Source organism: Neomonachus schauinslandi, chromosome 11, assembly GCF_002201575.2.
Source record: "Neomonachus schauinslandi chromosome 11, ASM220157v2, whole genome shotgun sequence".
Taxonomy (NCBI): Eukaryota; Metazoa; Chordata; class Mammalia; order Carnivora; family Phocidae; genus Neomonachus; species Neomonachus schauinslandi.
The window spans coordinates 73067876-73212054 of NC_058413.1; the positions used below are offsets into that span (position 1 = coordinate 73067876).

Sequence of the window (144179 nt, forward strand, 5' to 3'; positions counted from 1 at the left end):
GCTCCATATCCATGTTTGCTTTCAAGATCTATCTGGTGCTAGAAAGAAACCCAAAACCAGTGTGAGATTGGCAATTGTTTAGGGTGGGTGAATTAAGTTCTATTCTGCCTATGTCTCCTGGGTGACACAGTGAGTCACCCAGGACCAGACGGAAGGTGACGAAAACACTCAGTCTCTGGTATGAGATTTCTCTGGCATGTTGAGTCCTTAAGGACTATGATGATGTCATAGGTTTCTGAAGGTGACATGTGAGCTGGGTGATGTTGACAAGTAAGTCGTCTTTGGGGAACTGGCATGAAGAAGCCTTATTATTCAGACAATACAGAGAAGTGGCCTGTCTAGACAGCTTGGGAGGATTTGAAGTGTCTAAGTGCAATTATTTCCGGCATGTTGGAGAGCCTGCTCCATCATCTCCTGTAAAGGCAAGGCAACGTTTTACCAGCACTTGTTCCATGTGAGTGCAGGAGAGAAGGAATTATGCCTCCTGGATGAGTTTTGTTCCCTGGCTCATCACGATGGCTGCCATCGGAGAAAAGGTACTTCATCCAGACCTTTCCTACCACTGGTTATGAGATGAGGGCAGTCTGTTGGCTCCATGACAGCCTTCTCCTTGGGTTCCTCTCCCACCTCTTCTTTCAACTCTTCGGTGTACACTACTCCTGGGAGAAGTGCTCAGAAGTTCTCTGTTATGCCCTGTTTCTTGCTTATCTCTACGTGGAAAAGTGTAATTCAGAATGGAAGGAAGAGTGTGCACACACACGCACGCAAAGGAAAAAGCTGCAAATAAATCCACAGCGTATTAACAAAACTCATCACCATTGGTGACAGAAGGGGGTGATTTTTGTTTTCTTCTTTGTGCTTTTCTAAATTTTCCCAAGTTTTAATAATAATTCTTCTTTAGGAGAACTCAATAATTCCTCTTTGTTTTAAGGGAATTGAATTGGTCCTTTCTTGTCATCTATCCTGCCAGCCGCCACACTGTTGTGATTCATCCTGGCCCAGGACATCAGAAAGTGAGGCCAAAAAAACCCCTCCATGTCAGCTGTGGCTCACTCACCTTTCACTGGCCAATGAATCTTGTTCAAGTGGAGTTTGGCGCATCTGGGTCAGCCACATCCCCAGGATGACTCAGGTGTCCTTTATGAATGTTTGGTGGCAGAGAGGGTTGTTAGGCAGAGGGCTGACTCAGCCCTCATGTGGGCTGAAGCTGTCCTGGTTTCTCTGGCTCAGGGAACCAGGGTGATATGCCTTGCAGCATTTCTTAGACAGGAATTCATAAACATGTGTCTAATTGGTAGTTGTCTTTTAGTTTTCACATCAAATGGGGTAGGAGGCTAGACAGCATTTCCTAGAAAATCACGGGTCCCATGGCTTCTGTAGGACCTTGTTTCAAGCACTGTGAAGGTCATGTGTGAGAGGACAGGCTTTTTTCCAGGTTCTGTCCTCAGGCCCTTTCCCAACCTCGGCTGGAGACAGCCCCCCCCCGCCTCTCACCGCCCAACCCCAGACCCCCGTCTAACTCACTGCCACAATGGGCTCCACAGAAGACAGGTCTGTCTTCCCAGACTGGAGTTGGGAGGAGGGCAGGAGGTTGTTGGCTAGTGGAGCCCTCCGGCCATTGCTCTTCTCTGTCCAGGCCACCCTGAAGGAAGGAACTGGGGAGGGTGGCCTTTCCTCCTGGGGCTTGGGCAGCCTTTGGCACATGCTCAGTAATGCCTTCAGCTCAACCCTGAAGTTCTCGTTGAGCCAGCAGTAGATGAAGGGGTTGTAGCAAGTGCTGCTCATGGCAAACCAGTGGAAAGCGAAGTAGAGGGCATTGTTGGTGTGGATGACCTTGCTGGACAGGAGGAGGACATAGCAGTTGAGGGGGAACCAGCAGAGGGCAAAGAGGACCACCACCAGCATCAGCATCTTGATGGTCTTCTTCTTCTTACGCCGTAGGGCCAGGTACTGTTCTGTGGTCACATCCCCGATTGTGTTGCACAACCATAGCTTCTTGGCCACTCGGGTGTAGGCCACGGAGATGATGAGGAGGGGGAGGATGTAAAGCAGGATGAAGGTGGCCAAGTCCAGGTACTTCCAGAAGAGGTCAGCTGGCTCAGGGAAGTCTGGCAGGCACAGGGAGCGGACAATGTCCTCACTGGTGGCAGGGGAGAGAGGGAGAGAGAGAGCGAGAAACAGAGAGAGGCAGAGAGAGAGAAAGAAAGAGGAGGGTGTGCCATTAGTGTGGAAAGGCCTCATCCCAAGAAGCACTGGCCTTTCTCCCCATTGGGCACATCCCTTAGAGTGCTTTTGCTATAGAGTAATTATTTGATATATTTCTGGCTCTCCACTAGGTTGGGAGTTCTATAAAGATAAGGAAAACACCTGTTCTCTCTGTGTCCTCTTAACCTTACATTATTCTTGGCCTATAACAGAGACCCGGTAAATATTTGTTCAGTGAATGAATGCCAACACTGGTATTCCTAGCCTTAGAACTAACTCAACCTGAGAGCACAATGTGCTCAGGAAATCTTGGAATTCCTCATGTTACTACCTACTCCCATTCCAGAGGGGAATTAAGGAGTGGGCCAAAGAAATGGTGGGTCTTAAGAATGTGAGTGGGGGGCACCTGGGTGGCTCAGTTGGTTAACCATCTGCCTTCAGCTCAGGTCATGATCCTGGGGTCGTAGGATCAAGGCCCGCATCGGGCTCCCTGCTCCTTGGGGAGCCTGCTTCTCCCTCTGCCTCTGCCTCTCTGTGTCTCTCATGAATAAATAAATAAAATCTTAAAAAAAAAAAAAAAGAATGTGAATGGGAAAGCCTAAACTAACATACCTTCAGCCATTCATATAACAAGTATTTATTTTCTATGGAATGCACCTGGTTCCTCTTTGAGGAACCCCCAGAGCTGGTGTGTTAAGACTGCAGATTATGACCTGCTGAATGAGGAGGGCTGAGTCCCCAGGCAGGGTTGGCAAGTACCTCCCTTGGCATCCAAGCTCCCACTTTGGGGAAGTGAAAACCCTAGGGTCATTTTGATGGAAGGCACAGTTTCAATACACTCACACAAAGGAAACAAAGTCCCAAGATTTATTACTTACAAATCCCAGAATGGAGGCACAAGATGCTGGGGGAAGGACAGTCCTCTGTCCCAGGTCATGAGCAAGCAGGAGACAGAGAGCAGGGTTGCAAGCACCTCTTGCGTGGAAGGTGGTTGGGGCGGGTCACTAATTTTTCACAGCCTCAACTCTGAGTGGTCCTTTTAAAAGGTGACCCGGGAAAAACAAGGCAGGAACTTGTGGTGGGAATCCTAACCCTGTGTCCTAATCTAAATGTCCAGACTGTGGGTGTGAATGGGGTTGTCATATTATAAAACGTCTGAGCAGCAACTCAAAATGGCTGTTTTCTCCTCACACCATGTGGCTTGTTGCTCTTGTCATATGTGCTGGTGGCCATCACTACTGAAAGAGAGAGAATTCTCTTTGCTTTTGTTAGCAGGAGAAAAAAACCCCAGCTCCCCACGTGTGAAGGCAGATGGGAGTCTGAGTGCTAGGGGAATTAGATATGTGATTCATTTCAATATTGTAGAATTTGGGGAGAGAGCCCTTATAAATTACAGTTGACCCTTGAGCAACATCGAGGTTAGGGGTACTGACCCCTGCACAGCTGAAAACCCATGGATGACTTTTGACTCCCCCCAAATTTAACTACCAATCACCTACTAGTCACCGAAAGCCATACTGAAAACCTGAATGGTTGATTAACACATATTTTGTACATGTATTATATATTTGTATTCTTCCAATAAAGTAAGGAAAAAAGAATGTTATTAAAATCAGAAGGAAGAGAAAATACATTTACAGTGCGGGGCTGTATTAACTGCAAAAATCCACATAGAAGTCGACCCACACCATTCAAATGAGTGTTGTTCAAGGGTCAACTGTAGCTGTAACCGGCCTTTAGAGCTTAGTCTCCTGACCCTGCCTGTGTCACAGAAATGTGTGTTTTTAAGTGCACGGTTCAGGACGAGCAGTACACGGCTACTGTGGGACACCAACACTGCAACCCCCTCGATCCCCTCATATCCCCTTCACTGATCTGGAGTGCCAGGCCACTAGCCCCCCGGCCAACCCTGCGATCTTGTAGGTGCCTAGCTTCAGGGGTCACTGGAATCATTTCCTACAGATCCCCTAAGAGCCAAAAGGGGCTGGGAGTTTCCATTTTCCCCAGGGAAGCCTGGAATATGAAAGCCCAGCTCCCTTGCCTCAAGGCTGCACAAACTCTATGTTATCTTTGCTCTAGAGCCCCCCTGCAACTGGCTGTAGCTACCCCTGACATCCCTCCAACCCCTAAACTGCACCTTCCCTTGGACTCCCTTCCCCTTGCTATCCTGCGTCCCCGCTCCCTCAGCCATGACCCGGAGGAGCACTTCCTTAAAATCACAAAGCACGATATGTATCCCAGGGTCTGTTTCTAAGGAACCTCATCGAAAACAACTGTGAACTGATGAAAATCACTCGAAGCTCATTCATTCATCCATTCATTTATTCAGTAAGTAAGTAATTATGTATTGAGGGCTTGTTATGTGGAGACAGTAAGTTAGGTGCTCGGGGACACCAAGGTAGCAGAATCAGAAATGGCGCCAACTCTCCCCAGCCTCATAGTCTAGCTGGGGAGAGCACCTTCGATGAACTAGTAGTACACACAAGTGTTTAAATTAAAAAAAACATGAAGTGCTTTGAAAGACATTCTCGTTCTGTGAGAGCATATGACAAAGAAGCCTGAAAGGGAGGTAGGGGAAGTGGAGCTTCGTGCCTCGGACACACAGACACGGGCATGTTCCGTTTGCAGGCTGGGTGATGGAATTTGAACATCGCCACTTTAGACAAGGCCTGCGCGATTTTGAATCTCGGTCTGGGTGGCCGTCCGTGTAAGTACATGTTCCCGGTGAAAGCTGCTGCTCGCTCCTGCCTTGACCTTGCAGACAAACTGGGTGGAGGACAAGCAGGGAGCTAAAGTGGTTGAGAGGAAAAGCGGAGAAAGAGCGGAAGGAATGTGGCAGATAAGCCTCGGGGCTCAGGGGCAAGAGGACGGGAGACAGACAGAGGGAACAGGCAGGTGCAGCGGGCACTGGGTAACTCAGAGGCAGAGAGGGCTCCGACTTCCCTCCGTCAAGGGCCTGGGAGGCCCCAGGCTACTCCTTACTAGTCAACTCACCTGTACTTGAAGGTAAATAATTTCTGGCAGATGGCGTGTGGGAGCGAAAAGAACGTGGCCATGGTCCAGATAACTGTGATGTAGATGACGCCTTTCGTGATGGAGATCCGGGGTTTTAACGGATGCATGATGACCTGGAAAACAAGCAAGGTGTGCATCACTGGCTGAAGCAGTTCAGAAGCAGATGGAATCCCGACAGAAGCCGCTCCTGTGTGGCAGTAAGCAGGCGGGTCCTATTTATAAAGAGGCACCCTTCATTCAGGATGAAGCCCCTGGGCTGCCCCACCCCCACAGCCCCCCTCCAGGGTGTCGTCTGGACTCAGAGGCCTCTTGCAGCTCATATGTGGCAGAACCAGGGGCCAGTGAGGGGACGGGGCAGGGGTGGAGTAGGAGGTCTGCCTGCGTGACACCCACAAGGCCAGCAGAGGGACAAACCATGGTTGGCCTCCATCTTGGGATCTGATCGGGCCCTGCCCCCCATGATTCTGGACCCCTTAGGTTATGGAGAGCTCTGAGAGGGTCTGAGGTGACAAACATGGAGAGGAGACTCTCCCCACCTGTCATGGGAAGTTAAACTGACATTTATCTGGGGAGTCACAACACTGGTGATACAATTCTTTATTCGTTTATTTAAATTATTGCATTTATTGCTAAAATTGCAGTGGGGTCCGGTTTTCCCATGCCCCTAGTAAAGCCCGTGTTGCAGGCTTTGGGCTGAAAAGCATCCTGGAATTGCTACAGTATGACAATCCATTCTCCTAAAAGGTTTAAATCAAGACTTGGGAATTTCATGGCATCCTCATTTTAAGACTAGGGGCATTATTTCTTGATGAAGGCATCCTGAGACAGGTGAATCCAAGGTCAGGGGGAGAGGTCATAAAGAGCTGCCACCACTTGAGGATGTCATCCCAGGACACAGTGGACATTCTGGCTGTGTCCCCCCAAATTTTTCTCCAGTTTTTTTCTAGGTTTAACGGGAGGAAGTGACTAGGCTTTAGAAGCTGCTTAGCACATACCCCTTCTGGATTTTGTCATCTTTGCCCCTCACGCTCTCTCGTTATTCAGGTTGCTGAAGGAAGTGAGAGCCTGGATCAGAGGTCCGGACATCACTCAAAGATTTCACTGGCTTTGGGACAAGGCCCCATTTTTGGGGTTTATGTCACAGCAACGGGGTCAATGTGGGCAAGACTTATCCCCTTGTTCCTCAGACCAACCCACCTTTGGCCCAAGGGTCAACTGTCACTTAGCTATGTTAAATGGGGGTAAGCATGGGCCAGGTAAAGGCAATTCAGAGTCCCTCTTGTTGAATTAGGGAAGAAGGTTAAGAAAAGGCAGAAAAATATTTGTATGCCGCCTTTTCAGACTTTGCCCAAAGCATCTGCAATATAAATGCCAAAATGATGGCATTTCAGAGCTAAAGAAATCTCATAGTTTGCCAAGCCCAATTCCCTACCAGATGATGAATGTCCTCTAAAACATCCTTATCAAGTGTCATACAGCCTTGCTTAAAAATGGCCAGTGAAATGAAACTCCTTACCTCCCCAGGCAGCTTTGATCTGTTAGAAAATTCTCTCATATGAGTTGCATCTTTGAATCTACATCTTTGAAGCCTCCTCTCCCTTGGTCTTTGTTCGCACCTCTTGGAGCTACTCAGAATAAATCCTACCCTCTCTTTGTCCTGGTGGTCCTTATGATATTGGCCTTGTAGATGCCTCTGAGCCTTCTCAGAATAGGGGGGTCTAGTGATCAGAGCAGAGGCTTGAAGCCAGACAGACCTCAGTGCTAATCCTAGCTTCATCATTCACCAGGCAGGTGATCTTGGGAAAGCTACTCATGCACTTTCCTTAGCTTCCACTCCTTGATTCAGCACGGACTTAAGGATGCAACATGGATTTACTGGGTTAGCATGTGCAAGGTACTTGCCATGGAGCCACCCTCCTCCAGGATAGGCACCCCTAGGCCCTTTTGGTTTTGTTTACCATATCCACCCATGTGCGTCTGATGGGGCAGGACAGTGAGAGGGCCTTCCTGCCCTACCCTGAGGCCTACTCCTGCCACCTGGACACCCTAGCTTGTCTTCCTCCTCAACAACTGGGACCAGGGAATATCCATCTCCCTTGTCTCTGCCCTGCAATGATTTGCCAATCTCTTTTCATGTGTGACTTTCAGGTTTGCTTTTCAACCCCCAAAACAAGCTCATTAATTTCTGAGGCACAAAATGGAAGCAATGAGCCTTTGTTGGCAGGAGAGAATTCTACCACTGAACCACCAATGCAACGAGCTTTTGTTGGAACAACAAACTGGGAATAATGGTTTTTTTGTAGCACTTAGCACACATGTTTTAAAATGCCTAGTCTAAGTGCTCATACTGGTCAATAAGAAGACAAATACACTTATTGAAAAATGTGCTAAAACACTGTCGTGAGGGGCCCTGCAGTTCCCTGAGAAGCAAAGCCAGAGGGGGAAGGACAGGGTGTTGGGGGTAAGTGCCCTCACCTGGTGGCGGTCAACAGCAATGGCTGTCAGCGTCAGTGCTGAGACGTGCAGCGAGCAGTACTGGGCAAAGCGGCTGACATGGCACATGCCCTTCCCGAACACCCATGTGCTGTTCACAAAGCGGACCTGGAAACCAGCCCACAGAGGTCAGAAGACAAACAGGCCTTGACTCTGACACCCACCCCTTGTGGCCTCTGAGGAGCAACCCTCAGGAGGCTTCTTCCAGCCCCTCCCTTCTTCCATTCTATACTACTCAACTGTGGGTCACACATGATTTTCTCTGGCATGACTGATTTTCAATCACTCGATTCAACAAAACCTGATCATATTGCTGGGGCTAAGCCCTCTTAGGTGCCAGGAGAGTGTGGGAATCCATGGGCTTTGGACTTGGACTTGCAGCCTCTACTAGTTTCTAGCTGTGTGACCTGGGGTGAGGTATAAAATCTCTCTGAACCTCAGTTTCCTTATTTGCAAAACGAGGCTTAAAAATCTCTACCTTGTAGGCTTATTGTAAGGATTAGGTTTTAAAAAGTCTATAAAGGGTAGAATTCCATGTCTGGCAGACTGGTAGAAAGGTATTATCAGAAATAAATAGTAGCTATTTTTCTGGTAACAATAAAACCCATTCTTAGCCCACATGAGTTCAGACTTAATGGGAGACACACATCTGAAAAATCACAACACAGCGTGGGGGCTGGGTTCTCTAATGTTGACTAAGCAAACCTTGCAATTTCATCTGGGAAGGGGACTGAGGAGCCTGGAGAGGGGTGGGCAGGGCAAGGAGAAGACAAGCTCCAGGACTGCGTGGGGCCCTAGGAGCAGGCCTAGGCCTCATCCCACATCACCCATGGCTGCCTGCTCACTCCCTCAGCGCTCGAGCCGCTCCTGAGTGATGCCCCATGCCCAAGAAAGATCAAGCGCTGATTCCGAAGGAGTCTGGGACGTGGACTCAGGTATCTCAGGATGCAAGAAGGGAAGTATTCAGTGCCCCGCAGAAGGCCGGAACAGAGGCATCAGGGCCACAAGGCAGGGTGGGAGGGGGCTGAGATAGAGAGGAAAAATGATACAGAAAGAAACCAAGCAAGTCAGTTGGACAGAAAGAGTATCATGTAGTGATTTATAGCAGAGTATTTGCCTCTTACGACTGTCACCTCGGGCAAGGCTCTTAGGCTTAACGAGAGTCACTGTCCTTGTGGGTAAAATGGGCTAACCGTTGTTAGGAAAATCAAACAAGAGATAACACGTGAAAAGAAGGTAGAGCAGTGCTTTGTACAGAGGAAGCACTTAACTCGATTAACTACCCTCGTTATGACATAAGAGACACCTGAGATGAGCTTTACGAGTCCGTAGCCTTTGTACCTGTGGTAGTACGAAGTCAGAAATCCCAGGCCCTGTTTGAGGAATAAGCAGTGGGACGGTTTAGCGGGAGTATGTGGAAGAGAGTCATGAGGGACGACGAGAGTGGCCGGATTATGACACTCGGACAGTAGACTGTAGCTTTACTCTGTGGGGTTGGCAGGTAGCAGCCCTATGAGGCTTCTGAGCAGTCCATTAACATTATGGAGCTAGACATCTTTAGCAACTCCTACTTCTCACCTCCCACATTCAGTACGGTACAGAGCCAACCAGGGCTGCCTCTCAATGGCTTTCAGATCCATTTCCTCTTCTCCAGTCCCAAAGCCATGGCCCTCATGGAGTGCCCCATCATTTCTCGCCTGGACCGTTTACAGCCTCCTAGCAGCTTCCCCTGTCCTCCAGTCTTGTCCCACTTGCAATTCAGCCTTCACACTGCTGATGGTATTTTCTTAACTAAAAATCAGATTATTGTCACCTTCCTGCTTCACATCATCCTGGCCCTGGGGACAGAGCCAGATGCCTCCAGAGTATCCAGGCCCATTCTCAAGCTGGCCCCAGTCTTCCTTTCTGGCCCACTCTGCTTGTCTCCAGCTACCCACCCCCCCACCACAGCACACCCCCCACTGTGCTTTCTACCTCACTGTTCCAGCTCCACTGAGCCATTCAACATCCCCCCAGACACACCATGAGCCTTGATGCCCTTTGCCTTTGATCTCCCCTTTCCTCTATCTGCATGGAACCTTCACCTCAACCTGGGAAACTCCTGCCCTTCCAGGCCCCTTTGAAATGTCTTGTTCTTTGTACAGTCTCCTTTGACCCTCTCCTGGGACTCTGGCAGGACAGAATAAATGATTCTCTCCTCCAGGCTCCATCACACTCTGTGTATGCCTCTGCCATGGGAATTCCAAGTACTGTTTGCATTTCTCTCCACAACTAGAGCTGTCATGTGTAAAGTGGACAGGAAAGGAAACCAGGGAGGAAAAACATTGTCACCAACTAGCTGGAAGACAGGATGCCTTACCTTAGAAGACCCTCCCCCCAACCCTTTCATCCTCCCTGCTTGCCAGGACCTTGTAAGCTCTGGCAAGAGTTTAGATTGGGGCAGTTACACTGGTCAGGTTCAAGGCCAAGCTGCGCTGGATTATCTCAAAGGCATTCTGGGTTCTCAGGACCCTGCCACTTTTCTCTCTTGCAAGAGATCATCCAAGGCAGGACATGTCAGGTCTCAGTTAGTCTAGTCTGGGGTCCATGGCTTCTCTCCTCCACCCCCTTGTGTCTGCTGAAGATTTAATTTTGCATCCTGCTCTGGGCAGAGCAGCCCAGGGGCCATGCCCTGGGGCCAGTTCTCATCCTGGATGGCCCAGCCCAACAACCCTCTCCTCCACCCACATTGCAGACTATCAGGATAGAAGCCAAGGGGGTGGGGGTGGGGGGGAGCCAAGGGGAACCAGAGATACTCTCTCTTGTGCTTCAAGGTAACAGGGGGTAGGGGATGGGGATGTCCTTGGCTAGTAACGAGAGGATTCTGAGTAGCCAGGACTGGGTTAGATATAAGTGGGCCGGCGAGCAGGAAAAGTCCATGGTTTGGAGTAGTGGAAGCTTAACATGGCCCAAGAAGCCCTTCTCACCTGCCACCCCCAGGTTCGGTGGCTTAGTGGACAGACCTCTGGACTTGAGTCAGAAAAGTAATTCTTACCCTGTCTCTGCCAATTACTAGCTAAATGACCTTGGACAAGGGATTGAACCTCTGTGCCTTAGTTTCCTCATCTGCAAAATGCAATGTTCTCATAAACGAGGACAAAAGAGAGAATGTAGTTTTAAAATGTGAGGTTTGGAAGGATGTTCACACAAGTGGATGGACTTGTGGGAGTTCACCTTCTTCTTTTGGCTTCTCTATTATTTCTGGTTGAGTGTGTGTGTGTGTGAGAGAGAGAGAGAGAGACAGAGAAGTACGAACAGATACTGCTTTGGTAATAACTCAAATGACAATAAGGTTATTCCATAAAGTGAAAAAAACGTTAACTCATGCTTCAGAAACCTCAGTCCTAGCCCTCACAGTCCCAAACCACTGAGGAGCACCGCACTCCCAAGTCACGGAGGGACAGAAATGACACCACTGATGCTAAGCAGCCAGGGCTTGTTGGGGGGAGGGGGGGCACATCTGCCACCCATGTGCAAATGCCCCTAGCCTGGTCCTGGGACCAAAGCCCACCTCTTCATCTTTTCCCCAACACTTCTTACCACAGCCTCATTGTCAAACCACAGAAGAGAGACACAATTTAAATAAGTGGTCTAGGAAAATGCACTTAAGTTTCTGTTAACAATTAGCAGTTGTTTGATGTTGCAGCCGCAGCACAAAGCAGCATCCTAGGGTGGTGGTGGAGGCGGGGGGCACGGAATGCGCTGGAACTTCGGGGATGGGGGTGACTTAGCAATCTCTGCCAACATTTCCAGGAGCTTCGATTTATTGCTTGATATCAAATAGGCCCAGTGCCCAGTGATATTAAATAGGAAATGGTCATTCGTTCCGGGATGACTGCAGACACTCCAGTCATTGACCCCAGTGCCCCCAGCTGCAGAAGCTTGGGCTCAGAAGGTGATGAGACAGAAGAGAAAGAGACAGAGAGAGGACAGAAAAACAAAACCACAGAGAAGGACAGGAGGAGAGGGAAAGGGGGTGATAGAGACGGGGCGGAGGAAGAGAGAGACAGAAGGACAGTCACAGGGAGGGAAAAAGATGAAGACACAAAGAGAGAGCGAGACAGAGCAGAGGGACAGAAAGTCTGCGAGACAGAACAGAGAGAGTTGAGACTTGAGCGAGGAGGGCAGAGGGGAAGGAGCTGGGGAGGCGAGGCCAGCCAGCCGGATCCGGGAAAACCGGAGGAGAACTCCGCGGACGGAGGAGAGGGGCCCCGGGGAGCGGGACGGGCGGGGGCGTGGAGGGCCGAGGGACGCAGAGCCGCGCCCGCTGAGGCAGGCGGGGGGCCGGGGCCTCACCAAGGTGAAGGGCGTGTTGAGCAGTGTGATCATGATGTCGGCGACCGCCAGGTTGACGATGAAGAGGCTGGTGGCCGAGTGCATTCGCTGGTTCTTGAAGATGACATGACAGACCAGGACGTTGCCGAAGAGCGAGAAGACGATGATGAAGGAGTAAGCCACGATGAGCAGGGCTTTCACCGTGGGGTTCTGGGACTCGGCCCCGTAGCGCCTCCGGCCCACAAAGTTCTGCCAGTCGGAGAAGGTGTAGTTGCTCCAGAAAAAGTGCGAGGCGTTAGACACGGCCAGGGCCGCCTCCAGGCCCGGCTCGTCGGCCCGGCCCTCGGGGCGCCCGGCAGCCCGCACCAAGGGGAGCAGGCAGAGCAGCACCCCGCGCGTGCCCATCCTGCACGAGCGCCGGCGCCCCAGCCCGCGCCGCGCCGACGTCCGCCGGGAGGGGAGGGCGCGCGGCTGCGCTCGGGGCTGCTGGCCGCACTTGCCGGGCTCTGCGCAGCACTGCGGCTCGCCCCGGCTCCCGCTCCTGCCCCGGCTCCGGCTTCGGCGGTGACGCGCGCCCGCTCCGCCAGCTCGGCGGTCGCTCCCGCCCGGCCGGCTGCCCCTGAGGGAACGCAACTCCGCGGGGCTTGCGAGGCTCTGTCCCCGCGCGCGCTCGCCCGCTCGCCCGCGGGCTTTCTGGCGCTCGGCACCCGCCCGCTCCCACGCCGGGAGTAAAACTCCGCCCGGCTTCCAGGGCTCTTTCCCGAAGTCACACTCGCCCCTCCATCCCGCCTCAGCCTCGTTACTGTCTAGGGAGCAGGCAGGCGGGTGGGAGCCGCCCACGCGGGGGCCTCGCGGTTGTGGCGGGCGTGCTGTCAAGCGGGGTGTGCCGGCTCCAGGCGGCTCCCTGCGCGGAGACCGGGATGCACTCCACCTGTTTCGGTCTGAGTGCCAGCCCCGGCGCGGTTTCGATACTGCGGTGGATCCCCAGTCCGTTAGGAACAAGGCGAGCAATGCAATAGATGTCAGGGCTTTTCCAAGCCCCTTCACGGACCAGACTTCAGATTTGCTGGGGGGCTTCCTAGGTTTTGTTTCCTCACATGTATTAAGACAATGGCGGGGGCGGGGGCGGTTTCCAAGGAAACTTCAAAGCGGGACAATCTGCTGACAGGATCCAAGAATCAAAGGAGATAAATAGCTATGTGCCATTTCTTGCCATAGAAGCTTTTGAAGCTGTAGTTAAGGGGTATATTACGCACGTTTTTGTTCTCTGCCTACTTTACAGGAAATCTTGATATCTTGCTCACCTGTTTTCATTCCCAGAGAGACTGAGTCTCTCCAGTCACCCCAGCCCGGCCACCCACGGATCCCATCCTGTGGAGTCAGAATCAAATCACAGCTTTGTCACTTCCTAGCTGTGAAATCCTGGGCAAGTTATTTAACTTGTCTGCCCGTGGTGAAAACCTTTCCTGGGCACCTGGGTGGCTCAGTCCATTAAGTGTCTGCCTTCAGCTCAGGTCATGATCCCAGGGTCCTGGGATCAAGCCAGGAGTCATCTGCTTCTCCCTCTGCCCACCCCACCCCACTTGTGCGTGCTCTCTCTCTCTCAAAAATAGTAAATAAATAAATAAATAAATAAATAAATAAATAAATATCTTAAAAGGAAAAAAAAGCTTTCATTTTCCTGCATGTGGGGTTTTCAGAGACACCTGTATAGATGTGCCCACCACCTTGCTCTCTGGTGCTAGATATGCGGCATCTAGTACACAAGTTGACTACTTTTAACTGTGGGCCTCACCCCCATTCAAATGGTAAAGGTCAGGTAGACTGTCTATTGTCATCTCACCATGCTGGGACTCCAGCCCAGGGTCCTTCTGAGACTTCCACTTGGCCCAGAGGAAAGCCTGCTCCTTTGTCCCATGGGAACCCTGGAGAATGGGCCCCTCCCACCAAAGTCTTTTCTTTACAAGGGCATGAGGAGAGGCCCCAGCCATCTCTCACTTTGGAACTTTTCTGGGAAAGTTAGATGTCAGTTTCTGTACCTCTTCAGACTTCAGATATACAGTTCGAGCTCTCCTACCAACAAGCAGCTAGGAAATGGTTTAAGTGTCATCATAATAAAATAACAGGTGCACTTATCCAGGTGGGAAGGAGTCTGGGAAGTCGTCCCAGAAAAGTGATACTTTGGCTCAGTCCTAACGGACCAGCAAGAGACAGGTCACAGAGGAGGAGGCAGAGGGAAGAAGATGGAGTATTCCATAATGAAGGAACCATGATACATGCAAAGACGTGGAGGTGAGTACGCTTGTGGCACATTCAGCAATGGCAGGAGGGATTTGAACGCTTTCCTGAGGGCACTGGGAATTCATAGAAGGGCTGAAGTACAAAACTGACAAGATCAGGCCTGCATTTTAGAAAAAACACTCTAGTGACTTCCTGGGAAATAGAGGGGCTGCAGCCAGAAGCGGGAGGTTTGGAGGCTGTTCAAGTGATCCAGGAGCAGAGGTGGGACCTGAATCAAGGTGCTGGCAAGGAGGGAGGTGCAAGGGTGACAGAGACAGAAGGGAGGGAGCATGGCTGACTGCCAAGTTTTCAGCTTGAAGTCAAACACAAAACATACCCAAGATCTTCCTCTGACCTCACCCCCTCCCGGAGCTTTGAGCCTACCTTTCTCCATTATTTTATCAGCAAGTTCAAAGGAGTCCACTCTTGTCTCCAGTTTTCACTTCACATTCACTCTTTCAGCAACTCTGTGTAGGGGAGAAGGTGGCGAGCAGCTGTCCTTAGATTCTGCTGATGGACCTGGCAGTGTGTGACTGGTATGTGACTGGTCCTCCGAGAAGGGACAGGAGTGCCAGGCAGATGAAGTAGTAAGTATTTAGCTCTAGAAAAGAAACCAAGGGACTGCCTGTAAGCAGGTAATTCAAGAGCTTGAGTAGACTTGATGTTCTACTAAGATGACTTGGCACCATTTCAGGGAGGCAAGGCTGGAGTGTGCTGGTAATTCAGAGAATAGAATCCTACTTAGTCAAATTGTGTCCACTGTTGAGAAAGAATGAATGGGCAGGCTAAGGCTGGTCAGCACTGAGCACAGAGAAAAGAATTAAAGGTAGGCAGTGGCCTTCCAGGCACTGTCTTCCAAGTATCCTGCTTGGTGCTCTGTGACAGGTGCACTAATCTGGAGAACCTACTAATGCCTTCACTTTGATTCCTTGCTCCCCATGCCCACCTTGTAGATGTGAGGGCATTTATGCCAGGTGCCTGAAACCTTCTCCCCGAAAGACAAGGTGACGTATTTTAGCTCTTAGCTTTCCACAGAAGCAAATCCTGAGACAAAGATTCTAGAGCAAGGGTTTATATTTGGGAAGTGAAGGCAAAAACCAGTAAGGGAGTGGAAAATCGAGACAAGGATGGGAAGCTGGCCAATGGTCTATTGTCAGGCCAGCTATTGCTGTGTGACTGCATCTTCATCCTGTTGGGAAAGCCGTTGTAAAGCAGACATGTCGGCTATCCAAACCAGTGGGCAGGAGCTGGGTATCTACCCACTAACTCCTGTCAGTCACTGGTTGAAGGCTTCTCCCTGGGGTGTGAGAATTCTCTTGCACTTCCAGCCGTCAGGTAGGCAAGTACTTCTGGTTGGAAGTTGGACTGATGTGCTCCGAAGGGGTGGAGGGTGCTCACAATATCCAAGGTTAGGCACAAAGTCTAGAATCACTTCTTCTTCCTCTTCCCCGGGCATTCGGCTTTCCGCTCAGCCTCCCAAGTTCCCAGTGCCCAGCTCTCCTGGCTCCAGTTTGCCCTCAACTATAGCAACAGCCCAGTGCTTAATGAGAGAAGAACATCCCCCACCCACCCCACATCAAGACTAAGGTTTAAAAAGAAGTTCCTTCCTCAGAGACTTTAATGATTCTGTATCATTACATTTGCTATTATGAAGATGATTTGGGAAGACACAGAGCTGCTCTTACAGAATGAGACAGTTCCTTCCTTTGTGCATTCTGAATAAAACTGAGGACACTGTGTATAGTCAGGAGGGGCCAAATAGTAATTATATTTCTGTCTCTAATAATAGTCACACGTATTAAACATACCAAAGAGCAGAGAGTTTAACTCTTTCAAATGGACTTGAAACAGAAGAAAAATAGTAAATCACCTCACCAGCATTCACAAGACAAAGAATAATAATAATATCACACGGAGGCCTCAGAAAGAAGTGTTTGAGAGCCTCACTACCTCGACAGTCCCAGTACTGTGAGCAATTTCTCCCCTAAAGCCAATGGTATTTCCTGAAAAGGTCCTAGTTGAGTTAAAAACTCACCACACCCACAATTCTTCTCTGGTGCCACTCATAGTGGCAGAAGGGAAAAAACAACAATTAGCATCATGTCAGGCATATGACAGTCCCTCAAGTTGATCTGTTTTAATGGCAAAGGTGGGATGTCATCATACTTTAGTTACAAATGAATCACGTAGACCTGAAATATAAAGTATGGCTTAAGATATATTCCCAATGTAATAAAAACACAGTGTGTGGGCATGTTACCCTTGGAATTGGTTTCCAAGTACACTGGAAATATTCCAGTACACTGGAGCCATAGGCTAAAATGATATATTTAGGGGACGCCTGGGTGGCTCAGTCGGTTAAATGTCTGCCTTCAGCTCAGGTCATGATCCCAGGGGCCCGGGATCAAGTCCAGCATTGGGCTCCTTGCTCAGGAGGGAGCCTGCTTCTTCTCCCTCTCCCTCTGCCTGCCACTCCCCATGCTTGTGCTCTCTCTGACAAATAAATAAAATCTTTAAAAAAATGATATATTTAGGATAAGTAAAAGGAAGTACACCCAAATTCCAACATACAGTTTGTGGCTCCAAATACTTCTATAAGTGGTTTGAACTTACTCTGCACTTTGACATAGAAAGTTTTATAAATGGTGGAGTGGGTATTGGGCCAACTCATAATAGCCCGTTTAATCCATACAGTCAACAAATGGTAGCATTAGCTGTGCCACCACAGACCTCCCAGCTACTGTTGGTGCTCCAGAGTGCCATCCTCCATTATCTGGTCCTCTTGAATTAAATGTCCCCCTGGGTGATCTCAACCATCTCCATTGGTTGAACCATCACTCACAAGTGGCTCCAAGATCTGTATCTCTACTTACCAACCTCTTGAAAGCTCCAGGTTGGTATTACACATTCGACTGTTGCCTGGACATTCCCACTTGGAATACCCCCCCACACTTAAAATTCAACATGCTCTAAACTAAACTCATTATATCCTCTTCTTCCCTCACTTTCTTACAATTGCTCCTTTTCTTGTTGATTTGTTCACCCATGGTTAGACTCTTGGGGTCATTTCACAGCCCACCCCCAGTTCATGATGCTATTGCATTCGAAGATGCTATTTGTCTAGAATTACCCTCTCTCTGATCCCAGGGCCAGAAAAACTCCTCTTCACTGAAGACCTAGCTGAAGTGTTCTCTCTCCTGTGAAGACTCACTGACCCCCTTGATTTCCACAACCCAAGAACAAGCTGTGTTGCCATATCTACTCAGTGCTCCTGTAACATGAGATCCATTCTCTGATGTGCACTTCCCTTGTGATACTCTATTTGTGACTAATCTGTCAGCTCTTCCAGGTCAGGATGATGTTATTCCTAATGTCATGTCTTAGAGCCTCACACAGTGCCCAGACAGGGGAAATGGTCGTATATATTGTGGTAGACACTGGACCTGGAGTCAGATAACCCAGGAAGCAAGTCTTAATTTTTCTGGGTACTCCTTTTGCTATCTAGTAGGATCCTGGGGCATATCTAAGTTTTCATCATAGAAAATTATATAAACCTTCATCTTCTAAACTCAATGTAAAACCTACCTTCTGTGAAAATATCTGATTTTGTTGCTAGTTAACAACTTAAAATGAGGATTTCTTCATTAGATCTCTGAGGGGGCAAAGAGAAGATAGGATTCCTCTACCAGGTGGAACCATGGAGTTCATGTTTCAAGGAGATTCTCTGTAATCCTACAGGTTGAGTCATATTTCCTAGCACAAGCTCTAATTCTATGTTGTTAATTGCTATTGAGCTATTTTTTCTTTTTTTTTTTTTAAATTTATTTGAGAGAGACAGAAATAGTGAGAGAGAGCTCGAGCAGGAAGGAGGGGGAGAAGCAGACATCCCGCGGAGCAGGGAGCCCGATGCGGGGCTCAATCCCAGGACCCGGGATCATGACCTGAGCCGAAGGCAGAGGCTTAACCATCTGAGCCACCCAGGCGCCCCTCTACTTCTCTTTTATTTCTGCTGTGTGCTTTGTTTCAAATCAGATCCTTAGAAAATGAAAGAAAAGTAAGCATGGTATCTAAACCATTTGATTAATACTGCATCTTATAGAGGGAGGACAGATGTTTCCTGGGTTTTGTTTTTTTTTTAATAATACCAAGTAAAAATTATATTTCTGGAAGGCATCACTGGATCTGCAACTCATTTTCACAGGATGTAAGCAACAGCTATTGTTGATCCTACACTCCTGAAAAGTGCTTTAAGAAGTTTTTTTTTTTTTTGTCACTTGAGGTCATTAGTTTTGAGCTCCAGAAAAAAAGTTGTATTTTCTCATATTAATTTTGTGCTGATTTCTATTTTAGTTAGTATAACAATAAAGATAAATTCTAGCAATTACAGTTGAAAATTCAGCTTGCAGGCAGTGGAATCAAGGAAGTCTGTGGTGTTTGAAATATGGTGATCATATTTCTCTGAGGAAGAGTTATACACAGTCAAGTAAACAAGTCAGATCTAAATGTAAAAGTCAGATCCCTACCAACCTGGAATTAAGGGCTTACCAGTAATAAAATCTACTTTAAATTGTGTGGGGAAGATGACCACACTACTCATACTACACCTAGAAATTTAACTGCTAAATAAAGGATCTTAGCAGCAAGTGACTTCAAACTATAAGCATACAAAAAAAGAGTAGGAGTAAACTCCTCTATAACTTGGGTATAGAGGCAGACTTTCTAACTATTTAAGTCCAGATGGCAAAAGAAAAAAAAAAAGTAGGACTAATTAAAAATAAACTAGTGCATTGCAAAAAATACTGTAAGTAAAATCAAAATACAAGTAACAAATTGGAAAAAAATGGCATTATTAGACAAAGAGCTAATATCCTTAATATAAAATTTGTTTAATTCAAAGAGAAAAAGGAACTAAAAACGTTAGAAAAATGGACAAAACACATGAATTTGGTGGCAATTCACCAAAAATGGATACAAAAATGACCCTTAAACATGTTTTTACAAGTTTTTCATTCTTAATAACAAAAATGCAAACTAAAACTACAGTGAGAATGGTACCACCTCTATGGTAGAGAATTTGGCAATGTTTAATAGAACTACATATACATTTACTCTTTGACCCAGTAACTCCAACTTCTAGGAATTTACTCTTTGAGATATACTTCCAAAAATGTCAAAATACTAACATGTGAGGTGAGTATTACTGCATAGGCAGAACTACTTAAATACCCAAATATGAGAGAATGATAGTGTAAACTATGGTATTTAAACTCAATGGAATACTATGTAGCTATGAAAAAGAGGATCTTTGTAAAATAACAGAGTGATTTCCAGCATAGATTATTGGGGGTGGGGGGGAAGAGCACACAAACAGACACTTTTTGGGTAAGAAGGGAAAAGTAAAAAATACACAAAACTGCTTATTATAGCAAAAAGAAATGCAGAAAGGGTAAAGAATGGAATTATTTACCTACAGTTGGTAGAGCAGAAAGGAGTGAAAGGGATAGGGAAGGGAGAAAGATTTGAGTGCACATTTTGAATGGTTAGACTTCTGAAGTATGTAAATGTTCTACATATTAAAAAAATAAAATTAAATCCTGGACTAGAGGGAAAATCATGCTATGTAAGGAAATTATTGGGACAACTGACAAAATTGGAATATGGACTATAAAGTATTAAAAAATAAAAATTTTAAAAATTAAAAAAATAAAGTATTAAATCATTGTTAAATTTTCTGAAAGTCTAGCTGTACTGATGTCATGTAAGACAATATCCTTATTCCTAGGGAATATACATTAAGTATTAGGGGTAAAGGAGCATTACTCCTTGAAACCTACTCTCAAAAGACTGAAAAAAAATTTTATATGTGTGTGCATATTCACGTCTGAATATGAATATGTATGTATGTAATATACACACATATATGATTTTTTAAATGCCAAATGTTAAAAATTAGTAAACTGAGTAAAAGGTAAAAAAGTTTTCTATTATTCTTGCAAATCTTCCACAAAATTCAGTATTATTTCAAAATAAAAATTAAAAAAAAACATTATCTGGGGGTGCCTGGGTGGCTGAGTCAGTTAAGTATCTGCCTTCAGCTGAGGTCATGATCAAGCCCCAAACAGGCTCCCTGCTCAGTGGGGAATCTGCTTCTCCCTCCCCCTCTCCCACTCGTGCTCTCTCTTTCAAATAAATACGTAAAATTTTTTTAAAAATTAAAAAAAAACAAAAACAACATGATCTAGCTTTAAACCATTACTAAAACTCTCTATATCGAGATTGGGATGACAAACCATTGGGAGCTTTTGTCTATGATGGATGGATAGATGGATTGATTGATTTCAGTATTTATAGTAAGACATTTTAATAAATGTAAACGGATACCTTCATTTTATGCATCCTATTTCCAGACTGTCACAGGACCAACAGAAATGTAGTTGTGCCTCTCACCCTATTAAGCAATGGCTTTTTGCCTTTGGCAATTTGCTCCACGTCCAGATACACCCTGTAATCAATTCAAATGCACTAATAGGTAGACTGGATTTACATTTATATGCTTACAGTTGAGCAAATACTGATTTTAAATACAATAAACATGAAACCTTTGAAACTAAATAGGAGATGTGATCAAGGGTACTTAATAGTACAGTAGTGTTGGTATCTCCATGTAAACCGTCGGGACCGTAGAGTGGCTCTAAGAAGCATTAGAGTGTGGCCTCGGTCACACACAACCATCATGTGCCATCACTGGCCAACAGCCCTTTGAAAATCACTTTACTACTTCTGATGGCAAGACACACAGATTGAACATTCTTCCATTTGACCCAAATGCAGTGGTAACATTTCAATTATGCATTGAAAAGCAGTACAGTTATCCTTCAAAACAGACAATGGTGGTTTAACTAAAAGAGGTTGACAAATCGGATGTGGAAACATCAGGATGTCAAGTACCAAGCTGAAAATACACCTTGATATAAGGACTAAAATATTTGACTACATAATTGGGGGTTCTAATTCAACAATTTTTATCAGTAATCATGCTAAAGCAATTGCAGAAATATGCAGCTAATTGTTCGGAGTTAAGTCTGGGGAGAGGATTACAGGGAAATATACACATTTTTAATACATATTCCAACGTTTGAATTTTAAAGAATAAATATACATTGCCTTTATAATTTAAAAACTGTATTTAAACTATAATTTAAATCTAGTGAAGTGTCACGGTCAAGATATACAAATGTGCTGCCAATAGCAAGCTGTGTGAACTGGCTTTACAGAGACCAAACTAAAATTCTAGTATCTTCAGACTTAGCTAATAAACAATGACTTAAAAAGTATTAAAAGGGATAAGCAAATGACAAAACACAGACATTTTTCATTCAAGAATATGGAAACTCTTTGGACTTAAAACACAAACCTTTATTCTATAAAATCTTTACAATAATCTTAATGGTAATTAGCTTTAAAAAGCTACAGAACACCATGAATTAAATGCATGATAGATTAAAAAAATCAGATTACACTGGGGGAAAGTTATTTTTAAATATAGCACATTTCAAAAGACAAATTTCACAATGGGAAACTTTTTAATTTAATTTTTCTAATAAAGGGTTTTTCTCTTTGAAACAGTTTCTTCTTGAACCATTATTTGTAAAATTTATCAAACTGGCAATTTCCTTAGTAACAGGCAGAGCCAGGTGAAATATGTAAAGCAATTTACATCTAAGATTAGAAGGCTAATCTGGTATTACTGCATAGGCTTAGTATTATTGCATAGGTTCCAAATTTACTGCAAAACTCTACTAACTTCCTCCTTTCAGATTTGCTGTTGTATCATCCTATTTGCCATCTAACAGTGGAAGCGCCACCTTGTGGCAAAAATAAGAGCTTCTCAAAGACAGAAGTCAAGACTGGTTAGCCAGAGGAGAGGGGAGAACACTCAGCAGGCTTCCAGGGCGCTAGAGATAGTCTAGTTCTTGAGCTGCATAGAGGTGCCATGAGTACTCACTTTATAATTCTTTATTAAACCACATGACTTTTGTTTTTGTACTCTGTAAATTTTAAAAGTTTAGGGGAAACAAAAATGGTTTCTATGGACCTGATTTATGTCATATGCCTAAATGCTTGAACTTTCTAAGCACCAGTCATACTTCCTAGAATTTCCTAGAATTACAATGCATTCTTAACCTTGTAAATGCATTGCTATATTTTTATGATAGGAACAGAACACCAGAAAGGGGTACATTCTTTGGTAAATAATGGAAGGATTTTTTCCCTCAGAATGTTTTCATCACTGCTCTCTCGGCCTCCAAGAGCAACTGCAGGTGTTCTGCGATCATCTGGAATCACCCATACACACCTGTACTAACATGTCTGAAAACCCAAAAAACCCTAGATTTTATGGCATCGATACAGAACAGCAAGGCTATATGGCATATTTAACTACATTAACAATATTCCATCAGAAAGGATTTTCTTTCACGTTTTATTTACCATATTGAAGCGACACAAACTTAACAAAATGACTTGCATTCGCTGAGAATTTCACTTCTCTAATTGCCATGGAATCATCTTTCCTAGGAGCCATCGGCATGACATTTAGTACCTTTGTCATACCATGGAGCCATTTTTAGAGAGAAAGTCCTTTTTTCGCAAGAACTTTGTCAGCATGCTTTCGTGACTGTCTCCTACATTTCCCAGACGCTGCCACCCAAGCCAGCTTCCATTGTACATGGAAAGCAACTCTCACTCCTGGCTTCACTGCTGCTGGGGACAGTAAAGATGTCGGGACAGGTACCTGAGATATTTCACAGGCCAATGCCTTTGCTGAGTTAATGCTGTCTGCTCACCTAATCTCTTTGCTCAAGTTGGGTACAGAAATATTTTTTTAAAAAAATATTTAAAACACATGTTTCATCCCAATTTATCCCACAGAATGTTATATCCCAGTTCTTGACCGAGGCCATTTCCAAGGGCTATAATATGGAGAGAGCCACTATGCAAATGTTCTGTCTTTTACAATTTGACATAGTCCAGGTGTGACCATGCCAGTAATCATGAATATTGCTCAGTCAAGTGTTTAATTCTGCAAGTGAAGAAATGTCAGGCTGTTGTACCACCAAGACCTGTGGCTTCCCTAAGGAGTCTTTCAATATAACTACCTCAGAGATGAAAAGAAGAAATACTCAGGGGGTGTTCTAACAGTCTTAAGATGGAGATGGAATTATTGAACTTAGATTTGAAGAGGTCAAATTATGTCCCCTGCCCCCCGAACACAAGGAAAGAAATACAAGCTTGCCCACGGCCGTACCCCCTGAACGTGCCTGATCGCAGAAGCTAAGCAAGGTCAGGCCTGGCCAGTACTTGGATGGGAGAAAATATGGACTTGACAAAGCTGCTTCACTAAGATTTCTGGAACTGGGCATGTCCGATGTTAAGATAAAACATTATTAATATGAAATTTTGGCATTGAGAGTCCACAGAAATTATATTTCAGTATCTTAATCTAATATAATGCTCAACTGATCACTCTATCTAAAAAAGTTCTTCAATATTTTCTAAGAAAAATACAGTTAGGAATAGGTTTTTGTTTTTTTTTTTTAACACTTTTCCTTGTAGAAATAAATGAGAGAGCTCTAGAGTAAGAGAAGAGAGAACCATAAAGAATGAAGAAAATGACTAATGGGAACCCAGTGGGAACACAATCTTTTAAAAATCTGCTACAACTAAAATCAAAAGCTTAATAATTCCGAGATTTTTCTATTTTTTAATACAAATATGTCTAATTATTCAAAGCATAAGGTACTTCTAACATTCAAAGTCTCAGTGGCTGAACTACCACAAGCTTTAGAAAAAGAACAATACAGAGTAATGAACAGCAAGCGAGCTTAGGCACAGTTTCACAAAGATTATTTTACCTTCAGGAAATCCAGAATCTCTAGGAATTAGTAAAATTATAAAGGGGTCAAATTTTATAAGCTCTTTTCCTCAACTTCGGCTAAACGTAACTACATTAAAATAGTCATAGTCTTTGATCATGAAGCAGAAACATATAGTGATAGATTTCTTTTAATCCTTACTCTCAAGAATGGTATTTAAGCAAAGCCCTCATTCAGTACGACATACACTAATGTATGTGAAGAAAATAACATTCTGATTTTATAGAGCAGCCCCAGGTAATGTTAACAACTAGATTAAAAAAATAAGGAGAGCCAATGTTATTCTGTATGTTCTTGAGCTGGGAAGCTGCTCAAAGGAGTCATGTTCAGGAAATGATACTCAAAAACATAAATTCTTATACATTAAATTTCCCTGTTAAGTCTCTTTCAAATTCTTTAGTTAACAGCAATACTTTAAAAAACTGTAAACTCTTAGCTTGCAATGTTTTGATTTTTCCTGAATCTTGAAAACTTCAAAGTTATATTAAATATATTATCTTCTGTTTCTTCTTAAAGAACTCATGTTCATAAAAGGATCGTCATCGTCATCCTGAAATGACATACAAATGTTACGTGAGTGACCGTTCCATGCTTCACTCAGACAAGATAGACATGCTCATGGGTAAACAACAATACCAGTAAAAGCCATTTCCTCCTTTCACAAGACGTAGACTTTCATTTTTCTATTTCCTTTATGAATATGAATAGTCCGTTCATTTATCTTTTCCTCCCTTCCCTAGTAGCTATTTCACCGTGGAAGTAAGTCAATTAAATTCTTAGGAAGCACTGAAAATAATTGATCCTGATATATATATATGTGTGTGTATGTATCCCTACAATATATACCATATACACTTCTCTCAATTATTGACCTTAATAAAGGCAAATAAGGTATGGGTAAGCCAGGAAAATTAATACTCTTCAAGTCATATCTGTTTGCTTTTTGAATAGGTTTTTTTCCAATTACATTTTATTACTCGTGTTACCTAATGTTCTGGAAACTCATCCCCCAAAATAATGAAGGCACATGACCTAACTCAGAAATAGCTATAATTCTTATTTCCTGGTACCCATTTCATGCCAGCAGCAGACAGCTACTCTCAGACTGCTGCAAAAAGCACCAAGCAAATCAAAATCTTTCAAATCTCTTTCTGGAAAAAGAAGCCGTATGAAAGAGTTCTCATGCTGGAATGAGGCTGAAGATTATATGCATATAAGAGCAGACAAGACTATCAGATATTAGAATTAGCAGTTTGCTTAAAGAGTAGGAAAATTAACAAATCTCAGATAAGCCCAAATTATAAAATTTAGATGAGGATAACTTAAAATTGATTCTTACGTATTCTCTAGTTATATATTCAGGGAAAGCAAATTTGCCTGTAAATTTTTTCTTTTTCTTTTTTAATTTATTTGAGAGGGAGAGAGAGCAAGAGAGCATAAGTAGGGGGAATGGCAGAGGGAGAAGCAGGCTCCCCACTGAGCAGGAAGCCCGATGCAGAACCCTGGGATCATGACCTGAGCAGACACTTAACCGACTGAGCCACTCAGGCACCCGTGATTTATGTTTAAGACATTGATAAATAGGGATAATTATTTGGTGTTAAGCTTTGTTGGTGATATCACCATCAACACATTCAAATGTTAGCTAAATTAACTATCTCTAGTGAGAAATGAATGCCTTGAAAAATACAAACTCACATTTATTGATTCATTTTCTGCTATTAACAAAGGCAGAACTTATTAAAAACCAGAGATAAATCCAACTTGAGGCATAATAATTTGCTCATTGTTTTCCTTTGCAGTTAACATGAACTATATACAAATCTTTAACTGTAACATTTAACATGTCTATCTAGATGTTTGGAATGAACAAATGAGTCCACAACTGCTTGCTTCCCTCCTGCAGGCAACACTTGAGTATTTCACAGGGAGACTGAGCTCATGCTGCCATTCTTCTCTGCAGCCTGAACTGCTGGTGAGTCCTCTCCTCAAGCTGGTTCAAAACCACAGCTGGGATACAGGAACATGACAGCAACAGCTGAAGCTCAAAAATGAAAGGTGTGAGTCACATGCTATAGCAGGGATGAACCTGCAGGACATTATACTGAGTGACATAAGACAGTCACTAAAAAGATAAATACTGTGATTCCACTCACAGCACTGTATCTAAAGCAGTCCGATTCAGAAAGACAAAAATTAGAATGGTGGTTACCAGGGGCTGGGAGGAAAGGGAAATGAGGAGTTAGTTGTTCAATGTGTGGATATTTTTAATTCTGGAAGATGAAAAAATTCTGGAGATCTACTGCACAACGAAGTGAATATACTTCACACTAGAGCACTGCACACTGAAAAATGTTTAGGATGGCAAGTTTTTTTTTTTTTTTTAAGGATTTTACTTATTTATCTGAGAGAGACTAGGAGAGTGAGAGAGAGAACACGAGCAGGGGCAGAGGGAGAGGGAGAAGGGAGAAGCAGATTCCTTGCTGAGCAGGGAGTCCAATGTGGGGCTTGATTCCAAGACCCTGGGATCATGACCTGAGCCAAAGGCAGACGCTTCATGGACTGAGCCACCCAGATGCCCCTAAGATGGCAAATTTTACACCGTATGTTTGTATCACAATTAAAAAACTTTTTAAATAAAAATAAAGAAATGGGGCACCTGGGTGGCTCAAGTCGGTTAAGCATTTGCCTTTGGCTTAGGTCATGATCTCAGGGTCCTGGGTACAGCTCCCTGCTCAGCAGGGAGCCTGTTTCTTCCTCTCCCTGTGCCCCTCCCCCCTGCTTGTGCTCGCTCGCTCCCTCAAATAAATAAAATCTTTTAAAAAGTTAAAAAAAGGGGCGCCTGAGTGGCTTAGTCATTAAGCGTCTGCCTTCGGCTCAGGTCATGGTCCCAGGATCCTGGGATCGAGCCTCGCATCGGGCTCCCTGCTCTGCGGGGAGTCTGCTTCTCCCTCTCCCACTCCCTCTGCTTGTGTTCCCTCTTTCGCTGTGTCTCTCTCTGTCAAATAAATAAATAAAATCTTTAAAAAAATAAATAAAAATAAAAATTAAAAATTAAAAAACAAAATAAATAAAAATAAAGAAATGAAAGGGGTTATAGAGCTAAGAAAAACATGTTAAAGCAATTCAACAAAAACTAGAAAAGGCCCTTCAACTGGCTGCCGTGGAGGAACAGGAAAGGCCAGGCTTTAACGCAGCTGAACCAAAGGATGAGTAAAGCCAAGAGGCTAGTCTTGAGTCTGCCTCTTCCTATTCCTTCTCATTCAGGTTAGAAGAGATTTGATAGTTTTCTGGTCCAGACAGAAACTGGAGTTTCTTTCACACGTCCTGCCATGTGTCACCTTCAGTCAATATCTGAACCCCTCTGTAACTGAAAATCACCACCATGTACCCTTTTGTATATGAAATGTGTAAAGCATATAGTAAGTACTTAATAAATATTTTATTAAAGTAACATTAAAAACTTCTAGAATATCATCACCACTTCTTCAAATACAAATGACAGAAGCTGAGAAAAACTATTCTGATCCACGATTAACAGGGCAAATTAAGTTAAGAATTGAGTGAATATCATATTTTAAAAATTGGCAGGCCTTTTATATCTGAGTATTTACATTTACTCAACAAATGCTACTTGTTGACTCTTTTTTTTTTTTTAAACCTTTTTTTTTTTTTTTTTAATTTTTTTTTTATTTTTTTGAGAGAAAGAATGAGATAGAGAGGGAGCATGAGAGGGGGGAGGGTCAGGGGGAGAAGCAGACTCTCTGCTGAGCAGGGAGCCCGATGTGGGACTCGATCCCGGGACTCCAGGATCATGACCTGAGCCGAAGGCAGTCGCTCAACCAACTGAGCCACCCAGGTGCCCGCTACTTGTTGACTCTTAACATTAAGTACAGTTCAAAGGAAGGTTATCAATGTAAGTATTTAAAAAAAATAATTTCCAGCAACTAGCTTAGCAGTCCTTATTTAAATTTTATAAACAGCTAAAAATTGATGAAGATTTAACAATATTACTTTATTACCTCATCTGATTCAAAATCGACCCCTTTAGCTATTTGGCTCTGGGACATGCGCTTGCTTGATGATGATGTGCTTGACCACCTGAGGCAGAAACATGGAAAAAACAAAGAAAGCGAACCAGAGAATTCATAAGCCGTTTTAAGCTCAATTTTTCATTCTAGTAGCAGCCATGAATAAAAATAGCTAATACATTCCCTTCAACCTACGTTAGAGACAGTAAAAACTTAATGGTGAGGAAAAGGACTCTAGGGCCAGGGTCTGAATTCCAGTTTTGTCTTTGCTAGCTATGTGGCTTCAGGCAAGTTACTTAGCCTCTCTGCCTCAATTTCCTCATCCATAAAATGAGGATAATAATAATGTTTTAGAGATCTACTATGTTAATATACTAGATCAGTGCCTGACATATATTCAATACTACACTGATCCTTGCTTATTATTATAGTGCTTAGCATATATTAACATGCATCTACTATCATCCCCCACTCCTGAAAACTGTAACACTGAAATATTTGTATTTAAATACCAGTTATGTTTCCGTAACAAGATAAAGAGATTTCAGGGGAGGCTCACTGCTTTCTAGGGTTACCTCACTGTTCGTATTATTCACGTTCAATCCAAATCAAATAGCAAATATATACTGAGTGCTTGCTCTTTTCCAGGTACTCTGATAGGCCCTGGGAAATATCAGCGAACAAGATCATGATTCCCATCCTTACGAAGCTTAACTTGTGGTAATGGAACTCGTATTTGTATGTCTTTTTATCAGCAGGAATTCTAAATCCTCTTAGATCAGGCCACTGCAGCCTATCCAGCCTGCCTGATTTTTTACTGCCACTAAGAATGGTTTTCCCACTTTGAAATGGGGTACATTTAAATGGTTATACAAATACCTACATGATACCCTCAATTTTGCCTCTTGGTCTGCAAAGCCTAAAATATTTATTATCTGGCCCTTTCAGAAAGTTTGCTGACTCCTGTCTTAAATGAAAGCAGCATTTGTAAATTCTTAGCTAATAATTTATTACCATGCTTTGGGATGTTACAGCAAGAGAAGTATGTCTGAAGGTCTTGTCTGGACAAGTAGGTTGAGAATCAAGAGGTCATGTGTCAGAAGGAAAGAAAAAAACCACAGGTTCATCTACATAAAAGTAAAGGACAGGAGGATCTATCAAGCAAACTTGATGGGCAACAAGGCTTTAAAAGTAGAGATCAAGGAAATTTATCAAGTAATCCATCTGGGGCGTGCCCATCTCTCTATACTTGACCTAAGCAGGAACTGGTCAGTTGTTGACTTGTTTCTATCTGTGACAGGAAGAAGCAGATCATTAAGAGCATAAAGCCACAGTGCCAAGGTGGCAAAGTTAAGTGAATGTGTTCTTCTTGGGGGTTGGGCAAAGGGGGTGGTTTACGGAAGGAAACACCCACTGAGACCTGACTCTGCTTCTGATGACTCCCCAAATAACCAAAAGGACCCAGAAACAAGCCAGTCATCTCTGAGGGACAGTGGCTCATCTGATCATAGCAAGAGTCCTAAGTTCTGCATCGGGAAACCCCACAGACCTACAGATCTCATCTGCAAAGGATCCCTTATCCTTAGAAATCAACAGTGGGGAGGGAAAGAAATGGTTTTATCGTTTTGATTGCTGGGTCGAATAAATGGGCCTTGTCCTGGATATGAGAAAGGGTTTAATTTGATTAGCTTCATGTGGATGGCTAAAATAAACACGGTGTGTCAAACTGAGCGCCAAGGGCTGTAAATTTTCTACCTTTTTGTTCAGATATCATTTGGGGTCATAAATCAGAGGTCCCGTCTAGAGATGTTCAGCCAAGAAGTCCATTGTAGCAGTGTTCTAAGCACAAGGTAACATGTTAAATTGGCTTTATATTGTATATGGCACGTAACAGGTGCCGCAAAAATGTGAGTTCCCCACCACTCCAAGGTGCAAGGACAAAGTTTGGACAACTTTTCCAGGGAAAAGTAGGCTTTCTGTTACCTGTCTGGCAGAAGGGAGTTTTACAACTGGAAGTTACTTCCTTTTTCACGTTAACTGCCGGGCATATTAATGCTTTTATTGCTTACCATTCCTCCTATTATTCTTGCTCTATTTTCCCTAGCCTGTTATTTAATTTATTTAATAAACACAGAGCTGTTACTGTGTGTCATGCACTGTACTTAGCACTTTATAAATATTAACCCACTTAAATCTCATAACCCTATGGGGTAAATATTATTATATTCCTTTTACAAAATGAGGATACTGAGGCAGAGAGAAGTAAAAAAACTTGTACAAGGACCATACCTAGCAAGCTGCAGAGCTTAAGTACCGTAAATAATCAAAATAACCATACAAACCATGCCATTAGTAAATAATTCTTCAAAACCCGCCTAAATTGTGTCATTCAGTTGCTGTCATCAGAAACTACAAATCTATGGTGGCTGATTTCAGATCTGCTGCTAAAATGTTAATTTCTAAATTGCCTTTCATCATTTAAATGGTTTTTATTGCCTGCACAATGGTTTGAGAGGTGAATCTATTATGCTACGAAGCAACAGCAGAGACAGGTCTGGAGCAGAATGCCTGGATGTGTGACTAGGAGTCACCGTAGGTAAGTCACTTCACCTACTTTCTTCCAAGTGCCTCACTTTCTTCCAAGGGAAAAATGAGGATAACGTAGTTATAGTTTCATCCCCCTCCTGGGGTGCATGTGAGCATGTAAAGGCTCAGAAGAATAAACAACTCAGTTATTCTTATTACCTCACGAGTAAATAAGAAAGCAACAGACATTTATTCTACTGAAAAGTAGACAACCCCAAATGGTAACAAAATCAAGGTATTTTTCTTTAATACCCTTAAAATATATGTCAAACATACTAAAATAGTATTTTCATTAGTTCCAATAATGAAAAATAAGGACCTCATGCAAGCTAAAGTTCTACATTCCTCTCAACTACTGATGCACAACTGGGGGAAAAAACCTCAGAAAGCTACACCTGTTCTTGTTTGTGTGTGTTTTCACTCACAAAGACAAAAATGACCCAACAAGTACGAAAGGGACTCTCTCTTCCTTCAATGGACATATTCTGATATTCTTTCAATAAAACTCCTTTTCCCTAAGCAAATGTGAGTTAGGTTTCTACTGGACCAAAGAACCAAAGGAGGCCTGATTAATATAGGACTCAAGTTTAAGACAGTAACTCAAGACTGAGAAATTCTATCCCAATTATCCTCAACTATGGACCACAAAAACACAATCTGACTCGCATCTGAGCCTGTCTTGGTATTCTGCGCTCCTAGTTTTACCAAGGCTGGCACTGGCTTTGGTAACTCTATACTCTTCTGGGTCTTTCTCACTGCTTCTACTTCTCCTAAATTCTAAAGGTTAAAACCCAAGTACTGGAACACAAGCCCTCTTTTCTCTCTACCTTCTCTTTTAAGGTGATCAGTCCATTCCAATGGCTTCAAGTTAAGTATCTGTGTATCAGTTATATGCTGTTGAGAAGTAAATTTAGGTATCATTCAAACCTCTTATCTGAACTCTGGACTCATATATCCAATTGCCTACAACCACCCCCCCTTCATATAAATTTCACAGGCAACTCAAACTTCCCACGTCTAAAGCAGAACTTCTGATTATCTGCCTATCATCCTTTATAAAAATCTGTTTCTCTTCTTTTATGTCTTTCTCAGTGTATGGCACCAAGTGTTCAAGTAGGAAACCTGGAAATCAACCATGATACCTCATCCTCCCTCACTCCAAACATTCAATACATCCCCGACTTCTGTCATGTCTACCTCCCAATATATCCCGAAACCGTCTATTCTCTCCCTTTCCCCTGCTACTGCTCTGGTGCAAGCCTCTGTCCTCTTTTGGGGACTACCCACAGCACACTCCTTTCAGGTTAGCCTGCTTCTACCCTGCCTCCTGTACCACAGGGATCCTTTATAAACGTAATCAGATGGTGCCACTACTCTCTCAAAATCCTTCCATGATGTCCCTGCATTTATAACGAAGTCCAAATACCTTACCCTGCTCAACTCTTCCTGCTTCATGAGGTACTCCTGCCTTTCCTATTCGTATCTCAAATCCCTTCTTTTCCATGTTTTAGTCACTGGCTCCTAAACTACAGTAAACTTGTTTCTTTTTCAAGAGGCAAAGGATCTGTACTCAGAAAACTACAGAACACTCATGAAAGAAACTGAGGAAGACCCAAAGAAATGAAAAAACATCCCATGCTCATGGATTGGAAGAACAAATATTGTTAAAATACCTATGCGACCCAGAGCAATCTATACATTTAATACAATCCCTACCAAAATACCATCAATTTTTTTCACAGAACTGGAAACAAATAATCCTAAAATTTGTATGGAACCAGAAAAGACCCCAAATAGCCAGGGGGATGTTGAAAAAGAAAACCCAAACTGGTGGTATCATAATTCTGGGCTTCAAGCTCTACTACAAAGCTGTAATCATCAAGACAGTATGGTGCTGGCACAAAAACAGACACATAGTTCAATGGAACAGAATAGAGAGCCCAGAAATGGACCCTCAGCTCTATGGTCAAGTAATCTTCGATAAAGCAGGAAAGAATATCCAATGGAAAAAAGACAAATGGTGTTGGGAAAATTGGACAGTCACATGCAGAATGAAACTGGACCACTTTCTTACACCATACAGAAAAATAAACTCAAAATGGATGAAAGACCTAAATGTGAGGCAGGAATCCATCAAAATACTAGAGGAGAACACAGGCAGCAACCTCTGTGACCTCGGCCGCAGCAACTTCTTGCTAGACTTCTTGTCTCCAGAGGCAAGGGAAACCAAAGCAAAAATGAACTATTGGGACTTCATCAGGATAAAAAGCTTTTGCACAGCAAAGGAAATAGTCAACAAAACCAAAAGACAACCTACAGAATGGGAGAAGATATTTGTAAATGACTTATCAGATAAAGGGCTAGTATCCAAAACCTATAAAGAACTTATCACTCAACACCCAAAAAACAAAAAATCCAGTCAAGAAATGGGCAGAAGATGTGAAAAGACATTTCTCCAAAGAAGACATACAAATGACCAACAGACACATGAAAAAATGCTCAACATCACTCAGCATCAGGGAAATACAAGTCAAAACCACAATGAGATACCACCTCACACGGGTCAGAATGGCTAAAATTAACACGTCAGGAAATGACATATGTTGGCAAGGATGTGGAGAAAGGGGAACCCTCCTACACTGTTGGGAATGCAAACTGGTGTGCAGCCACTCTGGAAAACAGTATGGAGTTTCCTCAAGAAATTAAAAACAGAGCTACCTTATAACCCAGCAATTGCACTACTAGGTATTTACAAATATATATATATTTACAAAGATACAAATACAGTGATCTGAAGGGGCACCGTGATCTGAAGGGACACCTGCACCCCAATGTTTATGGCAGCAATGTTCACAATAGCCAAACTATGGAAAGAGCCCAGATGTCCATCGACAGATGAGTGGATAAAGAAGAGGTGGTATATATGTATACCACCTATATATAGAGTAGTATATGGAATACTATCGGCCATCAAAAAAAAAAAAAAATGAAATCTTGCCATTTGCAACGACGTGGATGGAAGTAGAGGATATTATGCTAAGTGAAATAAGTCAATCAGAGAAAGACTATTATCATATGATCTCACCCATGTGGAATTTAAGAAACAAAACAAAGGATCAGAGGGGAAGAGAGGAAAAAATAAAACAAGATGACATCAGAGACGGAGACAAACCATAAGAGACTCTTAATCATAGGAAACAAACTGAGGGTTGCTGGAGGGGAGGGAGGTGGGGGAATGGGGTAACTGGGAACGGACACTGGGGAAGGCATGTGATGTCATGAACACTGGGTGTTATATTAAGACTGATGAATCACAGACCTGTACCTCTGAAATCAATAATACATTATATGTTAATTAACGGAATTTAAATTAAAAAGAAAAAATAAACTAAAAAAAAAAAAGAGAGACTCCATATGTGCTTTTCCCTCTGCTTTTTGCAAGGTCAAGTCTCTCAGTAAGATTTCAGCTTAAACGTGACCTCCGCAGACGCCTTCCCTGATCTCCCTTTCAAAGCAGATGTCTGTGGCCTGTGACATTACTCTTTATTGCTGCACCCTGATAATTTTGTAGTGGCCAATGGCAGGCCACCCCAACATGGGTTACTTTGGCATGAAGATTATTTTGAGTTAAAAAGCAATCAGGTGAAAAATCTGTTAAAACAAGCTCTCGATTATCTTCTTAAGTAGAAATTTTCATTAACTGAGCTTCAGTTAAGCAGTGTCCATCTAAAATACTAACACAGAAATACTAATAGTGCGTCAAGCCAGCTTTACAGTAATAGCAAAAATGGCAAAAACCAAAAGGGACAAGAAAAAGCATACACGTGCTCCAAAGGCAAGAAGAGCCAATGTGATCCTCTCTTTAGTGTTCATTCAGCACAGCACCCTGTGTAACTCAGTATGTAAAAATGTGATAATGAAGAAGAGAAGCTGAAATCAAATATTAAAAAAAATACAAAACTATTTTCTGTTAATTAGAGAGAACACAGAACTCCATCAGGAAAATTCTTGAGTAATAAAGGCAAAAGGAAATAAATTACAGGTTAAGTTTCATTGAAAAACACCTGCAATAATGCTGCATCACCTCTATGAACTAGCCTTTGCTCTGTTTTTCACTTCTCTATTTACTTGACCAGTTGAAAATAAATCTATTAAACTTCTATGGCACAGAAAAACATATAGGTAGAATTCTGGATAATTTTAAATTTTTTCAGATGTTTCTTCTTGCAGAAAATCACTGCACCTACCTCTGTTCTGTTTTTGAAGTGGTAGGAAAAATGTCTTCTTCCAAATCTGACTCATCCACCTCAATCACCTAAGGGAAAAACAAAACAGGGAATAGTTTTTATGGGAATGGAATTTATCTGAATAAAAATAAATAGCTGAATCTCAAAAAAAATTTTCAAATATACAAAAAAAAAAAAAAGTCAGAAAAACGGGGGCAGAAACCAATTGTTAAAACTGAAGCTTTGGGGGCGCCTGGGTGGCTCAGTTGGTTAAGCGACTGCCTTCGGCTCAGGTCATGATCCTGGAGTCCCGGGATCGAGTCCCGCATCGGGCTCCCTACTCAGCAGGGAGTCTGCTTCTCCCTCTCCTGCTCCCCCCTATTGTGCTCTTTCTCTCTCTCAAATAAATAAATAAATAAAATCTTTAAAAACAAAACAAAACAAAAAAAAAAAACAAAAAAAAACTGAAGCTTTGGGCCCCTGGGTGGTTCAGTGGGTTAAGCGTCTGCCTTTGGCTCAGGTCATGATCTCAGTATCTCAGGATCCTGGGATCGAGTCCCACCTCATTAGACTCCCTGCTCAGCAGGGAGTCTGCTTCTCCTTCTCCCTCTGCCCCTCCCTCCCTCCCTTCTGCTCATGCACACTCTCTGTCTCAAATAAATATGTATAATCTTAAAAAACAAACAAACAAAAAACAAAACCTGAAGCTTAGCCTGACTTCCCTCCAATGTCACTCTTCAATTCTATACATGTCTGAGCTCACTTTTCTCCTGAACACCATGGCAGCCGGTGTACCTAGAGGAACATGCAGTTAGACTGGTGAATGACTCACACAACGTCATGTGCAGACAGTGCCTGTGGACTTCTTGGGTTCTAGTGAGGAGTCAGACCATTAGTGTTCCATTTCCAGTTTAAAATTAGGTATAAAACCATGTGGGAAGTACTGGATATCTATCTTTCTATTACATTTATCCCTGTTAAACATCATTTGTTAGTTTTAGGTCCCAGTAGAGATATTTGTGATTCCTTTTTTTTTTAAAGATTTTATTTATTTATTTGCCAGAGAGAGAGCACAAGCAGGGGGAGTAGCAGGCAGAGGGAGAAGCACGCTCCCGTTGAGCAGAGAGTCTGGGATCATGATCTGAGCCAAAGGCAGATGCTTAACCAAATGAACCACCCAGGAGCCCTGAGATATTTGTTATTCTTGGTTCTATCATCCAAAATACTACTTATCTCTCTATGTTTTGTGTTATCTTGACACTTAATACACACATTTGCTATGTCTTCAACTAGCGAATGAAGCCAAGGGCAAAACAGGGAAAAAACAGCACCTGAGATCTCCCTTTCCAGGCTGACATTGAACTACTAATAAAAAATTGTTAAATGTAGTTGTCCAAGAAGCTATGAATCCGGCCAATATTTCTGCATTTTGTCATAAAACTATCAGAAGATTGTCTTATGTACCTTGAAAGAATCAAATGTATTCAACACTCCTCCAATCTACCACTGTGTAACCACAATCAAAGAATGAAAAACAAAAAAAAAGCTAGTTTAGCACAACTTGTTCCTTTTGAACTCATGTTCCTGCCTTACAAGAGAAAAATCTAGAAAAGACACTACCTTGTGGATGTGCTAATTTTGCTTTTAGATGATCTGCAAGTGACAGCAGGCAATAGTTGAATGCAAATAATAAAATGGAGCTCAGGATAAAAGTTATTAGCACTGGCACCCAAATATCAGCAACAACAGGTACGGGGGGAGATGAAGTTTAGGGAGATAAAAGGACAAAATGAGAATCAGAGCAGAGAAGTTTCCTGGAAAAGGGTCAATTGTGTCACATATTCAAGAGACAAAGTATGAAATTTGAAAAAACACTACTGGGGCAGGTCTGATATAGAGCATGGATTCTCAACTGTAAGTGATAGTAACTATTATTCTGGAAACTTATGGACATGTCTGGAGACATTTTTGATTGTCATAATTAGGGGGGTTGCTACTGGCATTTAGAGGGTAGAGGATAAGATGTTGCTAAAAACCCTACAATGCAGACAACAGTCCCTCCCAGTAAGACTTACCTGGTCCAAGACTTACCTGGTCAACAGTGCTGCTACTGAGAACCAAGACTTACCTAGTCAACAGTGCTGCTACTGAGAAATCCTGACACAGAATCAAGAGCACTGCCTTAGGCGTAAAGACATGTGGGTCTTGAAAGTAAGGTAATAGGAGCATCAAGCCCATATAAAATCTTGGAATCCAAAGGAAGTGCAGAGGGCCTATGTTAAATCTAGAGCTTAAGACAGAGGTCCTTACATTCTGGCTGCTTAGTTTGTCTTGAGTCTAGCTCCAGCCATCAGCGAACAAGCCACAGTATTATGAGAGGATAAATAACAAAAGGAAACCAGATTTAAGTAAGACTTCTATACGCACTGAACTCCAATCTTCAATATTAATATTCCATGCATGGACCTTTTTGGCTCAACACTGTTATCCTTGAAAATATTACTGTAAACATACATTTATGGATTTCTAATCATGAGATACAGTATTTAAAGAAAACAAAAATCCTAAAAGCCCTCAGTCTCGATAATCCATAAAATTCTCTCCAGCTTTAATGCTTCCCACTTTTTCCTTCTTTTATTTACTTTGTAGATTAAAGAACTGACAATTCATAATGCAGGGAGTATAAATTATTAACACACAACTATAAAACTTTTTATCTTACCTCTGAATAATTCTTAGCAGCAACATTTCGGGACGGCTGCTGTCTTGCAGATTTAAAGGCTATAACGTGAAAGAATAAACATCTGTTATGTTATTCTTAAAATAACTGAAAAAAATTTGTACATATTGTTAGCTAAAGATCTTGTAAGCTCTATCTGCAAAAATCATGATGGCCAATTATAAAACATTTATATTTTTTAAAATCTAAAGGGAGGTGGAAATATATGTTCAAATAAATCAATGCCTAGCTGCCAGTCTCCTGATTTCCTGGCTTATTCAAGTATAATAACAGATAACACTCATAAATATACCTACACTAAAAATATTTTATAGAAACTATATGAAGGATAAAAATCTGACCATCTAATGGATTAAACCCCAAATATATTCTTCTTTCTCTTACAGTTGGAAGTACCATTCCCTGTGGCTGTATTACGAACCCTATGGTTCCAGGAAGAGCTTTCTTATTCTCCTCTACTTTGTTAGCCATATCAAAGGAAGAGTCCAGAGGAAATCCTAGAAAACAGTGTATCTTTTATGCTATGATAACACTTCCTTTAAATCCTTACATTTTAGCTTTAAAAACTTAGAAACATGAAGTTTAGCTAACCCTTTATTTTCCCCCAAGTCAAAATAATGACACTATGATCTTATAATAAGAAATATGTGTTTGGTCTTGGTCCCCATTTCTGGCAGAGCTCCTAAAACCCTAGGAAATTCCTAAGTACTAAGAGCCAGGAAAGTGACTTTTGTTATGTTAATGAAGTGACTTTTGGACCAAACCTAAAACTGGGGCTGGTTGCCAGGGGAGCCAACCAGGAAATCGGAAATGAAGGTTGGAACTCAGTCCCACCCCATGATTTCCACAGAGACAGGAGGTTGAATCAATCGCTAATAGCCAATGATTTCATCAATTAATGGTAATGAAACTGCCACAGAAACCCAAAGGAAGGGTTCAGCAAGCTTAGAGGTGGTGAACCAGAATGCTTCCATATGCCAGGGTGCTGGCCCCCAAACTCTCTGAAGATACAATTTCTTTGTTTGCGACCTTAGCTTTTGTATCTCTTTACCTGGCTGCTGATTTGTATCCTTTGTAATAAACCAATAAATTTAGTGAATAAACTAGTTTCCTGAGTTCTGTGAGCCGCCCCAGGAAATTAATTAAATCCAAAGAGGGAATTAGGGGAAACTGATTGATAGCCAGTCAGTCAGAAGCACAGCTAGTTTGTGATTAGCCTCTGAAGCGGAAGGAGGCAATCTTGTGGAACTCAGCCCTTAACCCTGTGGAATCTAATGCTACCTCTGGATAGACAGTGTCAGAATTGAGTTGAATTGTAGGAAACCCAGCTGATGTCCAAGAATTGCTTAGTGGGGTGAGGTAACCCCCCCACTCCCCCCCATACTGAATTGGGTGTAGAATATTTAAAATCTAGAATAAATTTCAAACTGCCAATTAGAGTTTTATTTTCTCTTAAGCCTTACCAATTTCTTAATATAAAACAATGTTTTCCCCCAAGACAACCCCCAAACTGAACAGGGCAAGAGGAGAAAAAAAAGACAGAGGCCTTGAAAAAGTCAAAGCTCAAAGAAATCCACAAAGTCCAAAATTCTCATAGTCTGGAAACTAAGGAATTGTTCTATCTAGCCTAAATTTATGATTTATTCATTTTTCCTATTCAAGGTCTATCCCCAGTCTTGTGATGTCTATCTGAGAGGAGAGATTAAGGGCAGAAGCAAAGTTCTTATCCACTCTACTCAATTACTAGGGCCTCACATCCTAACTCTACGCAAAAGGCTAAACAGGGCAACTGAATAAAAAAATCAGCCATCATGACTCTTAAAGAATATTTCTGCTCAATAATTATTCACTAATTGACTCCTCAAACTCTCAGATCCTGACGAGCCCTCCTAAAACAAACAAAAACAAACCAAACCTTCCTTTCTTTTTATCCCCAACAAATGTCAGTGAGAGAAATTAACTTTATCAGAAAAATAAGCACTGAGGTCTGTTAGGAAGGCAATACAGTATGGTGGTTGTAGAGTTAAACTCATTTTGACTGACTAGCTGGGTGACCAGAGCCAAGCTCCTTGGCTTTGTTCAGTCTCAATTTCCCCACCTATAAAATGATGTGGGAAACAAAAGCAAAAGAAAAATTACTAAGTTTCCTTACTACCTACAGCCCATTGACAAGTCCTTGAAACAGGCAGAGTGACATTCCTCTAGGGACTCAACTGCCTTGAAGTTGATACTTTGCTAAGGGCAAAGGGCAATCTTAGCTCAACCCCAGGATCCTGTAAGTCCACTTTAACATATAAAAAAAATTCCTCTGAAAACTTCCTTTAGGGGCGCCTGGGTGGCTCAACCGTTAAGCGTCTGCCTTCAGCTCAGGTCATGATCCCAGGGTCCTGGGATCGAGCCCCACATTGGGCTCCCTGCTCCGCAGGAAGCCTGCTTCTCCCTCTCCCACTCCCCTTGCTTGTGTTCCCTCTCTCACTGTGTCTCTCTCTGTCAAATAAATAAAATCTTTAAAAAAAAAAAAAGAAAACTTCCTTTATCTCTAACCCCCAAAATACATGTTGACAATCATCCCCTAAGTATATGACCCACCGATATACATCTGAAGGGTCTCATGACGGACTTTTTACTAAACAGTAATAAATGACCTTTCCTAACAATAGCTAGCCCCCTCAGGATCCTGGAAACCTTGTTTCCAAAATACCTGGGAGGCTTACACTATCCTCAACCCCCTCCCAACTTGGAAGTATATAATGGGCCGCTCCTCATGACCTCCGTGCAGCTCTTTCTGCCCACGGGTCCTGTCCCTGTGCTTTAATAAAACCATCTTTTTGCATCAAAGACGTCTCAAGAATTCTTTCTTGGCCGTCGGCTTCAAACCCTAATGTCTTTCCTACATCATAGTGTTAATAATTCATGCAGAAAATTGCTGAAAAGATAAAAAGAGGTGGTTAATGGAAATAATTCTGCCACGTGCCTAGAAGTAGCAGGTATTCAAATAATGTAGCTAGCAGCAGTAGCTGTAGATGCGGCAGTGGCCGCCATGACAGTAAACCACGCGCAATCACAGAGCCTTCAGAGGGACTATTCACTTACTCACCACCCTCTGCAGACAAACTTCAAGGGAAAAATTTGGGCTGTCAACTATTATTTACAATTGCTGCTGGCTGGAAGTGTAATATCTATTGTTTCCAATAAAATTCCAGTACAATAATAAATCTCTACACTCCACAGGGCTTGATAATGGTAGAATTGTACCGTTATAGCTTTCTTCATACTTCCATTTACAATAGGGGTTTGGAAGTTTCAATTTTAAAGGTGCTTTTGTCCCAACATTACAGTAGCTATAGTTAGTACCCCATGGTTATTTTGTCAAGAGACTTAACACCAAATCCAACCTAATAAAAATGTTTTACATGTATGTGTTAAAAAGTCTATTTCACTTTTCAAAAAAGTCCCAATGTTAGAGATAGTTCAACTGTAAACCAAATGAATTTAGATAAAAGATAAATTTAGACAAATATTTATAAAACATCCATTTTCATAAGTTTATCTTAAACACTGCCACTAGTACTAATAGCAGCAATCATTTTTTGGATTCTTACTAAGTCTTGTGCTAAGTAATGTATACCCATAAGTTCAACTGATACTTGTAACTACTCTGTGGAGTCAGTACTACACTGCCAATTTTATAGCTAAGGAACTGAAGCTTATAGAATAGAAAGAAACAGTTTACACTTACTGGCGGTTTAATATGTGTATATACTATGCCAAATAGTCCACATGTATCTTCTCATCAATCCTCAAAATAACCCAATGAGATAAATGCAATTGTCAGCCCACTTACAGATGAGGACACTGAAGATGGAAAGCCCAAAAGGACACAGAACTAGTAAATCAAGGAGTCAGAATTCAAACCAATGGCTGACTTTAGAACCATGCTTATAACCTTTATGCTATCCAACCTCTAAGTAACTTTTATTCAGCCATTCTCAAGTATTTAATAAGCATCTACTATAGCCAGGCACTACGGACACCATGATGAAATGATGAAAAAGAATGACTCCACCCCTGTTCTGCTGGTGCTTGTGGTGTAAGGGCGTGGAACCAGTCAGTGAAGAGCTAGCCGACCATACCAGGTCTGACTCCACAAAGCCCAGGTTCTTAACCACACCATCTGCTGCAAAGGCACCACAATTAGATTTTTTTCCTACACATAATTCAGGAAATCCTAAGTTTCATATTAATTTGGCTTACTTTTTACAAATGAGTATTATTACTTGTAAAAAAAGGGTTATTTGTGAACATTTTAAAGTGCTGAACTGGTCTGTCTTCTCTATACAAACAGCTTTATTGCACATTATCAATGGGTAACAGAAGAGGACTCATGAAAGAATGTCTGTGAAAGGTCTCACAGGCATAGCAGTTCTGAAAGGAGCTGAGGGCAGAAAGTGGAAAAAAAATGCTCACAAAAAACCCTATGAGATATAAAGTTCTAGATGTAAAGGAGGCAGCCACATGTGAGTTTTAAAGAAAGAAAATAAAGATAAAAAGCTCTGTATTTGTTTACTGTGGTCTAGGTTTTCAGGTAAACACTGCTGCTCAAAGCTACCCAAATTGCTTCATCAAACATATAAAAAAAATTCTAGTGGCACTGAGTTGATCACATAAAGAATTAACAGGCCAAAACAGAAGAAAAGCTCAAACTTAGAGAGGCAAGCAGAATCCTTTTCCCTGGGGACCTGCTGATCTGGACAAATGTTCATACTGTTTTGACAGTTCTGTAGAGAGAGGGAAAGAGCTAACACAGGTCAAGGCCTGCTCAAAGTAAGGGACCTGATGCATTTCCTCCCTACCTTAAGCTGGGACCCCAGTGGTTAAGGAGAGAAGCAGATGTAAACAGGATTTTGCAAGTACATTATCAGCTGGTCAAACCTCAAGTCACAAGTTTAAATGTAGTTTTATGTGGCCTAAGACGTGTGGTGACCCTAGAAGCCTGGAGAAACAAATATGAATCAACTCTGGGGCAACTTAACTTCATCCCTAATCTCAAATTATTCCTGCTGATCATTTCTTACGGACAACAGATAATGAAACATGCAAGGAAACAAGTCACCGTAAATGAGAACCAACAGAAACAGAAATCAGAAATGGACAATAAAAAGAGGCCAAAGACATTTAGACACTGGGTTATTAGACAAAGACTAACAGAACAAATATCCTTACTAGGCACACACAAAATTACAGAGAGGCTTAAAAACATCTGCAGGGAATTTTTAAAATCACACAGTGTATTTCAAAAGAACTAAGTGGAATTTCTACCCCCACCAAAAACAATGAAAATAAAAAATTCAAAGGACAGTTTTAAGAACAGATGGGCATGGGGGCCTGCTTGGCTCAGTCCGTAGAAAAAGTGACATCTGATCTTGGGGTCATGGGTTTGAACCCCATGTTGGGGTTAGAGTTTACTTAAAAAAAAAAAACAACAGATGGGTGAATTAGAAGATCAATATAACACAGGAAGATAAAACAAGGGAAAATACAAGAGATTAATAGTCCCAGGAAGACAGAGTGAATCTTACATTTATTTAACTGAAGACTCTGAAGGGAGGAGAAAAAGAGCACAGTGGTATTATCTAAAGGGAAAGGATTTTCTAGGAGTGATGAAAGACACCAATTCACAGTTTCATGAAGCCCAATAAATCCTAAGCAGGATAAAAAAAGAATCTCATATCTAGATTCATCAGTGAAACTGCAGAACACCAAAGACAGCCAGCTGGAGGAAAAATAGACTACTTCAAAAAAAAAAAAAGCAAGCTTAACTAATAGCTCATTTCTCAACAATAAAATGGAAGCCCAAAGACTCACTTTAAGTGATTAATTCTGCCCATTTGTGGCAAGAAAGCTTCACATAAAATAGTTAAGCCAGGACGAAAAAAGGCAGTTTGGGTTAAGGTAAAGGTGGGTATGCCTTTGTGTCAATGCTAACCAACTTCTGGTGACTTAACCTGGAAGTGTACATATTTTTTTTCACTTTGCTTTTCTATCTCCCTCTGTTTTTTCTTTTCTTTTTTTTTTTATAACAAACATTTTGTAAAGGCCTACTATGTGCCAGACTCTCTGCCTCTCATCTTCAGAACAACCCACTATGTACAGTCTATTATGGAAACAAACTTAGGAGTCTGAGTGACTTGTTAAAACTCACAAGGCTTTTTTTCCATGTTGAACTCTGCCTAGATCCTTTCTATGGTGCCTATTTTTCCCCTTCTCTGCTTTTATCTTACTCCTGCCAAGAATGGAAGAGCACCTTTTTGGACGTCATTTCCTAAAAGACAACATGCTTTTTTTTTTATTATTATTATTTTTTAAAGATTTTATTTATTTATTTGAGAGAGAGAATGAGATAGAGAGAGAGCATGAGAGGGGGGAGGGTCAGAGGGAGAAGCAGACTCCCTGCTGAGCAAGGAGCCCGATGCGGGACTCGATCTTGGGACTCCAGGATCATGACCTGAGCCGAAGGCAGTCGCTTAACCAACTGAGCCACCCAGGCGCCCGACAACATGCTTTTGAAGTCAAGATAAGAATCTTAGGTGGCTCTCCTCAAGTACTAAATAACCATAGTAAAAATACAACAACAGAACTTTTCAAAAATTATTATTATTTTTTCAAGTAGGCTCCATGCCCAACATGGGGCTTGAACTCACAACCCCGAGATCAAGACTTGAGCTGAGATCAAGAGCCGGACACTTAACCGGCTAAACCACTCAGGTGCCCCCAGAACTCTTGATAAGAAGTTTCTTTAAGGGGCGCCTGGGTGGCTCAGTCGTTAAGCGTCTGCCTTCAGCTCGGGTCATGATCCCAGGGTCCTGGGATCGAGCCTTGCATAGGGCTCCCTGCTCAGCAGGAAGCCTGCTTCTCCCTCTGCCACTCCGCCTGCTTGTGATCCCTCTCTCGCTGTCTCTATCAAATAAATAAAATATTTTTTAAAAATTAAAAATTTTTTTTTAAAAAGTTTCTTTAAGAGTCATTTATTGGATTTACGCAACTGATAAATTGTTGAACACTAAAACAACAACAAATAAGAGTCATTTATTGGATTTGATGTTTGTATCCTTCCTCCAATGTCAGTTGCCATCCAATAAATGTCCAAGACTTCCTCTGATGGTGTCACAATTCACTTCCTTCCGGGCGGTTTACTCTATCTTCACATTAATTCGATAGGTTATTCTGTACAATGCAAAGACCTCTCTACTGAGAACCAGTAGCTAGGTCTCTAACCTTATCTTGCTCTGGAAACTAGCAGTACAGTTGACCCTTGAATTCAGGGGTTAGGGGCACTGACCCCTGCAAAGTCCAAAAATCCCCATGTAACTTCTTCTAACTCCCCCAAAACTTAACTACTAATAGCCTATTATTTATTGGAAGCCTTACTGACAACATAAACAGGTGATTAACACTTATTTTGTATGTTGTTTATATACTGTGTTCTTACAACAAAGTAAGCTCAAGAAAAGAAAATGTTAAGAAAATCATATTTTTCATATGGAAGGGAAAATACATTTACAGTACTGTAATTTATTGGAAAAAAACCCACTTATAAGTGGACCTGCACAGTTCAAACCCACTCTGTTCAAGGATCAACTATATAGTGGTTAACCACTGGTTCTGGAGTCTAGGGAATGTGGGATTAACCCAAGTTCTAAAATTTACTAGCTGTGAGACCATGGGTAAACTGCCTATCTTTTCAAAGCCTCAGATCCCTTTTCTGTAAAACAGGGATAACATAAGTATCTAACTACAGAGCTTTGGGAAGCATGCAGTTAACTCTTTCATAGACATTACCTATTATGAGTATTATCTTAAATACAGATCACAGACTTTCTTGTGCTAACCATAGAGCCGGAGAAAAGAAGCTTAAGAAAGTAAACACTATATTAAGAAGTGGTTCTTTCTTGATCATTGTTGACATATTGACCAACTGACTCATTTTTCTGCCTTCACGGTCTCTCTATAAACAGGAAATAATCAAATCTGTCTAAAAGTAAGGGATTATAAAAAATACTTTTTAAGATTCACCCTTTTCAGTAACTCTGATGAATGGCAAAGACCTTTTAAAGAAGAATTTATCTTGTAATGCTAATAACCCTTTTGACCCCCCAACAATGGCAACACAAACCAATGAGGTTTCCTAATGAGGATTTCCTAGGTCTTCCTATGTTGGGATTTATAAATAACTGCTAGAAAATCATTTGCAACCCATACTCACCATCTATAATAGACATGTTTCTAGGTGTTGACATAGTGGCCTTTGAACTTCTGCTTCGGGTAGAAGTCTCTAGACCAGTGCCTATTGTTAGAATAATGAGCAGTCACTATACAATTGTATCAGTAGCCAAGGTTTTTTTTTAAGACAATGCCAAAATGAAATGTAAAAAAAGTTACATCAAAACATAGTTTATGTATAAAAAGTCAAAGACATATATAACAAGAAACAACACAGTCTAATCACTTTTCAAAAACTATACTTATACCACATTTGGTTCATACTCTTCCAATCAAAATTTAAGGAAACATTTTGTAAACGTAAGGATAATGAAAATAAATTATCACTAGAGGATGAGGATCTCTTTCCCTGGAAATTTTTAACTTTTAAGTACTATTTTACCAGCTTAAAATTCCAATGGATAAATATTTAATAAAAACAATTTAAAAATATTCCTAGAAACGAAGTCATACAATGCATCAGGAAGTCACTGGATGGCCAATTTTCTATTATTTGGATTATTCAATGACAATAGTCCCACGTTAAATACAATGATGGCAATTAATGTTTATGACTGCTTTAAGAAATCAAATTGTTTTAGGGTAGTATTCTTTTTGAACAAATTTTATGAAGCCACTTTATAAAAATAAGGGCATTTGTATCTTATGACAGTAACAAAAATAATGTTTATGACCTGGAGTTTCTTCCTGCTGCCAATGGTCATTAGATAGCCATTTTCCTTAGCAGCTCATATCTGCCCATTATTTTATAGGTGTGAGAGTAAATATGACATTAAATGTACCCAAAAGGTACTGTGTGAGGAGCGTAGTGAAGTTCTTAAAAAAATATGTTAAGAGTCATTAAAACAGGGGCGCCTGGGTGGCTCAGTTGTTAAGCGTCTGCCTTCAGCTCAGGTCATGATTGGGATCGAGCCCTGCGTCAGGTTCCCTGCTCCACGGGAAGCCTGCTTCTTCCTCTCCCACTCCCCCTGCTTGTGTTCCCTTTCTCACTGTCTCTCTCTCTCCCCCTGTCAAATAATAAATAAAAAAAAAATCTTAAAAAAAAAAAGTCATTAAAACATTATGTGCACATGGCCATTAAAATCTATTTAAGTAAACATACATGTCAGAACTATATTAAAGACTGGCTTTATGCATTATAAACACAAAATTTTAGAAGATAGCAACACTTAATTCTGACGATAGGAATACGATCCTGTGTGTCCCGTTCAGCTGCCAAGTCTGAATGTGTGTGCAAGCTGGTACCGAGTGCTAACCTCTTCCTCTCTGAGACCCCCCTCTCCAGGCTGAGTTCTGTCCTCTTCCTCCTCGGCGGCCTCTTCCTCGGCCTCCTCCCCTCCTGGCTGCTGCTGTGATGTCCTCATCAGAGTCCTCAGCCATCTGTTCTGCCAAATCTATACTCATAAGGTCCTCAGCACTAAAGGCAGAAGCAGAGTCCTCAGACTGAGATCTGAGGGCTCTGGCCCTTGTCATAGCCTGAGAGGGAAAGAGGAGAAAATACACACTAGTAGGTAATGCAGCATCCTAAGTCATTGATCTGGTCATTCAGATAACATGCACTATTGCCAAACTGTCTACACTATTATTTTTCACTAATCATGCTATAAAAATGCCAAGCAGGACAACTCCCCTCCCCTGTCTGTCAAATTCAATTCCTACAATTTGTCAGATCAATCTGCCATACTATCTGGAAAATGAGACCTTTTGAAAAGCTGTGCTGAGAACGATAAAATTCCACAGAATCAAAACTTTTAGAACTGGTAAGAATATTAGCAATCGCCCCTAATTCAACATCACCATTTGTAAGAGACTGTCATCATTTGAGCTACTCTGTACAATGGGCTCTTAATAAGTGGCAAGAAAAATGCTTACAAAAAATGTCTGTTATCTCTGGGTGATGGAATTTTAGGGTGCTCTTGTTTTCTTCTTTATTCACAAATAGGATAAATTTTCTACTATATAGTTTTTCTAAAATATTACTCTGTAATCAGAAAATATGAGCGATCATCTCTTAAAAAAATTAAGTAGAGGGCGCCTGGGTGGCTCAGATGGTTGAGCGTCTGCCTTCGGCTCAGGTCATGATCCCAGGGTCCTGGGATCGAGTCCCGCATCGGGCTCCCTGCTCCTTGGGAGCCTGCTTCTCTCTCTCTCTCTCTCTCTGTCTCTCATGAATAAATAAATAAAATCTTTAAAAAAAAAAAAAAAATTAAGTAGAATTAAGAATAAAAAGATAAAAAGAGGGGCGCCTGGATGGTTCAGCTGGTTAAGGGTCCGACTCTTGATTTTGGCTCAGGTTGAGATCTCAGGGTTGTGAGATCAAGCCCTGCATCAGGCTCTGCACTTAGTCTGGAGTCTGCTTGTCCCTGCCCTTCTGCTCCTCCCCCCACCTTGTGCTCTCAAATAAATAACCATACAAAAGCTGAAAAAAAAAAAAGATTAAAAGAAGTAAGTAGAATATAACAATTGAAGGCCTGGGAAAGAATAAAAAGCTTAGGACCAAGAATATGCCACAAACTTTAATTTGATAAGAAACTGCCGAGAAAAGACAAGTTTGAGACTTAATGAAATATTTTAACTCTGAAATGAATACAGATTTTTTGATTAAAAATAAAATAAAAGCAATGTTGCTCTGAGCTCTTCCCTTAAACTAATCAAACTGTAGTAAGGAGAACAGAAATGAACATGATGAGAAAATAGCTCCAACTTCTAAACACAAAAGTTCTGAAGAGTTAATGGATATAATGAAGATCTGACCTAAGGAACAAGGTAGAAAAGAGTCTTAGGCAGTACAGAGCTCTCTAAAATTGATCTATATATCCAAAGGGACCATGACTATAGTCTCTCTTGCTTGGAATAAAAAATTCCAGGACTAAGAATAGGTGGGTAGAGCATTTCTGAGCTCTCTTGATACCATGAAGTAAAGAGAGGCAGGACTAAATGAGGAGATGAGAAGAAAGCACGTAGGGTAGAAGTAGGAGTGAAGTGGGAGGTGGGAGATAATCCAGCTGTATGATGATGATTTCAGCTTAAAGGAAGTAACAGCAAAATCCCAGCATGAAGGGCTCAGCACGGCATTACCATGTAAAAAGAAAAAAACTTCAGGGAACATAACAAAAAAGAAAAAGAAAAAAGGATGCCTGGGTGGTTCAGTCGGTTAAGCATCTGCCTTCAGCTCAGGTCATGATCCCAGGGTCCTGGGATGGAGTCCCGCAACGGGCTCCTTGCCCAGCAGGGAGCCTGCTTCTCCCTCTTCCTGCCGCTCCCCCTGCACGCGAGCGTGCTCTCTCTCTCTCTGACAATAAAATCTTAAAAAAAAAAAAAATACAAAGAAAAAATCGCAGAAAGATTTCAACTCATTTTTCTTATCCCAGATGAAGTATGGTCAATCCTCATTATTCCCAGATTCTGTATCTGCAAATCACCTACTTGCCAAAATTTATCTGTAAACCCCAGAACAATATTCCTGATACTTTTGCAGTCATCTGTGGACCAGTGCAGTGGTAAAAATTCCGAGTCTCTTTTTTTTTTTTTCTTAGATTTTACTTATTTATTTATTTGACACAGAGAGAGAGAGAGAGAGAGCACAAGCAGGGGAGTGGCAGAGGGAGAAGCAGGCTCCCCGCTAAGCAGGGAGCCTGATGCAGGACTTGATCCCAGGACCCTGGGATCATGACCTGAGCCGAAGGCAGATGCTTACCCATCTGAGCCACCCAGGCACCCAAAAATTCCGAGTCTCTTGACACACACATTCCCAGATGAAGAATGGAACACTCAGCCTTTCTGTTTCCGCTCTCACACTTTAAAAAAGTGTCCTTTCTGTGGCATATTTAGTGCCATGTTTTTCACATTTTTGTGTGTTTAGTCAGTGATTCAGTGTAGCTGAAGTGCTGTCCAGTACTCCCAAGTGCAAGAAGGCTGTGATAGGCCTTACAGATGAGATAGGTGTGTGAGATAAGCTTCATTTAGGCAAGATTATAGGGTTGCTGGCTCTAAGTTCAATGTTAATGACTCAACTATATATTAAAACAGAAATACACATGAAAAAGGTTATGTACTACTCAGGGGATAAAAATGCTGTAACCAGTAGTTGGCAGGAACCCAATCCTGTTATTTCCCCTAGGAACAATACGGTTCAGTATTCACTAGGTTAGTGTTTGCAGTGACATAGAACATAAAGAAATAACAAGAACCAGCTGTACTTTTTAAAAAGTACACTTAAAGGGAAAAAGGAAACTTAAATTACATAATTAATAAAACAGATCTAATTGATGTATGTTGAACTCTATACTCTGAAAATAAATATAGACTTTTCAAGACCTCATGAAATGTTTAACTAATACATCATGGGGTGCTAAGAAAAGTATCAATTAAGTTCTAAATAGTAAAGGGTATTATACAGTCTAATTGCCATGAATAAAATTAGTAATTAATGATAATTAAAAAAAAACCTGCCTCCAACCCACAAAATTAAAACTGCAGAAATCTAGAAAATAATAAAAATACTGTATACGGGAATATACAAAACAAAGCAGTGTTTATAAAGAAAGCCTACAGCCTGTTAAAAAAGAATGAATGAAAATAAGTAGATTTAATATTCCATAACATAGGACAAGTAAAGTCCATCCAAAAGGAATTGTGAGAAATCAATAAAGATACAATCATAAACAAATTTTAAGCAAAAATCCATTCAAATTAGTAAATTTAAGAACTGATCCTCTGGGACGAAGTCACATTGAGAAAAATCACTAACTTAATAAAAAGGAAGAAAAAACAAGTATACATCATTAAAAATCAGAATGGAGGGGAAAAAAGATTGAGGGGAAATTAAAAGAATCCTGACAAAATACTCTTCAATTCTAAGTAATTTGGAAAATAAATGACCTAAACGGATCCAACAAGAGACACATAGTCTCAACAGACTAATAATAATATCAAAGAATAATGGGAGAAATTTGTTAAAGGAACAACACCCCCGGAAAAGGAACCACAACCACAAAGTTTCACAGGTATTCTATCAAATCTTCAAAGAACAGATAATTCCACTGCTCTTTCCATAGTCCCAGAGCATAAAGAAAGCAAGCTTCCAACTTCTTTGTACAAAGCCAGCATAACATGGTACTGAAAAACTGACAAAGGACTGCATGCACAAAAAGATTACAGGATCTCACTTATGAATATTCAAGCAGACAAAGAGAATCCAGGAACATATGGAAAAACCAGGATACCCATTACCAGAAGGTTCACAAAGTAGTAACAAGGATGGGGCAATAATAGAATATGTTTTAATATAATTCAATTTATTGCCGAATTAATAGAACGGAGGAAAAATCCCACACGTTTATCTCCACAGATGTCAAAAAGGCACTTAGTTCATCACCCATTCTGGATTTGAAGAAACTCCAAAACCCTTCTTTTACACGACAAATACCCTAAAATATGCTACCCCCCCACACACACATAGAGTGTGTGCACATTCTCCTGTGAGTGCTCTTACAGAGAGACCAATGTCCTCGGCACAAAATCCAAATCGAACAAAAATTTCTGGGCGAAGAACATGACCAGGTGTTTCACGTAAATACAAATGGTTTATAAACATAAAAATCGCTGTGTCACTAGCAACAAAAGTACGAGTTAAAAACAATAGTAAGAAACAATTTCCTCAGCCCTCGGATTTGTAAAGATCAAAAGATGTCATAATACATCAGAATGACAAGGATGTGGAGAAATAAGCAACCCCCAATACTGGTTAGAATGCAAACTGGTGTCACATCTCTGGAATGATATGGCAGTTATCTAGCAAAAATTTAAGATGCATGTGCCCTTTTATGATTCTTTCTTGGAATGAATTACCCACCATCATTTCCAAATTTTATACCTTCCCTTTGTCTAAATACCATACCTTCATTTTATCATTTAACATGACACTCAAATATTTTAACTCCACTTTTCTGTGCAACAGGCTCTGGAGTGTACAGATATATAGGAAGTATGTTACTTCTAAGAATTAGCAGTGGGATGCTAATTGGCCTCAGGAGTGTAGGTACACAGCCATCCTAAGTGCAGGGTCAGGGCCACTGGTAGGACAATGTTTCCATATGCTTTTTTGTGAGATTCGAAAACCTATCCTGGTAGTACACCTGTTTTTTTTAAATTGTGACAAAATATATATACCATTAAATAGAGCATCTTACAATTGTGTACAATTCAGTGGCATTAAAAACACATTCACACTGTTGTACAACATCACCATCATCCACCTCCAGACCTTTCTCGTCATTTCAAACTGACACTCCATACCTGTTAAAAAACAACTCTCCATTCCCTAGCCACCCCCTTCCCCTCATTACCACTATTCTACTTTCTGTCCCTATGAATTTGACTACTCTAGGGATCTCATTTAAGTGGAATCATGTAATACTCATCCTTTCACCTGTCTTACTTCGCTTAGCATAATGTTTTCAAGGTTCATCCATATTATAGCATTACTGGAACTTCATTCCTTTTAAGGCTAAGCAGAAGTCCACCATCACACATACACACCACATTTTGTTTATCTGTACATCTTCTGATGGCCATTTGAATTGCTACCACCTTTTGGCTACTGGGAATGCTATAAGCTTGGGTGTACAAATATCTGAGTCCTTGCTCTCAATTCCTTGGGGTAAATACCTAGAAGTGCAGTTGCTAGGTCACATAATTCTATTTTTAATTTTTTGAGAAATCATACTATTTTCCACAGAAGCTTTTATATTCCCACCAGCAATGCATGAGGCTTGCAATTTCTCCTTATTCGTGGCAACACTATTTTCTTTTTTGTAATATTCATCTTAATAAATGTGAAGTGGCTTTGTGGTTTAGATTTGCATTTCACTAGTGATGTTGAGCATCTTCTCATGTGCTTATTGGTCACCTGTTTATCTTCTTTGTAGAAATGTCTATTCAAGTCCTTCATCCACTTTTTGCTGTGACTGAGTTTTACGAATTCTTTGTACGTTCTGAATATTAATCACTTACCAAATACATGATTTGCAAATATCTTCTCCCATCCTACGGGATGCCTTTTCGCTTTGTTGATAGTGCTTGGTATTACAGTTTGAAAGAGGGTATCAATGCTGCCTCAAATCCAGGCAGAACACAGGAAACCAGAGGCTGGGTAAACTACAGACTATGGGTCAGACCAAGAATAGATTTTACATTTTTAAAGGATTTAAAAAAAAAAAAACAAAAACCCAACCACATACACAGAGAAGAAAATGTGACAAAGACCACATATGGCCTGCAAAGCCCAAAACATTTACTGTTTGGCCTTTTACTTAAATGTGAACTTATAGTTAAAGAAAATACTTAGAGCTTTTCAATGTGAACAAGAAGTTTTAAAGCCTCTTGGAATGACTAATGCTTTTGTCTTTTTAAATAATTTAAACATGGTACTAGGATTCATGTTCTGAGCTAAATGATTCTACACGGTTGGGAGTTATAGCTCGGGAAAGTCTCAAATTCCACTCCAAGTCCTAAATAGTATGCTAAGACCATTTATAACATCCTATGGCAAGCTGACAAATTACCTAGGAAACCCCAATTACCTGCTAAAGTCTTAAAATATAGCTGAAAAATCTAAACCCAAAAGTGCTTTCTTCTGTAAAACTCCCAAATGCAATTTGTCAGGTCCTCTACTACCTTCCTTTTATAAAATATTCACTCTAATTCTTTAAAAGACTAATGAAAAACAGTTTAGGGGCTCCAAACACAAAGAGCATGCAAAGAAATGTTTCTGTAATCTGTTAAATTGAAATGGTTAGTTAAGTTTAAATGATCCAAGAACCAGGAGTCATTTCTTTCTTCTAGTATTCATTCTTGCTATTTGGCAAACTCTTTTGTACTTTAAGGGTGCTCTGTAAAATGAATACAAATATAAATGTGGTAAGGGATCCCTAATCTCTAGCTTCTTCCTCTTAGCTCCCCAAAACCATCTTGTAAGTAGTACAGCAGAGCTCCATCTATGCTTCTGAGGGGCAGTGATTTTTGATGTTCTGCACATCAAAAACTTTCAGAAATTTCGCATTTTTAGCCATTCATTGGCCATGCATTATGTTAATGTTGTTATAATACAAAGTTCTGGACATAGTACGGTAGAAAAGTCTAGACTTGAAGGTAGAAATAGGTTCAAATTCCACCCCACCGTGTAATCTTTACTATGCTCAGTGTCATTTGTAAAATGGAAACTGAAATTGTGTACATGACACATTTAGAAAAAAAATCAGTAAATGAAAATTTAATGAATACCATTTGCCCTTTCCCCTTTAAAACAGTAATGAATAAAACCAAGTAGGTAACGCGTTCTGCTTTTTCCACTACACTGATGTAGGGGAATGGCTCTGACATCGGGAATGCTGACTGTGAAATTCAGTGGATGGTGAGAGCTTTTAGTTCTATGATCAAGTACTGAAGGCTATTCACGAAAGGGAGGAAGGAGGTAGGGAAAAAACTGTAGCCGGTACTGGCACTACCGCTGGTAATGTTAGTTAATGTTGCAAAGTTCCCCATATTACATGATGGAGACAGTGTAAGTTGTACAAAGGGAAGAAACCTGACACAAAACTAGACACTGAGAAGATTATCCTCACATATCCTCTCTAAAGAAATATTATTAACTGAGTTACTATACTGCTATTCCTACATATTCTAATGAACTGGGACATAATTTGGGGGGGGGTGACTCCCCCACATTAAGCACAGGGCATCAAACTTTTGTAACAAGACAGAGAAAAGAAAAAAATAACACCCAAAATGCTACGTTCCTATTCCTTAACATTCCAGGTAAGGCGCATTATTGGATCAGCCTAAAATCCTAAGTAGCCTGTACGGTTTGACAGACGATGAAGTAAATCAGATATAGACTTGGAATTTTATTTAAAAAAGAGAAAAAAAGTCTATCTCATGGCCTTTAGAGATGGTACCAAACAATTTTATTTTTATTTTTTAAAGACTTTATTATTTGACAGAGAGAGTGAGCACAAGCAGGGCAAGCAGCAGGCAGAGGGAGAGGGAAAAGCAGACTCCCCGCTGAGCAGGGAGCCGGACATGGGACTTGATCCCAGGACACTGAGATCATGACCTGAGCTGGAGGCAGACGCTTAACCATCGGAGCCACCCAGGTGTCCCAATACCGAAGAATTATTTGATAACTGACTTTTCCTCTGTCAGGATCTAAAACTGCTTCACAGTAAAGGCTGTGGTAGTACCTAGTAGTCATCAGTAGATCAACCACTAAACAGGGATTCCTTTGGAAGAGAGTTCAGAGGAAAAAGGAGTAAACTGAGTGTCCCAGGTATTGACTTTTACCTAAGGAGTGTGCTTAAAACAAGGCAAAAAATATTTAAAGGGGGGGGGGGGGAGAAGGGTGTCTTATTCTTTTTTGCTTGCAGCAGAGAAAATAGTAGAAGATATAAAAGTTAATTTAAGGGATGTGTCGAGTGCTCCAGCTCTTTCCCATTCACCGCCTATCAGGAGCAGTTCTGAAATACTTAGGAAAATGACAATGGATTAGCAGGACTGTTTATTAATTCAGCGAAGGTGACCCTTTAGGTCATGCTAAGGTTTAACATTTTCTTTCTACATATATCTGCCTCACCTACTAAACCAAGAGTCTCTGCTGGACACGAACCACACATTTTCCATATCTGTATTGCTAATGCAAAGTAGAATGGCTAGGTTGTAACAGATACGAATGAAAGTAATCAAGATAATCTCAACAATAAATTAGTTATCAGATAACCTTTACATACTAGATAGCAATAATGAAACACCAAGGACAATCAGAAAATAGAAAAATCTATCTTCAACCGTGAATTCACCAAGTACCAGATAGAGGCCCGAAGTTTCAGTAAATGGTCGCTAACCAGAAGTTCCTAAACTGCGAAGAGACTGAGAAAGACAGCATTGATGGTGATCAAGCCCATTTCAACATTTTAGAAAGCTCAGTGGACTCTGTATATTTATCTATGGTAATACTGCTAGCAAAACACAAGTTTCTTCCTTTTTGCCCAAAATAGTATCAGCTCAGTAGGGTAAGATTTCATCTTATGCTAATAAGATGCTCTGATAGCAATTATGTATTATTTTGATTACTAAGGGCTCTTGTTGTATATGCTCCTCCCCAGCCCCCCCCCCACACAATTAAATAAGTTTCCAACAAGAGCAAAAGGATAAAAAAGGAATACTGGCAAGCCGAATATTGGCAGGCTGCACTGGTATAAATCTCCTCAGCCAATCCCTGCTCAGTCCTATCTGCCAAAGTAAGGTCCACTATTCTAAACAAACCTACTAGTCATTCTAGCTTAACAAACTGACACAGAAGCATAGTAATTTACACGAGAAATTACCTCTCGAACTTCATCATCTTCTTCATTAGTGTTTTTTTGTCTGCTTTCTCTGAAACGGCGTACCTGTGTTAAAACAGTAAATCAAAAATGTTGCTTAGTCCTATCACGGAAATATAAAACAATGGGCTACAACTGATTAAGAAATGCTTTCCATTACAACATAAAACTTGGGAATTTTTTGTTTCAAATTTTTATTTAAATTCTAGTTAGTTACATCAAAAACTAATGATGTAATGTATGGTGATTAACATAACAATAAAAAATTTTTAAAAATAATAAAAAAATTCTAGTTAGTTAACATATAATGTAATATTGGTTTCAGGAGTAGAATTTAGTGATTCATCACTTACATATAATACCTAGTGCTCATCGTAACAAGTGCCCTCCTTAATACCCATCACCATCTAGCCCATCCCCCACCCACCTCCCCCATCAACCCTCAGTTTATTCTCTATCGTTAAGAGTCTCTTACAGTTTCTCTCTCTCTCTGCCTCCCATATGTTCATGTGTTTTGTTTCTTAAATTCCACATGAGTGAAATCCTATAGTATTTGTCTTTCTCTGACTTATTTCACTTAGTATAATACACTCTGGCTCTATCCATGTTGCTGCAAATGGCAAGATTTCACTCTTTTTGATGGCTGAGTAATATTCCATCACATATATATATATGTATATGTGTGTGTGTGTGTGTGTGTGTACACCATATCATATCTTCTTTATCCATTCATCAGTCGATGGACATCTGGGCTCTTTCCATAGTCTGGCTATTGTTAATAATGCTGCCATAAACATCAGGGTGCATGTGCCCCTTCAAATCCATATTTTTGTATCCTTCGGGTAAATACCTAGTGGTGCAAAACTGCTGGGTAGTAGGGTAGTTCTATTTTTAACTTTTTGAGGAACCTTCATACTGTTTTCAAGAGTACACCAAAAACTTGGAAATTTAAGTACAGTTTTGTTGATTGATTAAAGAAATCATACTTCCCTAGTGACTTACATTAAAATGTCAGAACTGTACTCTAAAAATATATATATATTGGCCCTAAGCAAAACTGTATTACCAGTTGCCAAAATGTTCCATGTCACTGAAAAATGGGTCTATTAGACTGCAAAAGAAAAAACTCTGATACCTATGAGTGTCATACTTTAGTAAAATAGTTAAAAACAAAAATCTCTTCTTTCAGAGGCTTGAAATATTTATTACATGGCTCATATCATTCTTAGATGTTAGGCTTGTAAGACATCCAGGAGGCTCTCTAAAAATAGTATCTGGGGACACCTGGGTGGCTCTGTAGGTTAAGCGCCAACTCTTAATTTTAGCTCAAGTCATGATCTCAGGGTCCTGAGATGGAGCCCACATAGGGCTCTGCACTCAGTGGGGAGTCTGCTGGAGATTCTCCCTGCCCCTCCCCCTGCTCACGTGTGCACTCTCTTTAAAATAAATAAATAAATCTTTAAAAAAATAGTATCTGAAGTGGGTGGGACTCTGAAAATCATTTTATCAAGTCAACTACTAAATGTTTACTGTTTGCTGATAATGGATGGTCCTGGAACCAAAAGGGAAACTAGAGATTCTTTTTTTTTTAAATTCTTGCCCAACAGGCTCTTATAGTGTAGTTATGTAATTAGGGAAAACCTCTATTTGTTTAGTAATTTACTTAGCACCTCTTGTAGGAACTGAGAATCCAACAATGAACAAAATAGTTACAAATTCTGCCCCCATGGAGTTTAGGATTGTGTGCCTGTGTATGTAGCCAATAAACAAAAACAAAATAAGAAGTTATATTGTGTTTTAGAAGTTGGGTCAGACTGAGTTAATTTACAGCTAGACTAAGAACGCTCTGTCATCTCTGGGGAGCCATTTATTTACTGATGTTTGTTTACTGATGGTTTTCAACCTGCATAACCAGTTGGAAGCATGGCTTGATTATGAGACCAGAGGGGCATAAAAGATTCCCTGGGAACTTCTGCACAAATCTTGGTGTGTTCAATCCAGGGACCACTCTGTGCAAATGAGGACATGAGATCTTATGTCTGGCTTCTCACAGGTCTCTAATGCCTGCCCATACTCTTTTCCTTGATGCACCATATCTTTTGCCTTTAAATAAAAACCTTAAATGAGTATGCTCAGTGGAGTCTTGAGTTGTTCAGTGTTCAAATATCTGAACCCGTGAACACTTCGCAAAAGACAGTAAGTATACAGAGAGAAATAAAGCAGGAAGAGGGTGAGGAATACTGACGAGAGGTCACATCTGAATGGAATGATCATGCAAGGCCGCAATGAGAAGGTAATTTATGAGCAAAGGGAATGAGTCTTGGATAACAAGGAGAAAACATTCTAATCAAAGGAAAAAGTGTACATAAAGGCACTGGGAGAGGTGTGCCTGAGTGGCTGAGCTGGTTAAGTGTCTGACTCTTGGTTTCAGCTCAGGTCATGATCTCAGGGTGGTGAGATCAAGCCCCACGTTGGGCTCCATGCTCGGCTTGGAGTCTGCTTGAGATTCTTTTTCCTTCTCCTTTTCTCCTTTTGGCCCTCCCTTGCTATATATATATATAAATAAATAAAATCTTCTTAAAAAAAATCTTTTAAAAAAATCTTTTTAACATACTAGAATGCATGGTATGTTTAAGAAATAGCAAGGAGGTTGCTGTGGCTCAAGATGATATGAGGGTAAGAAAGTAACAAAAAGCTAGACTGAATAGGGCCTTGTAAAAAAAACTGTAAGGACTTTTTTTTTTAAGGCAGGAGTGACTTGATCTGAAATATGTTAGTATCACTGACAGCTGAACTGAGGACAGAATGGGGGGGTGGAGGAAGGGTACAGGCAGAAAAAGAGAGACGCGTTTGGAGGCTATTAGAATACTCTAAGTGAGAAATGGCAATGCGATGGACCTCTAGTAGTGACGAAGACTAGAGAAGCAGTCAGATTCTATATATATTCTGAGTAATGCCAAGGACTTCTAGACAGTTAGGATCCAGGTGACATAAAGAGAACCACCACATAGAGCAAAGGCTGAAAATCAGCAATTCAGACTGGGAATGTTAATAGTTTGAGGTGTCCATTAAACATCCAAGTAGAAATGTCTAGCAGGCCGCTGACTGCAGAAATCTTGAGCTGAGAGAGCTCTGGGCTAGACTTTTGAAAATCACCACAAAACAGATAGAATTTAAATCCAGGCAGCTGGATGAGATTACAAAGGGAATATGTAGCTGAAGAAGAGCTCCAAGGAGTGAGTTCTGGGGACTCCCAATTTAAGAGACAGGAGAGATGCAATAAACAAGAGAAACTGAGAATATGCACCATGAGGCAGGAAGAAAAGCAGAAGAGGGTGGGGTCCTAAAGCCAAAGAGAAAAAGATTTCAAGAAGAGTTCAAGGAAGATTTAAGATGAACTGACAGTGGATTTAGCAATGGCGGTCACTGGTGACTTCAATGTGAGCACCTTCACTGGAATGATGGATCAAAACCCCCAGATGATGGGTGTAAGGGAAAAGTGAGGGAGAAAAATCAGGGCAGCAAATATAGAAAACCCTGAAGCAATTCTGCTATAAAAGAGAAACAAAGAAGATGAGTAGTAGCTAAAGGGAAATGGAAGTGAAGAGGGCTTTTTTGTTGTTGTTTAAGCTAAAAGAAATGACAGTATATTTGTTATGATTTGGTAGAAGGGATAAAAATTATTTTTTAAAATGGCATAGTATGTAATAGTGCTCTAGATGGTATATACCATTCCAAAAGTGCTAACTCATTTGCAGAAATGAGTCAGAGTAAAAATACTGACTAGGTACCATGTGCTGCCAGTGTTCTGGGACTTCACATGTATTCTTTGAATCCTCACAACAATCTTGAAGGAGTTTCTATTATTATCCCCCATTTTACAGATGAGGAAACAGAGGTGGAGAGAGATTAAGAAACTCACTGGTAGTTATACAGGTAGTAAGGGTTTTGATTTTGAACACAGGTGGTTTGGTCCAGAGTCCATGCTCTTAGCTACATCCCCCCATCCCTTATGCACCCTCTCAGGAGTCCCGACAACTCTCCAGGTGGGGATGCTTAAGTTATTTGCTTTTGTGTTTATCTGTTTTTTTTTTTTTTTTAATTTAAGAGTAGTTTTAGGTTCACAAAAAAACTGAGGAGGTGGTACTGAGATTTCATATGCCCCTCAGCCCCACACATACATAGACTCCCCTATTATCAACCTCCCTCCAGCAGAATCGGTACATTTGTTATAAATGATGAACCTACATTGCCACATCATAATCACCCAAATTCCAAGTCTATTGCTGTTGTTGTTTTTAAGATTTTATTTTTAAGTAATCTCTACACCTAGCATGGGGTTCAAACTTCAACCCCGAGATCAAGAGTTGCATGTTCCAATGATGGGGCCAGCCAGGTGCCCCCAAAGTCCAGTTTATATTTTGTTCACTCTTGGTGAGCTAGGAGTCTGGAAAAAGGTATAATGACATGTATCCACCTAAATTATAGTATCATACAGAGCAGTTTCACTGCCCTAAAAATCCTCTGTGCACCTATTCATCCCTTTCCTTGCTCCTCACTAAACCCCTGCAACCTCTGATCTTATTGTCTCTATAGTTTTGCTTTTTTTCAGAATGTTGTATAGTTGAAATCATACAATCTTTTTCAGATTGTTTTTTTTCACTTAGTAATATGCATTTAAGTTTCCTCCATGACTCTTCACGGACTGACAGTTCCTTTCTTCTTGGCCTAAATAATATTCCCTTGTCTGGATGTTTCACAATTTACTTACCCATTCACCTACCGAAGGACATCTTGGTTGCTTTCAAGTTTTGGCAATTATGAATAAACCTGCTATATAAACCTGTGTGCAGGTTTTTATGTGAACATAAGCTTTTCAACATCTTTAGGTAGACAACCAAGGAGCACGACTGCTGGATCATATGGTAAGAGTATATTAAGTTGTTTGGGAAACTGCCAAACTGCCTTCCAAAGTGACTGTACCATTTTGCATTTCCACCAGCAATGCATGAGCTTTCCTGTTGTCCACATCCTCACCAGCATTTGGTGTTGTGTCAGTATTCCAGATTTTGGCCGTTCTGATAGGTTCATAGTGGCATATTTCATTGTTAATCTGGATTCCCTGATGACATGATATAGAGCATGTTTTCATATGCTTACCTGCCATTTGTAAATCTTTGGTGAAGTATCTATTAAGGTCTTTGGTCTGTTTTTACATCAGGTTGCCTGTTTTTTATTGCTGAATCTTGTTTTGTTTTGTTTTTTAAAGATTTTATTTATTTGAGAGAGAGAGAGAGAGGAAGGAGGAGCAGAGGGAGAGGGACAAGCAGACTCTGTGCTGAGCATGGAGAGTGACGCAGGGCTCGAGCAGAAACCAAGAACCGGACGCTTAACCAAAGAAGCCACCCAGGCGCCGCTTACTGCTGAGTTTTAAGAGTTCTTTGTTTTTTTGGATAACATTTCTTTACTAGATGTGTCTTTTACAAATACTTTCTCCTCCAAGTCTGTTGCTTGTATTCTCAGTCTTTTGACATTGTCTTTTACTGAGCAGTTTCTCATTTTGATGAAGTCCAGCTTATCAATTCCTTCTTTCACAGATCATACCTTTGGTGTCGTATCTAAAAAGTCATTGCCACACCCAAGGTCATCTAGATTTTCTCCTATGTTATCTCCTAGGAGTTTCATAGTTTTATATTTACATTTGAGTGGGATGATCACGTTTTATTTCTGGTACTTAATGGAGAAATGCATCCCTGCCAAAAATTTATGAACCCCATATACCCAGTGTACTTGGCATGGAATATTACTAGTTGCATACTGACATCATAAGGTTTAAGAGAACCATGTTGACTAATTAGAGGCACTAACATCAAAATCAAAGGGATTGAGTTTTAAAAATAATGTTTTGTTCTGCTCAGAGGGAATCTAGAAGATACAGAAAATGATCCCCTATAATCCCATTACCTGAATATAACCAATGATAATGTTTGTAATATTTTTTTTCATTCTTTGCACGTACACACACACTCACATATAAAATAAAAATCACTGGAATCATAGTGTATACAGTTTTAAATCTATGGCGTTCTTTCCCCACGTAACATTGAAAATATTTCTCCACGTTCTTCAAAAGTGTTATTTTTAATAGCTGCACAATATCTAGTGTGTATGTGTCAACATTTACTTCATCAAAACATTTTCCAAATTTTCCCACTGCAGACAACACTTAGATAAATTACTCCATACACAAATTTCCACCTCACTGTTGTCTTGGGAAAGGGCTGAGTTAAAGGAGAAATCTTAAGCCTCTTGATAAACACTGACAATCTGCCTTTCAATGCAGCAGCTCAAACTTGATACTCCCAATAGCAGCATACTAAATCCTTTTCTCAAATTGCTGTCACTCTGACAAAAAATACATTTGAGTTCCTTTGAACACCATTTTCATATGCTTATTACCATTTGTTTTTCTTTTGTGAACCATTGATTCATGTCTTTGTTCATTATTTCTACTGAAATGTTTACTACTTTTCTTAACATTTACTAAGGTACTTTAATATTATGAGTATCAACCTTTCTTCTGCCCACATACAAGTATGTTCTCCATGTCAATACATTTTGGTTTTTGATAATCTGACATGCAAACATTTACAATTTCTACGCAGTCAAACCTAAAGAGCTTCTCTGATCCTTCCACTGCTTTTATGCTTAGAGGTGAATTTGAATTTCTAGATGAAATTCAAAATCTCAAACAAAACTAACTAAAAAATTGAAAAGAACAGAAGTTTTCATCCTGTAAGGTTCATCTTAAAGCATTTTCAAGAGAAGATCCTATCTATGGAGAACAAAGCTAACATTTAATGGATTTCAATCATGTTTAAGATTCTGTTCCAGACCTTTTCTACTTCCATCCTCATTTTACGAACTCAATTTTATAGATGAGGAAACTAAAAAAATCAAAGAAGTTAAACAGTGGTTTAATAGAAAGAAAAGTCAAAGCTACTCTTAAGGAGAGAGTGTCTAACTAGCTTCTCCACCCCAAACTGGTTACCTCTTCATCGATTTTATCTTCTAGGCCATCAATATGACGCTCTTTAAGAAATCGCTGTGTTTTTTCCAACTGGTATTTCACTAATTCCTCTATGGCGTCTTTTTCTTCCTTGTCCACGAATTCTTGTACTGCTTCACCCATTCCCCTTTCTGTTAGAAGTGAGAGCTGCACATTCTGTAAAAGAGGTACAAAATCACTGGATGCAGAAATCAGTATCTATTCCTTACCAGATAATTCTATATGAGCAAGGAAAATTAGAGTATAATGTTACCAGGGGGAAAAGACAAAAAAGTTATCTAGTTGCTGAAGGGAAAACAAAACAAAACAAAACAATGGACAGTAAGTAAGCCTACTAATAAATTTTATGAGCCAGAAAAAGTCAAATAAAAATAAGAAATGGGAGTAGTGTTTAAGACAGGTGGGAATGCAGAGGACTGAGTGGTTGTGATGTAGAGTCCCGAAATGGTAGCTGATGATTAAGAGATTAGGTTAACCAGTGTAGTGGGCAGAGTAACAGCCCCCTAAAGATGTCCACTTCCTAATCTCTGGGCTGTGAACATGTTACATGACAAAGGAAAACTACGGTTGGCTAGAGATGGAATTAAGGTTGCTAATCAGCTGGCTGTGCAATCAGGAGATTACCAGGGACTGTGCAGGTGGGCCCAGTGTAATCATGAGCATCCTTAAAAGTGGAAGAGGGAGGCCAAAGGAGGGAGCTGGAGGGAGATCAGACGGGGTGAAAATGGCCAGAGAAATGTAATACTGCTGGCTTTGGAGGTGGAAGGAGGAGGCTATCAGCCAAGAAATGTGGACACCTCTAGAAACTGGAAAAGATAAGGAAATGGATTTTCCCCTAGAGTCTCCAGAAAGGAACACAACCCTGCTAACACCTCAATTTTAGGCCAGTGAGACTGGTGTCAGATTTCTGACCTACAGAACTGTAAGATAACAAATGTGCGTTATTTTCAATTATTAAGTTTTATGTGGAAATTTGTTTCAGCAGTAACAGGCAATTAATAGAACCAGATCTTAAAGTGGCACAAACTCATGACAATGAAAGTAGCCTCACCATCCTGTGTCTGTCTTAATAAAGTAGTTCTGAAATTACATCTAAATGCAAGAGAGGTAAATCCTGGATTCAGAAACATGCAGTAGAGGGCGTCTTGGTGGCTCAGTTGGTTAAGCGACTGCCTTCAGCTCAGGTCATGATCCTGGAGTCCTGGGATCGAGTCCCACATCGGGCTTCCTGCTCAGCGGGGAGTCTGCTTCTCCCTCTGACCCTCCCCCCTCACATGTTCTCTCTCTCTCTCTCATTCTCTCTCTCTCAAATAAATAAAATCTTTAAAAAAAAAAACATGCAGTAGAGATAAAAAGGAAGAGCAAAACAACAGTAACAATAATAGCCACAATAATAACACCATTAATTAAACACTGATTTTTCTTGATGAAGAGTAATCAGAAGTGAATATAATTAACTGCTGTCCCACTTAGTTCATGGGAACATTGTGAGGATCCCTTTTGTTTGAAATATCAATTGTACATATCCCAAATTAAAGTCGGTTATCCTCAGAGAGCCATTCTTCAACATGTAGGCTGTAACTAAGAAATTACCTTCTCTGCAGTCTGAAAATACTGTTTTACAAGGTCTTCTACTCTTAGGGTTGTTCCTTCTGAAGGTTTTGTGATGAGCTTCCCAAAGTTGATCTCTTCTCCTAGAAAAAAGAAGTCCGTGGAAAAACAGTAGCTTCTGTGACAGTGTAAAAGTGCCCCAACTCATGGCAGGTTTGGCTCAGTACAGGAGGTATGGCCAAACTGGATTAATGATCAGCTTGCTCAACGTGGCAAATTTTGAGGCAAAAACATGGCATTATTGCTAACAGCCGCAGTCTTTTCCTCAAAATGTGTATTTCTTTTCCTATCTCCAAGTCTTGGCTCCTATAGCTACTCTCAAAGGGTGATCTTCAGACCTCTGTTCTCCAAGACCATTTCAGGGAATGCTCAGGGCCCAAACTTTCGTAACGACACCAAGATGCTATTTACCTGTTCCGCTACATTGCCACTTGCCCTGATGATACAAAAGCAATTGTGGGTACAATCGCTGGTTCCTTATTATAAGTCAAGGCAATGGCTTGGAACTGTACAACACTCACCACCACATCCGCACAGCTCAAAGCAAAACAAAGAAAGCCAGTTTCACTTAAGAATGTCCTTGATGAAACTGTAGAAATTATTCATTTAATTAAATCTCAGCCCTTTTTAATATTCTGTGAGAGACAAATGGGATGTATGCTTACAGCACTTTTGCTGCTTTCCTAAGCAGGAGAACTGTCTCACACATAGCAGGTAAAGAATACAATGAGTACAGAGTGGGAAGCCAAGAAGCTGAGGGTCCAGGACCTACTTTGCTGATAATCTTTGTCAGGAAAACAAATATTAACTGTCTAGCGGATGTTGGACCTGGCCATGAAAACACAATGGTGAAAAGACAGGATCCCTGCCCGTAAGAGCAAATGATTACAATAAAGGTGGGAAATGCTACGAGAGGTAAAAACAGAGAGTATGACACACATAGAAGAAATAACCTAACTCTTCTCAGGGAAGGCTGAAAATAATGTGCAGGTATCAAATGCACCTATCATTTGAATCAAGACTTGCCAAATGAATAAGATTCACTAAGCAAAACAGGAAAAAGAAAAAACTACTTGAAGCAGAGGGAAAACTATGTGCCATGGCCTGGAGGGTTAGGAAGCACAACGTTCAGTGTGTTTCTTGCAAAGTGTTGAAGACAAGTGAATGGAAATCTTTTTCAAATCTCAAGACAGTAGAATTAATACAACTTCCTAAGTACGATCACCACATTTTACGATGCCGGATACTATGTTTAGACTATTTACACACATTATATCATCTAATCCTCACCACGACTCTATGACGCAGGCTCAGTCATTATCCTGATTTCACAGGCAAGAAGATCAAACAGAGGGCTTATGTAAATTGTACAATGTCACACAGGTACTTGAGAAGTAGAGCTGACCAAAATAACAAAAAATGCTTTCAATAAAACACACAAAAGGGTTATTGTTTCCACTTAGCAATTTATGTTTAAACCAAAAAGGAATCATTAGAACAAAACTGACTATGTATGAAACTCAAGTAACAATGTACCAGTTCTATATTCTGTATTATTATGAACACTACACCCATAAAATCTCAAGGGATTGATAAGGATGGACAATTAAAGTAAACCACTATCAATGAGTAATTAGTTAAAATTCATAGCATAAGAAAATAATTATCTGATAAGGATTTTTTCCTAAAAGAGTATTTTATGAGTTTCATTTAAATATCTGAACGAATGTTTCAGGTTGAGTTAACAGCACACAGAATTTGGTCACAATTTGACACTGAAAATCGAAGCTTATTAATAAAAAAAACCTAAGTAGCTTTACCTATAAAACAAGGGCCATATTTTTCTATAAAAGTTCTCTGACTTAATAGCTTTAAGAAAAGGCTCTATATTTAACATGATCAACATTTCTTATAAAAAGCATTATTTCAGCTGGATGGCCTATTTTTATAAACGCACTTAAAATAAGGGCAATTAGTCTTTATGAAATTTAATTAGGAATTAATTATCTGATCATGAGAAACATCAAACTATGAGATACTTCTTATTCCAAAAGACTGCAGTCTTCCTAAACCATATATACTCAAAAGTTGAAGTATTTGATGCAAAATTTGAGTATATTCTCTGAACACTAATAATGTATAGTCAATAATATATATTTTGAGCAATAAATCTTTAAAGTCTGTGTGCACTGTTACTCAGCAGCACTGTTCTTAAAAATTACATCTCCAGAGAAAGCCTTCCCTTTCTTTACTGTTATCCACAGGTTTAAAATGATTGCTAATTTTTAGAAGACATGCGATTTAATTATTCCAACTGCCAGCTTAAGATACTAGAAATCATCATATAAAAATATTTTCATCATTTTCTATTTCTTTTACTAAAGACTGATTTTTGTAAACCCTATAAAAAGCATTTTTTAATTTGTGAAAATAACTAGCTTACCCGTGTTTTTCTTTTGTTCTTTATGTCTGAAAAAATGGATAACATCTTTTGGATTAGCTACCCGATCCACAAATTTCTGGCTAAAGCGAAGAACACTGAAAGGCTCAAAACCTCCACTATAGTCCACCTGGAAATACAAAATAAGCTATTAAGGCCTAGAACAGTTTACCAATTTCATTATTTATGTTTATGCTCAATACTTGAAAGCTAATATATGTTCTACAATTCATGTTAAAGATCATGATGGTATTATACCTTTTATTCTGTTGAGAAAACAAAGCTTCAAAGGTTTATGAGTTTACACGAGACATTTTGCACGATGGACCCAAGATACATCAAGAATTCCTACAAGGTCTGAATGTTTACATCCCCCTATGATAACATTAAGATAAAAGCCTAGGCACTGGGAGTACCACCAGGAAAGGAAGTGAGATTTCTAAACATAAATACTTAAACTTTCAAAACAGAAAGAAAATTCTCTCCTAAAATAAAATGCCAGCCCTAGATGCTTAGTTAATTGGTCTATTATCTTAGGGGTATACTTTCATACTAAAAAAGAAATGCTGGAAAAGCCATGCAGGAAAAGAAACCAATGTGTTAGCTTTGAGAAATGATTACCTTCAAAGCACAGTATCTATTTAGAAGTCACAGTCCCTCTCAAGGCAGGCTCTTTCTAAGTTAAGAAATTGATAGTCATACAGAGACCTTTCCAAAGAGAAATGCATACTACATTTTTTTTTTTCCCAAGAGATAATAATCATTTCCCTAAACTAGCTGTTCTAAAAACAGACTCTGGGAACCAGCATCGTACCGCACCACTGGCCTATCCAAATTCCCCTAACCTCCACCCAGTTTACACTATTCATCACACTTAGCACTGGCTGGCATTTTGCCGCTACCTATTTTTTATGTCTCTCCTCACACCTCCACCTCCCATAAGCCCCATAAATTCAAAACCTCCTCTGTTTTATCATCACTGTGTCCCCCAGCATGCAGAACAAAATGTACTCAAAAAGTATTTGTTTAGGGGCGCCTGAGTGGCTCAGTTGGTTAAGCGACTGCTTTCGGCTCAGGTCATGATCCTGGAGTCCCTGGATCGAGTCCCGCATCGGGCTCCCTGCTCAGCAGGGAGCCTGCTTCTCCCTCTGACCCTCTCCCCTCTCATGTGCTCTCTCTCTCATTCTCTCTGTCTCAAATAAATAAATAAAAAAAAAAAAAAAATTTTTAAAAAAAAAAAAAAAAAAAAAAGTATTTGTTTATTGAATCATAAAATTAGTGAGAGCCCCCTAGTTGATACAATGTACTTTTGGACTATTACTAATGAAAACACCTACTCTTTTGTTTCATGAATGATTTAATAATTCACTGTGTTTAGCAAAAGGAATGTCAATTTTCTATTTAACTGTACTTGGTTCTAATGGTATTAGGCGGACCTGGGATCTTTTGCCCAGATAAAGAGAACTATGTGATTCTCCCAAAGCAACTATGTATTGCATCTCTACAGCAACCATGTTATAAAACAGAAAATGCTAAATGCTCAGGTTATTGGGTCTCCCCAAAACTCTTCTACACATTTATCAATGATACTCCAGCTTAGGTTGATTTGTAAAATTTTCTGCTCCCAAGAGTCACAAAACTCGTTCACTAAGCAAACTTTACTGAGGAGTCCACAACGTGCTAGGCATTCTGCTAAGGGCCAGGGATACAGCCATAAAGAAGTATAATCTTGGTTGTCAAGAAATTCACAAGCTGACTGGGAGGACAAACATGTAAATAAATAAGTACAAGCAGAATGGTAATGGTACTTAAGAAGTACATACAAAGCAGACCGAGGGCACAAAGGTAGAAGCACTGATTCTGAAGGGAGGTCAAGACAGGCTCTTGGAAAAGGGGAAAGCTTTAAGTGGATGTTGAAGAACATGCTATGGAAGGAGAGAAGCACATTCCACACAGCAGGATCAGCATGGGCAAAGGTACAAAAGAGTGAAATAAACTCCACTGGACCCAGGGAACAGTAAGTTTTAGTCTAATATAGCTGGAACTTAGTAGGTTCTCGCAGAAAAAGGAGGTAGAAGCCAAAGAGGTCAGTTTTGACCAGGTCACGTAAACCCTTGAATGCCATGCAAGACTTGTTCCTATTAGCACTAGGGGATCATTAAGTCATTTTCAGCAGGAAAGACATGCAAGACTGTGTTTTACAAAGTCTTTTTACAAAGATGACTTTGGCATTAGTGTGAAGAGGCTAGAGGTGGGGGGGGAGGGAGAAACTGAAGGCAGAGTCAGGAAGGAAGCTGCATTTATAGGCCAGATAAGAGAAAATCAGGGTTCAACTTCAGCAATGACAATGGGATAGACAGAAAGGACCAGATTACTTACTGTGCAACAGGTAATATTTAATTCATTTTGATCTTGTAAATCTACGAGGTACAAACCAAGGGACAAAAGATCCAACTGTTCAAGGTCATACAGTAACCCAGGCATTCTGGCTCTCAACTATACCCTTTATCTTCACACTATATATCCTAGAGTTTCTCAAATTTTAATGTGCATACAAATCTCTTAGGGATCTTGTTAAAATGCAATTCAGTGGGTCTGATATAGGGCCTGAGATTCTGCATTTTAAAAAATTTCCCACATGAGGGGCGCCTGGGTGGCTCAGTCAGTTAAGCTTCTGACTTGTGATTCTGGCTCCAGTCACAATCTCAGGGTTGTGAGATCGAGTCCCTCATTGGGCTGACCGCTAGGCATGGAGTCTGCTTGGGATTCTCCCTTGCCCTCTGCTTCTCCCTCTCGCTCTCTCTCCTCCTCCCTCTCTATAAGTAAATAAATAAATACATAAAAGCAGTAATTGTTTCCCAGGTGATGTCAGTGCTGTTTTGATTATTCCTTGAGTACCAGGCTTTGGGGCGTGGGGGTGGGGGTGGCTCTTGGACCTCAACAAGGAGGTCTAAGCTGGAGGTAAAGATGTGGGCATCATCACTCTATAGGTGGTCCTTAAAGCCATATGCCTAGGCTGAAAAGAGGGCTAAGAGAGAGGACAGGTCAAACATAACTCAAAGATAAGAAAGCCAAAGAGTGATTCAGCCAGATGAAAACAAGCTACTCACTTTGACAACTGAACATCTTTTCTACTTGAGCCTTGTTTATAGTGGACTGAGGAACAGAATGTTAAATGAGTAGGAAGGGCTATGTATTTCGAGGGGGTTGGAAGAAAATAAAAGACAGGTGCAGAACTAATTGAAGGAAAAGGCAGAGGGACAAAAAAAAAAAAAAAAAGACCTGTTACTTTTTTTATACGATGATGGAAACAAATAAGTAGGTTTCCAGGCATAGGAAGCGCTTCAATTTCTTTAAATTTTGTTAATACTCTAAAATACTTAATTCTTTCCACATATTTCTCAAGCACTTGTTATTTGCCAGAACTGTTCTGAGATCTCTGGATACATTAGTTAACAAAATTCACAAAGTTCCATGCTCTCATGGAGCTTACAGTTTTGTAGTTGAGGACACACAATAACCAAAATAAATACATTGCATATAGTAGGTTAAGAGGATGTGTTGTGGAGAACAAAGAAAAGAACAAGCAGAAGAGGGTAAGTGAAATCAGGAGTGCTGGTGAGCAGATATGGGGGGTGCCATCTCATTGGGGGGCCTCACTGAACACATGAGGGGAGAGTGTGAGAGTGGAGAGCTGCAGGAGGTCACAGGGAGTGAGGGGAGAGAGAGAGTAAAACATGGAGTCAGACTTGGCCAACCTATTAAATAGAACAACAGACTATTCAGAAAATGAAAAAAAATAAGAAAAAAAAATCAAATTCATCAGAATCAAACTATGATTAAATCAAATCCTGACAGCTTTATTATTTCTGGTGCCAGATGGTGATTGCTTTTATTACTGTATATACGCTTCTTACTAATTTTTTAAAAAAAATTATGTAAACTGTGTAGTATTATCCTCTGAAAATCAATAAAGTTTAATTTATCTACATAGGACTTACTCGCAGTCGTATAAGAGGCTTCTCTGGCTGTCGAGAATTTCCCAGACGTTCTCGTTCAGCATTTTCAAGCATTTCTTTAATCTCAAAATAAAAATATTGTCATGACTTGGGGGAAGGACACTACTCTAGCGGGTAGAGGTCAGAGAGGACATTGTTGAACTCCTACAATGCAACCTCCCACAACAAAGGATTACCCAGTCTAAAATGTCAGTTGTGTTAAGGCTGAAAGACCTGACATAGGCCTGACCAATCAATCCATTTTCCACCTCCCAGGGACACACACATGACCTCAGTCTAACAGAAAGCAGTGCTAGGAGTTGATCTGGAATGACTGGGAAAACAGGTTCTTTCTGTTCTAAGGACTTTGTGAGTCTGGGGGCCACCCGGTGGACATACTGTCCTCAGGGTGAAGCTTCAGACAACTACCTACAGAGCGGGTGTCATGGGGGCTAAACACAGAAACTACAGTCTTAATATGAGTTTTTGGGTCTAGTCCTCTTGAAACCAGCATACTCTTCAACTTTTCAGCTATGTGAGTTACACGTTGCCGGGAAGGCCGTGACACTGGGTGAGTGATTTCATCTAAGGTTCGGTTATTCTTTCCATAAAATGCAGATGACAGGCTCTACCTACCTACAGCACTGTTGAGTGGATTAAATGCAAAATCCTATCAACAGTGCCCAGAATATATGAGCGATCGATGAATATCAGTGATAACTATAAGAATTACAAGCAATTAATGGTATTAAGCTGTCAATTTACATATTATCAAGTGCATTTGCGCAACTTCAGCAGCAGCTCTAGAATTTCTCAGAAGTTCAGGGTGGCAAATCTGCATGGAAGGTGAGGTATGGTACTTATGCGGAAGCTACAAGGCGCATAGCAGACACATTTAAAGATTTCATGTGGGGTACTTTTCAGGGTGAAAGGGATGCTTAACAGAGATTATTAGAGATGCTAAGGCTTTCCTCATCCTCCACAGTATCCTCCCATTCCCAGTCAAAGCCACCGCCTGCTTTCATAAATAAAATGAACAAATTATCAAATCAGAATAAAAACAAAGAAAAGATTATGTGTAGGTTTTTGAGGAAGAGGAATGGAACCGGGAGGGGGCTTAATTAAACAAAGTTTCTTCTACCTTTAACATTCTTCCATCTCCAAGACTAAAAAAAATGTCTGATACAATTAAACTCATTTATGGAACAGCAGTGCTTCCTTATGGGCTTCATGAGACTGTAACAAGTACAAAGACTTCTTCACTCTACGGAAGTATTTAATTCAATGTAAATCAACTCTCAGCTAAAGCAGATCTCATTGACCTTTATCTAGAGGAATTACCTTCTCCAAACAGAAGCTCTGTATGGCCTGGGTTACTTTAGGATTATCTGGGTTAAAAATGTCTGGATGATCAGCCAGAACAATATCCTCCATGAAAAACTGTCGCACTGTGTGAAGAGGAATTTTCTGCATATTCATCTTCCTTCCTTTTATACGCAGCAAACCGACATGTCTGAAATGAGGCGGGAAATGAAAGCCTAGTCACTCTGTAAATTTTCTTGGGAAAATGTGCACACCAAAACTATCGTATCTCTAAGTTCCTACAAAATATTTCTCTATAAAATCATACTCTTAAAAAAATTTTTTTAACAACTTAATGTTTTATCACCAGAAAAAAAATGTTAACATTCTTCCCCAGAATAAAATCCACTTATCCCTCCCTGCCTAAACAAATAAACACTTTAGTGAGGGAAGACAGACAGACAGTAGGCAGGACATAATGTTACCAGGACTATGACAGTAGTATCGATGGTACAGACTATCACACATACATAGATTATGCGTGAGTATATACGTACACACACATGCATAAAATGAATTAGCAGAACTCTGAAGAAAAAAAGCCAAACTTATATCCTACCATATTCTTTAAACCTATTATTATCATAACGATCAAAATCTGAGTGGATTCAAAAGATAAAATCCATTATAAAAACTGGGCTTAATCACTGTTAACTACTTTATCATATAATTCCCCTAAAGAATTAAAAGAAATGAGATATGCTATAATGTTGCATTTATAACCAGAAAAATCTCAATTAAATGGCTTTAGGTGAATTTGTTTATAAATGGACTTTGTGAAATTAGTAATCATCATCCATAGCACTCTAACTTGAAATTTAATTGGTAAAAGTGTTAGCCCTGAATATGTCTAATGAGCAGCAAAATCATTAACACTACTGGGACGCTATCCTGTTGAAAATGGCTTTAAGATCTGGGAAAATAGTAAGACTACATCAAATAACTAATCTTCATAAAGAAATCTATCATATAAAAAACCATCAGTACTTTGAACCTGTAGGATGATTATAGCAAGAATTTCATTTTAATTGATTTGCAAAACAAAACAATTACTTACTTCTTTACAGCTTCTCCTGGGGAAAGAGAAGTAACCACTGAACTTCCAGGTTGTGATACATAAAAGAGCTGTTGTTCATTTTTGGTTGGAGCTATTTTACACTCATGTTCATGGCCCCAGATAACAAGATCAATGAAGTCATCCAAAAATTGTTCTGGAATGAAGTTAGTACTTCCGTGTTTACTCCTATACCAAAATTTTAAAAAATAAATATAAATGTCCAGAGATATAGAAACACTTCATAGTAAGTAAAGCTGTACAGATCTTTCTTTCTCCATTCATTAAAGCCTTATTACATTTCTTATTTGTGCCAGAAACTATTCAAGGGATTAGGGGTGCAAAGATAACACCTAATTCCTCCCCTCAAAAGATTTACAAACTTGCAGGACACAGACAAGTAGGAGCCGCAAGAGAGAAACTGGTCAATTCTACACTGAGAGGCAGATTGCAAAAGGCTTTACAGAGGGAAAGTCAGAAAAGCATGCACTCCATCAACAGTGTGGCTGAGCAGAATGAATGCAGGGAAGAGCTGGGAGTGAAATCAGAAAAGCAGCAGCACGAGCTCTATCAATAGTGAAAATGTATAAATCGCTTTGACTATATGTAAGGTGGGGGGGCAGCCAGAAAATGAAAGTGAGTTAAGTCTAAACTTTGTAGAATAAAAACAAATTTCTAAAGATGTCCAGCCATTTTTTAACATGTTTGTTTACTGATAAGAATGGGAGTTAAGAATTTCAGTCTTACATAAGAGATGAGTTTTCAATATTAAATTTCAAGATGAAGATTTGCAAACTCTGGTTTTATACCTAGATTAGTTGTCATTATTAAAAGATACGTGAAAACCCAAAGTGAGGAAAGACAAGAAGGAAGTTTTCCCTAACACTGACTTTTATCACTGGGAATTTAAGTAAAAGTGATCAAATACTTCAACCTAACATTCACTTAACGCAAATCAATATTCATTCATTCAAGAATATTTCCTGCAGGTCTACTCTGTGCCAGGTGTCCCAGGCCTCTTCTAGATACTGGAGACACAGCAGGGAACAAAGTCCTTGCTAGTGGGGGAGTACGTACATGTGTGTGCATGTGTACTCATACATAATCTGTCAGGTGGTGGTAAGTGCTATAAAGAGAAATAAAGGGAGAAGTGACACAGAACGGGAATGTTACTATGCAGAGGGTGGTCAGGATAGGCTGCTCTGCCAGGCGACACATGAGGAGAGAACCACAACGAGGGATCAAGCATGCAAGGGAAGAAAGGATCAGTCCTCGGCAGAGGGCTCAGTCCTGGACAGAGTCCTGCAGCAGATCGATGGCAGAGGTGTTGAAGTGATAATGTATTCAGTGAGTTCAAGGACAGCAAGGAGAGGAGAATGGCAGAGCAGAAGGAATGCAAGGAAGAGCTGAAAGTGAAATCAGAGAAGCTGCAGGCTCGTGTATCTAGGGATATTTTTATGTAAAAAACATCTATCTAGGATATGACATAATCACAGTTGCTGAAGAAACACAGAATAACCTGAATACTATATGACGCAACTGTGCCTTCATAGAGCACCGACTCTTCATGGAAGAGGGAAGATTATGCTGGTGGGCTGACTCTGATTTGTGACTTAAAAGTTGACCAAAACATCCCTATGGAAATATTTTGTATGATAAGGTGCTCTTCCACTTCAGAGTCTACTTTCTTTTTCAGCCAGAGAAAGAAACCGGCCCATGTATAGACACAAATTGGAAATAAAGTAAAATATAAAAGGCTCCTGAAAAGTCACTCACTAGGACAAACCCTGTTTTTTAAAAGTCCATGAAAGCAATAAAAAAGTACGTAGGAATGGAGAAGGTGACAAATGAGCCTAACGGTATTACAAAAGAACTGCATAATCATGTTGAAGGGGCTGGGGGAAAAGGAGATGGCCTAAGTAAGTCCAGAAGTGGTGTTTTAACTAGATACAGTAAGGCTAAAGACTAAAATAGCTTATGTAAACACTAGTTGGCAAATTTGTTTCTCATGGGTACCGGTCAGCAATTTTGAAATTACCTTATATGTCAACCAATAAGTAAATATATTATAGATAATATGATCCAGGTTTCTGTTAGAGAAAGAACTCCCACATAAAAAAAGGGAGAAGAAAAAAAAATGAACCCTGTCGGGCTGGGTTAGAATAACTACAAACTCATGCTTGCCTGTGTGTTTTTAACAAACACAGATGTGTATTCACAGGTTAGGATATATACACATATTTCCTTAACTCTGATCACTGAGGGCTGAGAGAGTCCCAGCTGCAACAAGCACATCTATCGGCCATATCTGGGTTTCTAAATACTGTTCTCCAAAAAAGGCAATCAGGGCTCCACGGAAAAGTGGTTGATTCCAGGGCTAGGGTACAAAATACAAGATGAGCCTGGAGCATCTCGTGGTACCAGAAAGTGAAGGACATGATCAAAAATAAATAAATAAAAAGGAAGAGGGCATGATGAAAGGACAAAGAGGCTAAAATACAAGAACTCTCAATGGTCAAAACTGGAACAATTAGAGCAACAACAACAACAAAAAACCTGACAGTACTGGATTATAACTCAAAGGGTAATAAATATCCTTCAAGTCCGTAACAACATAAATAAATGAACAAATAAACGAGAGAGAAGGGACAAATCTTCCTTATAGAAGAATTTCAATTAATAAATGCAAAAAGAATGAGGGAAAATAAAAAACAACAATTGCAACACCACAGTATTCATTGCTGGAAATGAGATCCACCAAAGGATGCTAAAATTAGCGGGCAAAATTTTAAGGACAAACAGGATATTCATATACCCTCCAAGTATTTTTCCCAAAGTATTAATTACAAAATGGAAAATGGGACCTTGACCCTGGAGCAACCTAGCATACACCACCTTCATCAAATGATCAATGTTATCATCACCAGCAACTAACCATTATCAACATCATACTACCCATTCCCATTCCTGATGCTGCCATTCCACCTCTCATTCTGGTTGAAGTTCTTGGAGTCACTTATGACTTTTCCTTCTGACTTTCCCCTACTTTGGGATAGTAGAAAGGGTAGCAGAACTGGGAAGCCCTAAGCGAGTCGAAGAACAAACTCCCAGTGGTGCCAACTTATAGGGAGACCGCACTTACTAAAACTCTGGCCTGCTCCTCCTCCTTTGAAACCCACTGTTTGAGAGCCCACATAAGGCTGCCTTGTAAAGCCTTCTCTTTCACGGGGCACTTAGTGGGCTTTAGTACCAGAGTATTCTGCACTGAATAAATATCTGTTCAGTAATAAATTATACAATCAGGCCCAAACCCCTCTGGAGTCTTCCTTGTAACTTCTCAGGTTTGTCCCTTCCACATCAGTTTCACCGCCATCACTACCGTCATTCCACACTTTAACTGGAGTCACCACACAATACATCCTGCATCGAGTCTTCCGTCCTTTCAATCAGTCCTGCACCCTACCAATAGATCAAACTTCTTCAAAATGCTAACAAAAGGCAGCTGATCTAGCTACATTTGATATATTCTAGAAAAACACCTGATATATGCATCAGGAGATGCATGTAAGAGTATTCACAACAAAAAGGTTTAAAAAAGCAAGACTCTGGAAATAACACAAAACATTCACCAACACAAGAAAAACTGTAACTGTACAGATCAGTGAAAATTAATTATGCTTTTAAGCATCAAAATGGATGAATCTTAGTAATATAATGTGGAAAATAATAAGCCAGCTACAAAATACACAGCAGGGTTCCAGTTTAACCAAAACTAAATACTCGTGAAAGATAGAGATGTGATTAAATGATAAAGCAAAGCAACAGACTGATTAAATACAATTAAAAACAGTGTTTCCCTCTGGGTATGTAGAAAGAGATGGGGTCAAGGAAGTGCATGGGATAATGTACTGGTAATGCTCTACTTCTCTGCTGAATTTAAGAGTATTCAATTTTATGGTTATTCTTGTGCCTTATCCATATGTCATAAATATTCTTTACAGATACGATTTATTGGAAACAATTTCAAAATGCAGTCACACAAAGCTCATGTAAGTTTTGCATGATCCTGCACTGACAACTTTCAAAGAATAAGGAACATTTTATGGAAATATGGAAGCCTGGAAACAGAGATTTGAGGAACCTCAATACTTGACTCAAAAATTTAGAAGGGCGCCTGGGTGGCTCAGTTGGTTGGGCGACTGCCTTCGGCTCAGGTCATGATCCTGGAGTCCCGGGATCGAGTCCCACGTTGGGCTCCCTGATCAGCAGGGAGTCTGCCTCTCTCTCTGACCCTCCCCCCTCTCATGCTCTCTATCTCATTCTCTCTCTCAAATAAATGAATAAAATCTTTAAAAAAAAAAAAAAAATTTAGAAAAAAAAATTTTTTTCCCGAAGAATACTTTTACCTGTTCTGATGAATCACAAATAAGTTAAACCAAGAGTTCTCATCTTCTTTTGGTCTCAACATTGTTACTTTTTTATTGACGAACATTCGATAGAGCCTTTCATCTGGAATGGAACCTGAAACAGACATTATTTTAAAACTGGTTTCTTTTAAAAATCAATGTTTTCTTTCTAAATTATGTGTTTCTTCAAATATTTCATTTTCTTATTAGAGATATATTTGAAATCTGGAATCATTATTTACAAATGATTGTGTTCCAGGTTCTTGCATGACAGCTGCTGAGAAGACACTTGTAATTTAAAAAATGTTTCCCATGCCAGGCATACATACCTTCAAAATCTGGAAAACATGGCATGAAAATTTGAAGTTTTCTATGCTTAAATTCTTATTAAAATTTCCAGTAGTACTGTTTTTCACTATCCCTTTATTTATTATACATACTTTTGATCTAATATACACATTATAAACTAGAAATGTTAAAAAGGATGAGAATACTTAAATACATTTATTTTTTATCTCATTCTTTTTAACATCTTTATTTTATAATGTGTGTATCAGATCACTATTCTTATATATATATTTTTAAATAAGGATATTATGCTTTTTATTAATATAATGACTTTTAAATAATTCTTCCTGTACCCCAAAGGATCACCTTAGTCTAGTGGAGAAGGCCAAAAAAACAACTAAATACATAAATTCCACTTTTAAATATCATAAAAGGGAAAAAGGATGCTAAGATGGCAAATATCAGTGGGGGGACAAGTTGCTACTTTATGCAGTCATTAGGGAAGGCCCTGGAAGAAAAGCCAATAATGCAGAAGCCAAGAACTGGAAAAAGTCTAGCTTCTTAAAGAGAATTTCTAGAGTGTGACCAATGGAACAGATGGTGGAATGCAGAACATATAAACTGGAAACAAAAAAGTCAAGACATACAAAGTCCAGGGCATTAGAAGGTTGATCTACTTAGGTGTTGAAGCCTTGAGAACGCTGACAAAATCTGAAAGTAGGTAGGTGAAAAATTTGAGGGGAAAGGGCAGGGCAGTTTAGCCAATTAGCCTCAAGGGAGGCAGGGTGTTTATAGACAGGAAAGGAAGTGGCAAGCAGGGAGAAGGGGGATAAGTGATTCTTTCCCCCCACCCCCCTACCCCCGCTTCTGCCTTAAAGTCTGTAAGAAGCCAGAGAGAAGTGTGTGGGACACAGAACCTTAGGGATCAGTCAGTTTCCCTGTAGGTCGGGAGTAGAGAAGAAACGTGAAATGTGGGAATCTGTTAACTGTAGAGAGAGGGCTGGGGTGAGAATGTGGGGTGGGGGGTGGAATCCAGTTAAGGAGAAAAGAACAGGATGAAATGAGAGTTTGGGAGAAAATGGATGACCTGAGCAATGCTCCAGGCAGTGCCTGAGACATATTGGGATCTGGCTTAGTCTGAAAGTAGGAGATCACCCATTTTCTGCAGATATGATCCCTAGCACTGCAGTGATTAAAATACCTGTTAGCATCTTTTGAAAAAGTATTATTTCACTTCTTGCTCTACCACTTGTGAAATCAGACATAACACTCTGATCTCATTTTCCCTCTCTCTAAAATATAGATAACCATGATGCTTTTCTACTTTTTAGAAATCATGAGGGTGCCTGGGTGGCTCAGTCATTAAGCGTCTGCCTTTGGCTCAGGTCATGATCCCGGAATCCTGGGGTCAAGTCCCACATCGGGCTCCCTACACAGCGGAGAGTCTGCTTCTCTCTCTGACCCTCACCCCACTTGTGCTCTCTCTCTCGCTCGCTCTCAAATAAATAATCTTAAAAAAAAAAGAAAGAAAGAAATCATGAAAACTGGACAAAGACTGTAAAAGTTCCCTAGGGTAAGTATTTACATAAACCACCCATCATAATTATTCTTTTAAAAAACATATACAAAGAGGGGCTCCTGGGTGGCTCAGTCAGTTAAGTGTCTGCCTTTGGCTCAGGTCATGACCTCAGGGTCCTGGGATGGAGTGCCCAATCAGGTTCCCTGCTCAGCTGGGAGTCTGCTTCTCCCTCTCCTGCTCCCCCTGCTTGTGCTCTCTCTCAGTTGGGCAAATAAATAAATAAAATCTTAAAAATAAAATATACACACACATACACACAGAGACTTGAATGAAGTAAATAAAGTCTCCTAAGCTTCTATTATATTAAAATCACTCAAAAATATAAAAACTATGTTAAGGTTACAGTGTGAAATTTTTCCTAATTTCTCTCAGGGCCCATGATTTAACATGGAATATAATTTTTAAAATTATACACAATAAAAACAGCAAAGCTATAGCATTCATAAAACAAAGTATCAAGCTGAACTTAATCCAAGGAAGACTCAACAAACAGACTTTGAATGCACTCTAAATTAAATATTCTTTGATTTTTTGTTCATATGGAATCAAGCCTAGCAAATAGGTTTTTACCTACTGGACACTAAATAAATTGAAGATAGCCATGTTGATAAAGCAAATATTCTGAGCATTACAGATGACAGCTCTGAGCTAGCAACGTCTAACAAAAATACAATGAGAGCCTCTAACGCAGGCCAAATATGTAATTTTAAATTTTCTAATAACCATATTAAAACAAGTAAAAAGAAACAGGTGAAATTAATTTATTTAAGCTAATATATTAATAAGGTATTTTACATTTTTTTTCTAAGTCTTGGAAATCTCCTGTGATTTTATATTTACAGCGTATCTCAATTCAGACCAGCCGCATTTCAAGTGCTCAGTAGCTACATGAAGCTGGTAGTTATTGTACTGGACAGTGAAGCTTCAGACATTTCAAAGACTTCCAAGATACCAAAATGCAGCTTTTCAAATTACTCTATAATTCTAACATTCAGGATTCTATATCTGAGTCTAAAAGAAAGAAAGAAATCAACAACAGAAACTAAAGGAATTTTTTTTTTAACCAAAACTGCTATTAAAAGAAGTATCAAGGGGTAGTGGTCTTTATTAAACACAAAAAATTTCAACCAAAACCTTCTATCATTTTTTATAGTCACTTATCAGGAATAATTAGAATGGCCTCACTTTTTTCCATACATCAACAAAGTTAATTCCAGAATTTGATTTCAGTTGTTGTTTAAGCAACTATTTATTGACATAAACAGTAAAATAAAATCATCTTACCTAAGCCATATAGAGCAATTTTTGTGCTTCCTTTTTGGAGCAAAACTGGACTAATGTCTATCTTCTCCACAGACATTGAACGTCCAAAATGATTTACAAATCCAGCACAACTTAAAATATCTAGGGCGCAGAGTGCGTCTGCCTATGCAAAATATTTTCAAAGAATATTAATGTATATCTAAAAAGAAGTAATCTACATATAACATTATTACCTATTAAAGTATATTCCATATACTAAAACAGATTAAGATAGTGCCTTCTCAAAACAAAACAGATTAAGATAGTGCCTTCTCAAAACAAAATTACAATAGCAAAAGTATTTGCTACCTTTCTTCAATTACAAATGACCTACTGCAACTGGAACCACGTGCTAAATACACAGTTAACATTTCATCAAAACTTATGATGTGGGGCGCCTAGGTGGCTCAGTCGGTTAAGCATCTGCCTTTGGCTCAGGTCATGATCCTGGGGTCCTGGGATCGAGCCCCGCATCAGGCTCCCTGCTCAGTGGGGAGTCTGCTTCTCCCTCTGCCCCTCCTCCTGCTCATACTCAACTCGTGCTCTCTCTACCCCAAATAAATAAATGAAATCTTGAGGGAAAAAAAAAACTTATGATGTCTTGGCCACCAAAAATAAAAACCAGGGGCACCTGGGTGCCTCAGTTGTTTAAATGTCCCACTCTTGATCTCAGCTCAGGTCTTGATCTCAGAGGCATGAGTTCAAGACCAGCATTAAAAAATAAATTAATTAATAAAAACCAGCCCTGAATTAAGTGCTTTGTAATATTAAGCAGACCTCTTAAGCCATGGGGAAAAAAAAAAAAAACTAGGCAACTAATGATTTATGATATTAATGATCAGATAAAACAAAAAGATATTTTAAGTGCAGGACCTCTATTATTGCTTCCCCATCAAACAGGCAATAAGATGATCTAATTTAGATTTAAAACTTTTGATGAGAAATCATTTCCTACAGGTAAGATTTTGAGATAAGAGACACAAACACCAGGTAAACTATAAAGTTTTATACAAATGTTAGGTATTCATTCCTACTCCTGGTTATTTATTGTTAACTTCAGCACTAATGAAATAAAAGCATACCTCACACACCAATTATAATCCAGATTTTAGAAAATTATCTAAAAAGCAGTATAAAAGCTTATATATATAAATGATACAAAGTCAACTTGACTTTCTGACTCAATTTGACTAAAAATTTCTGGGAAGGACAAGAATGCTTTCCACAAACTAAAGTGACAACAAACTGTAAGAACCCAATAATTACCCCTGTGGGATCATCATGATTGCCATGAATACTAAACACTGGAATCGAAATGTTGAGATTGTCATCTTGGTAGTTCACCCACGGAAACCTTAAAAAAAAAGAAATTAATGCTTCTATAAAAGACAAAAGCTGTTTTCCCCAATATCCTCCTCTAAAAAAATTAATGCAATTATGGGCAAACTGGACGATATAAGTTGGCAGAAAACCACTAGTTTGGAGCTTTAAAGAAATAAAATGACAGGCAACAATTCATTTCAATTCAAGTTTGAAGTATCTCAAAGTACTACACTTTAAAGAAAACACTGCAATATACGGTATTTGTGAACTGTATGATTATACCTGACTAATGGAAAGTAAAGAGGTCTTAAGAATTTTGAAAGCCTTTGTATATAGTTATTTGTAGGAGGAGGAGGGATGGAAACACACCCTCTTTGGAATCCAAGATTCAAAATTCCAGCTCTATCACTTACTACTTGTGCAATTTACAAGTCTCCCACCCACTTCTGCCCCTAGTCATCCAGCTCTTCTTCTCAGAGGCAAATGCAATTAGCAACTTCTAGTGTATCTCTGCAATAATGTCCTATACCTTCATTAGCAAATAAATGCACCTCCTTCCTTCTTACACAAATGGTAGCACAATATGGATTTCTGTACCCTGCTTTTTCATTTCATGTTTTAGAAACCATTCGATATTAGTACATAAAGAGCTTCCTTGTTCTTTCTTTGGCAGGACGGTACTTCAATTGAATGGGCTATCACAATGTGTTTAAGTAGTTACCTAACCCATGGACATTTAGAATATTTCTAGTTTTTTTGCTTTACAAATAATGCTACAGTGGGTAATCTTGTACAAAGTTGCCCTTGTGCAAGTGTAAGAAAATATTTAGAAGGAAATGAGGTCAAAGGATAAGCATGCATTTGTAAATTTGAAAATACTGCCAACTTCCCTCCATAGAAGTTGGACAGATTTACACATAATATAACAGCAATGCATGAGAGACAACTTTTTCCCTTTATTCTATCAACATAGTAAGCCACCAAGCTTTTAAATTTATGCCCGTGGTTCTAAACCCTAGCGGCATGTTAGAATCATCTAGGAATCTTTTAAGATGTAACAATGCCGGGCGCCTGGGTGGCTCAGTTGGTTAAGCGACAACCTTCGGCTCAGGTCATGATCCTGGAGTCCCAGGATCGAGTCCCGCATCAGGCTCCTTGCTCAGCGAGGAGTCTGCTTCTCCCTCTGACCCTCCCCCCCACATGCTCTCTCTCTCTCAAATAAATTTAAAAAAATTAAAAAAAAAAAAAAAAGATGTAACAATGCCGATGACACACTCAGAGAGTATTTGACCTGGAGACTGTTTATTAGTATCTTTTTTAATACTTCTAGGTAACTACAATGTGCACCCAGAATGGAAAATCACGGATTTATGCCAATCTGACAGGAGAAAAATATCTCAGTAGAGCTTAAGTTTGTATCTTTCTTATGAATGAATTCTATTTTGTATTTTTCATATTCTTATAATATATTTAAATGCCACTTTTTCTGCGAACTATATCCATATTCTTTTACCTACGTTTTTATTCACTCTTGGATTTTTAAAATTGATTTGAAACAGCTATTTATCTATTGGGGAAATGAGACTTTAATTTGCAATGAGTTGCAAATATTCTTCCTAGTTGAACTCTTGACTTTTCATTTTGTTTCAGGCAGTTTTTGCCATGTACAAATTTACTTTTATAAAGACAAACATCAATATTACTTTTATGGCTTCTCAGTTTGTATCATACATAAAAAAGCCTTTCCCACATCTAAATTTTTAAGAAATGTCTAATAGTTTTTTCTAATACATTTATTGAGGGCTCACTTCGGCAGCACATATACTAATACATTTATTGAATAATCCATGTTTCTCCTGGAGATATGAAACACCACCTTCTCCAAACACTAAATTCCTACATGTGTTGAGGCTATTTCTGGAAGCTCTATACTCTTTCACTTATCTGCCTATCAAGTCATGAGTCATATCACATTTTTAATTACTGTAGCATTGCATTTTTTCCAGCTTTATCAGGAAATAATTGACATATGACAATGTGTAACTTTAAGGTGTACAATGTTATTTAAAACACATATATTGCAAAATCACCACTACAGCTAACACTTGAATCATGTCACATAATTACCGTTTCTTTTTTGTGACAAGAATATTTGAAATCTACTCTTAACAACTTTCAAGTATAAAATAAAATATTATCAACTACAATCACTATGTTGTACATTAGATCCTCGGGACTTACTCATCCTGTAACTGAAAGTTTATACTCTTTGATCAACATCTCCCCTCTTCCCTCAAGTCCTGGCCCTGTTAACCACCATTCTAGTCTGTTTCTGAGTTGACTTGTTAGATTCCATACGTTAAGTGATGCTACATGGTACTTTTCTTTGTCTGACTTATTTCACAGCGTAATGCCCTCAAGGTCCATCCATGTTACAAATGGCAAGATGTCCATCTTTCTCATACATGAATAGTATTTCATGTTCATATACACATGCCACATCATCTTAATCCATCTTTATCCCTTCATCCATTGACAGGCCCTTAGGCTGTTTCCATATCTTGGCTACTGTGAATTAATGCCACAATGAACACAGAAATGCAGATTATCTCTTCAAGATCCTGTCTGCATTTCTTTTGGATACATATCCAGAAGAGTACTGTTTGATCATATAGTAGTTCTATTTTTAATTTTTTGAGCATCCACTATACTGCTTTCCATTGTGGCTTAGTCAATTTACATTCCCACCAACAGTGCACAAGGGTTCCCTTTTGCCCACGTTCTCCTAAACATTGGTTCTCTCTTATCTTTTTGATTTTAGCCATTCTAACAGGTGTGAGGTGATATCTCATTGTGGTTTTGATTTGCATTTCCCAGACGACTAGTGATTTTGAATAACTTTTCATATACCTGTTGGTCATTTGTAGATCTTTAGAAAAATGTCTATTCGGTTTCTTTGCTCATTTTTAATTAATTGGATTTTGCTTTTTTTTTTTTCCTATTGAGTTATATAACTTCTTTACATATTTTGGATGTTAACCCCTTATCAGATATATGACTTTATTATTTTCTTCCATTCCATAGGTTGCATTTTCATTCTGTTGATGGTTTCCTTTACTGTGCAGAAGCTTTTTAATTTGATATAGTCCCACTTGTTTTTCCTTTTGCTGTCAAATCCAAAAAATCACTGCCAAGAGTGATGTCAAGGAGCTTACTCCCCATGCTTTCTCCTAGGAGTTTTATGGTTTCAGGTCTCACATTCAAGTCTTTAATCCATTTTGAGTTGATTTCTGTGTACGGTATAAGAGAGGGGGCAGCCTCATTCTTTTGTATGTGGCTGTCCAGTTTTCCCAATACCATTTATTGAGAGACTGTTCTTTCCTCATTGTAGTCTTGGCTCCTTTGTCATAAGTTAATTGACCAAATATGCATGGGTTCTGTGCTCTTTAATCTGTTGTAATGACCTATATGTCTGTTTTTATGCCAACACCACACTGTTTTGATTACTACAGCTTTGTAATACAGTTTGAAATCAGCAAGGGTGATGGCTCCCCACCTTTATCTTTCTTAAGACTGTTTTGGATATTTGGGGCCTTTTGTGGTTCCCCACAAATTTTAGGATTGTTTGTTCTATTTCTATGAAAAATACCATTAGAATTTTGATAGAGATTGCACTGTATCTGTAGATCACTTTGGGTAATAAGGACAGGTTAACAATATTAATTCTTCCAATCTACAAGCACAGAATATCTTTCCATTTTTTGTCTTTACTTTATTTCACCAATGTCATACCTTTCAGCATACAGACCTTTCACCTCCTTGATTAAATGTATTCCTAAATATTTTACTCTTTTTTTTCTTTTCTTTTATTTTTTTCTTAATTTCTCTTTCTGCTAATTCATTGTTAGTATATAGAAATGCAATTGGTTTTTGTATACTGATTTTGTACCCTGTAGCTTTACTGAATTCATTTATTAGTTCTAACAGTTTTCTGATGAAGTCTTCCAGGTTTTCTATATATAATATTGTCATCTGCAAATAGAGATGATTTTACTTCTTCCTTTCCGATTTGGATGCCTTTTATTTCTTTTTCTTGCCTAACCACTCAGGCTACGACTTCTAATATGATGTTGAATAGGAGGGGTGAGAGTGGGAATCTTGTCTTGCTCCCCTTCTTAGAAGAAAAGCTTTTAGCTTTTCACCACTGGGTATAATGTTAGTTGTGGGCTTGTCATATGTGGCTTTTGTATGCTTCCTCTATGCCCACTTTGTTGGGGGAGTTTTTATCATAAAAGGATGTTGAATTTTGTCAAATGCCTTTTCTGCATCTACTGAGATGACTGTATAATTTTTATCCTTCCTTTTCTCAATGTGGTATAATACACTTTCATATCTAATGGGGCTAGTCATTACTTATCAGTCTTTTCTTTCAGTTTCTCTACCTTTTCTTTTGTCTTTTTTTTCCTATATGAACTAGTAAACTAGAAGGGGGAATTATTCAGAATACAGCACAAAGAGATAAAGTAATAGACAATATAACAAAAAGATTAAGACATATAAATAATATTCAAAAAGAGAAAGAATAGGAAACAATGTTTGAAAATGTAATGGATAACAATTTCCTAAAATTGCTGGGAAAAAAAAAATCCTCAGATGAAATGCATGATAGCCAAGCAGAACAATTAGAGCTAAATCCACAGCTAAATATGTCATAGTAAGACTGCTAAATGCTAAGGACAATGAGAAAACTTAATAGTTACACCTGAGTGTTCTCTTTTTGCCACTTACTATTCTAAGCAATTTTCTTATTTCAACTGCTTCTCCCAACAATTCTGTAAGATCACCACTATTGTTTTCCCATTTTATAATTATAAAAGTAAGGTAGAGCAAAGCCAGGACTCGAAATCAGATGGTCTTGTACCAGAATCCATGCTTTTAATCACTATGTTATACTGCTCTTCCAGCAACTAAAGTAATAGACTTCCCAACAGCAACAAAAAATGAGAATTTGCTACTCACTGACATTCAATGAAAAAACTACTGAAAACTATACTTCAGAAAGAAGGAAACGGAATCCAGAGGAAAAAATGAAATACAAGCAACAACAGTGAGCAAAGAAATAGGTAAACAGGTTTGCAAAGGCAGATGGAGCAGTTTAAAAATAGCATGCAGTTTAAAAATAAGATGAAAGAGGGGCGCCTGGGTGGCTCAGCCGTTAAGCGTCTGCCTTCGGCTCAGGTCAGGATCCCAGGGTCCTGGGATTGAGCCCCGCATTGGGCTCTCTGCTCTGCAAAGAGCCTGCTTCTCCCTCTCCCACTCCCCCTGCTTGTGTTCCCTCTCTCACTGTGTCTCTCTCTGTCAAATAAATAAATAAAATCTTAAAAAATAAATAAATAAAAATAAGATGAAAGAAGAAAACTAAAGTTCTAGATCTGAATAGAAGACAGGTAAAGATACTGATCAGAATTCCTAAAAACAAGGCTATATGTTAAAAATTATAGGAATCTTTAAAAATCCAATTCTATACTCAGCCAAACTATCAATCCAGAGTAAAGGTAATATAGCCATTTTCTTACAAACAAAAATCCCTTAAAACTTTACCTCCCAACATGAACTTATTTTAAAAATACAGATAGATAAATAAATAAGAAATAAATAGATAGGTCTGTTTTCATGGGTTAGTACATATACATGTATTTCTTAGCTCTGGGCACTGAGAGAGCCTAGAAGCAGTGACAAGATAATAGCAATGTGCAAGCCCAGCATCTAGATTTGGGCTTTCAAATACCATTCTCCAAAGGAACCAGGGCTCCTTGAAGAAATGGATGGGTCTAAAGCTACAAAAGGGAAAATATAAAGTTAGCCTGGAGCATCTTCTAGTGCCAAAAAGTAAGGGGCGGGGGGAAAGATGAGGGTATGTCAAAAGCAGATAGGACTCAATCTGAAAAAGCACCCAACGGCTAAACCTAGAACAAATCATTTGAGCAACAAAATAGATTACAATAGTATTAAATTATAATCAAAGGAAAAAAATGGGTTCATACTGATGTAAACAACTAAATAAGTTCCTACTGATAGACAACTGAGTAAATAAATTAACAAATGCAGGACAAGGGACAAATCTTCCTTACAGAAGAATTCTAATTAATAAATGCAGAAAAAATGTGGGAAATAGAAAATCACCATTAAAACACCACAGTTAATAACTGCTATAGGCAAGAACCACTGATGAATGTTAAAATTAGTGGACAAACTTTAAGGAAATACAGAATAGATGCACAGCCTCAAAACAGCTCCCTCAAAATACTTACTAGTGACTATGGTAGTTTCAATACACCCATATCCTGTGACACTCCTTCCTCTCTCTAGGAAGTGGAACTTAAATCCCTCTCTTTGAGTGTGGGCTGCACTCAGCAACTCACTTCTAATGAACAGCGTATGAAAAGGGAAAAATCCTAACTTGACAGCAGAGAACCCTGGCAGACACCACCTTAATCAAGAGATCAAGGTTATCCTCACCAGTAATAAGCCACGTTGACAGCATGTACTCCGGATATGCAATGAGAAGGGCACTTTACCTCTGTGGAATACTCTTTCCTGAAAACCCACAATCCTGGTCTAATCATGAGAAAAACCCAAATTGAGGGACAGTCTATAAAATAGCTGACCAGTATACTTCAAAATTATCACGAAAATGAAAGGTAAGAAAAGACAGAAAAACTGGCATAGTCTAAGGAGACTGAGAGAACACTTCAACTACATGCAGTGTGGTAGCCTGTACAATGTTTAAGAAAAAATATGGGACTATCTTTACGACATGGGGTTCTAGGTGGATGTCGTCAGTCCATTCCCAAAGTACAAATCTTAAGGAGAAAAAAATGACGTATCTGACAAAATTAAGTATTTGTCAAGAAAAGTCTCCATAAAAAAGTCAAAAGACAATCCACTGACTGGAAAAAAAAAAATAATGCTTAACAGACGTTTAGTCTCCGACACCTGGGTGGCTTAGTCGTTAAACATCTGCCTTCGGCTCAGGTCATGATCCCAGGGTCCTGGGATCGAGCCCCACATCGGGCTCCCTGCTCTGCGGAAAGCCTGCCTCTCCCTCTCCCACTCCCCATGCTCGTGTTCCTGCTCTCTCTGTGTCTCTCTCTGTGAAATAAATAAATAAAATCTTAAAAAAAAAAAATTTAGTCTCTAGAACATATAAACAACCTCTGCAAATTCAAAGAAAAAGAAAAAAATACCAATTTTTAAAATGGGCAAAGGATATGAACAGGAGAAGATACCAAAATGTACAATAAAAATTTGGGAAGATACTCAGTCCCACAATTAGGAAAATATAAACTAATACAATCAGTACAGAAAATTCAAAGAATTATGCTTACTATGAAAATAGCTTTTAGTGAAGGTGAAATGGCTGTTAAAAGGTGTTTGTCTTTTACAGAAAATATTATACACAAGGAAACATTCACTTAAGCATTTAAATATACTTACTTACTAAAACCAAAGTTGATTGACTGATCGCTGAGAATTTCAAACTGTACAGGACGATCGCCCATGCAGTATTTTCTTAATAACTCAAGGCAGGTATGTAATGTTTTTCTTGAGGGCTTATTTTCATGAAAAAGATCACCACCTAACAAAATAAAATCCACCTAATCAACAGAAAATAGTGTGAAAATTAGTATGTTTTATGGGTAAGAACGTTAAAACTATAGATTAAAGGGGTAGGGAAAAAAACTCATAAGAGATACTATTGTGTATGAAGATTTAAAGTTTTATATTTTATTTATTCAAGGGGCTTGCCAGTCTGTTGATTAATCTGACTCCAACTCAGGTTCTTAGGCCACCTTTCAAAAAAGCCACCTTCAAATTATTATACCAAACCTCTGACTCATGCTACTGGAAGTGACCATTATTTCTTTTTTTGTTGTTGTTATCTAAATCAAACACAAATTTAGCACTTTAACAGCACCTATGGACGAGAGAGCCAATTCAATTCAGATTACTCAGTCAATTCATTCAATAATTACTTAGGGCTCCTATAGGCACTGGCACCTAAGGAAATAGCAATCTACAAAACAGATGATGTCCATGCCCTCATTAAACACTGACAGAGTGCAATTCCCTATACTGGGCCCTGAGGATACAAATGATGGATAAAATACAACCTCTTTCCTAAATATGTTCAGAGTCTAAAGAAGAGACAAAGTGTTACACATCTGAACAGAACTCAAATTCAGACATGCACTAGACTGGGTATGTAAACAAACCAGGAGCAGCAATGACATCACAATCAATTCTAACTGAAGGGAAAAAACTCATTGAGGACAGGGAGTCCAGAAGGGATATGCCAACACGGTGGCATTTGAGTTGCACTATGAAGAATAAATGAGACTTTAAGGAAGAGCATTCTAGAAACAAGAGAAAAAAAATTATACAGAAAAAGAGTTCAACACTCACACTTTCAGGAAGTGTATAATCTACCTAAAGAAACTTGATTAAATTCTTAATTATACAAAAGAACCCAGCAGTACAGATCACTTGGGCTATAGCAGTGAGGGGGAGCGGAATACAGCACCCCCCAAAAGTGTCACTTTGGCACGTGGACTGTTTTGAGCTAAAGGCAGTTAAGACTGGGCAGACTCAGGAAAAGCTTTTTTTTGTTTGTTTTATCCCCCTTAACTGCCTGAAAGAATTTAGACAGGGGGCCTATACTAGGAAGAGAGCTAGTACCAGAGAACTTTTTATCTCTGCATGGCATGGCAAACATTTGCTCTTCCCATCTTCCTATGAATTATCTTCCTCCCCTTTGAAGTCCCAGACCTCTACCCACTCTCTCCTTAGCTCAGGATGGCAATATAAGCCTCAATTATCTGACTGTCAGGGAGTCTAATATTTTTATGAGGCTCCTATACATACAAAATTTGTTTTGCTCCTGTTCATGTGTCTTATGTCAATTTAATTATTAGACCAGCCCAAGAACCTAAAAGAAAGGAAGGGAAAAGTTTTCCATCTTACAGTAGTCAGAGAAGCTTCAATAACAGTGTGGGACTAAAGCTAGCTCTTCAAAAATGAACAAGAGTTAAGGAAGAAAATGATCACAACAGCATAGGAAAAAAACAACAACAAAGAAAACAAAACAAAAAACATTTTGAGGGGGAGTAGTGATCTAAATGATATAGTTTCACTTTTGCAAGATGAAGAGTTCTGGAGGTTGGTTACACAGCAATGTGAATGTGCTTAATGCTGATAAAGTGTACACTTAAAAATGGTTAAGATGGTAAATTTTGTTACGTGTATATTTTACCACAAATTAAAAAAAAAATTTTTTTTTTCATTTTTAAAAGCTGGTTTGTGACTCCAGGGAACACTGAAAAGGGCACAACCTGCTTCTATGGTATTCCTGCCGAAAGTGAATCTAATCATGAGGAAATATCAGACAAATCCAACAGAAGATTCTCTAGCAGGAAACAGACCTCCTTTGGCTCCAAGTTTCTCTGCCCTCAGGGATACGAGGAAGCCATCTTAAAAGGAGATAGTGCTAGATATTCCCTTATTCATTAACAAAATTTTAAGAGTTACCTACTGCTTGCTAGATCCTTCCTAGATTTTAAGATACAGCATGAACAAGCAGAAAAGATTTTTCACTCTCATGGGAGTTGACCTTCTAGTGGAGAAGATCGATAGTAAACAAGTAGCCAATTCAATATATTATTTCAGATGGTGTTATGAAAAAAATAAACAGAGTAACTGAAGTGTTTGGAGATATCCAGGAAGACCTCTCCAAAAAGGTAAAACGTGCTCCCCAGATGTGCAGAGGTCCCAGAGGAGAACATGCTAGGGTGGATGGAGCACACTGAACGATGCAGAGAGTTGTAAAAGTCTCCTGGCAGGGGCCAGATCAAGTTGAGCCTTGTAGTTTGAATTTTATTTTAGTCAATGGAAGGCCACTTGAAGATTTTAAGCAGCAGAGTGATATGATCTGTTTTATGTTCACTTGGCTGCTATGCTGAATAGATGCAGGGAAAAAGAATGCAAATAGAAAGACCAATGGGGAGTACTGCAGTCCAGCAAAATAGGATAAATGTTTTAGGCTAAACACATAGGCACAAAAACACTTTCCATATATATTCAGGAGGAAGAACCAAAGGACCTGCAGAAAAACTGAACAAGACTCTGAGGAAAAGTCAAGGTTAAAGATACTAATTTGTAAGTCACAAGCATTTATGTTTACTCCCCAGCTCTCTCCTAAAATGTCCAGGACATTTCAAGGACTTGCTGGAATGTTGACCTGAATGCCCTATTGGAATCTCCAACTCAAATGGTCTAAATCAGAATTCATCACCTTCCGACATAAAGAAGTACCTCTTCCTTATTTAGAAGGAATTTCTATTATTGGTACCACCATTCACCCAAACTTAACATACTCTAGACTTTGTCCTCTCCCTTTCCCTCCCAAACTTAACACACTCTAGACTTTGTCCTCTCCGTTTCCCTCAACTTCACCCCTGAAGTATGCAAATCTAATCTTTGAAATACCTCTTGCATTCACTTCCTCTTTTCCATCCCACGCCACGGTGTCCAATTCACCCTATACCCTGTTGCCAAATGATTTTCCATTGAATTGGGTACAAACTCCTCAATCTGGCATTTGAAGCCCTCCTAATGCAGCTCAAACAGCGTTTCTGGTCTTTCAGCATGCTTTCTAACATATGGCCTACTAATGAGCCAAACTGACCTGTTGTACCCCTAACATACCTCATACTGTCTCACCTCTGTGCCCTTCCTCCTGTTTCCTGTGAAATGTACATTCTCTATGCTCTTCACCCATCAAAAGCCTACTCATTCTTCAAAGCCCAAGTTAAATGCCACCTCGTTCATTAAACTGATCTTGCCTTCCTCTATATGTGATCTCTTCTACTTCTAAACTCCCAGAAAGACTGATTGTAATTTTCTTATGGTTCTTACCACATAAGACCTTGCATCTGAGCATTATGGACATCTGTCTTATCTCACATACCAGTATCCTGTATGTTCTTGGCACACAGAAACGATGAGTCATCTTTCCATTTCAAACAGAAACTGCCACAGGATCCTGCACTCAGTAAACACCCCATAAATATGTGTAAACTTTCATAAACTTCTAACAAAACCAACTCCTACTTTAATTAAGGTCACAAAGCACTTAAAATCTGCTTTGGGTTTGTAGTACATTGATATTTAAGCAGGCAATGTGAGCATATGAGCCTATAAAACAAACCTCCAACTTTAAGAAAGGAAGAGAGTCTACCGACTAAGGGAGCATAGTAGAAACTGAAAAAATGTAAACCAAACTCACTTCCTTTTCCTGGGCAAGTCTTAAAATTTCATCCAGTGTTACAAATGTATCATTTCCTCTGACTGCATCTTTCTCCATAAATCCCAGATGAATATCTGTTGCAACTAAGATTTTAAATGTATTTTCATCATCACTATATAAAAAAAGAAGAAACATTTCAATATAATTCATTAAAAGATGCTCAAGAAGATTAAAGCCTAAATTTAGAAGATATATAATAGTTATACAGTAAAATCACTTTTCTAGCTTTTAAAATAGGTCTGAAAATTTGAAGCATTCAACAGATCTTCAATGTTACATAGTTTGCCTACACCTAATTCAAAATAGAACAAACACTCGTGAACTTTAAAAAGATTCTGTGACTCCTTTCAAAAAAGTATAACCTTATTACAACTCCAGTGTTACACACTCCTTTGGACCCTGGACCTAAAAGCTTCGTTGTTTTCCAATTCTGTTCCGTCCCGAAATCCCAAAAGGATTTGACCCTGTATCTAAACTTGCTATTTATCTATTTTGCACTCTTCAAGGAAAATCAGAGTTGACTGTTAATTTAAAAAGCCTTCTTACTTTATAAGTAGATTTTGTCCCAATAAACTAGTAACTCACATTCAAGCCCCTGAAGACACCTGCTTGATTCTATTCCCTACATAAAGTTAGTGTTTCATTAACAAATCTGGCCAAGTAACAAAACAGATTTACAATTCCATCTGAATTTGGTAGTATCCAAAGGTACTCTCATGTGAAGCAGCAATGTAGTAGTTATTAATACCTTCTTCAGTTTAATGTAACTTTTAACTTTCTTTAAAATACTTGGGGCAGCTGGGTAGCTCAGTTGGTTAAGTGCCTGCCTTTGGCTCAGGTCAGGAATGTATTTCGGGGATCCCTGCTCAGTGAGAAGCCTGCTTCTCCCTCTCCCTCTGCCCCTCCCTCCCACTCAAGCTCTCTTTCTCAAGTAAGTAAATAAAATCTTAAAAAAAAATTTTTAAAACCTTTCTTTAAAATACTTATGTATCTATGAACTCTTCTCAACTTCTACATGTAAAGAAGTAGGTATTATTATCTTTGAAAAATGAGAGGGCGCCTGGGTGGCTCAGTTGGTTAAGCGACTGCCTTCGGCTCAGGTCATGATCCTGGAGTCCCAGGATCGAGTCCTGCATCGGGCTCCCTGCTCAGCGGGGAGTCTGCTTCTCCCTCTGACCCTCCTCCCTCTCATGCTCTCTGTCTCTCATTCTCTCTCTCTCAAATAAATAAATAAAATCTTAAAAAAAAAAAAATTTAAAAAAAAAAAGAAAAATGAGAAAACTAAACAGAGAAATTAAGTAATTTACCGCACAAATAAGTGGAAGAAACAGGATTTAACCACTCGGTCTATTTTCACTAAACCATAATGAACTTAAAACAACTTTCAGATATATCTCCAAAATTGAAATCTTTATATATGAGATTTTTCCAGGAAAGATTTCTCTTCAGAAACTTCAAAGATGAAATATATGCACAAGTTCTAACTGCTACACACACACCGGCTGATCAGAATACTTTCAAAATCACATTACCCTATGCTTCCACAGCAATTTATAAAATATTTTCAAATGAATTCCCTCATTTAAACATCTAAATTAATCTGAGAAAGGCAATTTTGTTCCAATTATATACATAAAGTGAAGAAATTGATGCAAGGTTCAGAGAACTGCTAACTTGCCCAAGGTCACACAGTATTAACCAAGGAATTGAAATCGGGGTGCAACACTCCAAGTCTAAAGCTTTTTCCACGTAACTTCTGATTCTTTTATTGATTTTCATTTTACTCAAATTCATTTCCAATTTATTCAACACTAGAGCAATTTACTATTCTAAAAATCTGCTTAAACAGGCTTGCATTGACCAGTGTGACTTCCCAACAAAAGTTCAAGAATATTGAGAGCTTCAATATTTTAAGACAAAACCTAAGAATATAAACTTATATACTACAGTAATATACCAAATTACTGCAAGGCCTCAATATATAGCTATATATTATCTTTTAGTTAGCAAACATATATTAATTTTTTAACATTCTAAATACTCTTTTTGATGACTAACATTTCTGTTCATAGGCAAGCTATTTACTGCTAATTTTTTAAATAAGTTTTCGTTCATGGTGATCATAGTTGATGGGCTTTAGGAATCCAAAGCAACAAAAAAGATCCCAGAAGACAAGTTCTTACAGGGCATCCGCAGGACTCATTTTTATGGTCAGTCCAGCTCCTCTGGAACCAGTTTTCTCTCCAAGTACTCCTGGGTCGTGTGATCAAATACGTCAGAAAACTCACTCGATTCCAAATTCTAGCAAATTCTAAAAGCAAAATTACATTATTGTAAAACATACATTCTTTTAAAAAACTACCAATTTTAGGAATCTCATTTCCATCTATGCACCTACTATATTTTTATTTTTTAAGGGCTAACAATAGAAAATAGCCCATCTCCAGTACCATCTCAGTTTCACCATTATGATTAAAGTATTGGAAACTAATGTTTATTAGATAAATGGACAGAAAGAGACACATACAGCAGTTCTGGTTTAGCACACAAAACAACTCTGGATGTGCAGAAATGTTTTAAACAGCATGCACAGGCTACCCTGGAGCGTCGAGAAAATCCCGTAATTGCTGCTCAACCACAGGATTGTTTAAAGGAATGGTTCAGTTTAGGAAAAGAGAAGGGCCCCACCTTTAAAACTAGTGTAAATAAACAGAAACACGTGCTCCTGCGCCCGCAAGGCAAGTGGAAATGGCCAAGATATTCCGTGAACCCGTCCCACGTCCGGACTCTCGGTTCCTTCCAGATTCTAAGCCTCAACACACCACCCCCACCCGCAACTGGACAGTCTGAAGCCAGAATCAGAACCCTCTAGGGCTTAGCCGACCGGTCCCATTCTTTCCAGAGTCAATCCACTTAGGGCTTCCGCCCGGGATCCCACAAAATAGGAGGCGGTACGATTCCTAAATTACCCCACACCTACACTCTCCAAAGCCCCCGCACCAGACCCCCAGGCTGTCGTTTACCCGGGAAGAAGGAGCGGGATTCGTGAGAAAAAAAGCAACAGCACCTCGAGAGCCTGCACGTAAGAAGAACCTGCCGGGCCATAAACCTGAATTAGGCGGGAGAGGAAAAAAAAAAAAAAAAGCAACTCATTCTCTCGCGATACCTCATTGATGACGTAGCGCTTCAAGTCTTCTTCGGCTCTCATTGGCTGCCGAATGCCGTGAGCGAGCCGGGAAAGTAGCGGCGTCGCCCCGCCCTCAAGCAGGAGCCAATCCTGAGAAGCCGAGGGACGACCCCGGAAGCGAGGTCCGCGATAAAGATGTTTCCCTTCTTTAAGGTGGGTAGCTCTTGCTTGTCCCGGACCGCGCTCCTTGATCCTCTCGCGCCACCTAAAAACTACTGGGCCCTTGGGGGCGGGTCATTTGTCGACCCCGAATGAGCCCGGCAGTTCGGGCCGCGTCGTGGATCCGGGGTAGGGCTGGAGCGGCTTCCCCACTCTTGGCTGTTTGGAAGGCCGCAGGCGCGACTGCGGGCCTGGGAAGTGACCAATCGGTGCCAGAGGGCCGGGACTGGGGGCCTTCTCCCTCACTCCCACTCCCCAGAATTAGAGTATTCTGACCCTTTTTTTCCCTGCTTCCCCTTATTTTCACCCCTGGATCCCGGGTTCAGCACATCTGTATTGCTTTGTGCTGATAGCAGTAAAATATAATACAGTAAAAAAATAATGTGAAACTTTTGAATTAGAAAACTTGACCTTTTAGTTCCATTGAAGCGTCCCTAATCTAGGGCAGGTTGTTTTATTCCGAAGTTCGGCGCCTTCACCGGTAAAATGGGGTTTATGACCGCATCTGTCACTGAGTTGTTTGTGAGGCGACATAGTTTAGATCTCTGTCGAAATCTGTTCTTTTAAACATACCCTATTTCTTCTTGGTTGAGGACCATCGAGTAAGAATCTTAATCGATTTTTTAAAATCCTGAATCGGAGATGCACCTAGGTTTGACTCTTTAAATTAAATCATCTAAAATTAGAAAAGAAATTTTATATGTGAGTTATTGTATCTGGAGCACTAAGTTCAGAATTTATTTTAAAAAGTGGGGGGAGTTTTTATAGAAAGGAAAGGGGAGGATAAAATATGTGCCTTATTGTTCTGTATTTGATATGATTAAATGAACTTTATGGTATCTGTTCAAAGTGTTTAATGAACTGATGCATGATCATTTTTGTGTTGCAAGGTTCAGGAAATAGATAGTAAAGAAAAAAATGAGAACCCCAATGGGAGTTCCCACATACAGATCACAAATACCGAGAACAAACTGGTGGTTACCAGAGGGGAGAGGGGTGAGGAGATAGACAAAATAGGTGAAAGGTTTGAGGAGGTACAAACTTCCATTTATAAAATAAATAAGTCACAGAGATGAAAAGCACAGCATAGAGAATATAGTCAACAATACAGGAAGTATAGTCAGTAATACAGTATACTGTGGTGAGCACTGAGTAATGTATAGAATTGTCGAATCACTGTTTGTACACCTGAAACTAACACTGTATATCAACAATTCTTCAATAATAAAAAGTGAAAATTCCAAAAGAACTAATAAAAGATAAAGTAATTCCGATGGGTCTCAGTAGACTCTGAAAAGCTGGGAAGAACTTGGAAATCCTTTAGTACAGTCATTACATTTTATAATGAAGTAACAGGCCCAGAGACGCTATTAGTCATAAGTGATAAATTTAAACCTAAGGTTAGTACTTTTGGCACTAGTAATAAAATCTAATGCCACATTAGGATTGAATACTGTTAAACTTGTGAAATTAGAAAGAAATTAGTATCTTAAGGGAAGACCAACTCTGGAACTTCTCAGTAGCCATTCCAAACAAAATCAAGTGATAGGGCTTTAATTAGATTTAATTCTACAAATATTAATGCCCTTTGTATAAGTAGGACATAAATATAAGTTAAATACAGTCTCTATCCTTAAGCTTATAATCTAAGGAAATAATTAGTGCTGAAATAAGACAATAGGTAGAACAAAAAAGGCTACCAGAGAGAAATCAAATTTGGAAGTTCCAAGAAAGAATGGAAGAGAGAACATCTGAGAAGAGCCTTGAAAGACTGGTAGGATTTCAACAAATGTAATCAGGAGCCTGAGAAATGGTATTTTTAAAAGATATTTATTAGTTATTTGCATTTTTAAAAATTGATTAAGATTTAATAAGCTGTGTAACTCTTTAATACTGGTTTATAAATTAATGTGGCAGCTTAGCTGAATTAATATCACTTCCTTCAAGAAGCCTTCTCTAATCCTTTAGGACTGTGTTCATTATAACCCTCTTGTATACTCATTGTGTCTGGACAGAGTCCTGTCCTTGCACAGCTCATGCTGTTGTTGCCAGTCGCCTCGACTAGACAATAACCTTCCTGAGGTTAAGACATGGACCTTGTTCATTATTGAATCCCAGTGCCCAAAGACTGGCACAGACCAGGCATTCTATTCATATTTGTTGAATGGTGAATGATAGCTGAAATTCAGTTCAAAACAAGAAGCCAACTAAGAACTATAGCTGTCTATCAATGAATGGGACTCCTTTTTAAAGCAGTGAGTTTTCTCAAGCTGAAATTATTAAAGTAGAAATAGGATAATTATTACAGATGTTATAATAAAGATACTTGGATTGATGAGAGGTTTGTACAGATTCCTTGGGGCTATTCCGTCTCTAAGAATTCTTTGAAGTAATTTATTAGAAACTAAAAGTTTTTGTTTCTGCTTTACATCATCTGTGTGTCTAGTTTATAAAAATCGTGAATGTGCCTGTTTTTTAAATTATGGTTTAAAAGCTTTAAGCATTTATCACTCTTAGTATAATACAATAGTATCGAAACCAATAGATTCAGAATAATATAACCATTGACTTAGTAGAATTAAAAAAAAATAAGGAGTTTTAACCATTAAAGGTATAGGTAACAATTTCAGCTCTGGTATTTAGAGAATGTGAAGACTACCAATAAAACCAAAAAGTTTAGACAGGGATTATTGTGTATGTTTGCAAGACTTTGTAATTGATAAACAATTACTATTTTGCTAATAATTTTTGTGTTTGTGTTTCCAGATCTTGATGGACAAAATAAAGCAGATATAATTCACCTCTAGAAAAATTATTTATACCCTGGCATTTGAAATGTTTTGTATTTAGTGTCATAGTAAAAATGGAAAAAGGGAAAGTAAATGATGATGGAAAACCAGACCCAGAAAATTCTTTGGACTTTTCTGAACACTTTAACCAACTTGAATTGTTGGAAACACATGGACACCTTATTCCCACTGGTACCCAAAGTCTCTGGATAGGGAATTCTGACGAAGACGAGGAGCAAGATGAAAAAACCGAAGAGTGGTATCAATTGCAAGAAAAAAAGATGGAAAAAGATCCAAGCAAATTGCTTCTTTGGGCTGCGGAAAAAAATCGGGTAAAAAACAAACAAACAAACAAAAACAGTTAAAGAGGAAACCATAATATAGTAGGAAAAGTACTGGATTCAGAGCCAGAAGACCTGTCCCTGAACCTCTATTTAGTTTGTAACTTTGGGTAAATCCTACCGTTCCTGAACCTCTATTTTCTTACCTATAAAAATGGCCATGATAATACCTGTATCTTTTATACAGGATTTGAGGATCGAATGAGGCAATGTCCATGAAAGGACATAGTAAGTCACAAAGCATCCTATTGGGTATTATTTGGAAATTTAAGGGATAATTATAAAGTTAGCAAGAAATCACCTATATTTTTAAATCATTTATATTAAGTCATTAAGATCATCCTAGAGACAGCTATCATTTAGAAGAGGGAGGATGGGAATTAACATGTTTTGAATATCAACTATACCATGTGCTTTACTACATTATTTGATTTAATCCTCGTATATCCCCACAAGATAAGTAATATTCTTCCCTTTTACAGTTTAAGAAAATGGGATTCAGGAGTATCAATTTGCCCAGTATCATGTAAGCAGTATCATCAAATATATTTTTCCCACTCAGCCACTTCTACTTCATTTTACTAAGTTCTTCCATGTCGGTGGTAGTAAATTAATAACTAAAAAGGTCCTGCATTTTTTGGATAACTTTTTCACCCAGGAGCACACTGCATCCCACCAGAGATCCAGAGACCAAACTGAAAATCACTTCCTGAAAACATGTTTCTAAGGTTGTTTTAGTTTGAAGGAGTTGAGCTACTTAATCTCTAGATTTCCTTGTTACCATTGTATTCTTCTGATAAAGAAATTTATTTTTCAAGGTTTTATGCACTATCTATATTGGTGCGGTAATCCTGTAGAAAAATCTGTTATTATGTTTTCACTAATGAAGTGTAAAATATTAAATATGATTATAGCCTGTATTATTCATCTAGGACTAAAGCTTATATGCAGTGGGCCTTAATTGGGCCAAGAATAAATGCATGATAGTCATACATTCGATACTGATACGTGATTTTCAGAGAGTCACATTCTTAGAAGAAAGAGTGTGGTTAACACTAACTTGATCATTCTTAAATCTGTGGCCATCTGCCCCCCAAAGAAATCGTAAATCATTTTTATTTTAAAGTCCTCTGCTAACAAGTTTTTATGGAACTTAAAAAAAATTTAACACCACTAGACAGTTTAATTTTCTTCATTTACTGTTTTGGGTCACGTTGGGTTTTGAAAAGATCCCTTTTCTTCTCAGCTTACCACAGTGCGGAGACTGCTGTCTGAAAAGGCCACTCACGTGAACACTAGAGATGAAGATGAATATACCCCTCTTCATCGAGCAGCCTACAGCGGACACTTAGAGGTGGTGCGCGAGCTGATCGCACAAGGGGCAGATGTCCACGCGGTGACTGTGGATGGCTGGACACCCCTGCACAGTGCTTGTAAGTGGAATAATACCAGAGTAGCTTCGTTCTTACTCCAGCACGACGCAGATATTAACGCCCAAACAAAAGGCCTCTTGACCCCCTTACATCTCGCTGCTGGGAACAGGGACAGCAAAGATACCCTGGAGCTCCTCCTGATGAACCGCTACATCAAACCGGGTCTGAAAAACAACTTGGAAGAAACGGCCTTTGATATTGCCAGGAGGACAAGTATCTATCACTACCTCTTTGAAATTGTGGATGGCTGCACAAATTCTTCACCTCAGCCATGACGGTTCTAATAATTTTCTTAAGTTTCCGAGTACCAGTGCCTCCTTTGTGTGAGATAGGACATATCCCCATGATAGAAGGTTGACATCAAAAGTTTTACGGTAGAACTCCAGTGGTACACATTCAAATGTCCTTCCAAGTGACATGCCTAACGTTGATGTCAAAATGTATTTGAAGGTTGTTTGGATACATCTTTACTGATCTATGTGGACTTTGTAATTTTTATCAGAAATAATTTTAACACACTTATACTTAAAAACTTGTAACGGGTTGTACAGAAAACTAACGATATTTTTGGTGCTCATCCAAGAGAAGTGTATTTTTAAATATCCCCCATCCTGGGTCTTTGTGGAGTATTTAGTATATTGACATGTATTTTTATAAGGTGAGGCAACTCAGAATTCAATTTAAAAAACTCAAGTATACTGGTGCAGTGCAGCTGTCATCTCCACATCATTATGGCCATTTGCTTTCATTTTAAACCGTAAGAACTGACTTACTCGTGACTTGAATTGTCAGAAGTTTAAGAAAACATTGAAAGAGCTTAGATCTTTGTCTTTTAGAGCAAAGTAGTTAGCTAAAGTGTTTAGTTAGCTAAAGTGTTTAGCTAAAGTGTTTAGTGAATGTAATATACTGCCTCCGCTACCACAGTTCACACAATCCTGTGGACGGTCCTACCTCACCCTGGTCAACCCACGTGATCCTTCTTCCGTCGGTGAGTTGGCATGACCTTTTACACATGCACACAACTCTACCTTGGTCCAAGAGATCATAATGTATCTGCTCGCCAACTGGTTCTACCTGCCTAATCCTGTTTGTTCAGGGCACTGCTCAGATGGTCTCTCTAGTTCACAGGAAGTATCGATTTTTCCAAGGTCCTCCTTTTATACAAATCCTACAAAGGCAAAGAGACAAGGGAAAAGGAATTCTAAGAGTGAAGGGATGATGATTATACTGGGGCTAGATTATAAGTGGCGCAAGCTTTAAAAAGCCACAGTGTGGATGGTGACACGAGTATAAATATGAATATTCAGAAAAAAATAAAAGCTTGGAACAACAAAAATGGCACCAATTCTTGTTTTTCTTTTTTTTTACCAGCACATATCTTCCTTTGACCCATAACCTATGTATTCATGGAGCATACATTGATTGAGCAACTACTCTCTCAGTCTCTCCAGCAGGAGTTTCTCACTGACTACCTAGCCTCTCTGACTATTCCCAAAGGGATTTTTCTCTTAACTTCTTAACACCAGAACTGACATGCTATGGGAAGGAAGCTAAACGAATGCGCCTCTTCTTCAGTTATATATTCACCAAGGCTTGTCTTTTTGAGCCAGCTCATATGATCCAATCACTCTGGATTAACAATGTTATTTAATCAAATAGGTGGTTTTCGGGTTAAAAAAAACTGAATCATCTCAGAAAAGTTAATGTATGAACTGAGTTATCATGACAAGTAGGATTCAAGAATTAGGAGAGCTTTAATTATACTGTGATCTCTGGCTAGGAGAGCCTCAGGTTCAGAGTATCAGTGTCTACGATGCAAGGGTTTGGCAGAATGTGTTGAGTCCAGGGTGCCTGGGTGGCTCAGTTGGTTAAGCATCTGACTTGATTTTGGCTCAGGTCATGATCTCAGGAAGGAAGGATGGAGCCCTGTGTCAGGCTCTGTGCTGGGCATGGAGCCTGCTTAAGATTCTCTCTCTCCCTCTGCCCAACCTCCCCGCCCCCCCCTCCCCCCCCGCCGGCACCCCCTGCACATGCCCACATTCACACACTCTTTTTCTCTGTCTTAAAAAAAAAAAAAAAAGTGGCCCAATTTAGGGATACCAAGTGACAGGTACAGCTGACAGGCAGTGACAATAGAATAGGACCCCATCTATCCTAGCAGACTGCTAAACTAGCTACCTGCTTACCTGAAAGTCACAGAGTCCATGGCTCCTTTCTTTGGAATGAGTTGCATCCATGAGTTTATGTAAGCTTTCCACTTAAGTATGGGGCCAAAGAGGCCTCCTTATTTATGATAAGGAGCTGAGATGTGACTACTCCCTTGGTTTCAGGCCTCAACATTCAACCAGAGCTGAAGAGCAAACTCCACATATAAGCAAAATCTCTTCTATCTCTGAGGGCAGAATTTGTATTGTTTGCTTCCTTTGTACTTTCCTTAGTATTTACTAGTGTTTCCTATCCACAGAAGGCATTCACTAATCATGCTTTTGACTCTTTACTTACCCGTACCTTCCAGTTTGCTTTAAGAAGGCTTAAAAAAAAAAAAACAAAAACAAAAAACTCAGTTTGCAAACAAAATTTTCTCTAATCTGGGAGAGTTTGTCCAAAGACTTTTTTTTTTTTAATCTGTTTTTCATAACTCTGGGCTTAATTTTGATTAGCTTATATGCTTAAGGAAATGTGCTTTGTCATTGTTCAAGGAGCGTATCATGATTCACAGGCTCACAGTGAAATGAGTTGGCTTTGCTTTTCTAAATCTTAAATATGCTTCTCCAGGGAGCTTTCTGACCCACAGACTACCACAGTGATGGGATTTAGAGTCTTTATTCTATTGGTTGTAAAAGCATTCATTTATTTCTATTCATTGGTATCTATTAGGACAAAAATCCAAACACCTCCATTCCTGGAAACACTGTTTATGTCATTTTCAAAGGTCCCTTTCAGGCATCAGAGGTCTCCAACCAAAAGAAAAAGCCCAAGGAATAAGAAAAAAAACAAAAGGATTTTAGCAAATAATTACAAGGACTGAGAGGAAATCAGTTTCTGAGAGAAAATGTGTTTCCTGTGTCCAGGGCTGAGAAGCTGAGAGTGGCTTATTTTTTGTTCTGTATACAGCTCAATGCCTATTACATGAGTTCCTCTTTAAATTCATACCGAATTTTTCCCCCTTTCAGGATGAGTCTTATTAATGTTGAGCAAATGGAATAAAAACACAAAAACACTCATATTTGGTTCATCACTGATTATCCAGTCAATGCTCAGATACATCTAATAGCCATCATTACGAATTTAATGACATGGCCAGATTTGCCAGTGGATCTCAGAGGAGCAGAATTTGTAGGCTAGAAAATCCGCTTAATGAAATAAATACAAAATCTAAAAGCAAACTGCCACCTAATTTTTTTTCTTCTCTTCATCGCATATGTTCAGCCTTTCATCTCTATTAGATGTACAGTCTTTGAAAATTAGGCAAACTTCACTGGAGAGTTAATGCAAATTGATAAGGAGCACTGTCTCCTGAGCAGTCACTGGAGTTCCGTTTTCAGACACAGATGACTTAAACAGAGGCAATTTTTAGGAATCAAAAAAAAAGGGGGGGGGGCACCTGGGTGTTTTAGTCGGTTAAGCATCTGCCTTCAGCTCAGGTCATGATCCCAGGTTTCTGGGATAGAGCCCTACATTGGGCTCCCTGCTCAGCGGGGAATCTGCTTCTCCCTCTCCCCTCCCCCCTGCGCATGCTTTCTCTCTCAAATAAATAAATAAAATCTTAAAAAAAAACACACAAGAAAGTGAACCTGCCCTTCTTTAAAAAATCAGGTGCCTATCCCGTGTTTTCAAACCTCAATTTAATAATTCACGAAGAAAACGTATCCTGATTGAAGGGACAAACCCTAGGACTAAGACACAGCTCTGTTGTGAGAATCATACTAAGACCGGATGCAAAAATCAGATCCTTCAAGGCACATACCAGAAAAAAGCCCTAGAGTTCAGATTTGCTTTCACATGCTTTTGCATGTTTTATTTGAAGATATGCAAAGCCTATAAGAAGAATCAAAAAGGAGAAAAAGGTTATTAAGGTCTTCATCCATTCTTTTCATTTTAGTCTGCACCCTTGGACACAATACAACATACAATAGTTGTATGTCAGTGTTCCTCACATTATTGACATTGGAGCCAAATAGTTCTTTGTTGTGGGGAGCATCCTGTGCCTTGTAGGATGTTAGGCAGCATTCTTGGCCTTGACTTTGTAGATGCCAAGAGTGCCTTCCACTCCCTGTCACCAGTTGTGACAAATGTGTCCAGACATTGTCAGATGTTCCCTGCTGTATGTAAGGCAGAAGAATTCATAATTTGGCTAGCCTCAAAGTTGTTTAGCATGTAATTAAATTTTATTTGATGTACATTTTTTTATATTCCAAATATTCATCAGTATACATTCAAAAATTAGATCATCACTGATTCTATTTTAAATTTTTAGTATTTTATTAATGAGATTCTTTGAACACATTCAAAAATTGGGATAAAACATACAATAAGAAAAAGAAAACTCTTCAATACTGAGTATCATTGGTAAAAACAACCCACTTCCTACTCCCAACTTTGGCTTCTAGGAAACTTACTCTTTAGTTCAGATGAGTTTATTTTTAGGGAAATTCTAACTTCTGGGTATTAGTGGGTACAATAATCAAATCCTGATTTTTAATAGGTTGCACTATTACAACTAAATTTTTTATTGCATTGCTGGATAAAATGCTCTTAGGTTGATACACAGGCTTTTTACTTTTAGAAGGGATAAGAAAAGCCAACACCTTCTGTCAGAGAAGAATGAAATGAGGAGGGAGCTAGCAGCTTCCCAGTGTAAACAGCTGAGAAAATAGCAGATAATTTCTTAATGTCTTTACAGATCTAAAATTTTAGTTTGGTACTTAAATATAAAAATAATATCGTATAATTTTTTGGCAATTACTTTCACCTTAAAAATTAATTCCAAGATGAAATGTATCAAAATCAATGTAAAAAAATTTCACATCTGATCATCAGCCTTCCCCAGTCATTTTTTTTTTTTTAAAGATTTTATTTATTTGACACAGAGAGATAGTGAAAGCAGGAACACAAGCAGGGGGAGTGGGAGAGGGAGAAGCAGGCTTCCCGCCGAGCAGGGAGCCCGATGCGGGGCTCGATCCCAGGACCCTGGGATCACGACCTGAGCCGAAGGCAGGCGCTTAATGACTGAGCCACCCAGGCACCCCCCAGTCATCTTTTATGTAATGCATGAGTGTCGTAGTCTCATCTGATCTTGTTTATAAAAGCTCTTACATGTCCAAGATGTGATACGCCAGACCACTGTGATAATATTAATAGCTAACAATGGAGTGCTTGCTGCGTGCCGTCTCTGCTGTAGGCGCTCACTAACATTATCTCATGTGAGCCCCATGATAACCTTTGAGATGCCATCGTACAAGTCTCTTCACTTGGGTTTACGGAGGTTAAGTAAATGACCCATTGTCATGAACTATGTTTCCAGAAAGCTCACATTCAAATACAGCTTTTCATCTGTGGTGTCCTTGAATCTTAATATCCATGTACCACCAATTAGTCTGATAAATAATCACAACAAAAATTCCATTTTCTTTCAAATTATTTTATTAGTTTATTTACAGTAGTGTTTGGGGACATAAAAATTACCCTAATAAGGGTAATTGCATTTTATGGCATAAAACATTAAGCAATTCCTAAGTCATAAGAGCCAGAGCAATTTTTAAAAAGAACAACAAAGCTGGGGGATTTATACAACCTGATTTCAAAACTAACTATGAACTGGCAGTATTAAGACAGTGCGGTATTGGATAGACACGTAGATCAATAGGAAACAAGAGAATCTGGGAACAGATCCAGATATAAATGGTCAATTAATTTTTGACAAAGTTGCCAAGGATTGCAGTAGGAAATTCTCTCAAAGAAATAGTGCTGTGTTCCAACTGAATATCCATTTGGGGGAAAAATTAACTCATTTATAGACAGCAGAGCAGTGGTTGCCTGGCAACAGGGACAAAAGTTGGTTTGCAAAAGGGCAAGAAGAGTCTTTCAGAGGAGATGGAAATGTTCTATATCTTGTTTGTGGTGGTACTTTTGCAGATGTATACAACTGCCCAAGTCGTTGAGTTGTATTCTTTAAATGGAATGTAGGTTTTTGTACATAAGTTATACTTTAATAAAGTTGATTTTTAAAAGTAGGTATCCAGAGATGACTAGTTTCATCCTTGTGTTATTTTCCATAGCAAGCAAGGGGCATCTGAAAACCTCTTCACTGAATTCTAGGGGTATAACTTTCTGGATGTTGCATAGTCCTGTGAGTCATAGAAGAAGATGAAGAAGAAGAAGAAGAAGAAGAAGAAGAAGAAGAAGAAGAAGAGAGAAGGAGAAGGAGAAGAGAGAAGAGAGAAGAGAGAAGGAGGAGGAGGAGGGGGAGGGGGAGAAGAGGAGGAGGAGGAGGAGGAGGGAGGAGGAGGAGGGAGGGGAAGGAGGAGAAGAGGAGGGGGAGGAGAAGGAGGAGAAGGAGGGGAAGAAGGAAGAGGAGGAGGGGAAGGAGGAAGAGGGGGAGGGGAAGAAGAAAGAAGAAGGAGGAGGAGGAGGAGAAGACTTCACCAATTCACTGGAATTTTACAGTCCCAAGCAAAAAGCCCTTTATAACAGGAAGGAATGTTTTCTCCATTAAATGATAGTGTAGGAAACAAAACAATTCCCCTAAAATTAGTCCATTTGACAGCATTCAACAAATTTGAAAAGATGGCTTAGTTACTAAAAGAAGGACTTTGCTGGCTTTTTAAATAATTTAGATGAGGACTGTTAGAATCTAGAATAGGAAACCAAAATGGTTACAGCATCTACTTCTCTGAAGAAAAAACAATAGCATTAAACATCCATTGCTTTATTCAATTGCCCTGTTTACTAAGCAGAAGACAGACTGAGGGGACTTCTGGAGATATGTTTAAAATCTGTAAAATTAAATACTGAATGTGAAACTTAATCCATCTAGTTTTTACTAATATACCATTAAGTAATACAAAGCAATATATTAACTCTGGTAATGTATTAAGTTTTTATTTCTTTGCTAAAGACTATGTTTTTACATTAACTATGATATTTAACTTTTCACAAGAAAAATTTAGCCTTGGGGTTTGCCTCCATCTGGTGGTCATGTTGGTCTTTTACATTTAATTGAAAAAAGTATAAGCATCCTGGTTTGGTTGTTCGTTTTTAGTTTTTTGGAATTAAAAAAAGTAAAGAAAAATGGTAACCACAATTTCTAGATAGAATGGTATGTATTATACTTATTTTCATCAGAAATTGATTCCCGAGAAGATTTGAGGTGGTACATAATTAAAAACACACATATATAATAAGGAGAAATAGAAAATCAAAAGCCATTTAGGAGGAAGACGGAAATAAACCACCTAAATTAATATGGTCACTACAATTGACAATTATCCCCAAGATTTTTGATATTGGAAACAAAAAAGAAAAGAAACCAGTAATTGCATAATTCTTTATTATGTGAGCAAAGTGCACCACATTGCTTTTTTAAGAATAAAAATATTTCCAGACTAATTTTTTTCTAGCTAAAATATGCTTCATTTTTGTATAACTCTGTAGCTGTATAGAAAACAGAGGAAAGTTCAGATATCTTGGTGAATTCTACAAAGTGAACATACCCATGTAACCAGCACCCCCAAAAGTCTACTTTGTGATCTTTCTGAGCTCCTTCCAAGGTAACCATCACCCTAAATTCTATCACCATCATTTCATTTTGCCTACATAAAAAGAACTGTTTATTGTAACATTTTTGTGTTTGCTTCATGCACTCAACCTTACATCTGTGAGATTCATTCATATTTTTGTATGTACCAGGGGTTTTCCCCTTTTCATTGCTGTGGAGTGTTCTTTATATGAACTACAATAATGTATTTTTTGTTGTCTTTTGAAGGGCCTTTGAAATGTTTCCAGTTTGGAGTTTTTACGAATGGTGCTGGCATCAACATTCTAGGATATGGTTTGGGTGTACACAGTATACGTTTTTGTATACTTGTATCCTAGCGTTAGGACTGCCAGGCAATAGAGTATATTTATATTCAGCTTTAATAAAAATTGCCAAAACTATTTTCCAAAGGGGTTGTACCAATTTTCACTCTGAGGAGCAAGGAATTAGAGTTCCAATTGCTCCATATCCTCCCAATCCTTTTGTTTGTTGTTGTTGTTTAGATAGCTATATATATTTTGTCATATACCTGGTGACCATATATGATTGGAGCTGTTTCTAGACTCTATTTTGTTCTATTGATCTATCTGTCCTTCAGTACCACAGTTTTAATACTGTAGCTTGATAGTAAGCTTTGCTATCTGGTAGTGCAAATGTTTCAACTTTGTTTTTTTGTTTTGTTTTGTTTTAAGATTTATTTATTTGAGAGAGAGAGAATGAGAGAGAGAGCACATGAGAGGGGGCAGGGTCAGAGGGAGAAGCAGACTCCCCGCCAAGCAAGGAGCCCGATGTGGGACTCAATCCCAGGACTCCAGGATCATGACCTGAGCCGAAGGCAGTTGCCCAACCAACTGAGCCACCCAGGCGCCCTGTTTCAACTTTGTTTTTATTCTTCAAGGTTGTTTTTGCCATTCTTGGCCCTTTGCATGTACATTTCAATATGAGAATGTCTTTGTAAGTCTCTATTTTAAAACAATTGAGATTTAGATTGGAGTTACATTACAGATCAGTTTGAGGAAAATTAACATGATTATAATATTGTATTATAAATCCTTTTAATTTATTTTTATCAAGTTTTTAAAAAAAATTTTAATTCCAGTATAGTTAACACACAGTATTATATTAATTTCAGGTGTAACAATATAGTGATTCAAGAACTCTATACATTAAGCAGTGCTCATCATGAGTGTACTCTTTAATCCCCATCATATATTTCAGCCATCACCCCCCCCACAATTCTTGAATATAATTTATTTATTTACTTATTTTTAAATTCAAGTTAGTTAACACATAGTGCAGTATTGGTTTCAGGAGTAGAATTTAGTGGCTCATCCCTTACATATAACACCCAGTGCTCATCCTAACAAGTGTTCTCCTTAATGCCTATCACCCATTTAGCCCATACCCCAACCCACCTCCCCTCCAGCAAGCCTCAGTTTGTTCTCCATATTTAAGAGTCTCTTATGGTTTGTCTCTCTCTCTGTTTTTGTCTTATTTTATTGATTTATTTATTTTATTTTTCCTTCCCTTCCCCTACGTTCATCTGTTTTATTTCTTAAATTCCACCAAATTCCATATATTTGTTTTTCTCTGACTGACTTATTTTGCTTAGCATAGTATTTATTTGTTGCTGTGTATAAATTTATTTTTTAAATTTATTTTTCCTTGGGATGCCTGGCTGGCTCAGTCGGTTAAGTGTCTGCCTTCGGCTCAGGTCATGATCCCAGGGTCCTGGGATTGAGTCCCACGTTGGGCTCCCTGCTCAGCGGGGAGTCTGCTTCTCCCTCTCCCTCTGCCTGCCACTCCCCCTGCTTGTGCTCTCTCTCCCTCTCTCTCTCTCTGGCAAATAAATAAATAAAATCTTTAAAAATAAATAAATAAATAAATTTACTTTTCCTTATTGACTGTGTCCAGTGACCTTAATAGAATTATTCTAATAGTTTATCTGTACATTCGTTTGAATTTTCTGTATGTAAATCATGTTGACAAAAAATAACAGTTTAATTTCTTCCTTTTTCTTTCTTTCTTTTTTTTTTTTTTGAGAAAGCAAACATTTCCACCTTTGGCAGACTGCCAAGATGACGCTTTATTGTAGAATTTATGAAGCCACGCTTTAGTAACTTGCACATTTTATTAAAATGAATCAGAAAGAAAAGCAAAGGATAACAATACAACCCCATATCTCAAAACTTTCTAGATTTTTTAGTGCAAGAAATGCTGTATCACTGAAGCACTTGAGAATCATCATGAAATCATAGCAAAAAATGTCATCAACTCAGAAGGGGTAATAAAAAAAGAGAAACAACCAGAGAGGCACACAGATTTTTTTTTTTAAGGATTTTTATACTATATTGAAAAAAACCACAAAATAAAAAAGGGATCAATCAACATACACCTCGGAAGTCCTTTCAAGGGTCTCTGCCGCACTGCCCAGGCCGCTGACGCCCCTTCCGGCTCTGCTCAGACTGCAGCTCATTTAAGGATCATCAGAGATGACTCGTGCTCTGGTTCTTAAAATCAGACTCGTTCCGCCAAATCCAAGACCCTGAACTTATCCAAATTGTGGAAACAGGCTTCTACCACCGGCCCACTAAAATACCTCCCATTCAGATCAACAATAGCTTTAATTGCTGATTCAACCCTTTCAAATTCTAAAAATATTCCTACTGTTTCATCATCAGGGGCACTAGGAATTTCAAAACATCACACATTGGGCACCTGGGTGGGTGGCTCAGACGGTTAAGCGTCTGCCTTCGGCTCAGGTCATGATCCCAGGGTCTTGGGATCAAGTCCCGCATCGGGCTCCCTGCTCCTTGGGAGCCTGCTTCTCCCTCTGCTTCTCTCTCTCTCTCTCTCTGTCTCTCATGAATAAATAAATATATTAAAAAAAAATCTTTAAAAAAACAAACAAACAAAAACATCACACATTTTCCAATTTCGCCATATTTTTCACACTCATCTGTGGTTTCCACTTCCAAGTCTTCATCTCTCTCTCCTGCACCAACCCTGTCCTTAGGAGGACCACTTTAGTAGGACACTTAAGTATTTCAGTTTACGGATTTGAATCTGACTTCTTGGATGCATCTTTCTCTGTGGCATCACCCATAATGATCTTGCCTCCTTGCTTGCTTGTCTTCTCCACTGACAGTGCTGTGCAGAGCCCGCACTCGTATTTCCCAAGACCGTGGCCTTCCCGGAAGCCATACCTCTGCATGATTTTAGGTGCCAGCCATGTTGTCAAGGAAGGAGTTGCCAGGTCCATTCGGACATCTGGGTCTGTCTTGTTCCTCGTATACTGGGGGAGGAATAGCAGCTTTGGAAGACTGGGAGCGAGGTCTTGAACCTCTTCCTAAGGGAAATCTCAGGGTAACTCTTGGTCTTTCTCTACAAGATAAGTGGGTGGCGCAATGGCAGCTCCACCCATACTTCTTTTCCGCTTCTCTCGCTTGTAATCTTCATCTTCATCAGAATCTGGATCAGGGATGCCTGGGTGGCTCAGTTGGTTAAGCAACAGCCTTCGGCTCAGGTCATGATCCTGGAGTCTCGGGATCGAGTCCGGCATCGGGCTCCCTGCTCAGTGGGAAGTCTGCTTCTCCCTCTGACCCTCCTCCCTCTCATGCTCTCTGTCTCTCATTCTCTCTCTCTCTCAAATAAATAAATAAAATCTTTTAAAAAAAACTTAAAAAAAAAAAGAATCTGGATCTGGTTGCCTAGAAAAACCAATTGCTTCAGGTCTGTCCTTATGCCTCTTTTCTCTCTCCTGTTTCTTTTTGTCTTTCCAGCTCCCGCTGTCTCTGTTGTTCCTCTCTTTGGTGCTTCACTACTTTCTCATAATCATTAGGAAACACGGGATCATATTCATCAGCTAAAGGAATCAAAACTTCTCCTACAGAAAATCCACTGGGAACAGGATCCTTCAGGCCAGCTGCAACATGTGGGTGGGTGGGGGTGTCTATGATCTGCTGGTCACCTGATGAGCCGCTTCACTTTAGGTCGATTACTGGGGCAAATACTGTACTCTGTTTTGTTCTCTGGCTCTTCAATTGATTCTCAAATGTTAAACCAACCTTGCATTCCTAGTACAGTCACTTTATTATGATGTGCTAACTTTTTTTTGTTAACATGTTGGGTTGTTTTGCTAATATGTAATATTTAAATCAATCTCCATGAGGTAGATTGACCTATATTTTTACTTTTTTGGGTAATGTTCTTTCAGATTTTGGTATAAAGGTGAGTTGAGAAGCGTTAACTTTTTTTTCTAACTCCTGGAAGAGCTGGATAGGATTGGTGTTGTATCTTTCTTAAATATTTGGAAGAATTCAGTAGTGAGACTTTAGGTTTTCTTTGTGGGACAGGTTTCAATTTGAGCTCAAGATCTTTAATAGTTCTGTTTCTATAATTACTTCTATATAAAGGTTATATTTCTTCTGTGCCCATTTTGGCAAGTTGTGTTTTTTAAGTAATTTGTCTGCATCATCCAAGTTGTCAAATTTACTAGCATCAAATTATTCATAATATCTTCTTACTATCTTTTTAATGTCTGTAAGACATTAAGGAATCATTCAATAAACATATATGAAGTGAAAGAACAATGCAGAAAGAAGTGGAGCTGCCTGGGATAAAGGAGCACCTGCACTGTCTCCAGGAAATCCCTTGGGTCCTGTGGAACTAAATGTTCTCTAGGCTTCTCACTGCTCCAAAGTTTTATGACTGTGCTGTTCAACCAGCAGTTAGAAATACAGAATTGGAGTCAGGATAAAGATCGAATCTGGAGATATTTAAAAGGCCCTGCATCTTAAGGTGATAATTAAAGTGTTGGAATTGAACAAAATAGCAAAAAGAGAGAAAAGAGCAAAGAGAGAACTTGAATGAATGTGTGCATTGATGAATTTGGAATTCTGAAAAGAATGGTGACAGCAATGGGGACATGACCACGAGAGAAAAGTAGCCAGAAAGCCAGGAAAATGGACAGTTTTGGAAACCTAGAGGAGACTTTCAATAAAAATGGGGCATAAAACATTGTCAAGTGCTATCAGAGAGGTCAAGAGACATGAGAAAGCATGGCTTGACTTGGAGAGGTACTTGGAGACCTTTAAGAGACTAAATTCAATAGTGGTGAGAGTGGAAACAGAATATAGGAAATAAAAAAAGTGAATTGGGTAAGCAACTGGAGACCAAATGTGAATTATATTGTCAAGAAAATAGGCCACAAAGGAAAAGAAGTAAAATAATATAAGCTTGGGATATTTTGTATGGTCAAGGGAAGGATTTTATGTATTTTTGAATAGAAATGGAACAATCAGTATAGGGATAAGGAAAGAAAAATCAATATACAGAAGATAGATAATAGAAATCTGAAGGAGTTTCAAGTAGAAGGGAAACCTGTAGAATGGGACAAAATATTTGCAAATCATATATCTGATAAGGAATTAATATCCAGAACATATAGAGATATTTGCTCATCCACGTTCATTACATCAATATTTACAACAGCAAAGAGGTGATGAATGTCCATTGACAGACGAATGTAGTATATATATATAAAGAAATAAAATGTAGCATATACATAAAATAGAATATTATTAAGCCTGGGGCACCTGGGTGGCTCGGGAGGCTAAGTGTGCAACTCTTGATTTCGGGTCAAGTTGCGATCCCAGGGTCCTGGGATGGAGCCCTGCATCGGACTCTGCACTCAGCAGGAATTCTACTTCAAGATTTCTGTCCCTCTTCCTCTGCCCCTCCCCTCCTCAAACAAATAAATAAATCTTAAAAAAAAAAAGAAGATTATTAAGCCTTTATAAAGAGGGTAATCCTGTCACGTGCTACAATAGAGATGAACCTTGAAATTATGCTAAATGAAATAAGCCAGTCACAAAAAGACCAATACTATATGACTCTACTCATATGAGATATCTAAAGTATTCAAATTCATAGAAACAGAAAGTAGAATGGTTCTTGCCAGGGGCTGGGGGAAAGGAGAAATAGGAAGTTGGTGTTCAATGGGTGTAAAGTTTCTGTTTTGCATAATGAAAAAGTTCTAGAGATCTGTTAAACAACAATGTAAAGATACTTAAAAGTGGTTAAGGTAGTAAATTACAAATGTTTGTGATTGTCCAAATACCCTAAATGGTCTCATTGATTGGTTTTACAAGTAAATGTTATAATACAAATTTATAAAATAAATATTTTAAAAAGATAATTGACTATTTGGTTAAGTGTCTGACTCTTGATTTTCTCAGGTCATGATCTTAGGTGCCTGAGATTGATTGAGCCCTGCAATGGGCTCCGCACTCAGTGCAGAGTCTGCTTAATATTCTCTCTCTCCCTCTCCCCCTGCTCCTCTCCCGACTCGCACTCTCTCTCAAATTATTAAATAAAATCTTTTAAAATAAAGATAATTGGGGCGCCTGGGTGGCTCAGTTGGTTAAGCGACTGCCTTGGGCTCAGGTCATGATCCCGGAGTCCTGGGATCGAGTCCCACATCGGGCTCCCGGCTCAGCGGGGAGCCTGCTTCTCTCTCTGACCCTATCCCCTCTCATGCTGTTTCTCTCTCTCTCAATCTCTCTCTCAAATAAAAAAAAAAATTAAAAAAATAAAATAAAGATAATTGACTATTTAAACAACAATGATAACAATTTTTACAGAGTTTACAACATCTAAAAGTAAAATATATGTCGACAATTATATAATGGCTGAGGGGAAAAATGGAAGTTTCTTAAACTATACATAAAGAGGTATATTATCTCTTGAAGGTAGCGCATGAAAAGTTAAAGACATATACTGTAATCACTAAAGTGACCACTAAAATAGCAAAACAAAGAAATATTGCTAACCTTCATGATAAAAGCACTCAACAGATTAGGAATAGAAGAGAACTTTTCAACCTGATAAATGACATCTATAAAAACCCCAAACTAACATCATACTTAGTGGTGAAAGACTGAATGCTTTCCATCTAAGATCAAGTCAAGACAAGGATATCTGTTCTCACCACTTCTATTAAACATTGTACTGGAGGTTCTAGCCAGAAAATAAAATAAAAGGCATCCAGATTGGAAAAGAAGTAAAAGTATCACTATTTGCAGATGACATGCTCTTGTATATAGAAAATCATAAGGAATTCACTGAAAAAACTATTAAGACTAATGAGTTCAGCAACACTCCAGAATATAAGATCAATATACAAGAAATCAATTATATTTCTAAAAGGACCAATGAGCAAACTGAAAATTAAGTTAAAAAACAATTTTATGTACAAAACTATCAAAAAGAATAAAATACTTTGGAATAAACTTAACAAAAGTGCAAAACTTTTGCTCTGAGAACTACAAAACATTATTGAAAGAAATTAAAGAAGCACTAAATAAATGGAAAGACATCTTATGTTCATGGATCAAAACACTTATTGTTAAGATGATAACACTCTCCACATTGATCTACAGATTCAGTGCAATCTCTTTCAAATTCCAGTAACTTCTTTACAAAAATCAATAAGCTGATCTGAAAATACATATGGAAATGCAAGGAACCCAGAAGAGCCAAAACAGTCTTAAAAAAGAAGAGAGTTGGAGGCCTCACACTTTCTGATTTCAAAACTTACTAGAAAACTGTTAATCAAGACATGTGGTACAGGCATAAGGATAGACATATAGATCAATGGAATAAAATTGAGAATCCAGAAATAAACCCTCACATTTATGGGCCATTGACTTTTGACAGGGGTGTCAACACAATTCAGTGGAGGAAAAAACAGTCTTTTCAACAAATGGTGCTGGGAAAACTGGATATCCACATGCAAAAAAATAAAGTTAGATTCATACATCACACTGTAATGGGATACAAAAATTAACTCAAAATGGTCAAAGACTTAAATGTAAGAGCTAAAACTATAAAATTTTTAGAAGAAAGCATATAGGGGGAAAAAATCTTCATGATATTGGATTTGGCAGTGGTTTCTTGGATGTGACACCAAAAGCAAAAGCATTAAATGGAAAAACAGATAAATGAGACTACATCAAAATTAAAACTTATTGAAATCAAAGGACATTATCAATAAAATGAAAAGGCAGCCCATGGAATAGGAGAAATATTTACAAGTCATACATCTGATAAGACATTAATACTCAAAATATATAAAGAACTCCTACAACTCAACAACAAATAATCCAACAAGCAATATACTTGAATAGACATCTCTTCAAAGAAGATATACAGATATCCTATAAGCATATGAAAAGATGTTCAACATCACAGTCATTGGAGAAATGCAAATCAAAACCACAAAGAGATACCACTTCATACTAACTAGGATAGTTGGCTATTATTATTATTATTATTATTATTATTTTTAAAAAAGGAAAGTAACAAGTGTTGGTAGGGACATAGAGAAACTGAAACCCTTGTACATTGCTGTTGGGAATGTAAAATGGTGTAAACACTTGAAAAAGTTCGATGGTTCCTTTAAAAGTTAAACATGGAATTGCCACATGATCCAGCAATTCCATTTTTAGGTATGTACTCAAAAGAATTGAAAGCAGGAACTCAAATAGGTAACTTGTATGTCAGTGCTCATTGTTGCATTATTGGAAACCTGCAAAGGTAGAAACAACTCAAACATCCATCAACAGATGAATAAGGAAATGTGGTATGTCGACACAATGGAATACTATTCAACTTTAAAAGAATGCAGTTCTTATATATGCTATGACATAGATGAACTTTAAAAACATTATGCTAAGTGAGGTGCCTGGGTGGCTCAGTCTGTTAGGCATCCGCTCTTGGTTTCAGCTCAGGTCATGACCTCATGGGTTGTGGGATGGAGCTCCATGTCTAGCTCCATGCTCAAGGGGGAGTCAGCTTGAAAGATTCTCTCCCTCTGCCCCTCCCCCCCCCTTAAATAAATAATCTTAAAAAAAAATTATGCTAAGTGTAATAAGCCAGACACAAAAGGTAAAATACTGTATGATTCCACTTATATGAGGTACCTAAAGTAGCCAAATTCATAGAGACAGGAACTAGAATAGAGGTTATCAGGGGTTAGGAGAGGGGGAAATTGGGAATTATTATGTAATGGGTACAGAGTTTCTATTTGGGATAATGAAAAAGTTCTAGAAATGGAGAGTGGTAATGGCTGTATGAGTATACTTAATGCTATTGAACTGTATGCTTAAAAATGGTTAAATTTTATGTGTATTTTACCACAATAAAAATAAAGCAGTTAGACCCTCAAATTCCCCACTCTGAGCAGCTAGATGGCTGATAATGAAGGAGAACTAAATCCTTATCTTTCAAAGTAGGAAATCAACATATGATACCTAAGATTGAAAACATAACACATCAAAATAAACATTTTGCTATACGGTCGTAAATACTCAATTACCAGGCCAGAGGTGTGAAAGAGGTTGCTTCGGCGGTGAAATGGAGGCAGATGGGGTTGCCTGTATTTGGTTACAAGTTTGTAGAACCATAACCCTCTGTAAAATAATGCATTTAGCCTTTATAAAATTAACAACACGCCACAATTTGTTAATGACTGCAAAAACAAACAAGAGCAACCTCCTGCTCCAAATCTCTAGATTTCCCCACTTGCTATTCAAATCAAACTTTTCTGAATTTGATTTTCTCATCTGTAAAATTAGTTATTAGATATAGATTGAAATAGATCATGAATACAAAAGTGGTTGAAAACAAGAGTTGTTTAAAAACAGCTTGATCAGGGATGCCTGGTGGCTCAGTCGTTAAGCGCCTGCCTTCGGATCAGATCATGATCCCATAGTTCTGGGATCGAGTCCCTTATCGGGCTCCCTGCTTCTCCCTCTGCCTGCTGCTCCCCCTGCTTACACACACACTCTCTCTCTCTCTCTGACAAATAAATAAATACAAAACCTTGATCCAAAAGTTTGGGATCCTCAGCATTCACTTATTAGATCACGTTGTGTGTAGAAGGGAGTGGGACACGAGGAGCACAACGCTGTGTGGAACTAGCGACCTTACTTACCTTGCACTCACCTGTCTAGTACCTGCTCCCACCTCTACCTGTACCAGGTGGTGATCTATTCTTGGGCCATGTGACCTCGGACAATTTCCGTAGCTTTTCTGAATCTCGGTTTCCCTCCCTGGGAATAGCAAAGCTACTCCTGCGCCGTTGGAGTGAGAAACGACCTTGAGATTGGGCTGTTTGGGCCGGGGGCGGGGGGTAATTTAAGGGGAGAGGGGTGATCGCAGCTCCCTACCTTCAGCTCCATCCCGGGCGCGCGGGACCCGTGGGGCCTGGGAGCCGCAAGCTGCGAGCGCCAGGGTAAGCGAGGATCCGCAGTTACTATGGCAACCGGCGACGCCGGGCGTTCCCAGGCAGCCCGCGGCGGAGCTGAGAACGCCAGCTGGCCCCCGGCTGCGAAGAAGACCCCCGCGGCATGAGGCGGGAAGAAGCGGTGGTGGTGAGCTTGGTGGCGATGCCGGAGGCGGGCCGAGACCAGGAGCAGCCTCGGCCGCCTGCCGGGCTGGGGTGCGGGGCGCGCGGGGAGCTCGGCGGTGGCGGCCCCCAGGAGTCTTGCAAACAGTGTGAGTTCCCCTCCGGTCGCGCACCGGGCGCGCAGGGACGTGGGGCGTGTCGAACGCGTGGAAGGGGAAGCGGGGGAACCGGAGTGAGACTCGCTGAAGGTGTTGGAGGGAAGGGACAGAGCTGCAGTTTTGGCAAAGGCAGAGGTGGTGATGGCGCTGGGGCAGAAAGCACCTGGTCCATTTCCCCAAAGCCGCCTTCACCAAAGGCTGCCTGAGCCCAGGTAGCCTCCAACCTGATAGGTAGTGGCATTGACCTGGAAGGTACTGGAAAAAAAAAAAAAAAGTGTGTGTATGTGTGCGTGTAATTATAAAAATCTAATATATAAATTTGAATTTATATATAATAAAATATAAAATGTATAAACATTTATAATATGCATAAATATATAAATTATATACACACACAGAGAGAAACATGTGGCTCATTTTTGCCAATTCCTTCATTTTACAGACCAGGAAACTGAGGTTTAGACTGGAGGAAATGAAGTGACTTGCTCACAGTGACTCAGTCAATGCGGGAGAAGTACTTAAAACGCTAAACCTCACCTGTCTTGGACTCTCAGTTCATCAGTTATTACTACCTGATACTTTTAGAATCTCAGAATGATGGGCCACATTTTAACACAAGGGTTTCCTTCCTTGCCCTGCCAAACACACAAACAATATTCAAGTGAGTAAAGGCAGTTCTGGTCCAGAGTCACAACCAACATGGCTGAAGCTGGAGTCTGCTCCAGGCCTCTGCGCTCATCCATATTGTTCCATGAATTTATATTTCACAGTCCCTTGTACTCTACAGGTTTTCAGGAAGTGCTAAGGAATGATGATGGGGAAAATAATAGGCCAATGAGGAATGCCCGCAGTTTCTGGCCCTTCTGCATCGCCTCCTTGATTGCCTCTCTAGAGACCAGCCTCAGGTTGTGTAGCCCGGCAGACCCCAGGAGGGAGGGTGTGGCTGAAGCGGCTCAGCCCCCCTGCCTCAGGGGGGCCACACAGCCTGCTCCCAGTACTCCTCATCAAGGAGCTGCAGAACCAGTGTCTCCTAGAGAAAGGGCCATTCCCCCATTCCTTTGATTATCAACAGCATGCAGAGGACTTACTCGGGGCAACTAAATCCAGTATATTTAAGTATTTGGTATATTTAAGTAAGTTCTTACTCCAACTTCAAATTCTGTCTGGGAATTTTCCCATTAAAGATGCTAGAAATGAAAGGTTCTTTAGTCCTCTGGAGTTCTGTAGGAGTAAAAGGTGGAATTAATCATTCACTCATCCATTCAACGAATACTGAATCCTTACTGCATGCCAGGCACTGGGCAAGTTGCGGAAAAGTGAGGATGAATTAAGGCATGTGTCCAAACTTTGAGGACCTCAGAAAGTCAGGGTCAGGGCATAGAGCACTCTTGCCTCAGCCTCCCAGAGAACCTCCTTTTAGGGCCTCAGCCTGAGTAGAGCCAGGCTATTCACACGCACATGAAGTACCCATTCGATTGTCAAATGTTTTCTGGGAAAGTCTCTGTCTCTCTGTAGCTTCTACTCCCTAATCATAGATCTGATCTGAAATATACACAGATGAAATATGGGCCTTTCCCAGTAAAACATCCTTGAATTTTATGAAGGTGGCTATTTGAACAGCCACCAAATCCTTCATAGACTTCAGGCTCATTTTTAAAATACTTTGTAGCACTCTCCCCATCCTGGCTAACCTCTTCCAACATTCTCCAGTTTATTAAACCACTGAATCCAGTATTCTAGGTATGATCAGGTTAGGGTAACATGCTGGGACTATAACCTCCCTTGATCTGAACGTTCTACTTCTATTAAATGGACCCAGAATCAATTAGCTGTTTTGGCAGGCACATTATATTATTAATAGATATAACAAATGCAGTCTATGACATCCTTAGTTTCTTTTTCCCCTGTTGTCCAATCGAAAACATTTGATCCAGGCTTTTTCTATCTTTTATTTATGCAGTTAATTTGTTTCATCCTAAATACAAGTCATTATATTTATCCCTATCAGTACCATTCTATGAATTTTAGCACTCCATTCCAAGTACAGAAGCAGCCCTTTGAGTCCTAAGTTTGCCATTCAGCAAGTTTGTGCCATTCTCACAATCGGTGAGTAGGCAGTTCCTCTCCATATCCAAATTAGCAAACTAGGTGGTACTTCCAACAGTTCCAAGGAGAGTCTCTGGAATGTCATTCAGCATCTTCGGCGTGGGTGTTCTGCCTCCTACAAATACACTTTATCAAATGCCTTGCTGAAATGCAGATGCATTGTGGCTATGACATCTTCCTAATCTAGCTAGTTTAGTAACTTGGGTTTGGGGGAGTCAGGTAGGCATGGCTTTTAATTTTTATGACTAGTTTTGTGATTTCTGAGAGTTACTTTCGCAACTATAAAATAGGAATAATTATACCTGCCCATAGAATGATTTTGAAAAAGAGAAATAATCTTTGTAGGATGCTAATAATATATGTATGGTAGCATTCAATAAATTACAGCAATTGTTATTAGCTCTTAACAAAAGAGAGCAGTTCAATCTGGAATAATATTGTTCTTAGTAGTCCTTAACACTTAGTGATCACTGTTCCTCATTATCTGTACTCAAAGCCACCTGTTGGCTAACCCACTCAAATGTTGAAGATCAACATCAAGCTGCTATGTTAGAGTTTGTAGAATTTTTTTTTCCTTCTTTCCTTCTCTCCTTCCTACTTCTCTCCCCCCTTCCTTCCTCCCTCCCTCCCTCCCTCCCTTCCTTCCTTCCTTCCTTCCTTTCTTCCTTCTTTCCTTCCTTCCTTCCTTCTTTCCTTCTTGGAGCGGGGAATATTTGCCTATACTAAGCTCTTTGCTACTCTAATTTTTCACAGTTCCTCAAAACCTTCAGTGATTTCCTCTGTAAATTCTTACAACAGCAGGGCTGAAATTCGTCAAGAGACTTGAACTTAGAGGAGGTGATCTCTTCTGTTCTACTGAACTGTTACAGGATTTTCTTCCTTCTTAACCATGTTTCTTAAACCCTTTTCTGCCTTAGAATCATGATTTAGCCAAAAAAGTTTAAACTAAAGTTAAGCTTGAGTAAAGCTAACCCCCACCTCGTGTTCATATGTCTCCTAACTTTTGGGAAACAAAAATGAGACGCAGAAAGTATCTAATTCTACCTTGTTTGTGTCTGAAGGTGTGTTTGAGTCTTCCTGACCAGGAGTGACCCAGGACCACAGCAGTGGTCTCTTACCCCCTTTGGGCTGGTCAGTACACAAGTCAAAGCTCTTCGCTTGCATTCTTTATTGGTTAGTCTGGGAAAGATGAGGCACCTGCCATTGTGAGTTTAAAGTCACATCTTAAATAGCTAAAGTATTGGGTTGGTTAGGTTTTCCATGGTTCCTTGCATTGAGCTTTTGAGTATTAAGACTAGAACTAACCACTGGTTCCCTGACATTCACAAGGCGGCATTGGCATTCATGCACAAGAATAGTCTTTGAGCTCCATCTAATTTAACAATGCTGAGTTCTACTTGGACACACATTTGGTCTATTATTACACCCGATTCTGCTCTAAGACTCTGATGAACTAAACAGAAAACATCCCTGCCCAGTGGTATTTATGGTCTGATAAGGAAGACATATATTCAACTAATAGTTACATAAATAATGGCATATAAAGCAAATGAGGCCATATACAAATTGCAATAAATGAAATGAAGGAAAAGAGGAGAGTCCTATGCTAAAAAAGTATCCAGGAACATTTGAGGATTGTAGAGTCGGGGAAAGCTTCCCCAGAGAACCGACCTTAAGCCTAGGATTGAAATTTGAGTAGAAGTTACCCAGGCAAAAATACTAGGAGAAAGGCAGTTCAGGCACGAAATAGAATGTACATAGGCTTTGATGTGGGAATGGACAGAAGGGCCACGATGAAGCCCAGAAAGCAAGAGAGAGGGGCTGACAGGAGAAACGGGGGTGACCATGTCAGGTAGCACAGAGCTCTGGGGGGTGAGCAGAAGAAATATTGCTAAGGCACTTAGAACAAATAAGCCAGGCCTCCACAATACCAGTGATGTCCTATAGGGCCAGGCTTAGAGACCAGGAAAAAGTCGTGTGTCCATAAGTGATTCACTACTACAATTCACGTTTACCTCTCAAAATGATGACTAAATAAGGCTGAGGTTGTTCTGTGTTATGTAGCTGGATTGTAGGCTCCATGGGCACATCTGTCTTATTCATTGCTTGTCCTCTGTCCCTAGCCCAGCACCTGGCACAGAGTAGGTCCTTAATAAGGATTTATCGAATAAATGAGTTTTCTTGAAGCAAATGAAGGAAACTCCGTATATTTCTTCCTAACACCTAAAACAGGTATCTGAAACTTACCACAAAAGTTCAGGAATTATGTGAAAGTGTAAAGTCCCAAAAGAACCAAAAAGGGATCTTTCCAAAATAGGGTGAATCATCTGCTGTTTGTATGGAGGGATGTGTCTTTTTAAGAAATCGTTATTCATGTAGGTATAATGGCTAGAAAGTTTGGCATAATTTATGATAAATAACCAATTTTATTAATGTCTTTATAGGGAAGAAATTCTTATATTCTGTCCCACATAAGAGAATTAAGGAAGTACTAGAAGAAGAACTTTATATTAAAAGAGATGAGTGCTGCATTAAAAATCCACCTGCAGGTAATCTCCATGACAAATGAAGTATACTTCTGAAATGAATATGAAATTACCTATTTAATGGTAGAATGATTATTTTATTTATTACAAAACCATGACTATCAAAAGAAAAATGGATACTTGGGAAATTCTTGAGCTAATTTTATAATTATTTTGCCTGTGTCCAAATAAGCTTATATTTACAAAAAGTAGCTATAGGTATCAGTATCTACATTGCTATCCCACGTTTTTGGTGGAGTTATTTCTATTCAATAAGAAGTAGAATTTTTTCCAAGAAAAGCACAGTAATATCTTCAATCTTTATCAATATAGGTGTCACCAGTAACAGTGGTTCCCAAAATTTGGATTTCATCAGAATTACCCGGGAACCTGTTAAAAGCAGATTGCTGGGAACCATCCCTAGAGTCACTGGCTCAGTAGTTCTTGGGAGGGGGGTCGGCAATTTGCATTTCTACCAAGTTCCCAGTTGGTGTTGAGGCTGATGGTCCAGGAACCCAAACTGAAGATCACTGACCCAGAAGAATCGAAGTCATTTAAATAGGTCAAATCATCCAAGGATTTTATTGTATTTACATGAAGTTTATGGGTTAAATGTCTGGGCATTGTTAGTTCATTTGAGACAAGATATGGTCTAGAAGCCCAGAATCCCTCACAGATTTTTTTCCATGCCTAGCATGGAGCCCAACATGGGGCTTGAACTCACAATGCTGAGACCAAGACCCAAGCTGAAGTCAAGAGTCAGATGCTTAACCAACTGAGCCACCCAGGCACCCCCCCTACAGATGTTATTTTGAAACTACTAGAGCCCCTCATTTTCATGATTCCTTCTCAATGATTACAAGGGGCACATTTCACGCTTTTCAAATCATCAGTTTTTTATTGCAAACCTCTTAGGCACCAGCATTCCTGAAGAAAGAAAAGAACTGTAACACGTGACTTCTGTACTCAGAGAACTTGACATTTCTGCAGAGGAGGAGCACTGTTGAATACCCAGCAGCTAGGGCTCAGATTCTCTAAGGATTCCTGAGAGCAGATGCTGCAGGCCTAGAAGTGCATTTTTTTTTCCCGACTCTGACGTATTTGCCCACTTTCCATTGCAAAACCAGCCACGCAAACGCATGGTAGGCCTTCTGTATTGCCCATTCTTACAAAAGGAGAGACCAGCAAAATGGCGAATTTTATTCAGACTGTGTCTGGAAGGAAAATATAGAGTTTATTTTGAACTCTGTGAACAGATGCAGAATGACCTACTGAATTGTGTCTCCGAACCCCAGCCTATACGTACTATTCCCCTAGTGGTTAGAAAAAAATTTAAGTCTTATACTATTCTATTCTGGGCTTACTTTCATTTATACACTTAAAAATTTATAATTTAGGGGTGCCTGGGTGGCTCAGTCGTTAAGCGTCTGCCTTCGGCTCAGTTCATGATCCCAGGGTCCTGGGATCGAGCCTCGCATCGGGCTCCCTGATCTGCAGGGAAGCCTGCTTCTCCCTCTCCTACTCCCCCTGCTTGTGTTCCCTCTCTCGCTGTCTCTCTCTCTGTTAAATAAATAAATAAAATATTAAAAAATAAATAAATAAATTATAAAAATTTATCATTTATATACCAATTAGATGATGTATTATTCTTATTGGATACGCTTGGTTGTTAGACAATCTAAGTGATTATAAAAATTGATTTTTCTAAGCAATCTTTTCAAATGTCCTTCCTATAAAATGGAAATGCTTGGCCTGCGTTTTCATAACATCCACCAGAGGTCACACAGAGGTGCTCTTTTAGCCTTGAAAATCCTTTAAAGCTGAGAGTAGATTCTGTAAGGTTAAGTTTTAAAGGGGCTTTACTTATGGAAAAAAAGCTACTATTTTTTTTTCTTTTTCTGTTCTTAAAAAAAATTTAAAAGGCTGAACGCCCCGTGTCCTTGGCCACAGCAGGGAGCTAGCACCTAGAGGGGGTGCCACGCCTCCTGCTTACTCTCAGGGCGTTGGCAGCTCTGGGCCAGCCACTGAATTTTCTATTGCAGGATTTTTGGTGACATGGTCCTTTAAATATATGATGGGAGCTGGGGCTTCTCTTTCTGGAGAACACAGCTTGTACAGACACGCAGAATTCTGCATAAAACTTTTAGGGACTTGTATGTCTCCGACGGCAGCTCTTCCTGGATGTTAAGTACCCTAGACCCAGTGTCTCCACTTCTCCACTTATTGTTTACTCCTCCACCCATTGCAAATAGGCTTTGGTTTCCATGAGCCCAGGCAAACTGTTCTTTTCCAGATGGTGAATGACCTTCCTGTTGAAGGTCAAATCCAATGATTTTGAAAGTCTAATACAATCCAGAAACTCATCAAACTCAACTTCTCTGTCGCATCTGACATAATTGTTTACTCCTTCCCTTTGAAAACACTTTGTCAATTTAGCCTCCAGGTCAGCATGCTCAAATCTCCTGGTTTTGCTGGTACGACTCCCTGTCGTCTTTGCTGGCTCTCCCTTCTCCTCACCTCTAAACTTTGGGGAGCTCAGTCACAGGCTCTTCTCTCCATCTATATTCACTCCCTGAGTGATCACATCTAGCCCTGTGTGCTGATGACTCCAAAATTTATATCCCTAGCCTCTGCTTTCCCCCTCAAATCTCAAAAGCCTACTTAACTTCCCACCTGGATGTCTACTAGGCCTCTCACACTGTACATGTCCAGAACAGAACTCTTATTCTATACTGCTCTTCAACAGCTCTTCCCCATCTCAGGAAATGACATCACTATTCACTATGCCAAACACCTAAAAGTCAAATCTTCAAACTTCATGTCCAGTCCCTCAGCTAATCCTGTCAAATCTGTGTTGGAAATACATCCTAAATCTCCCCAACTGCAACCTTGTCCAAGCCCCCATCATCTCGTACAAGCTCAGCAGTAGCATCCTCTAGCACCTTCTACTGCTGTCCCCACAGCCCATTTTCTGCACAGAACCCAAAGGGGTCTCTTACAACATAAGTCATTGTATACCACCTCCATGTTCAAAGCCCTCCGATGGCTCTTTGTGATTCTTAGTCTAGATTTCAGTCCCCTTGTATGGTCTGCTCACCTTTCTGAACTCAGTTCCTATACTTTCCCACCCCACTTTAGCCATACGGGTTTCCTTAATGTTCCTTAATGTCCTGGAACATGCCAAACCCATTTTCACCTCAGAACCTTTCTACTTCCCCTGTCTTTCTCCCTCTTCCTTCAAGTTTCAGCTCAAATGTCATCTTCTCAGAAGTAACCTCTCTACCAGATTAAAGTAGAAACTATCTAGTCTCCCAATTACTCTAATCTTTTATACCACTTTCTTCTTTCTGCCTTTTTTTAATCACTACTTCGAAATTATATATTTGTCTGTATACTTCGTTATTGACTATCTGTCTCACAAGAACATAAGCTACATGAGGACAGGGGCTTTATTTTGCTTACTATGAATCCTCATGAAAGCCATGTGATATAGGTATTAAGATTCCCATTTTATGGATGAGTAAACTGAGATTCTGAGAGGTTTCTACTGTCCAAGGTTATGCGTTAAGTAAGTGGCAAAACCAGATTCCAAACTCAGGTCTGATCCCAAATCCCATTGGCATTCTGTGCACTATAATGTTTCCAGTGACATATTATGACCAAGTCCCGTGGGTCCTGTTCTGCCCTTGGCTGGCTTGAGATTTCTGCACTACTTGACATAATTGATGGTTCTCCTTAAACTTTGCTTTTTCCTCAAATTCCTTGACACTAAATATCCTTGTTCTCTTCTTTGGATATTCCTTCTCATCCTCCATTGAGAACTTCTTGTCACTCACCTTCATCCCCAAATATTGATGCCTACCAGGGTGTTACCCACAGTCTTCTAATCTTGTTCCGTTGGCTCTCCCTGGATCATCTCAGCCATTCGCATTGTTTCTACCACTACCTCACTGTGATGTGTCTGTGTCTGAAGTCTGTGTGTCCAGGCTCAATTTCTCTTACTGGATGTCCTATAAGTACTCAAGATCAACATGTCCAAAATGAAACTCATACCTCTCCTCGACTTACTCCTTCCTATATATCACCCATCCAAATGCATGACATGGCATAATGGCCAACTTCAAAACCACAGAGCCATCCTTCATACCCACTCCAGATTACCATGTCTTGCATTTAATTAGGCTCTCAGGGGTATCTTAGTTTGGCTCAGGATCCCAAACGGTTGACCCCTATGCCAGGCTCATCTTGCAAACAAATAGACAAATTTATTTGTTCTGAATTATATTTTTTAAATATATGAATCAGTCGTCAACATTTAATAAATTAGGACTTTTTACATACGAATCTAGATTTCTAGATTATCTTGCGTGAAGAGGGAGGGGAGGAGGAGAAAGAACGATGTGACAGCCAAGTTGACATTCACACATGGCACAGGGACTGGAGTCGGCTTACGCTGCCCTAGCTGGTCTGCCCACGCTGTTACCCATCCACATGAAGGTCCCCATCCAGGTGGGGCATATCCCAAACTATTCATGTTCACACTTCCACTGCAGACTTCCTCCTCTCATGGTGGAAAGAGGAAAGAATGTGTTTCTCTGGTATCCATGTCTCCAACAAAAGTGGAAAAAGATAAAAGAAGTAGGAGAGCCAATTATTTCTTAGCCCTGGCCTGCTTTACTTATATTACCTGCCTGGCTTTTCTATATATATATTGATTTTGTGACTATAGATAAACAATATATACTATTTTTTCGATATACCCAAGTCTATCTAAATTCTAGGGACCCCAAGGTATAGGCATGTGTCCAAGCGTAAATTTACAGCAATGTATGCATTAACTGGATTTGTTTGAATTTTTAAACTCTCAAGTCCACATTCTCTCACAACAATCTGATGATGAAAATGAGATTTCAGTAAGTGTCCAGACTGGGTTTTTCCTCAACCATTGATAAAGCACCAAAACACTGGGCCCCGTAGCAAAGTATGGGTGAACTTACCGAAGAGCTTATGTCATCTATTAGGAGGGGGGATTTGTCTGAAGTTAAGCAACTGAAATCAAGCATGTTTTCTTTCTGACTGAGCTAATGAGGACAATCGTGGAAGTGCCCAGAAGCGGTGGACTTCAGTTCTTTCTGTGCTTTTCCCGTTTTCCTTTGGCTGAATGAAAGTGGTGTAAGATCAAAGTTGTCTTTTTCTTGGGTTGAATGAAGTAAGTCAAAAGTCTGAGATTCATTAATTAGCTTTTATGGACGTTTAACAGAGCAAACATAACATTTCTTCTGGGATATTTTTGTTTGGGGGGCAAATGGGGACTCAGGCAAAAGATCTGTTGGTCTTCTGGGACCTTCAGCTAAATGAGCTATCCTACCTGTTCGTGTGGTTGTATTGTGACAACAGTTAATAAGAGCTGTGAAGATATTGACATGGCCAAGGTGTTCTGAGCTGTTGTTACCCGATACTTGGGTCTAGGGAATGGCATCCATGGCCACAGGAAAAATGGGCTGCCAGGCCACTAAGCCCTCTCCTCTAGGATTTGGATTCCTCTTGGCTCCTGATAGAGAGATAGATGGGCTCAGTGAGAAGGACTGGAGGCTGGGGTGAGGGGTAGGGGTAGGTGGAGGGTGTCTCTCTCTATATATACACAATAATGGTGGTAATAATAATAGGTATTATTAATAATTAATACTACTATTATTAATTTTTTACAGTTCTTACAAATTATCTCTTTCAGTCCTTGCAATGACCCTGCACTCTTATAATTCCCATTTTGCAGATCTGGACGCTGAGGCTCAGGGAGTATGGTGACTTACCCTTTGTCACACAGCGCAATAGGCTTGTCAGAAGCTGACCTCCTTGCTCTTAGCTGTTGGGCTATCCAGTCTCTTTTGAAACATAAGCTTATGTTTTCTGGGAGGAAAGAAGATTTGAAATTGTATTGGGAGCAAATAGTATTCTCTTTAGTAAAAGAAAGGTTGTCACAATCTTTTCCAGGTTCTGCCTCAGTTTAGCTTCAAACTGGAGGTAGAACAGCCTTCAGAGGCTTTACACATTCCTATCAAGATAAGGACAGGGTCTGGGAGCTGCTCAAAAAGGTTCTCAACATCCCGACAAACAAATGCCATTTTCTGACCAAATCTTCCGTCAGATGAGAATGGGATTTGGGGCCACTTATGGAACTTTCTGGATAAGGAAGAATTTAGCTAACGTCATCGTTCACACATTCTTAGTGATTCCCTAAAGATTTTCCCCTCCTTACAACTTTTTAAAAAAAGAGGTAAGCTTGTGAGACATGCATTATCAGACTGTTGCTTTCCTTTTACCATTTATCTTAAAATTATTTCTACATTTCTAAGAACTTTTATAGAGGACTCTGTGGAAATTATGTTTTAATTTAATGTTTTCAAATTGCAAGGGCTTTTATATTTTTCTGGCTGAAAACTGCAGAGGTTCTAGTAATCATAAATTTTTTTTTTTTTTTAAGATTTTATTTATTTGCGAGAGAGAGAATGAGAGACAGAGAGCATGAGAGGGAGGAGGGTCAGAGGGAGAAGCAGACTCCCTGCCGAGCAGGGAGCCTGATGTGGGACTCGATCCCGGGACTCCGGGATCATGACCTGAGCCGAAGGCAGTCGCTTAACCAACTGAGCCACCCAGGCGCCCCCATAAAAATTTTGATTAATAAAATTTACTAGTTTTCTCTTACACAACATCGCCTTTTTCAATGAATTTCAAGTGTCCTGCCAAATCCATGACTTTGTGTCTATATGTCCCTGAATGCATAAAAACTTAATTTTGAATCTGGTTTATTTATTACATTTAGTACCAATTTAGAAAATGTAAAACATCACTCAACAAGCGTGGATATGTTTATTATTCATTAATTCATTCAACAAAAATATTTGGTGTACCTACAATATAAAGGGAATTTACTAGACACCAAAGGCATGTCAAGATAATTACAGAACGTAGAAGTCACCAAAGATAAATTTAAATGACTTAAATTTTTCTTCCTGTGCTCAAATCTCTGACCATGTTTACACAAAGGAAACACAGATGATAAAGCTCTAAACTGGCCTTTCAAGCTCTAATGTTCATTACTCAGAATCAGAGACAGCTGAAGGCAACAAAAGTATTTTTGAAGGGTGAGCTTACCTTCCCTGCAAGACCAGGCCAGGTCCCTCTGGCTAAAATTTCTAGCATAAGGGGCATCTGGGTGGCTCAGTCGTTAAGAGTGTGCCTTCGGCTCAGGTCATGATCCCAGGGTCCTGGGATAGAGCCCCACATCGGGCTCCCTGCTCCGGGGGAAGCCTGCTTCTCCCTCTCCCACTCCCCCTGCTTGTGTTCTCTCTCTCGCTGTCTCTCTCTGTCAAATAAATAAATAAAATCTTTAAAAAAAAAAAAAAAGAGGGTCAGGTCAGAGAGGTGATGAAGACATGAAGGGGATCATGACAAACTATCTACTCGGCTCTAGCTGATTATAGCCTTATAAAAATGCTGGCACACAGTGACCAGAGCTTCTGTTTCATAAAAGAAGTCAAAAGCCAAGATATCTGGGGTGCCTGGGTGGCTCAGTCGTTAAGCGTCTGCCTTCCGCTCAGGTCACCCCGTCCCAGGGTCCTGGGATCAAGCCCTGCATCGGGCTCCCTGCTCCGTGGGAAGCCTGCTTCTCCCTCCCCCACTCCCCCTGCTTGTGTTCCCTCTCTCGCTGTGTCTCTCTCTGTCAAATAAATAAAATCTTGGGGAAAAAAGTCTAGCATAAAATCATGGTTTAGTAACTTTACATTTCAGAATAAAAACACACCTAGAAAGGTCCCTGAGTAGAAGGGGTTGGGGGCAGAGAAGGGAAGAGAGAAGACTCTCCAGAAGATTCCGAGCTTCCAGAAGGGCTTTAATCCTTTCTCTGAGCTTTATACTTGTCCTGCCGCCCTTTGCAGGTTGTGTGCCAACACTGTGGCCTCCCTGGCTCTCCTCCCCTCTGTCTTCCTTCCTCCTGGAATGCGCATGCCCAGAGCAGAGGGCGTTGGATTTCTCTCTAAAGAAGGTGCTTCAAAGGACATTTGTGCTTCTTTCCAGACCTCTTTTTCTCCAGTTGAACATATCACCTCTGTAACTTCTTCTTTTTTTTTTTTTTTTAAAGATTTTACTTATTTATTTGAGAGAGAGAGAATGAGAGAGAGCACATGAGAAGGGGGAGGGTCAGAGGGAGAAGCAGACTCCCTGCTGAGCAGGGAGCCCGATGCGGGACTCCATCTTGGGACTCCAGGATCATGACCTGAGCCGAAGGCAGTCGCTTAACCAACTGAGCCACCCAGGCGCCCTCACCTCTGTAACTTCTTCACCCAAACATATCAAATCAAAGTAGCACTGTTTTTTTCCAGCAATCTCTATTCCTCAGTACAGTAAATACTTATACATAACTATATTTTGCTTTTATTTTTCTCATGCATTTCTGAGCATCTGCATTTACATTTAAGATATTTTCCCTATTAAGTTGTAAACTTCCAGATATTCCTGGATTCCAGATTGCATCTGAAAGAGCACAACTTGATTAGATTAGTATAATTTTTCTATTTAATTTAATGTGGTTTTTCTACATAGTTCTGCCTCCTGATGTCAAAATGTTTTCCGTTTGCCAGAACTTCTCTCAATGTGGAACAAATCTAAATCCATTTCCTTGGTTTCTTACTGGGTGTTGTACACAGGAGGCATTTAATAAATGTCGGTGGACTCCTAAATCTGAGAGTCTATTATCCAGGGGCTGAAGAGCAGCTCTTTACTGTCTCTAGACAGGATAGAAGAAGAGGAAACTGGCTGGAAGGGTGGGGAAAGATTTGGGTTAGATATAAGGAACAGCTTAAACTTTGTAAGGTCTTGACAGAAGGAGATTGTGGAGTCTTCCTTGAAGGTCTTTGAAGGAGGGGGAAGAAAGGAACTTTGCCAGATACCTTCAGCTAACTCCATTCAGGAGTGGGGAGGAAGAGGCAAATATCGACATTCCGCTTGGTGAGTCAGCTCATTGATTCTGCTTCCAGAAACAGAATCTGAGTCCATGCTTGGACAGGAAAATCATTGTCCCTATAAAAATAATAGTTACCGTTTATTGAATGCAAAGCACTTTAAATCCATTTCATCCAGATCCTATAATAATTCTTCAAGCTAGATATTATCCCCATTTCAAAGCTGAGGAAACAGAGACATGGTGGGTTCAGTAACTTGCTCAAAGCCATACAACTGGCAGGTGGTGAAGCGAAGACAAATCCAGATCCCTTCTGACCCGAAACACCATGCCCCTAACCACTACACGGTACAGAATCCTTTGGGGAGGAATCAGATGTTAGTGTGGATACCAGTAGGCGGCCTCAGATCTGTGGAGAATATTTGGGCATAATTTGCAGCTTCAGAAATGGTAAAAACAATGTATTTAACCTGAATAACCTTATTTGACTTGGGTCACAGTTTTCTACATGACAGATTTTCCCCAAAAGCTTGTTGACTGACTCTCAAGAGCTAAATAAGTGCTTTTAGGATATGGAGAATAATCCAGTGCAAATAAAATCACTAAAACAATACTTACTGGATGGCATCAGGACTTAAGACTACGATTTGCTTCGTATCAATGCAGAGACATCGCATCCCGAGTATTTGTCTCTGGTGTTTTCCAGTGAGCTTGTTGTTTTCATTCAAGGGGCAATTAAATAGCATCTAGTTCAGTCTTTTAGGTGATAGCTGAATGTATATGATGAATTAATATGGTAACTTTTGGTTATATTTTCTTTGGAAATATTTGTATTTCGAGGAATTAGAAACAGATAGGGCTGGCCGCATGAATTGTCTATATTAACTAATTTATTTCTGATCCTTTTGTGTTTTGTTATATATGTTTCTATACTGACTTTTCATCTATGTCTTCAGGGGCCAGCTAAATGATCTAATAGCACTGTAGAGGCTTAACTGCCTATGGAATAATCGAATGAATCAACTGAAATAAAAGATTAAACAAATGTTAAAGATCTTGGATGGTTTGATTAATCAAACAAAATCAACTTCCACCCAAATGACTGAAAAAATAATCACCCAGTAAATACTTCTAAAAGATGTTGCGCTGAAAAGGAACTCAGCTAATAATTGTCATCTTGCTTCTGAAAATATTGACAGTGGCCCTGGAAGGGATTTGGAGCATTAAAAGGAATCTCCCCGTGGGAGGCTTGAAGCCGGGACTGCTGAGCAGAAACAGTTTGCTGCCACAAGCCAAGTACTATTCGAGGCATGGAGGGCTGAGAAGTAAGATCCTGATACTCTTGACTTCTACTGAAAGCCCCGAGTGCGCCGATTAGCTCACAGCCCAGTGGTGTATGCTTTATTTCAAGTTCTCAATGCAATCTCCTTTTTTTTTTTTTTTTTTTTTAAAGATTTTATTTATTTATTTGAGAGCGAGAATGAGAGAGAGAGAGAGCATGAGAGGGGGAGGGTCAGAGGGAGAAGCAGACTCCCTGCGAAGCAGGGAGCCCGATGCGGGACTCGATCCTGGGACTCCAGGATCATGACCTGAGCTGAAGGCAGTCGCTTAACCAACTGAGCCACCCAGGCGCCCCTCCTTTTTTTTTTTTTAAGATTTTATTTATTTGAGAAAGAGAGAGAGCACAGAGGGAGAGGGCAAAGCAGACTCCCCACTGGGTGGAGAGCTGGACATGGGGCTCGATCCCAGGACCCTGGGATCATGACCTGAGCCGAAGGCAGAGGCTCTACCGAGTGAGCCACCCAGGCGCCCCAGGATGCAATCTTCTTTTGATTTGCTTCTCCCGAGTTACTTTTAGCTTAGCTACATTACCTCATTATAGAACTCAAACAGTTAACAGTTCAGCTGAGCAAATTCCCCCCGGATACAATAGAAGTTCATACTCTTGAGTTACCCTCCGGACTCTATACTTTTTATGCAGGAAGCCTTTCTGGCACACAGCCAGCCTGGGTGGGGAGGAATCTTGCACTGTCCCTTTTTTTCAGATCTTTGCTTACTGGTGGAAATGAGGAAACGGAGACGAGGGAATTAAGGAAGAGTCAGGCAACTACTTTGCCGGGCTCCCCGAGTTTCTCCCTAGTTGAGGTAAAAGGCCACCCAGCTGGGTCCGATGCACTGTTCCTCACAGACATAAAGGTTGGAACAAAATATTACTCATTCCTCACTGTCATAACCAGCGTCTGCCGGGAAATTGGTGGCAGGATGTGGAGAACGCAGGGGTCTTGGCATAGAAGCATAAGCAGTGTCCAGATACTCTAGGGACCTGAAATGGGGTATACAAATCCTAAAAGTAGCTCTACAATTGGGAGGTTACCCTAGAATGAGAAGAGAGAAGTGGGTAAATGCCAAGCTTGGATAATTTCACCCAAGAAATGACTCGTAATAGCAAATGCTATATGACACTTCTTATTCTAGATTCTTCATGTATAATGATCTCTTTAATCTTTACAAGAATCATGTGAAACAGGTACAATTCGTGTTATAGGTTAGGAAACTGAGGCACAGCAAGGTTGAATAATCTACTGAGAGCCACTCAGCTAGTGAAAGGACGTTCTGAGATCGGAACCCAGGCAGCCGGTCTCCAGCGGCTTTTAACCACTAGATATTATTGCCTCTATGAGCCAAACTGTGCCCAAGAGCTGGGGAGTCTGTTGAACCTGGAATGGGGTGAGAGCTCAGAAAAAGTGGCACAAAGGAGAAGGGCCTCCTGGGAGGCAGCCTCTAAGATCTGAATTCAGTAGGGAGAATATGTAGTTCCTAAGAGACTGAGTCTCATAGTCAAAGAAAGAAAAAAACCAAAACAAAACTTGTTACTAAAGGGGATTCATGTAGCAAAAAGGAACTAATATGGAGATTTGGGTTCTATAATAAAGTAGTAGTAGCCACCATTTACCATGTGCGGGGCACAACAGTGTTTTATGTAGCTATGTAATTCACATGATCGCATAAGATGAGAGTTTTAATCTCCATTTTCCCAGTGAGGAAACTGAGGCACAGAGACATTACATTACTCAAGATCCTGTGTCTAGGAGGCGGTGAGGCCAGAACTACAAACCTGTGTCCCTCTGACTTCTGAGACAATGCTCTTAACTTCCAGTAACTTCTAGTCCCTGGACAACAAGGGTGGAACCAGTGGGGGTGCTAGTTAAACCCGCACAAATGCCAGGGCTGAGGGAATGTGGGGTTGGAACCATCCTGGGAGACAACTACACTCAAAATCCACAAAGATAGCAGTGTCCTGAAGTGAGGGTTGATTCAACTCAAGTCTGGGCCTCTTGCCCATCGGGGGCTGTTTATTTCAACTTTCCACCCAATTTGTCAGGTTCTAATTATAGTGGATAAATTCATCATTCCAAGAAAACTCCCAAATCTATTTATTTTAAAAATGAATGTTTTCTAAATGCCGTATTGTAAGACTGGTTTGAAAAACAAATTACCTTCATGTGAAGATATAAAAGTCCAATAGATGACCCAATTCATCAGGCGGGGACGTATGATTTTAAAAAATGCGTGTCTGACTTTGACCATAATTGCATTATTTTCATCCATACAATTTAGGAGAGACTTGTTCATTGCTACCACTCATTTTTACTCATCCACACTACCTTCCTAGCAGCCTCCAGGCCTCTATCTACAGCCCATGTCAAGCACTTACAGTGATGATGTTATAAACTTTTTTTTTTGAGAGAGAGAGAGAGAGAGAACATATGTGTGCGAGCAGGAGTGGGAGGGTAAGGAGAGGGAGAGAGAGAATCTTAAGCAGGTTCTACACCCAGCCCAGGGCCAACACAGGGCTCGATCTCACAACCCTGAGATCACAACCTGAGCTGAAATCAAGAGTAGGATGCTTAACCAACTGAGCCACCCAGGTGCCCCAATAGTGATCATATTATAATATATAACTGCTATAGTTATATATCTCAGCTTCATTTCTGTAAGTTATCAGCTGCATTTTGCCATATCAACTCCTACCATCTGCTATACAAATCACAATGTGATCAATCTACATGAATCAGACATAATGAAGAATTAGACTTCTCATTATCAAAAAAGGTAGAAGCAAGGCACAGAAATATCATAGATGAACAATGTCCACAGATAATTTTAAAAAATTGATCAGCAGTAATTCATACACTATCAGAAACTCCAGGAAAGCATGAACTATGTCTCTTTCTACTAACACCATGCACTTAGCATGGTGCCTGGCACAGTAGGTACTTGATCCCTTTTTGTCACGAGAATGACCAATGAATGACAAACCAAGAAGTGTATGTTGGATGCTTACTGTATGTTCAGAATCATCTTGCTGCTAACCCACATAAATCTCTCCCTCCACAAAAGTATATGGTTTTCCCTATTTGAGTCTGCCAAATTAAACAGAATGTAAACAGTAGAGGGAACAGCGGTGGAACCTATTGATTTTAGTGTGTCAATCATGAAAAGTTGCATATATTGTATATACACCTTAGAACTGATGCTTTCAAAGACAGGTTTTCCATGGATTACGATATTTCCAGGAACTTCTCTCGTAAAGTATACTTCTGTTAGATAACTCAGCCGGTCCTCACTCACCTTTTTCCTGTTCACTTGAGCTTTTTTTCCTCTTTCTCATGAACAACATGGTCATTGTAGTTGTGACTCTTCCAACATTTAATACACATTATTTAAAATTGAAAATTAGAATCACAATCATCTAATTTTAGTTTAAAACACGTTGCTGTTAGAAACTGCGAAGCATCCGCTATCTTTATCATACTAACAAGTTTTATTCCTTTTCTTCTATCATTTCCTTCTTGTTCTGTGGCATATAACAACTAAAGTTGTCTAGCCCAGTACTTCTGAAGCTTTAATGTGTCTACAAATGATATGGGTATCTTACTAAGATTTAGATTCTGATACAGTAGGTCTGGGGTGGGGTCCAGGATTCTGCGTTTCTTTCTTCCCTTCCTTTTTTTTTTTTTTTTTTTAAGCTTTATTTATTCATTTGAGAGAGCGCATGCACACGCACATGCACACAAGTGGGGGAAAGGTCAGAGGGTAAGGGGGAGAGAGAATCTCAAGCAGACTCCCACTGAGCATGGAGCCCGACACAGGGCTTGATCTCACAACCCATGAGATCAGGACCTGAGCTGAAATCAAGAGTTGGATGCTTAACCAGCGGAGCCACCCAGGGGTCCCTGGGATTCTGCATTTCTAACCAGCTCCCAGGTGATGCCAACACGACTAGTCTGTACACTGTACTCTGAGCAATGCGGGTCTGGAAGACTGAGCAGTGGGTTCGTTAGTTACCTGGATCACATGGGTGTGGCTTTTATATTCTGCTCTACCAAATGAAATACTGTTGGGAATATTAAATCAAATTTAGATTGAAATGGGGTTGGGATTAAAGAGCATTTCCCCAAAGTAAAAACTTACTGATTTGTTCACTATTTTCTTTTTCTTTTTTTTTTTTTTAAAGATTTTATTTATTTATTTGAGAGAGAGAATGAGATAGAGAGCATGAGAGGGGGGAGGGTCAGAGAGAGAAGCAGACTCCCCGCTGATCAGGGAGCCCGACGTGGGACTCGATCCCGGGACTCCAGGATCATGACCTGAGCCGAAGGCAGTCGCTTAGCCAACTGAGCCACCCAGGCGCCCTGTTCACTATTTTCTTTACCGTAGGATAAGATGAATACATTTTGCCACTGAGAAGAAACTTCCTCCTCCTGATGTCTGAAAAACAGAGAATCCAAGCTTGTTTCACAGTTTAAGATGTATAAAAAAATGCATATTCTTATTATTGGTATTAATTCCTATCTGTAAATTAATCCAAGGCAATGAAGGACTATTGGTAAAGTTTGCTAAGCACCTGGAAACAATGAAGAAGAATATTATACTTATTTTTAGTTGGCACATTTGAAATACATTGGTTTCTAATTAGCTTATTTTATTAAATATGTGAAACATGGTAAAAACAAAGGCATGTTTATTGAGTCTTTACTTCAAGGTAAGCATTGTAAACCTTAACCCTTCACTATAGTATAATTACGTTCATCCGTTGAAAACAAAAACAAAAACAAAAACAAATAGAGGTGCCTGGCTGGTTCAGTTGGTAGAGCATGCAACTCTTGATCTCAGGGTTGTGAGTTCGAGTCCCCTGTTGGGCACAGGGCCTACTTAATTAAAAAAACAACAATTGATTTACAAATTCATTTACTAATTTATTTATATGAAGATAATGTATGATTATTTAACATACATTAACATCATACAATTTCCCATTCATTAAAATAGAACTTTTTTTTTAGTTTAAGTAGGGTTGATACACAATGGTACATTAGTTTCAGGCATACAACATAGTGATTGGACAACTCTATACATTATGCTATGCTCACCACAAATGTAGCTCCCATCTGTCACCATGCAACAGTGTTACAATACCATTGGCTATATTTTCTTTCTTTTTTTTTTAAAGATTTTATTTATTTGAGTGAGAGGGAGAAGCAGACCCCCTGCTGAGCAGAGAGCCCGATGTGGGACTCGATCCCAGGACTCTGGGATCATGACCTGAGCCGAAGGCAGATGCTTAACCGACTGAGCCACCCAGGCACCTGACCATTGGCTATATTTCCATGCTCTACCTTTCACCCTGTGACTTATTTATTCCATAACTAGAAGCCTGTACCTCCCATTCCCCTTCACCCATTTTACCCATCCTCCCTCTGGCAACCACTAGTTTGTTCTCTGTATTTACAGGTTTATTTTTGCTTTATTTCTGTTTTAGATTCCACATATAAGTGAAACCATACAGAATTTGTCTTTCTCTAATTTATTTTACTTAGCATAATATCCTCTAGGTCCATCTCTATTGTCACAATGACAAGATCTCATTCTTTTTATGACTGAGTAATATTTCATTGTATGTATATACCACAACTTCTTTATCCATTCATCTGTCAATGGAACTTAGGTTGCTTCTTGGTTATTGTAAATAATACTGCAATAAACAAGGGGTGTATAGATCTTTTCAAATTAGTGTTTTCTAAAATATAACTTTACATAATTACACTTAAAAATCATATGTACTAAATTTTTGTGTTTATCACTCTATTGTTTGGACATTTGTGTTTTTTCAGTTTTTCATTTTATATATAACTTTCGTAATAGTTATTCCTGTCCCCTTAAAAAATTCTTTTTCCCAGTATCCTGGTTATATACCTTTCATTTTCCTTCTTTTCTAGGCTAAGTTCATCTTAAAACTTCTTTCAGTTCTCATTTCTCAAGTTCATTTCTCAGTTTTAATGTAATAAATCAAGTCAAGTCAACAAAGATTTGTTGAGTGGGTATGTACCTTCCCTACTTAAAAATATTTACACTGTGAAACAGTCAATAATCTCTTAAGTCAAGATCCAAACTTTTCCAGATTTAATATAAAAATTTCCAGTTAGTAAATACACACTAGACGAGATCCTACACATAAGCCAATTCCAGCCACCACCATGTTTATGGAACTCTCTCATCACTTCAAAAATGGTGCTGTGGCTAAAATTGAATAGATTACATTTTAAATTAGTCAAGAAATATAACACCCCAAACCACCTGGAGTTGGGTAAAGCCTTCACTATTCTTATACATCTAAAATCTCAACCTTCTTAAAAATTCTTGCCATCATCTTTTTTGCATGTTTATTAGGATGCCACACAAAAAGTATAGTGGGTGGGGAGTACAACTTTTATTCATCTGTTGAAATGATGTCCTGTTTGCTCTTGAACTACCAGTGTGGCTTTCAAACTCATACACAGGGATTTCCTTCCTCATTTCCACTCTACTCCTGCCCAATAAACAAACTCCCCCTTGTTTATTCTCAACCTTGCTGCCTGGTGCTCTGCTTGAGCCTCCCACTTCCTGATCAGCTGCTACCACCACCAAGGACTGATCACATGGCTCTGTTTCCTTGCTAGGATTTCTGTCCTTATTCTACTTTGGGGCCTGGTTCCTTTTGTGGTTAAATTCTGTTCTTCATTGCCCCAGTGTACATCTTCCCAAGTAGATATCCTATACAGGGTTTTTCATGCCAACATTATGTATAGTGAATAATTGAAAACATCTCAATGCCAAATATAGGGGAAGATTTTTAAAAAATTATTGTATGAGGGGTGCCTGGGTGGCTCAGTTTGTTAAGCATCTGCCTTTGGCTCAGGTCATGGTCTCGGGGTCCTGGGATCATCAGGGAGTCTGCTTCTCCCTCACCCTCTTCCCCTCCCCCAACTTGCACTCTCTCTCTCAAATAAAATCTTAAAAAAAAAAATAATAAAAAATTATTATATGATACAGCTGTTTTTTTAATTCAATAAGCATTTTTTAAAATAAAAACTCTTTGAAAACCAGAATTATAAGGACACTTTTTTAAAGTAATAGAAATTTATAGCCATCTTAAATCAATAGCCATTTTAATACCTTTTTTTTAAGATCTTATCTTTAAGTAACCTCTACACCCAATGTGGGGCTCAAACTCACAACCTCGAGATCAAGAGTCACATGCTCTACCGACTGAGCCAGCCAGGCATCCCCATTTTAATACTTGATGAAATATACTAGAAGTGGGATGCCTGGGTGGCTCAGTCGGTTAAGCTGCTGCCTTCAGCTCAGGTCGTGATCCCAGGGTCCTGGGATCGAGTCCCATATCAGGCTTCTTGCTCAGCAGGGAGCCTGCTTCTCCCTCTGCCTCTGCCTCTGCCTTCCACTCCCCCTGCTTGTGCTCTCTCTCTGACAAATAAATGAATAAAATATTTAAAAAAAAAAAAAAGAAATATACTAGAAGCATTCCTTCTAAGGTCAGAAATAATTTTTTTTTTTTTTTCCCTAGAGATGTTTGCAGCTTGCTCCCATTTAGTTTTCATTTTATACGCTTCTGGCCCAAAAAGTCCTTGAATTTTCTAAGTTCAGGCTGAAGAAGTTGCCGTAGGGTAACTTGATGTCATAGGGCTCGCACCCCTTCCTGATTTGGTTAAATAGTCATGGCAAAAGTATCTGTGAACCACACAGATGATAAGATTAGAAGGAGAAAATAAAAAGCCAAAATGACTGGAAAAACTATTAGTTGCATGAGATGGGACAACATTTTTTTGAAAGACAACTTTTTAGTCTGACTTTTAAAGAAATGTATCCCCTGTTTTCTCTTATTAACACATTATTTGTTTTCCAACTAAAATCTTTATAGAGATAGAAATCATACCGTAAGGAGGTTTGGGTTTTTTTTTTTAAATAACAATACTATCACATTACAAGTATTTTATAGCCACCTGTTGTGGGGAGGGTCAGGGTCTATCAGGCAGATGACCTCGCTAGTGCCCACCGGGTAATTCCGGATTGAGTGGTTGCAGGTCACATTCCTGGGAGAGGCAGACACTGCAATGAGGTTAGATGTGAAGTCTTGGTTTGCTGATGCGGGGCTCAGACCCAAGGGACTCCACGTTGGGCTTGTTATTGTTTGTTAATGCCACACAAGTACAAATGAGACCTCATGTGCCACCTGATGTGACATAACATGAAGCATACAGCTTTTTAGGGGTATCCTGTCAAAAGAGTTGAGTGTCCTTAAAACATAGGTAACCTCTTCGTAGGAAGTACAGATGGGGAACGGGTTAAATGACACCACAGGCAGGCATAAGACAAGTCCAGAAGGTGCAACATAGTGCAGAACAGCTGACCCAGTTTTTGTGCAAGTCAATTAATTGCACAAGTTTAAATGTTGTGGGGGACTACTTGAGATAAAAAGAGACTTAGCAGATACAATGACAAAATGTAACATTCAGACCTTATTTACATAACTGATTCAAACAACCCCTGTTAAAAAAAGATAACTTTGAGACAATTGAGAACGATTTAATTTTAATTTTAAAAATTTAGTTAAAAAATTGGACTGTGTTTTAGAAAGTCTTGGGGCAATTTTGTCAAATTTGCAGTCTGATAATAGCATTGTGGTTATGTAAGAAAATGCCTATATATATATATATATATTTTAAAGATTTTATTTAT

At 39.7% G+C, this 144179-nt stretch overlaps 4 protein-coding genes and 1 pseudogene across 4 annotated transcripts; 2 read left to right on the forward strand and 3 right to left on the reverse strand.

Moving 5' to 3' along the window:
* Window positions 1–1160: 1160 nt before the first annotated feature.
* Window positions 1161–12489, reverse strand: GPR83 (G protein-coupled receptor 83). The gene is made up of 4 exons (XM_021679080.1): window positions 12049–12489; window positions 7696–7821; window positions 5200–5333; window positions 1161–2140 (listed from the first exon to the last, which is right to left on the reverse strand). The coding sequence occupies exons 1-4, from the start codon at window positions 12430–12432 to the stop codon at window positions 1516–1518; spliced, it is 1269 nt and encodes a 422-aa protein (XP_021534755.1). The 5' UTR covers window positions 12433–12489; the 3' UTR covers window positions 1161–1515.
* A 9225-nt stretch (window positions 12490–21714) lies between these two features.
* Window positions 21715–96587, reverse strand: MRE11 (MRE11 homolog, double strand break repair nuclease). The gene is made up of 20 exons (XM_044919250.1): window positions 96465–96587; window positions 94261–94393; window positions 90414–90574; window positions 82860–82947; window positions 81576–81717; window positions 78425–78539; window positions 74022–74207; window positions 72944–73115; window positions 71606–71686; window positions 67608–67734; window positions 65147–65247; window positions 63536–63709; window positions 56488–56550; window positions 47362–47581; window positions 47230–47232; window positions 46089–46169; window positions 37808–37866; window positions 35107–35174; window positions 28265–28343; window positions 21715–24792 (listed from the first exon to the last, which is right to left on the reverse strand). The coding sequence occupies exons 1-20, from the start codon at window positions 96482–96484 to the stop codon at window positions 24736–24738; spliced, it is 2130 nt and encodes a 709-aa protein (XP_044775185.1). The 5' UTR covers window positions 96485–96587; the 3' UTR covers window positions 21715–24735.
* Window positions 96588–97571: 984 nt separating this feature from the next.
* On the forward strand, window positions 97572–103524 carry ANKRD49 (ankyrin repeat domain 49). The gene is made up of 3 exons (XM_021679077.1): window positions 97572–97621; window positions 100394–100748; window positions 102004–103524. Exons 2-3 carry the CDS (start codon window positions 100491–100493, stop codon window positions 102463–102465), a joined length of 720 nt encoding a protein of 239 aa, XP_021534752.1. The 5' UTR covers window positions 97572–97621; window positions 100394–100490; the 3' UTR covers window positions 102466–103524.
* An 8939-nt stretch (window positions 103525–112463) lies between these two features.
* Window positions 112464–120190, reverse strand: LOC110571010 (annotated as a pseudogene).
* Window positions 120191–120358: 168 nt separating this feature from the next.
* Window positions 120359–140120, forward strand: C11H11orf97 (chromosome 11 C11orf97 homolog). The gene is made up of 4 exons (XM_021679076.1): window positions 120359–120506; window positions 125066–125170; window positions 135302–135427; window positions 139824–140120. The coding sequence occupies exons 1-4, from the start codon at window positions 120359–120361 to the stop codon at window positions 139826–139828; spliced, it is 384 nt and encodes a 127-aa protein (XP_021534751.1). The 3' UTR covers window positions 139829–140120.
* Window positions 140121–144179: the final 4059 nt, after the last annotated feature.

Coding starts and splice junctions, on each gene's coding strand:
- C11H11orf97 (XM_021679076.1), top strand. CDS start 120,359: ATGAGGCGGGAAGAAGCGGTGGTGGTGAGCTTGGTGGCGATGCCGGAG. Junction 120,507..125,065: donor CCAGGAGTCTTGCAAACAGT/GTGAGTTCCCCT, acceptor ATGTCTTTATAG/GGAAGAAATTCTTATATTCT. Junction 125,171..135,301: donor CATTAAAAATCCACCTGCAG/GTAATCTCCATG, acceptor AAATATTGACAG/TGGCCCTGGAAGGGATTTGG.
- GPR83 (XM_021679080.1), bottom strand. CDS start 12,432: ATGGGCACGCGCGGGGTGCTGCTCTGCCTGCTCCCCTTGGTGCGGGCT. Junction 7,822..12,048: donor TCAACACGCCCTTCACCTTG/GTGAGGCCCCGG, acceptor GCTGGTTTCCAG/GTCCGCTTTGTGAACAGCAC. Junction 2,141..5,199: donor TTATTTACCTTCAAGTACAG/GTGAGTTGACTA, acceptor CCCTGCCACCAG/TGAGGACATTGTCCGCTCCC.
- ANKRD49 (XM_021679077.1), top strand. CDS start 100,491: ATGGAAAAAGGGAAAGTAAATGATGATGGAAAACCAGACCCAGAAAAT. Junction 100,749..102,003: donor GGGCTGCGGAAAAAAATCGG/GTAAAAAACAAA, acceptor TTTTCTTCTCAG/CTTACCACAGTGCGGAGACT.
- MRE11 (XM_044919250.1), bottom strand. CDS start 96,484: ATGAGTCCTGCGGATGCCCT. Junction 81,718..82,859: donor ATCATGATGATCCCACAGGG/GTAATTATTGGG, acceptor TATTTTGCATAG/GCAGACGCACTCTGCGCCCT. Junction 71,687..72,943: donor AGAGCTTCTGTTTGGAGAAG/GTAATTCCTCTA, acceptor TTTTATTTTGAG/ATTAAAGAAATGCTTGAAAA.